The sequence below is a fragment of the Galleria mellonella genome, unplaced genomic scaffold, assembly GCF_026898425.1.
Source record: "Galleria mellonella isolate WM207_F2 unplaced genomic scaffold, CSIRO_AGI_GalMel_v1 utg1917, whole genome shotgun sequence".
In the NCBI taxonomy this organism is placed as follows: Eukaryota; Metazoa; Arthropoda; class Insecta; order Lepidoptera; family Pyralidae; genus Galleria; species Galleria mellonella.
In genome coordinates, this window is record NW_026442031.1 from 913236 (window position 1) to 1044896 (window position 131661).

Genomic DNA, 131661 nt, shown 5'->3' on the forward strand with positions numbered 1-131661 from the left:
TGCTTTACGGTAGAAAAACGAATAGGACAGAGGTGCTTAAGCCAACGACTTTTGTACAAAATCTCCCTCTGTTAATAAATTAGTTATTTTAGTTGTCCTTATATAGAAATTTGAAGCTAATGAACAATTGTATTTTCTGTACACGCAGGTCAGACGACATAACGTAAGTATGATAAATGGAATGAACACGACTTATCAGCGTTCCTTTTTGCCGCTTACAATGATCATCATATTAGCCTTCAACTGTCCACTGCTGAACATAAGCTTCTTTCTTGGCAGTTTTGCCAGTAGTTGCCACGCTTGGCAGGCGGATTAGCAACCGCAGTTGGGCTTTGGAGATGTTTTAAGAGGAACGCTGCTGTCCATCTCTCGCCCTCCTTAGTGGTCTCTTACGACATTGGCCTATTTTATGCCGGGACCACACGGCGATGAATTTTTATCCCCCAAAATGTCATAAAGAGTAAATTTGGGAACAAGACATAATTCGTTATATTACCTCATTAATCTATTTCTTGTAATACTGTGTATTTGTTTACATATTTCAAGTAAATGTATCTTTCTTTGAGAGAAACAATGAAGAATTATCATTTATTCCTATATTGGTGCAAGAAAAGCAAAACTTGAACGAATAAATGCTAATGCCAAGCCGCCTGCCCAGAGTTATAATTCTACCCTCCTTTCACGAGAGAGCATTTTTCTGGCATTATAGTTTTTTAAAGCAAAAATATCTTTAATTTGTCACCTGATGATGTACATCAAGATTCAAGCTGGGTCATCATCATTAATCAGCCTTTAACTGTCCACTGTAGAACATAAACCTTGCCTTTGGAGGGTTTTTTTTTTTTTTTTTACAACGCAGGGGGCAAACGAGCATGCATTTTGTTAGTAGTTGCCACGCTTGGCAGTCGGATTGGCAACCACAGTTGAGCTTTGAAGATGTTTTAAGAGGGACGCTGCCGCCCATCCTTCGCCCTCCTTTAGTCGCCTCTAACGACATCCACGGGAAAGGACAGGGTGGCCTATGTCGGGACCACACGGCAATCAAGCTGCATCCTAGCCAAATATTATCAGGAATAATTCAACATAATTGTACGTAATAATTAGTGTAAAGTGCATTAACCTTATAGATAGAGCGGCCGGGTATCGCGGTTTTCTTTAGATATGCAAATCGTTATCTCGTTTATCTTAACTAGGTGTTAATGTGAGACTAGTTATCTTAACGGTTTGATACCTAATCGTATCTAACAGATACTGTATCTAGCGAACAGCTGTGGTCGCGGCCTGCGCGGCCGCCGCGTGCACGCCGCTGCACCCTGCGCTCTGCACCCGCCACCCTGCACTTTGATAGTTGCGCCGCGCCGCGCCGTGTCCTGCCCACTGGTTACGGTGCGGAGGGGGATTTATTTTACGTATGTATCAGTGATTATTTACATTTTTCTATCCTTATTAATACTTATTATAAATGTGAAAATGAGTTTGTTACCTCTTAACACTTTTAATGGTTTAACCAAACGCTATGAAATTTGGTAAACATATACTATAAGGGATGGAAAAAATTATAGACTACTTTTTATTCATGCGAAGTCGCGAGTATAGGCTAGTGGTAAAAGCTAGTGGTAAGAGCTAGGGTAAAAGCTAGTGCAGCTAATGAATATTGAATAGAAGATATATTATTTTAGAGATTATTCACGTTATTTATTTATATGTAGTTTACATATAGACTGATGAACTTAGAACTACGATTTTCTTGTTCTTCATATAACCATGAATGCCTATTAAGTGTAACTATAATATTTATTTATATAAATATAAACAATAGTTATATAGCTGTATTTTTATCTAATAGGCTACGTATATTATATTAATTTTTATAAACTTACCTAATAAGTTAAAATATATTGCTATATTCAGCAGTAACTGAATAAGTTAAGTGTTTTCGTATATCGATAGTGGCAATAGTAACTTCTAGTGAAACCGCATAGCTGTTTATTTATATTATTAACATACTCGCATAATTGTACCTACTTCTTAGGTAACTGTAATGAATGTTTGTCGAAGTGGCACAGTCTTATTTGTTCCTTAGTAGTTTTTACTGTGCTACTGCAAATTCTTAGTTTATTTTCAACCGACTTCAAAAAAGGAGGTTATTTTTATACAAACTAGAATGGCAAACAATCTGACTGCCCACCTGATGGAAAGTGGTATCCGTCGCCTATAGACATGAGCAGTACCATCACATAACAGAGTATATTGTCTCGCCCATGATACCCCCTATGCGTTGCCATTCCTGAGAACTCAGGTGTTATTCCTCTGTACCCTGTAAATTCACGCCATATCCCATCCTTCAAACTGAAAACACAGCCATGTAAACACAACTGCTTGACGGTACAAACACGAATGAGACAGAGCTACCTAAGCAAATGACTTTTGTACAAAAATGGTGTTTATTTTTTATATTTATTATTTATACATTTATTTATTTATTTTACAACTTAGAATGGCAAACAAGCTGACGGTCCACCTGATGGAAAGTGGTAACCGTCGCCTATAGACATGAGCAGTACCACGGACATAACAGAGTATATTGTCTCGCCCATGATACTCCCTATGCGTTGCCATTCCTGAAGACTCAGGTGTTATTTCTCTGTACCCAGTAAATTCACGCCATATCCCACCCTTCAAACCGAAACACAGCCATGCAAACACAACTGCTTCACGGTTGAAACACAAATGGGATAGAGGTACCCAAGCAATCGACTTTTGTACAAAGTCTCCCTCTGGTAATCTCATAACTCCATCAGTTGGAGAGTTATTTTTTTTTATCTGAAAGGATACACTTTCAGATTATCCCTATAGAAACTTTATCAAAATTTATTCAGTATTCAATTTAATTTTTCAATCAAAACAACTGGTTTTGTCACATTTGAGGCTGGTTCTTTTTTTGTGAAACCCAATCTTAAATTATCGAATAAAAAATTAAATTTTATTTTTATTATATATACTTATATGCATAAAGTAAATACATACCTACCTAGGTACGAAGGTACTTATTTATCTTGAAATATATCTTAAGTATCATGTCCATATGACATGGTCGCATGTTGTATCGATTGAACGCTGAAACTGAAAGATAACGAGGCAATCGAATCAATCCATCAGGAATATCACGCTCATATCCTGTCTTTGACGAACAGAAACATTGTCCCCAATAGACGCTCCGCACACTGGAACGATTACGGGTCATGTCCTGACATAAGCGCCGCGTATAGTTGTGCAAGTGAGGGGAGTCGGCTGGGTGTGTTCGCGATGACGCGATAACGCGAGCAAACACCGCCGACGAGCGCTATGCAAATATTTGTAGGGAACGATGCCGGCCTCCCCTCCCCCGTTGCCCGCCGCCCGGCCCTGCTGCACCCTGGACGCGAGCTGGTGAACGCTTAACGCCGCGTATCTGTGGGACCTAAGATATCGCGATACCATCCCCGATATGGAGTAATTATCAGATAGAAGGCCTACAGATTTGATTACGAGAGCGCGTATCTGTTCCGCCGGCTCATTACCGTTCGACACAGCGCCCGCGCACCCACCGCGCGAGATCACCGCGCCACTATATTGTATCTCGGACTCATCGAAGATGTTTAATGATCTCGCCGAGTGTAATACTTCAAGCGCGAGCTTGTGCTACCTGCCGTGTGACAATACAGTGATACTCTCATACAGTGCAGTGGCCCATGAGGTTGGGTTCAGTGACTTGTGACAGGACTGGGGGCCGCGTGTGGAGTGGAGGATTTGGGAGCATTATGTTAGGTGGCGAGGTGCGTTCGCTCGCCGCTGCCGCCACGTCAGTAATCCCCTTCGGATCTGATACGCGACACATCGACGGATTATTGATGGGCGCCGCTCGACCTCATCGCGATCTTATCAGTTGTTTTTTTCGTCGAATATTTTCCGTGAAAAGCTAATAAAGGGTGGGGCGGGCCGCGGGACGGGCGGTGCACGTGACGCGATGGCGGCCGATAAGCCGCCATATTGTTTCAGCGCTTCCCCCCTTCGCCCACCGCCCGTTCTGCTGAAGTGTTTGGCTGCTCCAAATCACGTACTCCAGTCGTGTACAGAATATTTCGTAGGTAAGTAAGGTAGATGGCGAACGGTATAAACTATACCTACGTTTGCCAAAGACAGGTGAACTAAAAACCTAGTTATTATGATAACAAATCCAAATCTTATAGAATACTGTATGTGTACTATGTATGTATGAAAATGTTCATCCGCGAACACTAACTACCAAATGAAAATTAAGAAAAATAGAAACAGGTACAATTAGTGCATTAGCTACTAGAGGGAGACTTTATACGAGTCATCAACTTGTTCTACTATAGCCAATAAAGCAGTTGTGATGCTATGACTGTGTTTGGATTTGAAGGTAAGAATATGACAATGAAATTACAGGGATCCATTCTAAATCTATGCTATATTTCTTTTTTTAAAGAAAACTCAAGTTCCCTTAGATTGGAGACTAATATACGTTGCTTACGGGAAACATGGCAAATCTATGTTATTATGTAAGTCTCGTGTGATCCCGTCATAAAAATAATACCCCTTCTTTTTCCGTGGGTAATGTAAGAAGCGAGTGAGGGAACTTAACGGTCAAGAAATGGGTAGCAGTGTCTCTTTTAAAACATCTCCAAAGCCTAACTGCGGTTGCGGTTGTTAACCAGTCCGTCTGCCAAGCGCGGCAACAACTGGCAAACCAGGGGAGGTCTCCACCAAGGGGGAGGCTTTATGTTTAACACTAGACAGTGACAGGCTGATATGGTGATGGTGATGATGATGAATGGAATGCACAATTATTTTCATTTAAATATTCCTGATATATCTGATGACGACGATGATATATTTATTTATTTATTTTTTAAAAGATACATCAACAGTCTAAATACATACATTAATTTTAATTGATATACAGGGCTTGCATTTTTCATTTACAACAATTACAGATGTATACAACATTTTCTTAAGTCATCGATTACATATTAACAAAACTGACACCAACAAAACAATAAAAAAAAACATACAGGTGATAATCGTCGTATGTATGTATGTATCTAATCCCGATGGGATCAAATTTTAATACAAAAATCACAGTGACATCTAATCATTTCTAATACTTATTACATATCTGTCATTAGAAACGAAACGACATAAGACTTAAAGGATATGGCGCATAATCAAGCGTGAAGCATTATTTACGATATGTTTTTCGCAATACGTTGCCTTATATCTATTTAAATAGTAGGTAACACTACGTAATACAATTTCAATCTCAAGATTACTAAGCGACAGTATTTACTATAAAGTCGTTCTCTTGGATACCTACGTCCTCTTTGTATTTCTACCGTGAAGCAGTTGTGTTCGCATGGCTGTGTTTCGGTTGCAAGAGTGGGATATGGCAGTGAATTTACAGTGTACAGAAATATAATACCGGAGTCCTCAGGAATGACAACGCTTGAAGGGTATCATAGGCGAAACAATATATTTTATGTCCATGGTACTGCGCATGTCTATAGGCGACGGTTACCACTTTACATCAGGTGGACCGTTAATTTGTTTGCCAGTCTAGTTGAATAAAATAAATATAACAAAACATAAATAACTCTTAAATAAGACATTTTCTGTACTATAATTTTATTTATGCTATGTGAGGAAAGAGTTCGCTAAATGGTACTGACATAAAAAAGGTCACACCTTCCTTTCTTGTCAGTGTTGTAAGAGGCGACTAAGGGAACTTAATGGTCGAGGAATAGGCTTTAGCGTTCGTCTTAAAACATCACCAAAACTGTGGTCGGCAATCCTCCTATCAAGCATGGCAGCTACAGGCAAAACCTGTATGGGGGGGGGGGACTTATGTTCAGCAATGGACGGTTATGGGGTGTTGTGATGATGATGATGAGGTAAGAATACATTCTTTTCAATTGGACATTGTAAAAGGTAAAAAATGCAACCTACTAGGGTTGCCAGCTGCGAATTTTAACATTTACCCAAACGTCAATCATCTTTTCTCCAAATCATTATGACATTCAGGATTTTTATCCTATCACAAAGTTGTATTTTTACACTCTGTTTTGCTATGTACCACAAAATGAATGAAGCAAAGCCTTTTCCCTCTTCTTCTCTTTCTGTTACGCATCTTCGTTCATATAGTTTACTGCCATCATGTACATTATAAACTTGTACAGAGTTAACAAATATTAAAACTATTAGCTAAATTCTAAAAATAAAAAATCAAAATTTCTCTAAATACATTGCACTGTTCAAAAAGTTCTCTTAGAATTTCGTTTCTTGAATATTTTAGCATTTATCTGTAGAGGTAATGGTTATTTTCCACCGCCTGATACATCCACATGGAGGGGGGGGGGAGGGATTGTTAGTAATGCGGATTATCAGTCACACTGCAAGCAATATACCCTATCAGGTCGACCTCCACGTGGTCACCAAATTTTTGAAATTATTCCACTCTCTTATCTCACCGCTATCACTTGGGATGTGTTGTGGTATGGCTACTTGTTTTACTGGATTTATTGAAGGGATGTCGGGGTTCATGTCTGAAGTATTATCTTTCGTGATATTTGAGAATTCTAATTACATGGCTGATGTTTCATAATATTTTCTTTCAAAGTTATCTATTTCTGTTCACTACAATTGTCAATGTATGTAAAAAGGTTAATTTTGAACACTAGTGTTACAGGCGTCCATAGGCTACGGTAACTTCATTTACCATCAAACGGGCCGTATGCTTGTTTGCCACCACAGTAGTATAAATAAAAAATAACAGTCGGCTACGTAAAAGTATCTTGGAACACACACAGCTTGCTCATACTGACGGGCGTTATAATGTTCTGTGACGTTTAAATTCAAACTTAAGATGTAGCCGAAAAGAAGGCTATTTTGCTGGACCGTAGTTGCAGTCTGTGGATAGAATTAAAACCAACATTGTCTGCCATACATTTATTTATTTAAAGTATAACCATCATATTTACAGAGAAATGTGAACGAGTACAAGCGAGCGCAGTCGCAGTATCGTATTATAACATAAATATAACATAGCATCACATACGAGTAGCGTCCTATGTTTTGTTTGGCGACATACAGCGCAGGCGGTTGTAGGCGGCGGAGCGCTGCCCGGATGGCCGCCCGCCGCTACACGCCGACACTGTTCTTTAGTTTCTTTTTTAAAATTATTATTCACTTATTTATACTCTCTCGCGCGACGCAACTATTCTAGAGATTTATTAGAAATACATTTAAACTATTATGTGACTGATAAAAAATACTAGAACTTAAAACAACATTAGTCTTAAATTAATTTGATTTGTAAAACTTAACTAACTATAGCCATCTCTTACATTTAATTGGCATCAGACAAAGATGGCTAGTGAATTAATTTATTTCAGTGCATGTAATTCAGGTTTCAATAGATTGATTATTATTATTTTTTAAATTTTTAGAAAATTCACACTTAAGGAGAGGAGATGGCAAACTAACCCCGGCAGAAGCACAGTCGTGCCGGGGTTCAGGGCCCCAGGGAGAGAAACTAATGTATAATTCGGGAAGTATCTAAGAGCACCGCTTTTCTGCATCTTTCCCGAGAGTGAGCCGCCTCGGAATCCCAACCGTCTGAGATGTTGTTCCAGTCTGGCTGAGATAAGACCGTTCACCGACAAAACGATTGGATAGATTATTATTATTATGTTAAAATATTCCATTCGATTTTGAATTTACATAACAAATACATTTATATATTACAATAAATTGTACTACGAACTGGGTAATACGGCAAGAAATCATACGAACGATTGGAATAATATAATCCATTTTAAGGTGCGTTTTTGGCTCTCTTTAGTCGACATGGTTAAAAAAACATCATGAGAAACGACAAATTCACTACCTACAGTATTTGTATAGTCAACCTAAATATAATTAATTAAATTCTTTTCACCTCTATTGTAATTATTTATAATTTATTTAAAACATATTATCATAATTTATAAATAATCAAAATACAAATAATGTACTGAATAAGTTGTTAAAGATACATAGGAAAAAAAAAAAACTAATCCGACATATTGACACATGATTACCCTGTGATCTCGCACATAATACAATATCCATTCACAAATCATGCACTCCTAATATACGGCAAGTTGATTAACTGCACATAATTGCCTAACGTTAGTACTAAACACGTGCAGTGGCATACAATACCTGTATCCAAATGCAGCGTTTGTATTGAACAAGATTTTGCCAACCACACCAGAGGTTAGTAGCTAACAATAGTCGTTGTAATTGCGCTCCTCGATATTACAATTAAGGATCATTTGAGCTGAATGAGACTGATTCTGTGTTGTTCGTTCTCTCTCATCTCTAAAATTATTAGAGAAAAGTAAAAATAAAAAAAAAAAATACATTTTGAAATATGGCAACACTGGAGTTGATCCGATACCCCTTTTGTCTGTTTCTACTACTACCTACTTTTTCAATTTTAATGGTTTCGCGAAATATTGTTTTATCGGCCGCCATAAACTAATTATTAATTATATTGCAAATCTGTTAGCAACTACTGTTAGATCTTACTGAAATGATATGCTTCCTCTTAAGTTAATAAATTTTGGAGATAAGTTTGAAAATGAACTAGACTAGAATCGAGCCCGCTGTCTACAGGAGGATTGTGTCCACACAAGAAACACCACAGAGTGCTACATCTACTAAATTCGTGGAATGTATTTTGAAGTCATGGAGTAAAATTAGAATGTCTAATAAATTTATTAAAATAACCACTAGAATTATTTGCTAATAATATGTAAATAACATTACATTTGGACCATAGCATTGTATAGGTATGGAAAATGAACAATGACGCAAAAGGAAAGAACGATGCTTGAGGCATCCGAAATGTCGATAAGAAGAAGCATGGAAAAGATAAGTTGGACAGAAATAGTGACGAAGGAAGAAGTGTTGAAAAGGGTGAATGAGAATAAACAAGGAAAATAGTAGAGAATAGAAGAGGCAAAATAGAGAAGAAGAAGATCGAGAAATAACTACATAGAAAAGATAATAGATACATTAGACGTCATGTCGTATAGGAAGGTCAAAGATATGATCTGGAAGAGAGCTGGCTGGAAGAGAATGCATGAATTACTTCGGGACGACTAATTGATGCATTCTCTTAAATAGAAAAAAAAAACAGCGTAAAGCTGGTCATGGAGCCTCGTCGGCACATCTTACACACTAAGTGACGACTACATTACACAACTAGATAATATTCGTTATGCTAGGAACGCAACACGCTAGGAATGGTACAGTACAGTCTTATAGTTTATCGAGATATAAAACATTTGGTAACAGATTATTTTATTGTGCGCAATCACGCGCGTACATCGCGATGATAAACCGACAACGTTGAAGATCGAGAGCACCACCGCGTCGCGGGCAATACAGTAGCAGAGCTCGAACTCATTGCGTGCACTGTGCATCGACACATACAACTACAGTAACATTACGATAAATAGACTCGCCGGGAGATACGAGCCGCGAGGTGCTCGGCAGCCGCGCCCTGCACGTCGCGGCCGCCCGCGGCGCGCCCTCCCGCGATTTGGTCAACTAGCAACGACTGATCGTCGGACTCGACTTTATTAAACTAAAAAAACTTAACCGACTGAGATTCTACTAGGAGGGCCGCGCGCCGGCTGCGCAGCTCGGAGACGGCGGCGGGCGGCGGCCACTCAACTGCCCATGGACACGACCGTGGGCCGGTCGAGGCGCTCGGCGGGCTCGGCGGCGGCGACGGCGGCGGCGGCGGCGGCGCGCCGGTAGTCGGCGTCGTCGTAGAGCGCGGGGTGCGAGTGCGCCGGCGGCGGCTCGTCCAGCTTGAGCGCCTGCTGCACGTAGTAGTTCATGGCGAGCGGCGACCGCGGCCCGCCCGCGGCCGCCTCCGCGCCCACGCCTACACCCGCGCCTACGTGGTGGACGTCCACTGTAAATACATAATTAAGTACTTGTTACACCCTAAAATTTGTCACGTGAATAATTGGGGAAAGAGTGGTTACAAGTATAACTCTTAGTAGAGTAGTCAAAAACGACTGTCGTCTGTCGACATTACGGTGGACGCACTCTCAACATTCTCGCTAACTTGGCTTAACTATGATGAGGATGTAAATCTCTTCACGACTTACACTTTACACGAATAATCTTTAATAATCTAAAGACGTTTCTCCAAAATCTAATATTAAACTCACCTAAATTTTCCATTTTGCGTATGAGGGCTGCATTTTTGGAATTTCTCTCTGATTTCATTGTGTTCTTTGGTTTTCGTTTCCGCGTCTGAAAATATGGACATACCCTGTATGTAGTATGAACGGCAATAATTCAGCTGGACAGCAGCAGTACTGGACTGCAGTGTGGAGATCCCCAGATCGAATTTTAGCTTAAACATCTGAATTTTTCGATTCGTGTTTGGATTGTTTAAAAAATATCTTTAGACTATGTAGAACCATTAGAGGCTACTTGGAAGCTCTTGACACTAGAGGGTGACACTTGCCAGAAGACACACGAGCAATAGTATCAATACTTATCAGTGCCTATATCATCCACGCTTAACACTATCCCATGGAAGTTGGAAATCGCATGCGATCACTCATTACACCGCAGCAAAATTGACACAAATTATAATATTAGGTACATACATTATTCCAATTATATGTATGGCTTCCACTAATGAACATGGGCTTCCTACTGGTGTCCTTCCTGTATCACCTATTGTCGTATAGTACCGACATATTGCCTCACATTTGGCGTCGGCACTGTATCGAGGCTTACCTGTATAGAATCCTTCTTCATGGCTATAGGCCGGTTAATGCTGTGCAGCTTGTAGTAGAGGCCACAGGCGTTGCAGACCGTCTCGCCGTGAGCGTTGCGCCGCCACAGCGACGTGGTGGTCGTGTGACAGTTGCTGCACGACATCCCCGGCCGTTTAGAACCCATCTGTAGCCAGAGCGCGCTGTTACACGCTGTGCCATGTGTACACTCATAGATACACGTAGTGCTTAGACAGTTACATTAAGGACATTCCATTATAAATATGATACAATGCAAAATGCACACCTCGCTTAATCGACTGTATATCAAATCTATTACCAAACATGGATACAATTTTACAGGAGATAAGGAAATCTTCCTATTGTATGAATTTGTTCCAAATACGATGAAACCAAAAAGTAGTTGATTTTAGATAAATTATCAGTTTCATCATTATCACATCACCCGTCACTGTCCACTGCTAAACATAGGCCTCCTCTATAAGGGGGGAGGTTTCCAGTAGTTGCCACGCTTGGCAAGCGGGTACTATAGTTAAGCTTTGGTAAAGTTTTAAAAGGGACGCTGTTGCCAATCTTTCAACCATTTTTTTAGTTGCCTCTTACGACACCCACGGGAAGGGAAGGGCCCATTCTATGCTGAGACTATACGGCAAATTTTCAAAATATTGAATTAGAAATGAAAATATGTAAATTAGAAAAAATGTTTATAACTTTTTTATAAATGTTAGTTAAAAGGTATTGCTAGTTAAACGTACTTATAGACATGAACATGTACATCTCTGACAACTGATTAGTAGCTTCATTAAGTTCCATTATGTGAGTGTATGGGCTCTCACGGCAAGTCGCATAAACTCTACTACGAACTAAGTGTATTAGCATAAGAATAAATAGACTGGACAGAAGTGACAGTATTAAATTTTATTTTGTGAATGCGGTGACGCCGCCATAATGTACTCTTCTTCTCTTTTAATTCTGCAGATAATATAGATTGTGGCAACCCTCGGAGGGTTGCCATAACGAATACTACGAGTACTTCTGAAATTAAGGGAATGTAATTTTTTCCTGAATATTTATTCTTATGGTATTACTATTTCCATGCAAGTACTATTAGATATTCTTTATGAATGTTACTCAGATGATCGTCCTCGCATGCACTGATTTCAGGTTTCTACAAACTAAGTTAGTATCGGTGAAGTAGAAGCGATGACTGTTAGAATGATGCGCGGGAGTGGGCGGGGGAGGGGACGTACCCCTTTCTTCTGTTTGTAGTCAGAGGGGGTGGAGGGCTGGTGCGCGAGCGCGGGCGGCCCGGGCGGCCCGAGCGGCGCGGGCGGCGCGTGCGGCGGCGCGAGGCCGTTAAGCAGGAAGCCCTTGTAGAAATCCGCGCCCGGCGGGGCCCCCTCCGCGGCCACTGCAACCAACACAACTGTCACTGACGCCTGCTCGGCGGAGGCGGACGCTCGGCGGGCGCGGATTGCTACCGGGGGGGACGGGAGCGGACGGCGAGCGGACGGCGAGCGGAAGGCGAGCGGACGGCGAGCGGACGGCGAGCGGAGAGCGAGCGGGCTGCGTACGTCGTGGGCGGGCGCGGAGAGCGCGTGCGCGGCGTGCCGCTGACGTACCAGCCGCCGCGGCTGCTTCAGCGGCCGGTTCATGCCGTTCATCTTGTTGTAGAGGCCGCACGCGTTGCACAGGTAGTGGCCGGTGCCGTCGCGCCGCCACAGCGGCGTGTGAATCGCCCCGCAGTTCACGCACTCACGCCCCTCCGTGAACAACTCCGCCATCTCGACTGCGCGCAACACATCGCTCGTTAGCTCATCGGCTCGTCACTCGCGAGGACTCCGCGACTAGCATATCGCCACGCTACACGCCTGCCGAGCGTCCACACTACCGATTGTCCGTACGAGGTACGCACTTGGTAACGACACAATGCAACAGCTAATGTGTCACCTTTACATTGAATGGAGCAGACAAAGAGTATCGCTTCGTGTGCAAAACGAATGTCGGACTTCGTAGCCTTGGCAGTGACTGTGATTCATTGATTGCTATAAAGCGCTGCGTTGCAGTATTCATTATGAACGGCGACACGTGAGGGCGCGTCGCGGCGCGGCACGTCCCGGCGCACGCCGCGACTCGCTACCACGCTAATTGTAACTCGAGGCAATTCATTAATAATTAACATTCCTAAATCAGCATCTGTTTACATTTTAAATGAAAATAGTATTTAAAATAAACTTGGCCATCTTCTATCGACCCAACATTGATTAAATTAATTTTAAGCAAGTACATAAGGGTCATTTTCGACAAGTGGCTCCTACCGAATTTCGCTGGATCTTTCAACTATGCTTTCAATTTCAACAACAAACAAATTTTCAAAAAGACCAAAAATGTTTATTAATGTTAGACAGAAGTCCCACTTGCTGTATATCACCACTATAATATACGTTAATTGTAAAAATTGATTATTTAATGTATGCCATATATATGTGTCACACTAAACTGAATGTAACAGAAAATAATAATCGTCACTCATTAAACATGAACAACACCATAAACATGTGGTGAACACCAAGATACAGTACGCCCAAAATGGTCAGATGTCAACTTACAAATTGTACGTTTTATTTTTAAACGGTTTTATTTAGCTCGACCTGTACGGTATTTATTTATTTGGGTCAAAATTAGAAATTGGAATTTAAGCACCTTCCCGTTGTCAGATTGATCTGAAATTTGGTACACACATTTACTTTAGATGACAATACAATATAATAAAATCAATAACATTATAAATCTAAGATGGCCGCCGATACAAAATGGCGGATTACATATTTTTCCTTAACCCCCGCAATATGGGTATCAAATGAAAGGGCTACACTAGTAAAACACGATGATTATGTCAAAATTTAAAATTCAAGATGGACGCCGTTCCAATATGGCGGACTAGGTACATATTTTTCCACAACCACCACAATATGGGTATCAAATAATAGGACTACACTGAGACACCCAGACACTAGACACTCGGACACTAGACACTCAGACGCTAGACCCTCAGACACTAGACACTCAGACACTCAGTCCCTAGACACACAGACACTAGACACTCGGATACAAGACACTCAGACACTAGACACTCGGACACTAGACACTCAGACACTAGACACTCGACACTCGACACTCAGACACTAAACACCAGACACAAGACACTCAGACACTCGACACTCAGACACTAGACACTAGACACTCGACACTAGACACTAGACACTCGACACTAGACACTCGACACTCGACACTCGACACTCGACACTCGACACTCAGACACTAAACACTAAACACTAGACACTAGACACTCAGACATCCAGACACTAGACACTCAGACACTGGACACTCGGATACAAGACACTCAGACACTAGACTCTCAGACACTTGACACTCAGACACCCAGACACTAGACACTCTGACACTCGACACTCGACACTCAGACACTAAACACCAGACACTAGACACTCAGACACTCGACACTCGACGACACACGACACTCGACACTCGACACTCGACACCCGACACCCGACACTCGACACTCGACACTCGACACTCAGACACTAAATACTAGACACTAGACACTCAGACACTAGACACTAGACACTCGACACTCGACACTCGACACTCAAATACTAAACACCAGACACTCCGACACTCGGATACAAGACACTCAGACACTAGACTCTCAGACACTTGACACTCAGACACCCAGACACTAGACACTCAGACACTAGACACTCAGACACTAGACACTCAGACACTAGACACTCGAAACTCGACACTCGACACTCAGACACTAAACACTAAACACTAAACACTAGACACTCAGACATCCAGACACTAGACACTCAGACACTGGACACTCGGATACAAGACACTCAGACACTCAGACACTAGACTCTCAGACACTTGACACTCAGACACCCAGACACTAGACACTCTGACACTCGACACTCGACACTCAGACACTAAACACCAGACACTAGACACTCAGACACTCGACACTCGACGACACTCGACACTCGACACTCGACACCCGACACTCGACACTCGACACTCGACACTCAGACACTAGACACTAGATACTAGACACTCAGACACTCAGACACTAGACACTCGACACTCGACACTCGACCCTCGACACTCAAATACTAAACACTAGACACTAGACACTCCGACACTCGGATACAAGACACTCAGACACTAGGATACAAGACACTCAGACACTAGACTCTCAGACACTTGACACTCAGACACCCAGACACTAGACACTCAGACACTAGACACTCAGACACTAGACACTCAGACACTAGACACTCGAAACTCGACACTCGACACTCGACACTCGACACTCGACACTTAGACACTAGACACTCAGACACCCAGATACTAGACACTCAGACACTAGACACTCGGATACAAGACACTCAGACACTAGACTCTCAGACACTTGACACTCAGACACCCAGACGTTAGACACTCAGACACTAGACACTCGACACTTGACACTCGACACTCGACACTTAGACACTAGACACTCAGACACCCAGACACTAGACACTCAGACACTTGACACTCGGATACAAGACACTCAGACACTAGACTCTCAGACACTTGACACTCAGACACTAGACACTCGACACTCGACACTCAGATACTAGACACTAGACACTAGACACTCAGACACTGGACACTCGGATACAAGACACTCAGACACTAGACTCTCAGACACTTGACACTCAGACACCTTTTTGGCCTCAGTTCCGTCGAACCCAAATGTACGAAACAGATATATCATCAGGTTTAATTGACTTTGGCACAGACGGCATGCACGTTATTTACCCTAAAGCCATACAGTTTCCAGCAAAATTCAATAATGGTACGGCTGAAAAACGGATGTTGCCCTTAGTTTTGTCATGAGCATTCACCGTCCATAAAATGCAGGGCAGCACCGTCGACCATGCAGTAGTATATTTGGGCTCAAAATGGTTTGAGGAAGGACAAGCATACGTGGCTCTAAGTCGAGTCAAATCTCTGGAAGGGCTATGTATTGAGGAATTAGATTGTACTAAATTATCAGGTAAGAAACCATGTAATAATAATGCACTGAATGAATTAAATAGAATGAGGAATATTCGGTAAACAATTTCACTAAATACTAAAAACAAGAAAATAAAAATCGGTAAAAAAACTTTTAAGTTAAACGGTTTTATTTTATGTGCACTGAAAACTACAAAATAAATAAATAGTTACTTACCTATCAACCTACGTAGGTGATCTCGGTCATTAATATCTCTGATGGTAGTGGTTGTCATAACATGAACCATGTCAGCGGCCGAAAGGCAGTTCATGAGAGAACACTAACACCAGGGTTTGCTTGGTAGGTAAACTAAGCAGCCCACATTATAACAAGTAGGTATTTTGACCTTCTAGTTCAGAAATATTTTAGTACTAGGCAGAATAGCTTTTAGGCATATTAGACTAAAATAAAAACGTGGGGCCCCTCTGAAATCATACCTATAGCAGAGCATATCTTATACTTTGGTAGATCATGAGCTCGGCGTTCGCTGGTGAAGCCGTAACGGCTGGTTATTGATGGTCAAAACCTTCAGTTACGATTATAGTAAGTCGATTCAGCGGACCCTGGACTCCGGAGCTATGAGGTTTCGGATGCGACCGGGATAAACCGCTAGGATGATGATGATGACGATTATAATAAGTCGATGCAATCCACACTTAGTATAGTAGAAAGTAATACAGATATAGTTAATGGGCCCCACGTTTTTATTTTAGTCTAATATGCCTAAAAGCTATTCTGCCTAGTACTAAAATATTTCTGAACTAGAAGGTCAAAATACCTACTTGTTATAGTGTGGGCTGCTTAGTTTACCTACCAAGCAAACCCTGGTGTTAGTGTTCTCTCATGAACTGCCTTTCGGCCGCTGACATGGTTCATGTTATGACAACCACTACCATCAGAGATATTAATGACCGAGATCACCTACGTAGGTTGATAGGTAAGTAACTATTTATTTATTTTGTAGTTTTCAGTGCACATAAAATAAAACCGTTTAACTTAAAAGTTTTTTTACCGATTTTTATTTATATTATTCTTTAAGTTATGCAATAAAAAGTAAATTAATAATTATTTATCGTTCATTTCCAAGTTAAGGTTTTAATCAAAAAGTTTATAACCTATAATAAATATGTATGTGATTCGGATGATAGCAGAGGATTTGTGATAGTAAACAATCACAAGAGATGACGAGAATACGATAATGATCCCAAACGCAAAACTGTATTTTTTTATAACAAATACTGAAACGGAATATAAATAAACAGATATTGTTTTACGTTTCCATTCATTCAAGCTTCATTGGCTACTTGAAAGACTGTTGACACATTGTATGGAGTAGAAATATGCGAATGTTAGCAGCGAAGGGCATCGACACGGCGCGGTCAGCAGTTGTACGCTGCAACGTGAGCCGGCGAGTCCGCGCCTCATTGTTCACGACGCCTGCTCTTTCAATGGAATCCGCGACCGTTACGTGTAACTGCGAGCTGGTGCTGGCGCAGCACACACGCTCCGCCGCCTATTCCTCCGACCTGACCTATAAACAACTGTTCCAGGCGCACACCGTTGCTTGAACTTATGATTCCTCGCACTTTGCTGATTTATATTAAGCATAGAATTAGCTTTACTAAACATTCTTTTTAACTTCTCGTCTGATGATAAGTGGTAACCGTTGCTTATAGATACGATCAATATAATGCAGATTACAAAATATATTCGTGGTATTACACTCTTAAATAAGGGCAATGGGCTGGTCACATAGCTCGAAGGACCGACAACAGATGGGGAAGAACGGTTCTTGAGTGGCGATTTCGTAAGGACAAACCCAGTATAGGACGACCCAACTAGATGGAGTGATCAACTAAAATGCATTGCATGGCGGTCTATGGGGAAAGCCTATGTCCAGCAGTGGACAAATAATGGCTGAACATAATATAAAATTACAACAGGAGACTTGTTCGTATATTTATAATCTGTAATGTCTCTGTCGTATCCTACTAGTAGGTACCTTTCAAATCGCAACATACATCTTTATTTTATACAGAATTTATGTAATAATTTGCCATTCTAATTATCATAGAAAAAGAAAATACAAAAATGGCAAATCGGCAGGAAAAATACGAGCATGCAAACGACTTTAATACAAAGTTTTTTTTTTTTACGTATTTAGTCACATGACAGCTACCATAGCTTATGTATATTATTGACACCAGAAACATCGACTTTGTAATGCGACAATCTTAAATCACAGAACTCAGTAATTTAATAAATCATAAGGTAATGAAGTACAGGATTTCGTCTTCCTTCATCCTATATATTACAGAACATAGTAAATTTATTTCTTTTTAACATATTTTATTTTATTATCTATCCTATTATTTTGCTACGTTCAATATGTGATCTTTTCTACACAGTCGTAGGTAGTTATCTGTACGCTCATAATAATGTTGGCCCAAAAATAAAATAACAGTAATTATCTATTGAACACAGTGTCAAGTGGTTATAAATCAGATAACGCTGGTGTAGTTTGGCGTTGGTACTCTATAAGTTGCGTCATCTATATACCTAAACCGGATTCAAAATATTTAACGTTCAATTCTGTAACTAACTAGTACATTTTGTTGCTTGTAAACACACGATCTGCAAGTAGAGTTTATTTCAGAGTAATCATATTTTTACTATATAAACAAAAGACTTTGAAATGTTACAAAATTAAAATGCAACTAACACGGCATGAATCATAGCGCACTACATAAAAAAAAAAAGATAAAAATAGGTTCAGAATTAGCAAACGTAATCGTGTAAAATTATCACGAAATTTGTTCTGCCGAATTAGGAATATAGGAAATTACGAACAATTACAAGAAAAATGATCACACAGAGAAAACGATCCGTGTCATTTCTTGCAAAGCAAAACGTATTAGTCAAGCAATAAATACACGTAACAAACGCCTCCCGACGAGTGGTCGGCCGCGCCGTAAACACATATCGAGTTGCGACCCATAACACGCATAACACTTCACAGAGATTTTACTGAAATCGACATCTCCGATTACCCGTAATGGTCGCTCGGACCAAACGTGCTTGTCATCTATTATACGTATATATTGGTGTAATAAGACCCGGCCATGTGCCACTCCGGCCTCCACGCCGCGCCTGATGCTGTGCACATCGCCCTCGTAATAGCTCATTACTGCCCGTAACCATATCATGACAACTACAATAGCTGCACACAATTTATAGCTCTAATATTGAAAAAACGGGGGAAAGGGATTGTTAGCAATGGAGTTTGATAGCCCCATTGCTAGCAATATGCTCTATTAGGTCCAGCTCCACGTGGTTTCCCCTGGAAACCATCGTGAACAATTCTTGTTGAATTCTTCACGTTGGCCTAACTGACCTGCTTCATCCTCACCTATCATCCTTCACTGGTGCCCCGCCGGTGTATACCGATAGCGCGGGTAGGTTTACCATTCCATTATCACCCATTAAAAAAAATATTGAAAAAAAAAACATTCTATTTAAAAAAAAATTCAAAAAGTATAAGGATCACAATTGTATCACATTTAATCTGTAGGTACTACGTGATACCTCTACCTATACTGAGTCAAAATTAGTGTTCTCTTGCAATAGAATGAATTTATTCTCTATGTTACATTTGAAACGATTCCGTTAATGTTTCCTTGTGTTTCCTGAGACGAAATCTTAATTAAAGCATTAAAATTATATTAACATTTGTACAGAAATAGATTTTTATAACTTTATTATGATCAATCAAAATTCCTTTTATAATACAATATATAGGTAGTTACGAGCTAATTATCTCAAATAATTTTGTTTTATGTTTAGTAAATAGGTAGATAGATATAGTTTAATTGTTTCCTCTAAAAGATTACAATGGTAAACTTATTATAGATGCAAACAATTAGGCAGTTTGAAAATTATGTCATTTTTAAATACATTATGGTAAAGTAATACATGCAATAATGTAAATATATGCACACACACACACACACACACACACACACACACACACATATAAATATATAATGATGATTAATGCAGTATCGTCACACACGTACACACGTCACAATACCAGCCACAATTCAATGTGTTGAACAGTTTAAATGTTACACAAACAAATATTGCAATAGGGTCGCTAGTCAACAATATCTTTTTTTATGGGTGAAAATGGTAAGGTAACCCCGCCTGCACTAACGGGATACGCTGGCGGAGCACCAGTGAAGGGTGATAGATGAGAATGAAAATAGGCCAGTTAGCCCATTATGATGAACTCATCAGGAATTAACCATGAAGTCAACAATATATTATATACTAGCTGTTGCCCGCCACTTCGTCCGCGTTTCTGTCGTTTTTCGTAAAATAAGTAGCCTATGTCCTTCCTCGCGGCTCAGTGGTTTTGATGTAACAGAAACATTTCCCTTCACTGCTCTGCTCCTATTGATCGTAGCGTGATGAAAAGTATACTCTAACCTGTCCAGGAGTATGAAGAATAACTGTACCAAGTTTCGTTAAAATCCGTCGAGTAGTTTTTGTTTCTATAACGAACGTACATACAGACAGACAGACAAAAATTTTACTGATTGCACTTTTTGCATTAGTATCGATCACTAATCACCCGCTGATAGTTATTTTGGAAATATATTTCATGTACAGAATTGACCTCTTTACAGATTTATTATAAGTATAGGTTATTGTACTAAGTATTTTTACTCGTGTTACTATGATTTATAATTCTTGTATTTTATAATAATAAAATAACGAATTAAGTATCTCTCGTGGATATGTCATGAAAATCCTAACTAATACCAGGCCGCCCGTTCAGCGTGGTAATTAATTGAATCATCATATCAGCTTGTAACTGTGCACTGCTGAACATAAGCTTCCCCTTTGGGGAGTTGTGCCAGTAGTTGCCACGCTTGGCAACCGCAGTTAGACTTTGAAGATGTTTTAAGAGGGACGCTGCTACCCATCCCTCTACCATATGCTTCATTAGTCGCCTCTTACGACACCCACGGGATAGGAAAAGGTGGTCTATTCTATGCCGGGACCACCCGAGATTTTTATTAATTGAATATTAAAATTTGTCAGAGGGAGACTTTGTACAAAAGTCGTTTGCTTGGGCACCTCTGTTCTATTCCGTTTTTCTACCGTGAAGTAGTTGTGTTTGCATGGCTGTGCTTCGGTTTGTAGGGTGAGATATGGCAGAGAATTTACAGGGTACAGAGGAATAACACCTAAGTCCTCGGGAATGGCAACACATAGGGGTATTATGGGTGAAACAGTATACTCTGTTATCTGTCTATGGTACTGCTAATGTCTATATGCGACGGTTGCCACTTTCCATTAGGTGGGCCGTAAACTTGTTTGCCATTCTAAGTTGCATAAAAAAAGCTACTACGATCGTGATTACATTAATATAGGACAGAGCTAACTAAAAGTTCCTTCATGAATATTACTTCAAATTATCACAACAATGAAGGGCTTCAATCTATGCCGGTGTTTCCCAAACCCACAGGGGGGCAATTTGATAGTTAGGGGGGGGGGGGGGGACAAATTAAAAATGGACTCGAAGCTATTTTAACGATCTTTCTCCGAGCCATTTTAATGTTATGAATAGATATCGGTGCCAAATTTAACAAAAAAATAAATTTAAAGAATGCTTTAAATATTTATTAGGTATAATTTCATTTGACGTTAACAAAATATCAAGTGGGCGATTCAAGTCGTCAAGTAAAAATAAAAATGTTAGAAATGTTCAAGTGGGGCATGGCACAAAAAAGATTGGAAAACACTGATCTATACTATTATATAATTAATCATGACTTATATATTTTTTATATTAATATATATATTATGTATACTTATTTATATTCTGCACTCTATGTGATTCATGTATGTATAATTTTTATAAGCATTGCTATATTATTTATTTTAAATGTATGTCAAATGTATTCGTAATGTTGTTATCGCTCAAAATATTTAAATTCAATTTACAAATTGTTTTTGTTAAATCTATGCACCGCCATTTACTCTCTCTGTTTATCGTAACGGTTCACTGGTGGAGAATGTCATCAGTCATTAAGTCCGCCCTGTAGACATATTTTAATGTGTGCAAAAGTATAAATAAATAAACTAACACTGATTTAAACCCTATCAGATTTGGTGAAGATATCGCGTAATATAAAATCTGTATTTGGTGAAGATATCGCGTAATATAAAATCTGTATTTGGTGAAGATATCGCGTAATATAAAATCTGTATTTGGTGAAGATATCGCGTAATATAAAATCTGTATTTGGTGAAGATATCGCGTAATATAAAATCTGTACAATACGAACACATGCGATTCTCTCGTTGAAGTGACATAACAATGTCTAGATATTATATATAGAAAGAGGCAACAATATCAAATGTAACTTGCAACAATAAACACGTCACTTAACCTTTGTCGTGTCTACAGTACAGTACAATACAATTTACCAAGTGGCTTTATTTATTTATCTGGAGAGTACGTGGACGTCGTGGTCAGCAGTCTCGGCTCTCAGCGCTGCCGGGTCACCGCGTGACGTCACTGCGCAAACATGCCCTAACGCATAATGGTCGGTTCATCGACTAGCATTGCATCGCCGATAAGGATGCAACACTGCACTGCCAGCCCGCTATTAGTAAGCAAATATGCGAAGAGACAAAAGTGTTTGTATGTGTCAACATGTATTTTTTGTGAGCGCGGCCGGACGCTGGCTGTTTGCGCTCGGCACGTGCCTTATCCGATACCATTTACGGAATGCGATTTTAATGCGCTTAAAAGGGACTTCATTTTAAATGGAGACATCGTTTTTTGTCGGGACCTACGTAAACAGTCGCGCCGTCCGCCTCGCTCGCTCCAGCGACAACGGAACCGTTCTAGTTTGCGGTGGAAGATATATTCAGCCGTGGCCGCGTCCGCCACGAGCGCTGTCCTGTACAGTCGCTACACTGTATATAAACCGCACTGGTGTCGTTTTAATGGAAATAAATAATGCTATGTACACGTGTACATATGTGTACAGTACAGATATGTACTATGTGTGCAGTACATATTGAATGTAAACATATTTCTATTCGCGAGTTATACATCTGGTGTTGCAACCGTTCCTGAGCTGTGGTGGCCGTTTATCATTGCGCTCTATGCTGCGGGTGACAGTAGACATTTTGGCAGTTTTTACAGTAGATCTAGACATATCGTAGTCAACATACAGTCACAGTAGGTTACATTTTAGCAACACACTATGTTAATATCAACATTACTCGAATATGCTTCTACTTCCTGTACGTTTCACTATAAACAAAGATCTGTAATGAATTACTAGTAAACGTAAGTTCTGTATTACTATTGTGAATGTTCGTCCCAAACATTTATATATTGGATAATGTTTAAATTATGTATTAAAGTTTTAAGATGTTATTTGTTAAAATTTTTTTATCTTTATTCAACCGTGAGAATTTTTATGGAATCCTATCGGTTGCAATTCGATTCAGCAAATTATCAAATAACAAAGTAATCGTATTACAGACAAACAATTATAGGGGAATGAGTAATAATATTCTAGCAGGAACATTAAAGCAGACAAAACGTCTCCAACTAATCCTCTTCAAAGAAAACCTATTAATATTTTAATGTTCACAAAAATATAATAAAATGGAGTATCAGTCGCGAGGACAGACGACGGTTTGAGTGCTGTTAGTAACAATAAAAAAGCGCGACAAAAACGTTCGTTACTGTAGCCGCATGAAAGTGTCCGGATGAATATTATCTATATTTTGGGAATGACTTATCGCAATAAAAATATGGCTGCCCATGATGGATGCGGGGATAGTTGACAGTGTATGTATGTATGTACGTACGGCGGCCGGGGCTATCGCGTGACCCGCGGCACCCATGTCAACTGTTGCCATCTGATATCGAGATCTCTGTTGTTTCCAAATATATCGCCTCCCAAATAGATCGTAGTTCCGCGGTTGTTACAACTCAATTCATAATTGATACGACTTTTAACAAATTTAAATCTATATTTTTTTTTATGCAACTTAGAATGGTACCACAGACATAACAGAGTATACTGTTTCGCCCATGATACCCCCCATAAGTTGCTATTCCTGAGGACTCAGGTGTTATTCCTCTGTACCGTGTTAATTCACTGCCATATCGCACCCTTCAAACCGAATCACAGCCATGCAAACATAACTGCTTCACTGTAGAAACACGAATGGGACAGAGGTGGTCAAGCAATCGACTTTGTATAAATTCTATAGTTTCATTTAATCAGCTTAATAACCGCATGGACATGTATTATCGCAAATACCTATTTATAGATTATAAATGTACAAATCTAGTATATTACTGTAGTCTAACTATGTATTGTATACATAGTACTGTAGTTTTAATCATTTTTCATCCTAATACTTATATATATTATGAATACGCGTGTCGTGGCGGCCTTTAATTAAGGCAGCATTTTATAATGTTAACCATATTATCATGTATTAAATAGAAATAAATGTATGTTTTTTTGATTGTCCTTAAATAAATAATAAATTCTATCGAACATAACTTTGATTTTGCGGATATCACTCTTACACGGACTTATATTATATTTACAATTACTGTTATAAAGTCGATTGCTTGGGTACCTCTGTCCCGCTCAGACTGCGGAATGAGCTCCCTGCCGAGGTTTTCCCTAGGGACTACAGTATGGGGTTTTTCAAAAAGTGTATACTAAAGTTTTTTCAGGATCGGCAACGCGCACGTGGCACCCCTAGCGTTGCAGGCGTCCATAGACTACAGTGACCTTTTACTATCAGACGAATTAACATATTTTTGGTAATTCTACTGTAACATATATAATAATAAATATGTATATCGAGAGAGACTTTTAAAGTTAAAGACAATAATAACCATGATCCAAATAATAAAGGAGTAAATTAAAAAAATATACGATTTAAAAGTGCTTGTAAACAAGTCTATTTGAGTAAAGATGATTTGAAGTTTTTTTCTTTTTTTTTTTTTGTAATCGATACTTTCTCACAATTACACTATATTTATTTTGTTTTGGTGTTTTTTTTTCCATACTTGTCAGCCACACCATGCTTCATAACGTACAGGCGAAGTACGACTGTGTATAAGTATACATCAGAAGTCTTCTTCTGATATACTAACATAAATGAAAAATTTAAAAATGGTACAAGTTTTTAAGTTTTTCATAATAATTTTAACAATACAAAGTAAACCGAAGTTAAGTACTTTGTTATTGTTGCAATTGTATTTTATATTGTAATTGAAAAAAATGACACAGCTATTTGGGATAGGCGACTTTATAGGGTCACTGTCAATAGGTGCCTACAATAACAAAGTCTGATGATTACGCGCCGCCCTCGCGCTCCTATCGACGGTTCATACACTGAACTGAAATAACAGTCGGTCGAATTTATTTTTAAGAAAGTATCTCACATACGGGTTACGAATATTTCTTACTAGTTATTTATTTATTTATTCATTAAAAATAATTACAACATTATGACAGCAGAAGCCATATCAATGTTATAAACCTAGTGTGCTAACATTAAAAATTATAATAAAACTATTTAACCCGAGCCCAAATATTTCTGAGCCATTTCTAATATCTTTGACAAGTTAATACTAAAACTATCAATGATGTTTATAATATTATTTAATAACTGTACTGCATGAGTTAAGGGAGCGTGCTGAAGTAGGTTAGTTATTATCCGCGGCTTTGCCCGTGTAAATAAATACATAAAGTATGTTATTTATTTTTTCTCAATTCTTTATTGTACATAAAACATAATGTTAAGCACAATTCATTTTAAACATAATGTAAAAAGACGATAAGAGACCTAATCTAATAAGAGGTCTCTTCCAGCAAACCTTTTCATGTGAATTGGATGTTATTTTACGTTATGTTATGTTACGTTACGATATAATTTGCCTATGTGCCAAATTTCATTCGATTCTGTTCAGTAGTTTTATTGTAAAAGAGTAATAATCATCCATATATATATATATATATATATATATATATATATATATATATATATATATTTCTAATAGGATAATGCCAACAGCTAGTTTTATCAAAATACGATATTTTAAATGACAATGGAACTCATATCCAAAGCTATAGCGTGGTTTGGTAGGAGTAAACGGAGACAGACGCGAACAGCGACGTGGATATTGATTAAATATGATTAAAAAAACTATTTCAAATAGAAATAAAAGGTACATGAAATCTTTTAATTTAGTCGAACAGAAGAATATAGAAATATTAGACGAATATTTCTAAAATAAAATAAGAAATATTTTAATGTAAGATTTCAAAACGAGAGAGTTTCTCAATTCGATAGTATTTTGTTACGTGTGTTACCTCATGACTGCATCAGTAATCAGTTGTAACCGTCGTACATTAGGTAAATTATTTTTTTTATCTGAAACCGATACACTTACAGATTTATCCCATAAAATTTCTACCAAAATTGATACAGTACTTTAGTTTTTTAAATCAAAATAACTGATTATGCGACAATTAAAGTCGGTTTTTTTTATGAAATACAAACTGAAATTAGTGGAGAAAGTTCGACCAGTTTCGGTACTATCCCTTAGTCGCGCCGTGCGCGCGCCTCGGTTTATCCGGTATGTTAAGAACATACCGGATTTAAAATATAATGTGCATTTATGAAGCCTATTACTTTTTTTAAAATAATTCTATTTATACATATAAATCTAAATTTTTTCACAATTTGATAAAAGTACGTACGTAATTATGTACTATAAAGATTTTACAATACATTACAATATGTAACGACACATTGCACAAAAATAAAATGAAATTAAATTGCATATCATATACATGACATAAGGTCTACTCTAAGCAAACTAGCTTCTAAACACAAACGTACCTATTTCATAGAAAAATCACATTCCCTTTAAACTTAATCTTGCTGATTGCTCTGTGTGAGTCATAGATTGCTATTTGCTCTTCTATTACAGTATTTTTTTTTATATTTACTATATTTTCTAATGTATTACATGTATATATTTATTTATTTAATATATTATATGTATATTTATATTTCTTTTATATGAATATATTAAGTATTGCTTTATTTCTCAATCTTTTCAATAATGCACCGCCTACGTATTTCTGTTTGCCCAATGGTTGACTGGTAGAGAACACCGTCCGGTGTTAAGTCCGCCAAATGTGCATAGAATTTTACTGTGTATTGAAGTTTAAATAAACAAAAACCAATTAAATATCATCATTTTTAAAGTCTATTCAAATTATGTAGCTGTAGGTTGTATGTAATGAGTCACTTCCATGAACTTGGGCCGGACTTCGCACCAATGCTTTTTATGTAATGAAACGACATAATTTGTAATGAAATTAATAGGTACTCTCGCGTTGTATTATTTCGAAATTAATAAAAGTAATTCATTATCGTATCTCGATGTTTAATCCTAGATAAATAGTCATAGAACCTACGGGAACCTGGATGATTGCATTGATCTTAGTGATTTTCTATAAAATCGCATAGTTATATTCTGACACATTTTGGACAATAATGTACATCGATTTTCACACACCATTCTTTGTAATATTCAATGTTGCCAATATTGGCGTCAGTCATATATCAATAAAATGTATTAAAACAATGTTAAATACTATAACTATAGTCTGTTACAATGGATCATAATGAAAAAAGTAAGCAAATTTTGTTAAAATTATCACAAAATCACTCTCTGTATTAAATTACAAATATAAATATTCATTCAATTAGTCGATTATTTATTTGTACTAAAATAAAATTTGACTATCTCATGGTTGGGTTAATTAACCGTGTCTTTTTTGTTAACCATTTTAGTAAATACACATTATATTTAAATGTAAAAAACCACCGGATTAAATAACGTGTATTTTAGCTAAGAATGCTCCACTAATTGATCTAGTCACAGCCTCTCATGACTAAGGGTCCGGATGATCCCAAAACTACTTTAGCTTTAGCATTCGTCAAACACGTAAATTAATCCGTCTGTTCTTATAAAAAAAAATCGTTTGTTTACATTTTCATTAAGTTCCATTGAAACAGACTATATTGCTCAGTATCCAAGTATCTCACTTGAGTACGGAGAATCGATTATAACTCCAGTAAAACATGCTAGCTAAGTACTTACTGGCTGAGAGACTGGCAGCGGCTGACAATTGCGGCCGACGACCGTTGTCCATGCCCCACACGTCCTGGAATATTAATATTATTAAAATTAAAAAAAAAAACATATATACATACATCAACCTTAATTTAATAGGTGAGGTTTCTTCAGGGTCGGCAACGCGCACGTGACACCCCTAGTGTTGCAGGCGTCCACAGGCTACAGTGATCGTTTACCATCAGATGGGCCGTATGCATGTTTGCCACTTATGTAGTATAAAAAAATAGGTATATCACAATAGATATAGATGGGCACCAACCAATTCTAGTGTAGATATGGCCCAACTTCCCCCTTCCTCCTAAATACTCCTTTGAATGTATTTATAAAAAAAAATCTACAACCTGCATGTGTATTTTTGAATCCACATGTATATTATTGATCAATATCGAAGGCAAATTATATAAGGAAGGTAACTAAGTACTAATATGTGTAGCAGCAGAGATTAACGGCCTCGTTGTTACTATGGCCGGGCGACCTCCACGGGGTTGCTTCTGAAAACTATCGTGGTAAATTCTTGGTGAATTCATCACGATAGGCCAATCGACCTAACTTCATTCTTACTCGGAAAGGGATTGTACGCAATGGAGTTTAACAGCCCCATTGTTAGTAATATGCCCTATCAGGTCGACCTCCACGCGATTCCCCCTGGAAACCATCATGAACAATTCTCGTCGAATCCGTCACGATGGGCTAACTGACCTACTTCATCCTCACCTATCATCCCTCACTGGTGCTCCGCCGGTGTATACCAATAGCGCGGGTGGGGTTACCATTCCATTATAACCCATAAAAAAAACACTCACCAGTAGGTATATATAACAATGATCATACAAAATTTTTTTCATGTGACTTGTAAATATGATTATTACCTGTGCGTACGCGTTGGCTGCCAGCGCCGGCGCGCCGTACACGGTGGAGGGGCGCGACGTGGCGCACGCGAACGCTCCGCCGAAGCGCGCGCTGAAGGCGGGCAGCGCGCCGCCGCCAGCATCAGCCGCGCCGGCCGCGCCGGCCGCGCCGCCAGCGCCGCCGGCGCCGCCGGCCTCCGCGTACTCCTCCGCCAGCACCACGCCAGCGTTCGCGCCGCTGCCGCCGCCTCCGTACGTGGGAGAGCCACCTGCGAGCGGATTCGCACCGTATCCTGTCACTTCTGCTCCTATTGTATCCGTGTCAAATGATAAAATTAAACTGCTACGCTTGTATAGACGTGTCTATAAGCGACGGTTACCCCTTTCCATCAGGTGGGCCGTTAGTTTGTTTGCCATTATAAGTTTTATAAAGAAAATGTGGCTCTGTGTTTGAGGGATGGAATATTATTGCCAGGAACTGTGTGCCAAGACTGAATAGTATCACAATGATCGAAAGCGTGCGAGGAATACTTCTTCGACTGTAAGTTTTTATGTGCTACAGTGACCACTTATCAGGACACAGAAAATTTATTTTTATATTTTACAATATTTAATAGTGTAAATCTTGAGGGAGAACTCAGGGTCTCCAAGAACGACTCTAATATTAATACAAATTAAGAGATCGACTGCATAATCTGCAAGGGCCTCAGCATAAAGATAAATATAAAAAAAAACCGTTTGATTTGTAAGTTAACTAACTTTTAAACAAAACAAAGTGTAGAATCTCGTATTGTTGCAACTATGCGCATAGTAAAGTGGATGGTAAATACCTGCGCTAGAACTCCATATCTGTGGCTGCGCTGCGAGCTCAGTTCCGTTGCCAAAGTAAGACGAACCAGCGGGGTACGCGCACCGTCCGTACACCGCGCCGCCGCCTCCACCGCCGCCACCGCTACGCATAACACAACACGTGTCATAACCCATAACACAACATCAACATAATGGTAATAAATATATTTATATTTAGAAGACAAAGGTACAGTATGATAAAAAATGTATATAAAATATTGATATTTTGTTTACTTAATTAATAAATAATTAGATGAAAGGTTACATTAACTCGCTATAAACATGCATTTGTTCGATTTTTAAAGTTCCGTGCCTCGAAAGGAAAAACAAAATCCTTATCATCACTTAGAATCATTTTGTTGGCCGTCTGTGTGCCCATCTGACTATCCGTCTATCAAAATCCCTTTTTATCAAGTATGCGTAGAGGTACTAAACTGAAATGAATATCAAAAACTCAAGTCTACAATCGCTTGAAGCTGTGAAACAACCAACTCCAAACGTAATTTTATCAAATTTATATTCAGTAAGTTTAAATATGTACTAAGTTTAATATATAAACAATAATATGTACATTCCACACATGCATCATTTTTGTCAAGCAGAGGTGCGTGCTCCTTTGCCACAACACACATGCGGTATTTTCCGATAAAATTAAAATGACAATTATATTTTATTCATAGACTTTTGCAAAACATCGCTGCGCGTGTTACTAATGTAAGCCATTCGGAAATATATCATAACCAATAGAAAAGAATTCCTTCTGTACGTGCGTAAGTTTTATACCTATTGGTTCATAGGCGATCGACATCGTTACTCCGCACCCACGTACAGTCGCGTGCAATCATTATGGTCATTGTATTGAAAAATAAGATTGTCAACATCATCATTATATTAGGCTTTAACTGTCCACTGCTGTACATAAATATCCCCTTGAGGGGTTTTGCCACGCTTGGCAAACGGATTGGCAACCGCTGTTAGGCTTTAGAGATGTTTTAAGAGAGTCGCCTCTTACGACACCCACGGGAAAGGAAGGAGTGGACTGTTCTACGCCGGGACCACACGGGAAAAGATTTTGTTTCACAAAAAAACCTGTGGCAAAACTACTAAATAAGTGGTTTTTAAAAACTAAACTATTGAATCGATTTTCCATAGGATCAATTTGAATTGTATATCCTTTCAGATAAAAAAAAGAAATTTCCAATTTATTTTATAACTAACGGAGTTATGTGGTAATAAAGTAAAATAACAACCGAATTTAGTCTTATTTATTAACAGAATTATTCAACCTCTATTAAATAATATGTTGATACCAGAAATAACTTCTTGGACTAAGTAATCTAAATTCAAACGCCTATATATGGCATGGCAAACGCATAAATGGTCATAACATTGATGATGATGGCTCTATGGGAAAATTCAATAATTTATGGTAAAAACTGTACTCAAAACCTTTGTACATAATCACAGGCTATTTTATGCAATTTAAAACGAAAATATACGGACATGGACTGTAAAGATTCATATAATTCGAGGGATGAGAAGGTTGAAGTAACAATTAATAAGTCAGGTTCTCGGGGAATTGATAGGAATAGGATCCAATACGAGGAAGTGGCTCAACCAACTAATTACTGGAATGGATGGAATGATAAATTCAAAATATTTTGTGAGAAGCCGAACAAAAATGGCGTACGACCAATCCTTGTGGCAGTCTATGGAAATATTTACGTTTACCAATAGAATGATGAAATGTTGACGTTGATTTACCAGAGGGAAATGTTGTACAAGTCGTTTGCTTGAGTACTTCTGTTCCATTTATGTTTTTACCGTGAAACAGTTATGTTTACATGGCTGTGTTTTGGTTTGAAGGGTAGAATATGGCAGTGAATTTACAGGGTACAGAGACATAACATCTTTACTCCTCAGGAATGGCAACGCTTGGAAGGAATCATGGGCGAAACAGTATACTCTGTTATGCCCATAGTACTGCTCATATCTATAGACGACGGTTAACATTTTCCATCAGGTAAGCCGTCGGCTTGATTGCATTTCTAAGTTGCATAAAAAAAATTATATTAATTTAGTTATGAGGAAACAACTTCGTAGTCGATCAACGTATGCCTCAATGTACGTGACATTACAGTTCTGATCTTGTTTCCACCGCGCCACGGCCGGCCGTGAGTGTATAGCCACTACGCAACACAATCTCGAATATGAACGCAACATATCCACGTATGAGTGCCTATCGCTCTGTTACCATTACCACATCTTAATTAGGAAAGTAATTAAGAATACGTGACACTCGACCGAACGAATTATTGTGTTGAAAACTCTATAGATATCGAGAGGAGCACACTTTTGTATTTAAAAATAACCAACGTACTGATACCACGAGTATACTAATCATGTCAGGACGGTGCCCTTCAATCTACAGTCTTTAGCCCATACATGAGTCTTGGGCTCATTAGATAATGACTTTTTACTGAAATACGAAGCAAATGACTTATTTTTTAAATTATTTATGAAGATATATTTACAATAATCGGAATTTTGGTTCGACATCAGATAGACGTTTTAATGCACACTGCTAAACACAAACCTCCCCCTTGGTGGGGTTTTGCCAGTAGTTGCCACACTTGGTCGGCGGGTTGCCAACTGTAATCAGGCTTTAGAGATGTTTTAAGAGGGACGCTACTGCCTATCCCTCGTTCTCCTTTAGTCGTCTCTTACGACACCCACGGGAAAGGAAGAGGTGGCCTACTCTGTGTCAGGACCTCACCATCAAACACGTACAGAAAAGTGCTAAAGATAAATTATAATAATGCTGATCAAATGGTACGAAGGACAAAACTTCCTGTTGTGTGATTCGTAGCATTCAGACAAGTTACGATTTCGTGTGTTACAAGTTGATATTCTGTCTTCTATTTAGACGAACGATTGCCTTCATATTTCAACTGCGCAGGCTTGGGAAAATGATTGAAAATACATAGTTTATTTTAGGAGAATGCAGGATGCGTTCGCTATCGTGTCGAGTGAATTCAGTAGTCGTCACCGCGACTCGTCGCGGAACATTTACATAATTTTGAATGCGCTACAGAGGCACGATATTATTATGTGGTGTATGGTTAAGTGGAGCGAGCGAGCGGAGGCTAATGGCTCGGAACGTCTCGGAAGTAGCGCTCGTTATCGGGACCGTCACCGCCGCCCCCGGCCCCCGGCCCCCGGCCCCCGGCCGCCTCCACTCCACCATCGCCCTCGACCCGCTTGCATTCATTAACCGCTAGCACCGCTACGCGTTACCCGTTCACCAGTGCAACACTATACGCTGATGATATGTCAATTTAGACAAACCCGTTCAGATAAACGTAAATTGGTAGACACATTTAGTTACCATTAAACTGGCTCCACTCTTTATGTTCGTGTACCTACTGTTTGAGAGTAGCGACACGCGAATTACAAACATCGTATCTCGGGAGATAAGGAGCGCTGTCTAGCCACCACGAGTCACGAGACTCCCGTATCGTGGAGTGAGAATACGGAAATTAGATATCGAATTAACTTCCCTGAATTGCTGTATCGATGAGACGACGGCTTAGTCACGTTCAGGTGACCCGTTGCTACTTATGGCTAGGAAACCTGAGACGTCTGTCCATACTAGTGAGTAGGTAAATTTACAATTGATCACACGTCCCACTATCGGTACGATATTTATAGAGCAAGAGTCCGCAACAACCAGACCTTTATGAAGCAGTAAGTTTCTCCGTGCATGCCCCTTACACAGGTCAGGACAATCAGAAAGTGTGTAGTTTAGACCATCGTGGTTTTAGCAGGTAACAGGTCATAAAGATATGTAAAATTACTTCCCAAAATTTTCAAAGTATAAAGTGCAATTTTTTTATATTGTCTTTGGGATAATATCAGAAATCTTTGCCATTGCCGGGATCACATCCCGGCATATAATAGGATACCCCTTCCTTTCCCGTGGATGTCGTTGTCGTTGTGGATCGAAGGGTGGGGTACCTTTCAACCCGCAATTGCCATGCTAATACAGTTAGTTGCTTTATTTACCTGGTTTCTGCTCTCTGGCTCGATTGTTTATCTAACGTCATTGTTTGTTATTTCCTATAGTAAATAAGTTTGACTGAAAATCAGACGATTACTTAAACGCCGTTCGACAATTATTTCTTTCAGGGAGATAAGAAATAATATGGTTACTGTTTTTTTTTATTATTATTATTATATACTAACCCGTCTGACAAGCGTGGCAACTACGGGCAAAGCTCTCCTTGTCGGGAAGGCCTATGTTCAGCAGAGGCCAGTTGGCTGATATATTAATAAAAAAATATAGTACGACACTTGACAACGCTATCCTGAGTGATCACAGAGACGACATGGTCCATGAATGCGATAATAATAAAAATTTGTGATAACAATACATAATCTTCTGTTATTGTAAACTATAAAAAATGATATCGTAACTTGAATTGTACAATGATAGTCAATTTATTATCTAACTAAAATCATGACCTGACACAAAAATGTAAACTTTGACGGACTTGTGGTGCAACACATTTAACAATTTTCCTGGTTCTGTAGTTGAAACTGAAGAACTCTAAAATTAACGTAAATAATAAAACACCGGATGAGTCAACGGCTTTATTTGCCTCGGCGCGGCGGTTCGCTTGTAACGATGCTCGGTCGATATTCACGCTCCTACGACGCAGTAAAAAGTATACTTGTAGCACCAGGTACGCGCGCGCAACCCGCATCCAACATGGTACGTTACGTTATTACAAGTATATCACCCGCAGGGGACGAGCCTAATGTGGTCAGCACGGGGCAGCAGACGGGGCGCACGTGCCCGGAACACCACCCAGCGCGACTGCTCACCGCCGCCCACGTCACTTGTGTCCGATCAAAAAACCACAAGCACAATAGCGAATGTGTGCGAAATATGAAACAAACTGGCAGCCGCTCCCGTGGGACTTCTCACTGTCAGTACTCGTATTGCAATGCGATCCAAACTATTATTTTTCAACATCCGTTTGTAATTGTTATATAGAAGACATTAGCAAAATTTGTTGTTTGTTAAATATTGAAACAAGAGCTCGGTCGCAGTGTGGAGTATGGCGACAAAAACATTCTGACAACGGTGTCGATCAAGAAATTCTTGAAACTTTATTCTATTTGTATTCCGTTAAGTGTAATTTATTAGCTACTAAAGCGCGGGTGTAACGACTATGAATAAATGTATTTGTTGAGATAGGTAAGCATTGTATGTAGGTACATTGAATACTAATAAGCGTTCAATTCTTTACCATACTAAACCTAATATTTTTTTTAATTGACACCAAATAATAGAGGCTTAAGCCAGTATATTTGTAAAAGACCTGTCCTTTTACAATAAGCGACATGGATTCCAATTGTAATAAATTACGAGAGTTCGAATCATCATAGACATGCAGAGAGGCAGTTGAAAGCTTCGACACTATAACGCCCTATTGTTTTTTCTTGAAAATGAATTATGTAATAATAAATAGTCAAATTAGGTCGTGTAAACATCATCATCAAAGCGTAGATACTATCTGAAAATTGTGCATGTTTTGTGGTGACCTCAAGTTACCATCAAATCGAGCTCCATTATTGCTCTATGACATGACCTAGTAGCATATTTTCATCATTTTATTTATGATTACAATTCAATACAAAGTGTAACCAGCTAAATAACTGAGTTCTGTATAATAATTTTCTACATAATTTAGATACCAATTCACTTTATCCATTACATTAATTCATTCGATACTGAAGTGAACCAAGCCTCTTTCTATTTGCGCATCATGGACACAAACCGCGCCGCAGCGCTAAGAGCCTATACAAATAACTCATTTCGAGACACTTAAGCCGTCACTCAACAGTGACAAAAAATAACAAGTACAAATTTGGAAACGATCCGAGGGCTCTTAAAACGTGTAAAATGGCGCGTTAGTGCCGGCTCGCCACAAAAACAGGGCCGCGGCGCGGGCCGGGCGGCGCTAGCGCCTCACCTGCGGACCCTGCGCCTGCGCACAGGCTGATGCTAAGCACTTTCCTACGAATCACCACCACGCACAACTCTCTATATGGCCCTGGTATCCTCATTAGGAAATTAAAGTTGTCCAATCAGAATTACTAAAAATATTCCATCAAAGAAATCAGTAATCATAAAAAAAAATCTTGTAAGACGATATGATATTTTAAGAAGTACCCTTTCATTCAATGCTTCAAGTGTTTTGTAAGTTCTAAAACAATTCTACCTTGTAATTGAAATAATAGAGAGATATTAGAGTTCTCGCTACCAAATTATCCAAATACATGTTCATAATTATAGAAATAAAAAAAGGTGTTTATGAAAATAAGCAAAGACTTTTTCTACGGTGATTGAAACGTTATGATTTAAAAAAAATGAAACACTCTGTATGTTTGTCCGTGCGTGGCAAACAAGGCATTCTGTTTGCACTCAGTATTATCACATGCAGGCAGTTTATTGGTCTGGGGTAAAGGACTCGGAGACAGCGACCAAAGGCACATGAACGACACCGCATGGAATATCCTACACAACCACGTCTGTATGACTAAATGAACGAATTATAATGATTGACAATATGTATGCAAACAAAATAAATAAATAATTACATAAACTTAGTTACATAAAAGCAAGATAAAGAGGCAACAATAAACGGACTTATCGCTAAACAGCTATCTCTCCAGGCAACCTTAGAATAGTGAGGAATAATTAAAATTGTGTCTGGTCAAGGCGCGGCAGAAAAATAATAAGACTAAAAAAAAGGAGATAAAAGAGGCTTTATCATTTAAAACACACTTAAGACTAACTATGATAGATAGATAGATAATTTATTTGCATTACTTACGGTACATAAATAATAATACAAACATACACATAATACATACAGTATTATGTGTATGTTGTTACACAGTAAAAAGAAATAAAAGAATGAAAAACAAAAAAAGTAACAAAAAAAAAGCAAAATATATAAAACAACAATTTCCTTCTTTCACGTGTGTACCATAGTAACACAAAATGGTCACAACTTAGTTTACTGCTTTGCCCACAAAAGAGCAAGACACTGATATTCTGTTGTGGCCAAGAGCCAGTTGCGAAATTCCTTAATAAAAATAATAATAATAAAAAAGAAATATGAATTAAATACATTGTGTGTGTCCATTACATTTGCTACCATTTGATATTTTATTCTAAATAAATAAATAACAGATACCATTAGAAGAGGGGTAGTCAGAGGTCACTTTTTGCCACATGATCTCTGATACTGACCTGATCATCTTCATCTTTTTTATTATGTACATCTTACCATCTTACAGTCTGTCTTGGATCTTATAAGTCTGTTCAATATACTATCAATTGGAGCTTTCTTTCAAATTTAGTCAACGTAAACCATCAAAGGTCCCGCTTTTTTTTCTTAAACTCGTTGTCTGTTCGTTCTAACATGGTTGAAAATCGTTTCAATATTCGGGAATATGTTAATGCAAGAGTAACATTTTTGGCGGCGTAGTCAATCTAATGTAATACTTTATACAGATATTGGACCGGGGACAGTTTTTCTGAGAGAGTAAATTCCATCTGTGATTCTAATGTGATCTGTTGTCTCAATTTAGTTTATCACATTCATTACATTATTTGGACCACATTTCTGCTATTAAATTCCCACTTGCGTGCTACTTTTTTTTAATTATCAAGACACATCAAAAGCAATTTTTTGTTATAGCATAGGGGTCATACGGTGTACCTAATGGTAAATGACTACAGCCACAATACTAAATCCTTACTAATATCGTAATAGCGCCTTAACGACTTAACCAATCCCTATAAAATTTAGTATCATCTTTCTACCGTTATCCCAATTATTATTCAGAGTCAGCGCAATGTTTTTCTCTTCCACTCTTCTCTATTCGCAGCCATTTCCGCATTCAATCCCATTCTAGCCTGGCTGGGATCTTCCACACAGTCCATTCACTTCTTTTTAGGTCTTCCTCTGCCCTTTATAGCCATATACATTCTTAAAACCTTCCTTCAAACATGCACCTCGTCTCTGCGTATCACGTGTCTATACCTACATGCTATAAAATATAGTAGACACGTGCTATATGCGATGGAGAAGGACATAGGCTGCTTTTTATTCCGGTCAATGAGCATATCTCAGTCAGGCGGACAGAGTCGCGGGTAAAAACTTTGTATGTATATATAAAACTAAAACAAATGTTTTCATAATTGGTTACAGTACAGCGTACTATTAATATCGCGCGCACTACAAACCATAGTGGCGTTTTCCTCAATTTAACGACTGGCAATAAACAAGCGTTGGACTGTTGAAGGAAAAAAATGTTTATTACATCGAGGCTATTCAAAGACTATTCACATTGTAGAATAGAATAGAATAGAATAGAATTTTATTGCTAACTGTGTACATACATATAGCAGTAACTATTGCTTTGAATTTGACATCAGTATCAACAGTTATACCCTATCGGGCATGCAACAATTTAAGAACGTATCAATGTCCAATACGATTAGATGGAGGAAGGGATTGTTAGTTATGTGGAGGTTAGTCCCCATTGCTGTCCATAGACCCTAACTTTTTAAATATAAAATAACTAGCCTCGCAGTGACCACGACTCTTGCAACAGGAATACAACATCGACGCGTAAATAAATAAATAATCGTTGTTATCAATTCTTCTGTGCGTATTAAATTATGTATTATATTTATACTGTTGGTGTTCCTTTAAATAGATAAATATGTAATTTCTTCGTATTTATGTCTGTCTGATTGTCTATTGGTCTGTTCGTATCAGTTTAAGTTTCATGATAGGTCTTCTCTTTTCATTTAAGAGTTTCCTCTTGCCGGTACAAGTAATTCATGGATTTTCTTCCAGCTAGCTTTATTCCAGGCCATATCTTTAACCAGGATGAAAAAAGTTGACCTTTATGAATGGTATTAAGAAACAGCGTTAGGAACTGTTTTCTCTCCACATTTGGAACATTTGAATAAAAAAAATGTCCGCGGTATTACGTTTGGTCTGTATTCACTATTTATATAAATAACTTTTTAAAAAAGCAACAGCTATGTTTCGTGCACATTCTTCTTAATTGAAATTGCGTTCCGAATGGGTGGTAAATCATGAAAAAAATACTATTAAAAATGCCTAAATTTAAGTTTACTTGAATAAAAATATTTTTTTCTTGCTTCCTTCTTTCATCGGAGCGCGTCCAATACTTTATACTCGTACATCATGGAAAAGAAAAAAGTACGAGATATTTGTAATTAGGTAAATTGATTTTTTTTAATGGAGTATAATGGAATGGTAGCCCCGTCTGCGCTATAGCTAATACGTTGGCAGGGCACCAGTGAAAGATGATAAGTGAAAATGAAAAGTCAGGTCAGTTAGCACATCGTGATGTATACACCTGGAATTCAGCACGATGGTTTCCAGGGGGGACCACGTGGAGGCCGACCTGTCTGGGTGTATTGCTAGCAATGGAACTGGTAATACACATTACTAACAATCCCTTTCTCCCTGGTAAACTGATGAGGTATATATGTACAGTGAATATTATAATACAAGAGTGTTTACCTATCCATGTACCTACACATTTATCAGCGGCGGCACTTACATAAGAAAACATCATACGCAGACATTTTTAATAGGTTAAATCAGCAGTCACATTATCTCGCAGGCTGTTATCAAATTATTATTATTCCGATACTAGTCCGTCAATGACTGTATTGATGTTTGGGCTCATGTACCTATCTAAACGACGCGTCTCGATTTCGCATAATCGAGTCTAAAAAAGGGCACACTTTTTCTGTGTTAATTATAAAAATTGCCTATTAATTTTAATACGAGACATTTTATAAATTTCTTATAAAATATTCAAAGTAGAATAAAAACTGAAATTTTTGTAAATACATGTAGGGAATAATTATAAAACTTGCCTATTACTTTTAATTTGAATTGATCAAATAATTTTAAAATTATTATGAAAAAATACAATAACTTTATTGTACAATACGAACTACCCACTTATAGCATAAGAAAAAAATTATTTCGTTCTTTCTTGGCTTTGTTTTTATCCTCTTTTTTGTTTAGAATTCCGGCTCTCGCTCTGGAAAAAACCCGCCCCGAGAATACCCCAATCGAGCCTATGTGTATTTGCACAAGGAATTGTAACTATTTGTATTGGCTGTTTGCTCTCCAGTTTAGTATGCTTGCCATAAATTAATACGAGTGCGGATCGACAAACAGGCGAGTTGTGTGCGAGCTGTGTATTTTATATGTTAACAATTTAGTAGGTTAAGTATCGCGAGCTAGCGCGTAGCCGGTGTCGCGGTCGGGCCAGCGGCGCCGGCGCAGGAAGTAGGAATCGGTATTAGTTGTTCGCAGAAACTTGTGTGTGTGGTGGTGCACGCACACACGCCCGTATTGTAAAACTTTACGCAATATTTCGCACAGCGAAGGTCGTTCACATTGGAGCGATACCTGCCTGCGACCGTACCATGACCAACATTGCATTCGCTCACCTGTAATACACATTTCGTGAAAGTTTCAGCGCTGCCACTCATTTTATGAGATGAGAAAATTGCACCAGTAATTGTACATAATATGAAGCTAACCGATTAAAGCTCCAATCAAACTGTTTATAATTACTCCCCTCCATCCAAAGGTTGCCTGGAAGAGATCGCTCTTAGCGATAAGGTCGCCCATTGTTTTCTCATTGTGATTATTTCTTGTAATTGTTTATATTTATAATAAGTTTACTATTGTAATCTTTTGGAGGAAACAATAAAGAGTATCTATCTATCTATCTAACCTAATAGTAGAGGGGGGAGAAGGGATTATTATTAATGGGGATTAGTAGCCCCATTGCTAGCAATATACCCTGTCAGGCCGACCTCCTCGTGGTTCTCCCTGGAAACCATTGTGTTTAATTTATTGTTAGATTCGTCAGGACGGGCTAACTGACCTGTTTCATTCTCACCTATTATCCCTCGCTGGTGCCCCGCCAGCGTATATGGACAGCACAGGCGGAGTTACCATTCCATAATCATTCATTAACTTAATAGTAGATGACAGGGGGGAAAGGGATTGTTAGTAATGGAGACTGAGAATCCCATTGCTAGCAATCAGGTCATTTCCTCGCGGTTCCCCCTGGAAACTATCATGATTAATTCCAGATGAATTCATCATGATGGGCTAACTGGCCTGTTTTCATTCTCATCTTTCACCCTTCACTGGTGCTCCGTCAGCGTATCCCGTTAGCGTAGACGGGGTTACGGTACCATTTTCACCCATCAAAAAGAAAAAAAAATAGTAGATGACAGAATACATACTTATAAGTAGGTATTAAGAAAGAGTAACGTATTTTATAGTAGATTGACGACAAGAATCATACAATCCAGCTGATGGTTACTGATGGTAAATAGCTACGTGCCACGTCTTATAAACATGATTAATACATTTCTACTCATATTATAAACGTCCAATACAATTATCAACTGCAAGTATTTACATTAGCCGTCAAATTGACAAAACCTAATTACCTACAATACAGTTATAGTCAGAAAGAATAAGCACTAGGTAGATATATCAAGAGGCATATTATTATGGAGGCATTATTTCACATTTTATGGTTTTGATGGAACAGATATTTGATTGATACATAAAAGATATTTTTTTTAATGGATGATAATGGAATGGTAACCCCACCCGCGCTATCGGTATACACCGGCGGGGCACCAGTGAAGAATGATAGGTGAGGGTGATGCAGGTCAGTTAGCCCATCGTGACAAATTCAACAAAAATTGTTCACGATGGTTTCCAGGGGGAACCACGTAGAGGTCGACCTAATAGGGCATATTGCTAGCAATGGGGCTGTCAAACTCCATTGCTAACAATCCCTTTCCCCCCCATAAAAGATATTGAACCCTTCTTTGTATAATGGTGGAAATTTCCATCATAACATTGAATGCTCAAAAATTATATAAGAGAACAAGTTCACTTTAAGTTGATCGTGTCTGGATACCTTTTTAATGTCCATTGCAGAAAAAAAAACCATAGCTGTCAAACTTATTTTTTAACCATTTTTCCTTTAATTTTGAACATGAATTATATCACCTTGATTTATTTCACCAATAAAAAAAATCATGCAAAGAAGGGTTAAGTGAATTTGATAAGTATCAGGCGTCTCTATCTGTCTTGTGCTCCTATAGTTCAAATCTATTGATGTATGTTTTATCTTGATCTACCAATACACTATTTTATTGATTTCACTATTTTAAAATATTACGTTAAAACGTAAGAGTTTAGCAATGTGATTGATGAGAGATGTGTGCGAGCGAGACATTAGATAAAGTTATATAGAGTAAGAAAGAGAAATAAGTCTTTCGCTTACAATGATATATCTACATTTCTATAGATGTAGGTAATCTACTTGGAGGGTCTCGTTGAAGTCTTATACTACGGAGAGGGAGATAACGATCAATTATCATAGATAAATATTTTTATCCCTATCTTTAGGCTCGAAAAAGATGAGACAGAAACATTGGATCATAAAAACTGAAACGTTTCAAGTGGTAACGCAATATGTTGAAATGTTGAAGCGGCCAGTGATTTATGAAAATTAATACGTCATTTAACCAACATTAAATCATTCTCTGCCTATTATTTATAATGACAATTAAAAGACTAAAATAAATGGACTTTGTATAAACAATGGAGTTGTTTTCACAAGCGGCCGGAGCGAGGGCAGCTAGCGGTGCCTACACACACGTAGGCAATTAAAATTATAATAAACGTAGCAGCGAGCGTGCCAGTAGGTATCGGCAGCCAGTTCCGCCGCTGTACGGGCACGCGATTATCACCCTTACGTACATAGCACACACCACCGTACACAGCAGCAGTCCACTCGATTGAGTTTGAACTAAATTGGCTTGCGCTGTAACTGTAGGCAGTCAGGAAGAAGCGCGGCTCGCCGCGGACGCCTACTAATTGAACGGCGCAGTGCACACATGAACGGATACGACGTGTACCGACGTACGTGCATGCTACACACCAACACACGGCCCACAATGAGCTGATAACACAGCGGAGGACAATCGACTCAACATCGAACAGCTACCGAAAACAATGCAGACCTTTTAACCAATTCTGTTCGGCTCCGCTTTGATACAGGCACCTTGAATTGTAAACACTCATGCACCACTCCAAAGGAGATTCACAATTTGTTTATCATTTATGTTTTTTTTATACAACTTAGAATAGCAAACAACCTGATGGAAAGTGGTAACCGTCGCCTATAGACATGAGCAGTACCATGGACATAACAGAGTATACTGTTTCGCTCATGATACCCCCCATGTGTTGCCATTCCTGTGGACTCAGGTGTTATTCCTCTGTACCCAGTAAATTCACGCCATATCCCACCCTTCAAACCAAAACACAGCCATGCAAACACAACTGCTTCACGGTTGAAACACGAATAGGACAGAGGTACCCAAGCAATCGACTTTTGTACAAAGTCTCACTCTGGTCTTTTATGTCACGAGTACCTAATATATTGTCAAATTGTGTATGAATATATGCAAGTTCGATTAAATAGTTTTATTTATTGATAGTCCATTTAAGTTATCGTATGTAAAAAAGTTGATAGCTACAGCTCGAAATTTCAGAAATAGAGAGAGACTGTACCAAAATAATCTGCTTGGGCACCTCTGTCCCATCGTGTTTCTACCGTGAAGCAGTTGTGTTTGCATGGCTGTGTTTCGGTTTAAAGTGTGGGATAAATCAATGAAATTACAGGGTATAGAGGCAATAGCCTAGTCTTCAAGAATGCCAACACTTCAGTGGTATTATAGGCGACATGGTATACTCAGTTATGTTCATAGTACTGTTCATGTTTATAGGCCACAGTTATCAGTTCCCATCAGGTGGGCCGTCAGCTTATTTTTTACGCAACTCAGAATGGCAAACAAGCTGACGGCCCACTTGATGGAAAGTGATAACTGTCGCTTATAGACATGAACAGTACTATAGACATAACAGAGCATACTGTTTCACCCATGAAACCACCCCCCCCCCATGCGTTGACATTCCTGAGGACTCAGGTGTTATTCCTCTGTACCCTGCAAATTCACTGCCATATTCCACCCTTCAAACCAAAAAAGATGTGATACCAACATCGTAACGTATTTATTACAAGCAATTTTTTTTATTTTATCTATCTACCAACTTCAAAAAAGAAGCTCCTCAATTCGGTTGTATTTTATGTTTGTCACCCCATAACTACGTCAATTATAAAGAAATTAAAAATTTTCTTTATTAATATGAAAGGATAGACTTTCAAATTGATCCCACAGATATTTTATCAAAATCAATTCCATAATTTAGTTTTCAAAACAAAACAACAAATTTTGCCGCAACTGAAATCCGTTTTTTTTTTTGAACATGGAAAAGTGGTGATGGATTTAATATTAAATAAAAAAAGACCTATATCATCCGATGTTAATACGGAACGAGAACAAGAGTAAACTCTATCGACTGCAGTGAGATCTATCAAAACTCTATTCACCGTAAGAGGACTCCACGTGTTTGATACAGGGTAGATAGGTTGTGTGTAGCGATGTGACACTGTAAGCGACCATTACCTTAACAATCAAAGTAAAAGAGTCAAGTGTTGTAATTATTGTACGTTGGATGTACAATAATACTGAGCTATAAGTAATTTTATTGTTTAAGCCGAGCATGTCTGCACATCCTGAAGGTCGACTGGTAGAGAATGTCTATAGCGTTAAGTCCGCCTTTGGTACCACATTTTATTGGTCAATAAAGTTTACATAAATTGATTGATTTAATTTTTTTTATTAAAATTAAAAAAAAAACAGTTTTAAAATATACAAATGAAGCTCTTTTATATAATATCTCACTTTTTTTATTATTAGAGAGGCAAACGAGCAGACGGTCCACCGATGGGAAGTGGCTACCGTCGCCCGTGAACACATGCAACACGAGAGGAGTTGCTTGTGCGTCGCTGGCCTTTTAAATGTTTGTAAATAAGTTTTTTGAAATGTCCCATAATACATTGTAAGGAGAATTAGAAACTAGAACACTTGGACTAATTGGTCCAATTCGAAATTATGAGTAGGTACCTGTTTTAAAACCTTTTAGCAAAGAAAAAAATATTATTTTATTATTTCCATTGGGCCAATAAAATGTATATTTTTATTCTAGATTTCAAATCGATAACATTAGTAGTTGCTGTAACATATAACGCCGAGACGGACGGAAGAATTCGCACAATAAGGGCTTCCTTTGTACTTTTTTGGTACAAAACTCTAAACATTGATAAATATTATATTACTACTTCTTTATGATTGTCCGCTCATAAAATTTACGAGTATAATAATACAAGTTAGATGAAATTGTCTGGGCAATAAACATGACGCACGTTTCCAAACCGTAGGTAGCGAAGTGCACGCACTGCTGTGTGAGTCAATCAATGCACATATATGTACCTAGACGTGCAACTCTTTGTCGCGCTGCGTTATCTATCGGTTATGAAATAATCAATCACCAAGAAATTAATGCATCGTTGAGGCGACCGCAACCCGCTACTGTAACCGCACTCGTAACGGTCAACGGTCTATCTGTTAGTATATGCTGCTAATGATGCCTACTCTTCATAAAGGAAATATATGAATTCTCTCATTTCGTGAATAACTATCATCGTCCTCTAACAGTTTACATACGATGTAATTCTAAACTTATTAAATTACCATTTGAACTGAATTGTGAAATCAATGGTAGAGTAAAGTAACTACACATTTTACTTACAATTAATAATTAATAGCATAAATTAATAATTTAAAATTATGTTCCATAAAAAACTGATTTCAATTATGGCAAAATCAGTTATTTTCATTTAAAAACTGAACTATTTAACCGATTTTATATCCTTACAGATAAATAAAGGATTTCCCAAATCGATTTATAACTGACGGAGTTATGAAGTAAAAATATAAAATATAATCGAATTGAGAATCGATTTGCTTCAGAAGTGGATTGAAAACTTCTTACATTTAATTTGAAACTAGCTGAATCGTACTTAATTTATAAAGGAAAGCACCTCACTTTTAATTTTGAACTTGTATCGTATCCAATCTCTTCGAGGGAGTTGTTAGTTAAACCGAAGCGATCACTCACATAGTAACACATAGGTCAATATACTCGAGCACGATACTGAATCATGAAAATAAAAAATAGTAGACAAAGATAGTGTCTATACAGCCCTCCGTTTCTCTCTACCCACTCCTCAAGGAACCTGACGTAAACATATATTAATGGATTAAATTTATTTTTTATTCTATGTATCTAAATTGTCACTTTTTTGTAAACATTTTTTTTTTATTATTTTTGTGGAGATGTATAGACGTATATTTTCAATATTTTTAAGAAAATATTTTCTCAAAACTGTAGACTGAAAACCCGAAACACAACTCGTGCGTGAAACGACCTGCCTATTGTATAGAATTGTATGAACATAAAGATCCTTATTAAATGGTAGAGATCACAAAACAAACCTTACGAGTTATTATTAAAATTATTGCAACAAATTAAGATCACAAGCAAGAACTCACGAACAGAACTAAACACGATTTTTTACGTCTCGAAAAAAAAATATAATAAATAAATATGCACACAATTAATAACTTAAACGATATAAAACAAGAGTAAATGGTACTCACCTATCGATGTGGTGGTGGTGGTGTTCATGCGAGTAGGCCGGCGGCGCAGGGTAGGCCTCGTAGTGGCGGTAGTCGTCGCGGCGCTGCTCGGGCGAGGGGCTGAGCTCGGGGCTGCGGCCGCGCAAGTACATGCCGTCAGTGGAGCCGCCGCCCGCCGCCGCCGCCGGCGCCGGCGCCGGCTTGAACAGCGACTCGTCGAAGTGCGTATAAGTCTGCATGTCGCGGCCGTGTGCCGCTGCCGGCCGCAGCTCCTGATAACTGCGCGAGTGGGACGGCGACAGGTTCCCCGGGTGGGCGTAGCCGAACGGCGCCATGGGGGGCGGGCTCTCCGCTTCGCCGCCGCCCTCCCCGCCGCACTCCGCTTCGCCTTCTGCGCACACGCATACACAATTATGAGATCGCGCCGCGACCGGTCGTGCAGGGAGCCGCGATTGGCCAGTGGCCTGTCGCCGTTTACTGTGTGAACGGTATACAATAGATACGAAGCTTGTTTTGTATTATTTATTGTGAGACGTGCCATCTCCCTGTCCCGCTCACGCATTGAGCAGGACATGTTCCCAATACATAATTATAAAGTTTCACCTTATGATTGATTTGTGCTTTTTTGATATTACAATAATTATGTGTAATAATACGCAACCGTTACATCAATAAAGTATTAACAGGCTGTAATTAGACAGACATGTCATGTGCAAACAAATTATTCACTTAACGATTATGATAATCAATATTTGTTCCCCAACATCTATTTATATAGGTACTTAATAAAACTGCAGAGGTCGAATGTCTGTACATAAAAAAAATCCGCTAAAAACCGAGTCAGGGGGATGTTAGAAGTGAAATCGAGCACATTCTAGTCCCCAGGAATGGCAACGCATGGGGGGTATCATGGGCGAAACAGTATACTCTGTTATGTCCATGGCTATAGGCATCGGTTACCACTTTCCATCAGGTGGGCCGTCAGCTTGTTTGCCATTTTAAGTTGTATAAAAAAACAGACAGATTTTTCAAAATTTTTGTTTCTCTGTTTTTTTGTACGGGCTAATCTCCGAAATCGTTGAAGTGATTAAAATGAAATTTTACATGATAATACCCATTCTACTCATCTATTATATTTTTAATCACAGAAAATTAAAGTGTTCCCGTGAGATAGTTGAAAAACTATAGTAACTATTACAGCTTAGTATTTACACAACCTACTTAAATAAAGTCATATCGACCAAAGCAAAGTGTGAAAACGACACGTCATTTGTTTTTTTTTATACCACTGAGATGGCAAACAAGCATACGGCCCACCTGGTGGCAAGTGGTTACCGTAGCCTATGAACACCTGCAATACCAGAGGTATTACGCGTGCGTTGCCGACCCTGAAGAAACCTCTTTACCGCCCTTTTGAAGAACCCCATGCTGTAGTCTCTTGAGAAAACCTCGGCAGGGAGCTCATTCCACAAGCTGAGTGTTCGTGGGAGGAAATATCTCTGAAACCGCGCAGTACGCGACCATTTAGGCTGTAGGACATGAGGATGAACTCCCTGCCGATGGCGAGCCGTACGATGTTAATTTTGGTCCAGAATTCCTGGACATAATAAATAGCCATACATCGATATATAGGGGAGGAAAGGATTGTTAGTAATGGGGGGTTAGTCCCCATTTCTATCAATATACCCTATCAGGTAGACCTCCACGCGGTTCCCCTGGAAACCATCGTGACTAATTTATCGTCGACTTCGTCACGATGGGCTAACTGACTTGCCTTTTCATCGTCACTGATCATCCCTCATTGATGCCCCGCCAGTGTGTACCGATAGCGCAGGCGGGATTACCATGTCATTTTCACTCATTAAAAAAAAACTTAAATACTAAACAGGAATAACAAATACCACGCGGACAAAGTCACGGGCATCAGCTAGTTATAACTGCATTTGTTGTCATTATCCACGAATGGATAATTTTAAGAAAGTAAACACAATTTATATTTTGCAAAAAATGACAGCTGACTTAATCTCAGGTGAAACGACTAATCGGTCCATCATTACCATCACCATCATAATGACTGATTGTAAATTAGACACTTCTTATCTGTAATGACTATTTACATGGATAATTAGTTAATGTGGTCATTGTCTCATGTTACGTGTTAAGCCCACTTCACGAACCCTAATTTTTTACATATATAATTTTATACTATCTACATATATAATCTAAATTATATAATAAATATATATCTTTGATTGTATAGATAAAGATCCATACAAATGCTTCAAGAAAAGAGGGTCAACTTTTTCGTACAATTTTGCGTGCGTCAATAGTTACGAGTGATTCCTTTATAACTTCCATATTTATTTTGTTTTATAATTTTTGTATCTTTTTAACGCATAAAAACGTTTTTTTATTAATAAATAATTAGGTATAGATAGATAGACTTTTACACACATAATGTATGACACTGATAAAAAAAAACGTGTCAGCAAATTATAAATTTTTTAGCTAATTTGACAATTGGCTGACAAAAAGTTGACTCGTTTTGGGGACTCGATGCTCTATCTATTAGATTATATATACTAAGTATATAGCTTTCTTCTTATTTATTATTAGTTATACCCTCCGGCCCTCCCAAGGGGGAGGCCTATGTAGTGTAGCAATGGACAATTAGCAGCTATTATGTTAATGACGATGACCAAGACATAACTTAGTTATATTTGTAAAAAAATTATAACACTCGTCATTGATTACATACTGTATATACTTAAATTATATATTTATTTATTGTATCCCACAATATGGTTGGTAAATATTGAAATAGGTCTAATTATGGGCCCTCTTGGGCACAGCGAGTACCTACGGGATAGGAGTACCTATTTTATTTTATATAAATGTGAGGTCTCTTCTCATGGCTTTGACGGTTGGCGGCTCATAATTTCCTGGTTTATATTTTACACATTTTTCCCGTATTTTATCAAGATTTTATATCAAATTAAAATGAAATAGGTACCTACCTATATAGATACCTATAAGTATCTAGCGGTTACAATATTTAAATATAACAATTTAATATTTTAAATAACCGTATGGACTCGGTATGAAATGGGCCACACCTATCTTTCCCATGGGAATCATCCCATCGTAAGAGACGACTAAGGGAACAATTTAATAGTCGAGGGATGAACAGCAGCGTCTCTTTTAAAACATTATCAAAGCCTAACTGCGGTTGCCAACCCACCTGACAAGCGTAACAACTGCTGGCAAAGGACCCCCCCCCCCCCCCCAGAGCGAGGCCTATGTTCAGCAGTGGACAATCAACAGCTGTTATGAATGAATGATAAAAATATTTTAGTTCTTATGTCTGTCGACTATGGCACTAAAATAGTATTGTGGTAAACTATCTAGTAACATTTAATTTTTTTAATGAATGATAATGGAATGGTGACCCCGCCCGCGCTAACAGTACACGCTGGTGGGGCTCCAGTGAGGGATGATAGGTAAGAATGAAAGGGCAGGTCAGTTAGCCCATCGTGTGTGCCCATCTGGAATTCAGCACGTTTTCCAGAGAGGGCCACGTGGAGGTCGACCAGACAGGGTATATTGCTGGCAATGGGACTGGTAGTCCGTATTACTAACAATACCTTTCCCCCCTAGTAATACTTAATTAGCAATGAGAAAGGAATTTTAATAGACAAAATAGGTACAAGGCATAATAGATACATTTTCAATAAGAAATACAATAGATTCTTTTTTCTATTATCTTTCTTAGAAAATTAACGTTAAAGCACAATAGAATGACGCTGAAATAAAAAAAAATAATATCTACTATGGAAGATATCATTTCCCCCTTTTTTTGAAGTCAGTTAAAAATGTGGATCATTGACATGGATACTCACAATGAAAAACTTGATAACAAAATGACTAACAAATGAATGTTTGAGTTATTGTATTGAATCGTACCTCTCTCATTACGTTTAAGAGTTTCCTCTTGTCGGTGCAACTAACTCATGCATTCTCTTCCAGCCAGCTCTATCCCAGGCCATATCCTTGACCTCCCTATACGACATAATACCTAGTGTTTCCTTTATCTGTCCCATAATAGTTATTCCTCGGTCTTCTTTTTCCCCTTTTGTCCTCTACTTTTCCTTCTACTATGCTCTTTAAAAAATATATAAGTTGACTCAGCATTTTGCCTCTTCTATGCTTTATTGTTTTTATTAATGTTCTTTTCTCATTCAGCCCTTTTAAGTCTTTTTCATTCGTAACTTTTTCTGTCTTTTTGCTTCATTGTCCATGTATCACGCCCATATAATGCTATGCAAATGTAAGTTTTTATAAATTTCTTACGGATTGTGCTAAAGGATCGCGATAAAAAATTACATTAAATTTACAATATTATTAAATATATTTCAATTCTAATAATTATTTTTAATGTAACACTAGCGACCGCCCAGGCTTCGCACGCGTAGGTGGATTTAAAGATAAATTAGTATTTTAAGACAATATTAGGCATAAGGCTCTCACGCCGCGACAATTTATTATTTTTATAACCGTCGTAACTTTTAAACGAAAGGTCAGATTCGAATAATTATTAAAGAGGAATTTACATATAAGTAGATAGTGGACCTTGATTTTCAAAAACTATTTAATTGGACGAAGCTTCATATCATGATACGAAGATAAACCTGAAGATTTAATTAAAAATTGATTTGCATAACATGTGTGTGCAGTATTCACATACCTACTGGGTATTTTAATGACGTTATACTTCGAACATGTTTTGCCAACATTAGTATGCAATTTTTTTATTTAACGGACTGTAGCTTTACTAAAAGAAATATAGCAAATTTTGTAATGTCAGTATTAGTGTAATAATAATATTCAATAAATGTCCAAAATGTACATAATATCTATTTAAACAGAGAGTAATATCTATATAATTATAAATTTATGTATGTCTCATTAAAATTTGTCATTAAAACTTTAATGAGACATACATAATAGAAATACAAATAGCATTGGGATTTTTAAATCGCGTCTAAAGAACCTCTCACAATGCTGATGTACGTACTCATTATATTTGTGTATTATATATATATATATATATATATATATATATATATATATATATATATATTATTTATTTATTTTTAACTAGAACATTTAAGTCGATTGGTACACATGTATGACTGTAACTACTAATAAACTGTAATTTTGTCTCATATTGGCTTTGCTGGAGGAAATCTCTTTTGGAGATAAGCTCGTCTTTGTGAACTATTATGTTTGTTTTTACATTTCAATAACATTTTTTGTACAATAAAGAATAAAGAAAGAAAGAATAAACAAACGAACTATGACTAGAGATCAATTGTAAACTTTATGGAAGAATATTAGATATATAAACAATTATAATAAGTTATGAATACTAGAGACAGTTATTCATACTAGAGAAAGTTATTAATACTAAAATATCAAACTTCTTGTTCTATTCACAATGTAGTTACAGGGGGAGGTATGGGGGGGGGGGGGGGCGTAAGGTGCTATGAATCACTTCGAAAAAAGAATAGTGTGGCCTTGCTCATCTTTGCGGGAATACCGCCATACCTTTCGATACTATACGAGTAGGTAACCTTATTATAGATTTTTTAAAAAAATTAGTGAAAATGTAATGGAACCAATTATGAACCCGACCATAAGTGGGTCTGCTGAAGTCTATAGGCGACGGTTACCACTTTCCATCAGGTGGGCCGTCAGCTTGTTTGCTATTCTAAGTTGTATAAAAAAATGACCAATAGTAAGTAACAAATTAAAAATAAATTTATTGAATAAATTTTACGATTTGTAAGTAAATCCATTTAGAGCGTTTTTAGGATAATTTCGTTGATATACAACACCTATGTATAATATATATATATATATATATATATATATATATATATATATATATATATATATATATATATATATATATATATATATATATATATATATATATATATATATATATATATATATATATATATATATATATATATATATATATATATATATATATTTTGTATATATATACATATATAAATACAGAAAAGAGGATAACGCTTCGTATTGATACCAATGGAAAATAATTTACTATTTTCAAAAACAACATAAAGTAGAAATATAGGTATTAAGTGGAAATAACTAATATTCAGTTTGTTGCTAGTGACGCGTACCTAGTTGGTTAGATGGCGCCACTCCTCGCTCGTCAACTTGCGCATCAGTAAATGTTTAACTACCTACTAATATTTTGTCTAAAACTCCAGCTCGGCTGTCCAGCCGCCGTGTTTATATTCGATACTATGTTGATGTCGTATTATGCCTATCAATGTTTCGCGCGCTCGTGCTAATAATATCAACACAGCTGTGGCTTGAAACCAAACAGGAAAATGTGTCGTCCTGGTACGAGTATGTACGATCCACAAGGACTTTTAAATATCGCTCGTGGAGTAGCTGACCAGCTACATTGTTTACTGCGCCCGAGCGACCGCCTCCACCACGGTTTAAGCTTTGTTTTCCAATAATTGGCAGTTGTCGTATACAAAGTAAATTAATCACACTAGAAACTATATTACGCAGTAACTTTCTGCCCGCCACTTCGTACACGTGGATTTCAGAAGTAGAAAAACCAATGATATAGAAAAACCAATATATTGTTAATAATGGGGATTAGTAGCCCCATTGCTAGCAATATACCCTGTCAGGTCGACCTCCTCGTGGTTCCCCCTGGAAACCATCGTGATTAATTTATTGTTAGATTTCCGTGAGAACACCGTGGGCTAACTGACCTGCTTCATTCTCACCTATCATCCTTCACTGGTGCCCCGTCGGTGTATACCGATTGCGCAGGCGGGGTAACCATTCCATTATCATCAATTAAAAAAAACCTGAATACAACTTTATTAAATAAAACCACTACCAATTTAGTGCAGTAGTTTTTGCTCGATCCCGAAATTATCAGACGAAATTTCCTTAAAAAAATATTTTTGCACCTATTTCTATTTAGATTTTTCTTAAATATCTCCCAATACAGATATTGTCTAGTTACCAATTTTATTGTACCAGTAAAATTGGTAAGATAGTAACAACCAAGAAATCGAACTTGGAATATAAATAAGCGTAGTTGTATCAATTAATGATGTGCAACCATCGTCTGATAGTAGATAGATACGGGGTCGTTCTGTTCACGCGCCGTTTCTCCAACATTAAAATTTGATATCACAGAGGAATCTTTATTGTAAGGACCACTATGAATTAACTTTTTAATAAGCTATTACAATTTTAAACCATAACATAGTAATTTCACGAAATTATCCAAAATGAAATATTTGGTTAATAGATAGGTTTAGGGAAATTATGCCTCATAATCGGCCTCATTGAATGATATAAGGGCAGAGTATCTATATAGATCTGTAGCAATTGATTTTACTAAAAATGTTAAAAAATATATATATTATAAACCATACAAATATTTACTGAATAAAATTATTTACCAATTGAAGGATTATTCATTAATCAATTTTTTATTTGCACTGCTATAGTATTTCAGCAGCGTGTCGTATAGATTGGTCTACGATTCGTTTATTTACAAATTCACTCATCTATTTAAATAGAACGGTTAAAATGTAAACAGACTAGGTACACAAATCAAAAACTTTCTTTTATAACCTTTAGAACTTGTTTTCTATTTTGTAGAATACGATTGAAAATATTTTTTTTTTTATATATAGTTTTATCTTTTATATATCATTTCAAGTATTTATTTTTATATTATGCGTTTGCTTTTAATGAATTACTCAAGCTGTGCACATAATGTGATTGGATTATAACCTAGCCGAATCACAAATGTAATTATTACTTAAGTTTTTTATGGTTGTGATCTGTTTTATGTGATCTGTTAAAAAACTTAAATGTTTAAAATATCAAACTTATAATAATAAAAATCTTTATGTTTAAAATGGAAGAGTTGACTTGCCTTTAGGACAGTAGTTGTTGTTGATCTCCGCTATGAAGGCGTCTAGCTCGAAAGTCCCTGTCTTGGGACTGAAGGCAGACCATGGGTCGTGCACCATTATCTGTTCACTATAATAACACACTGCTAACAACAACGTACGACGCAAGCAACAGGACGGTACCGCGGCGACTGGCGTGGCGTATCGATGCGCGTACACACCACTGTGTATCCCCTCCACCAATACCGCCCCGTGCAACCCTAGTCCTTTGTATCCTTGCTTGTTTCCATTCAATATAATGGCCTATTTCCAAATCTCGATTAGTGATCTCTTACTCATTGCTGTTGTTACTCATTTTTTGAACTCGAAAAAGTAAAGGTCTCTTGAAATATGAAGAAATAGCAATGAATGTATGTTTCATTTGTTTTCGTTATTTGAGTTTGTATTAATGAAATATTTATGTTGATCAAACAGTTAGTGCATACATTGTTACCAGTAACTGTACCAACAACTTTAGTTGTTACTCGTTATATTGTGACTTCTACCATAATTGGAATACTCCCGTCTACTTTAAATGATCATTTAATAAAGTTAAAAATTTGCCTGGGCAATAGTGCTGTCCAGTGTCTAAAACAGTCTTTTTTCAATTTGATACTTCTATGTGAGTTACGTTATAGGTTTAAATCCGTATTTCTCGATTTTGTATGGAAACAACGCAACTCACTTTTAGTTAATTAGTTGTCCAATTATTATCTAATGGACAGAGGTAATCAGAAACATAAGAGCAAAGCTAAGGTAAACCTGTGATTGACTTATGATTAAAACAGACTTATAGTTAATCTAAGATTTATTGATTTACTTCATTCTAACGCCCTTATTCGAAAAACCTTAATAAATAAATTATAAATAACAAACTTATTTTACCTATTGAACTGTTTTGTCTCTTTATTTGGAGCAAAATTTTTAATTTGAATGAAAGTTACAAAACCTTGTAATAGTTAAAGTGGGTTTTTTTAATGGATGAAAATGGAATGGTGACTCCGCTTGCGCTATCGGTATACTCTGGCAGGGCACCAGCGAGAGATGATTGGAGAGGATGAAACAGGTCAGTTAGCACATCGTGATGAATTTATCAAAAATTAACTACGATGGTTTCCAGGGGGAACCGCGTGGAGGTCGACGTGTTAAGGTATAGGTATTGCTAGTAATGGTTAGTTAAAGTGGGGTTTTTTTTATGGGTGAAAATGGTATGGTAACCCCGCCTGCGCTAACGGGATACACTGACGGAGCACCAGTGAAGGATGATAGATGAGAATGAAAACAGGCCAGTTAGCCCATCATGATGAATTCATCAGGAATTAACCATGATAGTTTCCAGGGAGAACCGCTATGAGATCGACCTGGTTTGGCATATTGCTAACAATAGGATTCTTAGTCTCCATTACTAACAATCCCTTCCCCCCCCCCCCCCCCGGTTAAAGTGGGTAAGTAGGAGGTTTTAGTTTTATGAATAAAGGGATATAATTTGTGCATTTGTTGGGCTTTGACTAAGGTTTATACCTTATGCTTAGGTATTTAGTTTGTAATATACACTGAGGAACCTTGTCATTCCATCAATAGAAAAAGACGGTCGAGTGCGAATCGGGCTCGCGCAACGAGGGTTCCATACAAAATCATCAAGTTTAAAAACTTTTTTTGTGAAATTACTACACTTTTACGGGTTTCGGATTTGTTTCCTTTACTTATGCTACATGACATTGCTTCTCACTAAATTGAATTATTTCAACTCAATGAGAAGTACCTTATAGGTTTTGATTACCTTTGCGAATGTCAAAATATGTGATATAAATGGAACATAAACGGCCGTATCTTTTATTTGCGTTGATTTAGAAGCTTGATTTTTTCACTACGTTAAGAGATTGCAAACTTGAGTATATAATATTAATTTCAACTTGATACCTCCACGCGTTCCTAACTTTAATAATTAACTGTAATTACCTTTCATATTTAACTTTATTAATTTATATGACTATATGAGTATCTCATGAATTCCCATTTTCCCAAGAGACTACAGCATGGTGTTCTTCAAAAGGGGGGTAAAGAGGTTTCTTCAAGGTCTGCAACAGGTGGGCTGTCAGCTTGTTTGCCATTCTAAGTTGTATTAAAAAAAAATGCATCCGAATATCTATGACGTGTATAAACTCTCCGGCGTCGCTCAATTTCCAGGTATGCATATTCAATTAAACTGGCACCTCTAGGTACGTGCTATACAAAGAACTGATATGCAGATTAGAAAAATAATAATAATTAGGTATATTTACGAGACTTTATTTTTGAATGCTCGTCCTGTGTATACTGGACTCGGTCATTTAATCGATATCGATTCCTAGCAGTAACCATAACAATTTAAGAAACTATATTATTGAAGGAAACTTGAGAGGCACACTACAATAAACACTTCCGATGATTATTATCGATCGAGTTAGCCGGAAGCCAAGAGGATATTGTCATACGGAACTAGTTAAAGTAATGTGAACGCTGATAACTAACTTATTGATCAGCTGTTTGTGAAGACTGAACGCGATATCGCATCAACGCACGCACCACGTGGTGATAGCTTATCTCCAGCCTACCGTACACCGTACACCGTACACCGAACACCGTACCGTGCACTCCGCGCGACCACTACCGCACCGCGGTGCACATTATCGTGCCGCCATCGCGCCATCTCCCGACCTATGCCACCCTACTGGCACCGGCTGCCGCGGCCGGCCCCGCGGCATCTTGTATGTAACACAGGAGCCGCGGACGCAACAATTAGCTGACTATTTCGCGCGCAATTCATTCAACCAATGTACTGATAAGCGTAATCGACCGACCGCTACATATAACTGCACACAAGTTTAATGATTTCAATAATTGACAGCGAAATAGAAACGGAGACGTAGTGAATACAATTTTATTTATATTTATATTTAATTCTTTATTGTACACACCAGTTATAAGAATATGACAGAGGTGATCAAATGTACAGAGGCGAGCTTAACTCTAATAGAGTTCTCTTCCAGCAACACCCAGCAAAAAGTTTATAACAATCAATGACATTGTAGCATTTATAACTTTATTTTTTATATTAAATGCTTCTTCTTCTGTCGAAACTATGGCAATATAAATATTTGGAATACAATTTAGTTACTTTTACTTCACCGTTGGTCGCATCGCTGAGATCTTCGTTCGTGCAAGAGGATGTTCAAACGGTTATGTAGTAACAGCAACCTTGTATCAAGACCATGCTTCGGTTCAGGTCATCACTTTGCAACACGCAATGGTTAAAGACCATCGTCTTCAAACTCTGCGCTATTTTAGATGAGAAGACGTGGCGTGATTTTCTATGGTCAAAATTGGACTTATCGAGTCGGACAAGTTGTCGGACTCGTTGACAACTTCGAGCGTAATGGTCTCAATTATAACCGGGTTTACATTTGAAGATATCTTCAGCTCAGCTCATGGATTGCCTCCAACTAGTTCTTAGTATCTATCGCGATCTTATGATTCTAAAATCAATGCTCATTGTTATTTATTATATAATCTCTCGCTCGAAGAAATGCCTCATTCCTATATATATAAGTATACATCTAAGTAGGTATTATATATATATATATATATATATATATATATATATATATATATATATATAATATACCTACTTAGATGCGGTATACGGACGTGCGTAACAATATTTACTGGCAGCAGTAGGTAAATCTTCTTGTAGCTTCGTAGATACTATTGACTTACTATTAATTGATATTAGACCGGCAACAATATAAAAACAAATATTACTATCGAACATCAAATAAATCACAATGGAAATTGAGGGCAGCTGTCAACACAACGTAAGAAAGTTGTGTTTCTATGAATTTTCCGTATTTTAAACTCATAAACATGTCGGCGTCGCGTTGCGGGCTCGCATGCGCTCCCACGAGCCGCTGCACGCTGCAGCGAACCAGCTAGTTTATTGCCCTCCGGGAACCAATAAATTTTATCGCATTAGCGGTAAAAGTGCTGTATGGCAGTTCATAGTTTTTCACTGTTCCGGGTATTTAATATCGAGCGGTTTGTGCGCGGCCAACTGAAAAAACTCATGTTGTGACAGCGAGACGCCCTGCGGAGACTCGCGCCGAGCTGCGGACCCGCGCCGCGCCCTGTACCCTGCGCCCCGCGGTAACTGATCCCAAACATAAATAAACATCCCCAAACATCCAGAACGATAACGAGCCATCGTCGTTAATTGATTTATTGTCCCACTGTCGACGTTTTGGTTATAACAAACAAGAATACAATAAGTACGACACTGGCTGGTAATTTGATATAGGCGCATAGCACAGTGCAGATTTTTTTCAAATTTAAACAATATAAATTAGTCTAAAACCAATATAATCATAAAACAATAAGTAATAAAACATTTTTACTTAACTCTTAAGAGCCCCGATACTGTACAATAGAGGTAATAAAAACACATATGTACTTACCTACATATAAAGCACTGTTCCTTATAGCACTCTATGGGGGAGACCTATGTTCAGCAGTGGACAGATAACGATTGGCATGATGATGTAGGTATCATCATATAGTTTTTACCAAATGGTACTTGCATTTTTTCCAAAACTAGAACACTTACCATATAAATAAAATCTCATTATACCATTTTTTTAAAAGGTAAGTATTCAGTCCCAATCGTAATAAAATGTGAATCTCAAGTTTATAGCTTTTTTTATACCACTGCGATGGCAAACAAACATACGGTCCACCTAACGGCAAGCGGTTACTGTAGCCTATGAACGCCTGCTATACCAGAGGCATTATGCGCACCTTGTCGATCCTGAAGGATCTTCTTTGTCCCTTTTTTGAAGAAAATCACGTAGTAATTTCTTGGAAAACCCCTGATAGTGAGTTCATTATATGTATAACTATAGCGTTCGTGGGAGGAAATCACGCTGTACGCGGCCATCCAGGTTCCCTCCCTGAACTCCCTGTCGAAAGCGAGCCGTACAATGTTTTTTTTTAATGGGTGATAATGGAATGGTAACCCTACCCGCGCTGTCGGTATACCTACACTGGCGGGGCACCAGTGAAGGATGATAGGTGAGGTTAAAGCAGGTCAGTTGTTCACGATGATTTCCAGGGGGAACCACGTGGAGGTCGACCTAATAGGACATTTTTTTTAATGGGTGAAAATGGTATGGTCACCCTGCCTATGCCAACGAAATACGCTGGCGGCGCACCAGTGAAGGGTGATAGGTGAGAATGAAAACAGGCCAGTTAGCCCATCATGATGAATTCATCAGGAATTAACCATAATAGTTTCCAGGGAGAACCGCCAGGAAGTCGAACTGGTTGGGTATATTGCTAGCAATGGGATTCTCAGTCTCCATTACTAGCAATCCTTTTCCCCCCAATAGGGCATATTACTAGCAATGGGACTGTCAAACTCCATTGCTGCAATCCCTTTCCCCCGCTGTACGATGGTTATACATATAGTAAGTATAATAACATATTGAGTATCAGATACTACTGACAGTTATGTTCTCCTTTAATTTTAACCTGGATGATACTCATGTATACCTAATATTATCAATAGGATCAACGGCCTCTCTTACTGTCAACTTTATAAGTTGCATCAATTCAGAATCGTAAGGCATCGATTGCCTAACTATATGACAACAGTGAGTTATTACAATAAAATTATATACATAGGTATTGCGTAGGAAGGTTGCAAGATGATGACATAAGAGAACGTTGGAAGGTTTACATTGAAAAACATATGAATGAAGTAATGAAAACGGCAAAAGATATGAAGAATTGAAAAACTGCTGGGCCAGACGGTATAACAGTAGAAGTATGGAAGTTACTGGGAGAAGATGGATATAAATGGTTTACTTTGAATCTTTTTAAAAGTAGTCAGCTAAAAACATTAGAAGCAGCTCAAAAAAAGTAAAGTCTTTTTTTAATCTAGTCTAATCTGACTACAAATTATTCGACTGAGCAATTCTTTCTTTTATGCAACTTAGAATGGCAAACAAATTAACGATCCACCTGATGGAAAGCGATAGCCCTCGCCTATAGACATGAGCAGTACCATGAATATAACAGAGTATATTGTTTCACTCATGACATCATTCTGTAAATTCACGTCATATCCGACCCTTCAAACCGAAACACAGTCATGCAAACACAACTGCTTCACGGTTGAAACACAAATGGGACAGAGGTAGCAATCGACTTTTGTTCAAAGTTTCCCTCTGGTATCAATTGTCATGAATAGAACGAATAAAATTATATTTGTATTTTAAATATTTAAATACATATATGAAGATTGAGTTCAATACAAAATGCACCTTGACCGGGCCGAAGTTTAAAAAAATATATTCAATGTACCAAATTAGGCATCGTTTTAATTTGGAAAATTAAATATTAAAAAATATTACTTACAAAACAATATATTATTGTTAGCATTCAAGTAATAATATAATTCAAATTAGCTTCCATTTATTTTTATGTTAATATAAAAACAAAAACTTGTTGACAGACGTATTTTGAAATGTTATTTATTAGGTTACGATCCTGACATACTTTTAGACCATCGTGTTCTGCTGAACTATATTACAGAGCAGAGCATTTCTTAAATAACTTAAAAAAGAGACAAGGAGTCCAAGCCATCTATTTTTTTTTAAATGCACAATACCTTGCAAGTCCGATAGTGGGAACGAATATTTTAATTATATGGTAAGATTACGATTTACTTCCGTAGAGGTTTCATTACAATTTTTACTGTATTTTTGTGAAGCAAATAAAAATATTAAAAGAAATAAAATGTGCCATAAACATAAGTACCACTTGTGATCTTAATAGCTCGCCACTATTGTTACGTGTAAGTACATGAAATCTGCCGACAAAATATATTCCAAATATAATTATTGGTACTAAAAACAATTAAATTTTCAACTTAGCTAAATGGTACCTACTCAGAGAACAACAATAACGTCTATGGTATTGTTGCAAAAATATACCCTTTATGTATTGTGGATTATATGCAGTGCAAAGTGCAAGGGGGCCATTCCGGGAGGGTGAGTCACGACTCTGGTCGCGGGGCGGCGTGACGAGGGGCGCGAGGCATGCAATTTTACATGGGCTGATTCGATACAGTCGTGTAGTACATAGGTTAAAATTATTGTCGTATAGTGTGGAACGGAGGGTGTTGTTTTTTTTAATGCATGATAATGGAATGGTAACCCCGCCTGCGCTGTCGGTATGCACTGGCGGGGCACCAGTAAGGGACGATAAGTAAAAGGAGGAAGAGATCAGTCAGCCCATCGTAATGAATACACCTGAAATTCAGCACGATGATTTCCAGGGGACCGAGGGGAGGTCTACCGGGAGGAGTAACCCGCTTTATTAACAATCCCTTCCGCACTTGACTAGGTGAAGTTAGAACATGATAAAATAAGATATCTGGGAAGAAGGTCTACTTGACTTTAGGTTCAAAAATAAAATTACTAAACGCACCAAAATTAACATGGAACCAACAAGGGACTTTTGTACATGACACGATCGGCGAGATATCGCGCAATAAACACGAAGAATGCGAGCGAGTTGGATACTTCCTCCTTTTTATGTCGGCTAAAAATATTTACTGCCTAGTAAAGATTAGTCATTTTGTTACTTGCATTATTACTATTTGTGTGAGGGTGGCGCCCTCTGGTGTCTACAGTTTCTATAACATCTATAGAAACACTAGACTTCCTGTCGAGGTTTTTTCTAAGAGCCTACAACATGAGGTTCCTCAAAAATGAGGTAAAGAGAGGTATTTTTTCAGAGGTTTAGGTTAAGGAGGGTTGTGTGCTTATTTGCCACCTTTGGTACAAAAAATCATCCTCGTTATATATGCAAACCTTTTAAAAAATTTATGCATACAAAAAAAACATTTGTGCAGAGACCCGACGAAATTACGAGTATTTTGCCAAAATGGAACTCTGTACTTTATCCAAAAAAATTGTTATTTTATAATAACAAAATCATAGAATAACATTTCAAAATGTATAAGGAAACTACCACTAAATATTTTTAAAATCAATTTAATACGTTGGCTCCAAAGGAAATATTTTTATTCAATAAAAGAAAGTGCATCAAAAAGATTTTGACATTTTTTGACATTTTAATTATTTAAATAAATTTATTTCATATGACATTGGACGTGCTATTAATTATTATATATCTTGATAATCTGAAAATAGGAATTATTTTATTGTAATAACAATAAATATTGTTATTATAAAATCTAAAATGTGTCTACCTAAATGAGACTTTTTTATGCAACTTAGAATGGCAAACAAGCTGACGGCCCACCTGATAGTAAGTGGTAACCGTCGCCTAGAGACATGAGCAGTACCACGGGCATAACATAGTATACTGTTTCGCCTATGATACCCCCCATGCGTTTTCCTGAGGACTCAGGTGTTGTTCCTCTGTACCCTGTAAATTTACTGCCATATCCGCACCCTTCAAACCGAAACACAGCCATGTAAACACAACTGCTTCACGGTAGAAACACGAATGGGACAGAGGTGCCCAAGCGAACGACTTTTGTACAAAGTCTCCCTCTGGTATGAGACTATACTTTGCACGCCATTAAAACAATGTAGCTAAATATATAATTCTATAACACTAATTAAGATATATTTAACAATATTTAGGTATTATTCAATCAGGTCGACTTCTACGTAGCCACATAGTCCCCCCTGGAAATGATCACGCATAGTTCCTAATGAATTCGTCACGATAGGCTAACTAGTCTGTTTTCGTGTTCCAGCGTATACTAATAGCGCTGACGGGGTTACCATTCCATTATTATCCATAAAAAAAAAAAACATTACAGTAAAATCAATCATTAATAAATTATAAAATATATAAGGACAAAGTAATATCAGCGTATTACTTTGTATAAGTGAATAAATAGAATAATTGTTTTACTAATTTAAAAATAAAAAATAAAACAAAAACTATAATGAATATAAATTGTGTTACGACTGAAATCACTTTGTTTGTAGAACAAAATTTTTTTCCTACGATATATTTAATACAAAGAATAAGGCTACATGACAAATGTGACGAGGGAAAGTGAATATTGGAGCAAGGAGGGTCATGAGTCAACTACGAGCGCCCCCACCTCGGACGGAGTCTGCAGTATCCGCAATGTTCTGCATCCGGCGACCACAAAAGCCACGGCCTATTGTTCTAGCGGTGACGCGCCAGTAATCGCCAACGCAGGTAGCTACGCCAATTGCCCGCCTGGCCCCCGGCGATGCGCGTGCTTCTTACAAAAGATAAGTATACTAGTACGTACATAATAGCATAATTAGTTCCTTTTGGTTCAACAGACACAGATAAAAAAAAGGTATGAAAGAACACTGCAAAAATATTTACTACCGTTTCATAAATATTTACTTGCTCGGTGCCAGAATATATTGTTTACTGTCTTTGTGCCGTGGCTTTGTTTGTGATAATGACAATAAATATAAGGCTTCATCTGGATTACAGCCCGTCTGCAGATACACAAAATATTGTAATCTGTCCAAAGTATAAGCAATAAATATGAAAGTAATTGTGTCTGTTCGCCTTTTATCATTGGCCCAAGGTTAAGATGGGAAATATTTAGACAAAGAACTTAAGTCTATATACCTTATACTTAAATCTATATTCAAAATACACTATTTACCTTTAGTTTCAAGCTTATAGAATAGAATAGAATGTTATTGCCAACTGTAAACATAGCTTTGGACTTGACATCAGTATCAACAGTTATACCTACCCTACCGGGCGTACAACAATTTAAGAACAGCGGGTCTACCATGAAATGAAATTCCGAAATTTCGGACTCAATTTCGTGTTTTTGTTTATACCAAAATCGGACCAATAAATAGAGTTTAACATTTCGTTTGTCATACATCCTATCATAAAAGTCCAAAGGAACAATATTTTAACATTTTTAATATTTCCAAACGGCATGTATTATGTAATTTTAACATCAAATTTGTGTTTCGTTTGGCTCCGTAATTTCGGAAAACATTTCATGGTAGGCCCTCAGGTATATAAGCCATTACTAATATTATAACTGTAAAAACTGAGTTTATTTGTTGATGCATTAGCCAATCATAACTGCTTGTCATATGGAGAAGAACGTAAGCTATTTTTCTCAGACGGAGTCGCGGGTAAACGCTTATAATTTTTTAAACTGACATTCGTATTATTTTTTTACAATGAGAAAACGAGCACGGTGATCACCTGATGGTAAGTGACTACCGCCGCCCATGATCACCCACAACACCAGATGCATTGTAGGTGTGCTGCCGGCCTTTTAAAAAGGAATATGCTCTTGAAGGTTATGTTGTCGTATCGGTTCAGAAATAATGCAAATTAGCAATACTTATGTTCTAATTGAACAAATAATATAAAAATATTAACAAAATATAATAATTATATGTTGTACAAAGTATTATAGAACATATGTCATAAACATAATAAGATATCATGTCAAATGTGAGTCAAACTCACTCGCCCAGGTTTCCGTAGGCAGGTACATAAAACAATCTGTAAATAGGTTTTTAATTTTTATAGATAACAATATGAAATTATTATGTGAATATGTAGATAGTATACAAGACAAACTAGCGACATTACATCACATCGCATTAGAAACCTCTTAATTTATCAGTGTTTCTCTACAATATTATGCGTGTATTATACATATAAACCTTCCTCTTGAATCACTTCTATCTATTAAAAAAAACCGCTTTAAAATCCGTTGCGTAGTTTTATATATTTGAGCATACATAGGGACGGACAGACAAAAACAGCAACTTTGTTTTATACTATGTAGTGATTGATTTCAAATGATTATTATTCTTATATTAATATTCTTATATTTTATATATATTTATAGCAAGGCAACAGATTACAAATTAATACATTAGTAAAATAAATATTACATAAAACATCAAATTTGCACTCCAACAACTGCTCTGCAATATCAAATATCTCTATATCAAACAAGAGTTAAAATATATATATATAAATATATATATATATAAATTTTAAGCATTAAATTTATGTACCTCCTTATTCACAGTATTTTTTTTTATGGGTGAAAATGGTATGGTAACCCCTCCTGCGCTAACGGGATACGCTGGAGGGGTACCAGTGAAGGGTGATCGATGAGGATGAAGAAGGTCAGTTGGCCCATCGTGACGAATTCAACAAGAATTGTTCACGATGGTTTCCAGGGGGAACCACGTGGAGGTCGACCTAATAGGGCATATTGCTAACAATGGGGCTGTCAAACTCCATTGCTAACAACCCCTTTCCCCCCTATTCACAGTATTAGAAGTGTTGTGTACAGAGATATAATCCTCTTACATGTGTTACATATCATTTAGTTGTCTCACGTTGTCCAGTGTCAATGTTGTATACGTGTTATAGACACCTACTTATAACACCTATTTTTTTTTTGTATTGTCTTTATTTTTTTTATTATTATTATTTTGTTTCGTCTCCACTAATTCACAATTTCCATCAGACATTCAAGGGTTGTTTGGAACAAATCCCTTTTATGGGATAAGTCCTCCATTGTACTCATTCTTTTGTTAAGACCTCTCTATCCTATAATTTATGACCGTACAGTGAAATATTACAAACAAACAAATGTTATTTAGGTTAATTACGAAATCCTTATTTCAGGCCATAGCTGTGGTTAAAAACCCAACTGAATAACTACGTTTGTTTTTGAAGATTTTTTTATAATATTCCAAAAACTGTTACATTTAGGAACAGCGCTCAATATTTCCTGTAATAATAACATACCTATATATTTCTTTATAAACTATAATTATTTTTTTATTTTTCGCTTTCCAAACATGAAACATAAGCGAAGGGATGGTGTTTTTTGTCATATTCTCTATTATAAATATATCAATCAAACTACGCAGAATAAAAATAAATAAAAATTAAATTTTAACAAAAATGTTGAACACCCTTATAATGTTTGTTACAAACTCCTTTGTAATTTGTAATTTCTAATATTGTATTCCTTTAATTATTCATTTTTTTATAAACTGTCAGTATAACTTTTCAACGTAGGCAGGGGCACCAACTTCCTCATTGGGCGTCTAAATAAGCCGATAGGCGTCCGTACTTCGGCTATTCGAGCAATGCCATCTTGTCCTCGATAAATTGCAGTGATTACACCTCTTAGCCACGTTCCACGCGGTTGTTGATCATCTACAACTAGCACCAGGTCCCCCACATTCAATGCCCTTTAGGCAATAGTGTTGGCAGATATTCTTTAACCCACCTGGACCAGAAATGATCAAGGGCCCTTTTCCATCCTGCTCTACTACAGAGGTCTCGGTCTTCTAGACGTGCAGGTATTGGTTTTCCTGACGAAGTTCCAAGTACAAAATGGAAAGGAGTCAAAGCTTCACTTTGATCAGGGTCAGAGGGCACGTGAGTGAGAGGTCTGGAATTTATGAGCGCTTCTGCCTCTATAAAAAGAGTTAACAAAATCTCGTCACTGGGTGTACGCTCTTTCAAAGTGACTTGTATGGCGGTTTTCACTGACCTCACTAATCTCTCCCATGAACCGCCCATATATAATACGCTCATTGTTTATTTCAGCTCCATACAAAGATGTCAATAAATGACTGGTATATATGACCAGATTTCTAGTATATAATAGCGGCATCGGTGTATATGTACCAATTCTAGGTGAACTGCTCTAGTTACCAAACATGGGATATCGGCCAACAGCAACTTGAAGAGGTCCAAAATAGTCAAGACCAATAAAACTGAAGGGTCTCTTGTGATGAGCTACACGGGCAGCGGGCAAGTCTCCCATAGGAGGCTGATACGGTGTAGCACGTCTTATCTTGCAGACTCTGCAATTGTAAGCAACAGATCGAACAGCGCTTCGAAGGTGAAATCCAATAAAACTGTCTGAGTTCATTTACTCTGTATTGCCATGAGCTGCCTTTTCGTGATAATAGGCAATAAGTAGACGCACAGTCCGATGACGAGCATCCAAGATAATGCTTTGATCTTCGACGTCTATTGCACGATCAATCCTGCCTTTTAAACGGATGACTCGCTGATCATCGATAACCGGGGAAAGAGTGAACAATTTGCTCTTCCGAGGTAGAGGTTGACCATTTTTCAAGAGTACAAGTTCTTCCGCAAACGTTTCTAATCGGCCATGTCGCAAGGACCAATAATATTGTGAACTGATTATAATAAAGAAAACGCCGGTTCGTGTTGAAAAGTTATACTGACAGTTTATAAAAAAATGAATAATTAAAGGAATACAATATTAGAAATTACAAATTACAAAGGAGTTTGTAACAATGTTTATTCAACTATTCCCATTACAACATGTATGGGCCGACAGTATTAGAGACCGATTATTACAAATTTTGCATTATATCTTTACATACTATTAATCATTTATTGTGTTGTCCATGGAACAATACATAGAAAATATGTATTACATATTATGTATCTGTGTACATGATTATATGCATGTATGTATGTTTATGTATGTGTGTATATATATAATATTTTACATTATTACATGTATTATATCTGTATATTAAGAAATAATAGAATTTTCATCGTGCCTCCGATCAAACTATTTATAATTACTCCCCTCCATCCAAAGGTTGCCTGGAAGAGATCGCTTTTAGCGATAAGGTCGCCCATTGTTTTCTCATTGTGATTATTTCTTGTAGTTGTTTATATTTATAATAAGTTTCCTATTGTAATATTTTGGAGGAAACAATAAAGAGTATCTATCTATCTATCTACATAATTCCTCTATGGGTAAAGTCATTAGATATATTAACCGACAGATATTGTGTTCTGACAGACAGACAGACGGACGGACAAAGTCGCTTTTTTATACGGATCCTTAAAAACAATGTTACACAGTAATAACAATTAGATAAGGCGATGAAATTTGTATTAGTAAGTAGGTATTATGCGCGCCTTCTTACTTGTGAGTGACTTACTCATATTAGTTGAGCTGTTTACGCGCGACTTACTCACATTAGTCGAGCTGTTTACGCGCTAGAAGGCAATTAATAAACAAACAAACTCATTTTCACATTTATAATATTAGCAATTTTACTAAGTGCCTATTCATTATTATAATTAGTATTAACCGATATGTTGATTATCATTATTATTAATCGCTAGGCCTCCTAGCTAGGAGTAGACTTTTTCACACGCAGCCCTAAAAACAATGTTATTTTGTCATAATACACAGAATATTGTTACATGAATATTAATTATATGAGAGCCAATATTACTTATACTAAATTACATACATAGTGATTAATTAATTAAGGCACCAATTATAAATAATAAATACTCATTATTTAATAATTAGTATTATTGTGTAGTCCCAGCACAGAATTGACCATGTCTTCTTTTCTCGTAAGTGTCGTAAAAGGCGACTAAGGGAACTTAATGGTCAAGAGATGGGCAGCAGCATCCCTCTTAAAACATCACCAAAGTCTACCTGCAGTTGTCAAGAATGACAACTACTGGCAAAACCATTCAACTGCTGAATATGCTTTGTAATGTTTTAAGAGGAACGCTGCTGCCAATCCTTCGACCATTAAGATCCCTTGGTCGCCTTCTACGACACCTATGGGGAAAAGAGTGGTTGCTCATTCTACGTCGGGACCATACAGCAAGTTATTAATAGTATAGACGTATTGTTGTATATTATTACAGTTAGTTTCTCAATAAAATGAACTTGTGGAAATGCAAACAAAGCAATTGTCTAGTGTCTGAATCATTTGCAGTTATTTACATAATATATTATAATTTAAACAATGTAACACAATTAGAGTTGATGCGGGGTATGGAACCACTGCAAGCGTTAATTACCTAGAATAGCGATTCCTAAAGTGGGTTCCGCGGAACCTAGGGAGTCCGTAAAAAAGCACCAAGATTCCACGAAATTATTTATGCAGTGAAACAATTTCATTCTTTATATTAAAAATTAAAGGAAACTATAAAATGTTGTAACTCACTTTCACGTCTATCATATAAGTAAGGATGTTTTATTATTAATTAATATGTTATTGTAGATACAATCATATATAAAGGAATATGACAGTGGACTTCGTTGAAGGACTTTGTTGGACACATCATGGGGAAAAATAGGACGGAGAAAAAGGGTTGTACAGAAAAGAATATAAAAACGGCAGTATATGAAAATTTCGACGCTTTCGAATTGGTAGCTTTATTATTTTTAAATATTTTATGTAGCTCGGAATGATATACTCATATTTCACTTCAAGATACAAGTAAACTCATTTCAATAAATAGATATCAGATATAATGTAGGTATATTTTTATACATATTTCTATTTTATTCTAATTTCAAAGTAAAATAGTAATGTTATCATATAATTGTATAATCTTCATTATTATGTTGTTTTGTTATATGTAATATGTATAATTTATATTATTTTCTTAAAAAGAGATTGTATCTAATGAATGATTTTATTTAAGTGAAAAATTTGTTCAGTTTATGTGTAAATAAAAAATAAATAAATAAATAATTATTGAGTATATTGATTCTATAAAATTAATATATAAAATTCTCGTGTCACGGTGTTTGTTACCAAACTTCTCCGAAACGGCTTTACCGATTTTCATGAAATTTTGTGTGCATATTGGGTAGGTCTGAGAATCGGCCAACATCTATTTTTCATACCCCTCAATGATAAGGGTGACCCGCCCCAAAATTTTTTTTTTTATTTTTTTGACAATTTTTTTTTATTTTTATTCTATTATGATTTAGCATTGAAAAATACATACAAATTCAAAATTTCACGCTTTTATGATCAACCACTGTTTTTTATCGCGATTTTTATATGCCGCAATAGGGTTGCAAGATGACAATCGAATATAATAATTGTAGTACGATAAATTTTCATGTATAGTTCTAAAAATAAGGTATATGGTAAAACAACGTTTACCGAGTCAGCTAGTAAAATATATAAGATTCAACACAAGAAAACGTGCAAAATTGTCTGTAATTTGCATTACATGCTGTATCTAGATTTAATTTGTACTTAAGTTTGATTATTATGATTTTACTATCAATCTTAATATATCCCATATCACGATGTTCTATCAACGACAACCTCACATGCTTATTTAACAAAAGTCTCCTTTAAACGTGTTCTCTGTGGTTGCTCCAACATCTTTAATTCCCTGGACAATAGGGAAAGATTCTTTTGTTAAAAAATTATGACGCTTTATAACTTTAAACTTTCGCTAGAGTAGATGATATGATACTATTTGCAACTTGCATAGATTACAACTTGAACATAATTTATTTCTTTGTGTTAGTTCTATGACTGAATAATAGCAGGTAATCTGTAGTTAAATACCCTTTTTAAATTGCCAGACGTCGTATTCCCTTATTATAGAACGTAAATAAAATTATATTGATGCAATTGAAAATATTATTTATAAAAGAATCCATTAACGATGAGAATGAGTTTAGATTAAGAATGAGTTTAATCTTGTCTAAGTGCCACATAATCAGTTCTCGTTAAACAATGTATCTATGCTTCAAAAAACAGGCCATGAACAAGACCTTTCCCTTCCCTTAAGGAACAAAATGTCTTTTGTTAAGTTATGCTTAAGTGCTATTACTAGACAATATCGTACAAAAACAAAGAGTAGTCGCTACGTGGAAAAATTACCTTTAGGATATTTCGAGTTTGTTGATGAACGTTATTTTACAAAACAATAGATATTTCTCTATTGTTTACAGTTCCAAATTTATTGTTCCACTTTACAATTTTCACCACATTAAAAAATATATAGTTTCTGTTAAATATTTGAAAGCATTTTACAATATATAGCTATATATATATATAATATAATATATCTAGGTATATTAAATATATATATATATATATAGCTACCTATATATATATAGCTACTTAGATATAAAATATCTAGGTAGCTATATATATATAGCTACCTAGATATTTTATAAAAAAAAAACGGCACTGGCTAACCTGGTTCTTGCGGCCCTTTTGGGTACGCGTGGGTCACCCACCCACCACAAATACTGGAAGTTAATAACTTGCGAATGGAAATAAACTACATACAAGGAAATCAAATGTTATTGCATTGAATATATATAGTCATATCGTTAAATTATACATATACACATGTTTTTAGAAAGTTAATAAACTTGGTAAATAATAAACAAAACGAAAAAATATATATAAGATTAAAACCATATTTTCAATGAGAGGATAAATTAGAGCGATAACGTGATCTTTTGTAGGTACTTTTCTTGTGATTTTCTATGGATTTTCTTCAAACTAGTGACGTATATGGATCAATTATTATCAATTAATATACAAATTACAACAAATATATTTAAATTGTACTCATAGGTGGATTTGAAAAAAGTAGATTTCATAAGAGATGTTTTGTTGTAGGGATGCTGCTGCCCATACCTCGTTAGTTGCCTCTTACGACATGCACGGAAAAGGAAAGGGTGACTTATTCTATGCCGAGACCACACAATCAGTTTGTCGTTACTTAATTATAAATAAATTAATAAGTGAATTAGTAAGTAGAATTGTTTAATTTTAGTTATAGTAGTAGGTACCCTGTTTAGATATTATAGGGTTGATATGATAAAAAACAAAAAATCCAACTTAAAAACATGCTTAAAGCCTAAACAGACTTAAATGAAATTTGGCAGGTGAGCGTTATATCTTAACTTACCACAGGATAATTTATACTTTGACACACGCGGGCAAAGTCGCGGAAAATAGCTAGTTTGAAATAAAACGAGAAAATAGGTACATTAAGAGTACATTAGTAATTTAAATATTAATTTTTAAATAATAATATTGGTTAATTATTGGCAAAGATACCGCGTAACAGATACTCACAAAAAAAGAAAAAAATATCCCCGACGCACAAGTAGGTAGACAACGACAACTGAAAAACAAAGTATAGGTACCTACTTAAGTCATCGATCATTTCTAAGTTCAAAATGATGTCACAGAGCGTATAGGAAATATAAACAAAATCGGTCAAATGTCAACCAAACTCATGTCCCGAGTAAGAAGGTGTATGATTTTATTAAATGTATTAATTTAATAGCCTAGTGGTCCCGGTATAGAATGGACAATCGCCCATTTCCTTCTTGTAAAGAGGAGAAAAGGAATTGTTAGTAATGGGATCTAACATCGCCATTGCTAGCAATGTATCCTATCAGGCCGACCTCCACGCTGTCCCCCCTGAAAACTATCGTGGTTAATTCTCGACTTAGTTACGACGGGTGACCTGCTTTCATGCTCACCTATCACCCCTCACTGGTGCCCCGCCAACGTATACCTTCAGCGCAAATGGGGTTACTATTGCATTATCATCCGTTAAAGATCCCTGTGTGTGTTGTAAGAAGCGACTAAGGGAACTTAATGGTCGAAGGATGGTCAGCAATGTCCCGTAAAACATCACCAAAAAACCTAACTGCGAGTTCCAATCCGTGTGTCAAGCGTATCAAACCCCCCCTTTATGGGGGAGGCCGATTATTTATTAAAAGAGTATCTATTTATCGAAGCATTTGGCGTTCCATTGTTTCTGCCTACCCTAATGGGAGACAGGCGTGACAAATATGTATGTATGTATCTATCTATCTAAAATCGTAACTGGTCGCTATTTTTGCATGGAAGATAAATAAGAAAAACAATTATAAAGGGACTTTATGAACGCAATACAACACAAAACAATGATTTTTAGAATTTTTATCTATTTGTTTGTATGTACGTTTGTGCACGCTAATCTCAGAAACGGCTTAACCGATTTGAATGAGATTTTCACTAATGCGTTGCGGTTTGCTCCATTTAACATTTAGTGTTTGTGTAGATTTAATTTCAATAGGTACATAAATAAAATTGTTATCAATTTAATAAAAAATCACATATAAAATGCGATAAAATAACCGATCAGTTGAATTGGCTGAAACTCCTCTTTTTTATTATATGTTTTGATTTTCGTAAGTGTTTTGTAGATTTAATCGCGCAAAGCCGGGTCAGATTGTTAGCGATTAATAAAAAAATAATGATAATCAACATATCAGTTAATACTAACTTTTTATAATAATGAATAGGATTTTCGTAAAATTGCTAATATTATAAATGTGAAAATGAGTTTGTTTGTTTATTAATTGCCTTCTAGCGCGTAAACAGCTCGACTAATGTGAGTAAGTCGCGCGTAAACAGCTCAACTAATATGAGTAAGTCACTCACAGTAAGAAGTCGCGCGTAATACCTACTTACTAATGCAAATTTCATTGCCGTATCTATATAGTATTACTTAGTAACATTGTTTTTAGGGCTCCGTATAAAAAGCGATTTTGTCCGTCCGTTTGTCTGTCTGTCAGATTACTATATCTGTCGATTAGTATACCTAATAAGTCTAACCATAGAGGACTTAAACATAATGCCCTTTTACTATCTATTATTGCCTATGTTTTATAAAATAAATTATTGATAGTGTCTTGAAATTCGGAATAGGTAAGACTAATCCGCCTGCCAATTGTGGCAACTACTGGCTGATATGATGATGACGATGATGACGACGACGACGACGATGATGATGATGATTAACTTAATTAACATTATCTGCGGAAGTAGTACACGTACCTAGGTATGTTCTGACATATAAAGATCAATGAACATTCCCAAACAAAATTTAAATTGGTTTAAGATTACTAGGATAGGTATGCATGGGTGACTTAACTGACTAATTATACAGATTAATAATATATAAATAAAATATAGATTAATTAACATGACTTAATTATTTCGCTTTCTAAGATAAATGTCCGTGAGTTATCGTTTTTTATAAAAAGGGACCGGAACCCTTTTTTTCAATTTTTATAGGGAACTCTAAAGTTTTTTTTTAATGTACTCGTATTACTTTCTATGTGTGTACTTAGAGATAACTGTTGACATTGGTTGCCGTGTAAATTTGCAATAGGTCCTTTTTGTAACCACATGTAACTTCCAAACAAAATCTAACTTCTGGCGACAGGAGTACTGGCCTGCTTCAATCCGACTCATATCTCAGTAAATCAGTAGCTCAGCTACCTGTGTTTAAATAGATCAATTGGAAACAATATTAAATAGAAACGTATTATCTCCCAGAAAATACACTGATAGCTCAGCGGAGTTGTTTATTGTAATAATTTGCTTTATGAGCCCCGAAATAGCTACGGAATATAGTGCAAAAAAATAGCAATATATTGGCCTCCAGCATACGTACGAGTAGATACCTACACACCACACTGACTACAACTTATAATTAGCTTATCAAATCGTTTTATTTTGCAAATCACTTCGCAATGCCAAAACAACTTAATTAACTTACTATTGAAATTAAACATACGACTGAAAAATATATTGTTTATTTGGCATTAAATATAATAACTGTTTTATCATTGTAAAGTAACTCTGAGAATAGCAAACTGAAGGTCTCAAGACAATATATTATAATGCGTATAAGAGAAATATTATAAATGTGAAAATGAGTTTGTTTGGTGCCTCTCTGCGTTTTAACCAATTACTAATACATTTGATACTATTCGTATATGAAATGGAGAAAGACAGACTATTTTTTTTCTCAGTGTACATATTTGTTTATAACACAGGAGCAAACGTGCATGCGTCTCACCTGATGGTAAGCAATACCAGAGAATTACCATTATTTAATACAGAAAAAGTGGGAATAGATTGTTAGTAATAGGGAGATTAGACCCCGTTGCTGTCAATAGACCATTCGTGGAAACCATCGTGACTAATTTATCGTTCAATTCGTCACGGTGGGCTAACTGACTTGCTTTTTTATCCTCACTTATAATCCTTCACTGGTGGAGCGCCAGTGTATACCGATAGCGCAGGCGGGGTTACCGTTCCATTGTCATTCATTAAAGAAATACAAAAAAGGAATATTGAATTTACAGGGTACAGAGGAATAACATCTGAGTCCTCAGGAATGGTAACGCATGGGGGGTATCATGGGCGAAACAGTATACTCTTTTATATCCATGGTATTGCTCATGTCTATAGGCGACGGTTACCACTTTCCATCAGGTAGGCCGTCAGCTTGTTTGCCATTCTAAGTTGTATAAAAAAAAACATAAAAAAAATCTTTTTTTTTTAAACTTATGATGTCGTATCGATTCGAGAATACTGCTTCTGGAAGTTGATTCCAAAGAGCGGTTGTGCGTGGAAGAAAGTATCTTGGAAAACGCACGATGGAAGACCGCCACTGAACTTTAGTTTGTGGTAGGTTGTACGGTGTTGACAATCAGCAGCAGGTATCAATCCGAGCAATTCCTCAGAGCACTCTCCATGACAAATTCAGTAAAAGATGCACAGAGATGCAACATCTCTACGCAGTTTTAGTGGGTCGAGTCGGATAAAAAGGCGCGAACATGCGCGCCTACATAGGCAATATAATGGTCACGCGGGCGAAATCTCGGATGAAAGCACTAGCTTTTATTGCTGATCTCATCCGCGTGATCTTAGAACTCAACACTAATTGTGTTGTATGGAAATTTTAATAATAAAGATTATAAGAAATAACCTCAAAAATATAGTTCGTTAGTCAAATGTAGCATCGCTCTATGGCACGCTGTCTACTACTAACCTCGTATTTTACTACTGTAAATAAACCGTTAAAATCCATATCTGCCCATAGAACATTACATTATCTACCTATAACAATAATAATAATTAAATTCCTTAAAAAAGTTAACCAGGACCCACTCAATTTTTGTATAATATTAATTTGTATTAAAGTTAAATTATTAATTTAAATTGTAATAATTTACTTATAAACAACAACGAGCTAACCTACTTTTTATTGTATACTAGCCAGCATGTGAATCATACTACATACAATAATTCAAATACTGGCAGCCTGGACGGTCCGCAAATACCTTTAGAATAGTGTTGGAGCTGGCCCGGGCACTATACATCAAAGATGTATACCGTTTTCGCATAGTAACGTAGGAACAAACAATACACGCTTCGGCGAACATTCCCAATTTGACTAGAAAACCAAGATAAACCTATGTACCTCAAAATTTTACAATAATATGAAAATCGAAAAAAATTCGGAGCTTAAGTTATAAATAACATTTTATGCAGTACTATTAGTTAATCATTCTAGATGGCGCTGTAATTAATTTTATCCAAAAGATGGCTTTAGAATTTTTATTTTTCATTTAATAAATTTTTTCATTGACTTTTATCTTTCGGTTACCTAATATAGTGTTTTTATTTGCAGACTCTATTAGAAACACTTGTAGCGACTGATCGTACCTTACAGTTTATGGTGCGAGTCTGATATCTTTGTATCTGAAGATATTTTTATAGGATTTAACATTCATCAGTAACCCACACATAACACTTGACATTTCACTATTTTAATGCTCCTGAACTGAAACAAAAAAGAGGATAGATGCGATCGTAAACTATTGTTTTGAAATCGTTAAATTATTCGTTTGGCTCATGGTTGAGCGTCAGTCAAGGGTACTTGCAGGGGACGGGGGTGGCGGTTGCGCGGGTGCAGGGGAAAGGACGTTTAAATAAATAGAGATACTAATATTTTTAAACGCAGAGGCCGGAGGTCGCCGGTTCAGTTGTTATCAGCAGCGCGCGTCCCTCCCGCGCACACCGCACGCCCCGCCGCGCCCCTCTCCGCTGGCCTGCTGGTACAAATAACTGTCCCACGAATGGAAAATAGCTGGATATATTGTTGTTTTAAAACGTATTCACATTGGCATGAATAATGGTGATACACATCCGAAGTGTAACTGCAGTGCAGGTGGCGTCACGTCACACGCAGCAACTGCTTACCTCGCGGCCTCTAGAGTTCAAGATAAGTAATATGCACAAACTAATGTGTACAAACACATAATGTGACTTGCAACTTTCATGTCTAATTAGGTCTACATTTTCTTGGTTTATTATTATTATATCAGCCCAGGCCTCCCCCTATTGGGAGGGGGGCTGCCAGTAGTTGCCACGCATGGCAGGCGGGTTGATTTGGAGATGTTTCAAGAGGGACGCTGCTGCTCTCCCTTACCACACCCACGGGATGAAATTATTCTTATACTTATACAAAAGTTTATTTTGGCAAATAAAATGTCTTTACATATGTTATAAAGTTATTTTTAATACTACGAAGATGGCAAACAAGCGTGCAAACCACCCACGCGGTGGCCGTAGTCTCAGCTTATGGATACTTGCAATGCAACACACTTAGTGTCCCATGCGGTAAATTCTCCTCAACGGACCAACTGATCTGATTACATCTCTACCATTCTACTTTCATTCATCATAGATATTTACTTTTTTGTGCAACTTAGAATGGCAGTCAAAAACAGTCCATCTGATGGAAAGTTTACCACCGTCGCCTATAGACATGAGCAGTACCATGGACATAACAGAGTATACTGTTTCGCCCATGATACCCCCCATGCGTTGCCATTCCTGAGAACACAGGTGTTATTCCTCTGTACCCTGCAAATTCACTGCCATACCCCACCCTTCAAACCAAAACACAGCCATGTAAACACAACTGCTTCACCGTAAAAAAATAATAAGCATCTCGCAAGTATCCAACAATTTCACTTCCATAATATCTCCCCTGTCATCTTTGAACATGACTGAAAGTTCATTTATTTGCTATTTTTCTAAGAAACACGTCATTTCACAGGTATTGTTACAAAGTCTTTTGTAAAATAATTTGTGTTTTTATATTAGTAATTTTTTTTATTCTTCTTGTAATTTTTTTTATAAATATGGCTGCAAAAATTTAACACGAACCAAAGGAACTCAATACCAGGAATCAAGCCCTGTTGTATGCGAATTATGACTGCCACGGCCACGGCGGGCGGCGCTACGAGATCGTCAAAACAGCAGACTGACGCAATCGAATTTGAAATGAATTCAAATCATATCGAGTAATCGCTAAATGCTGTAATAATAACGTTCATTCGATATCTATTCGACATTATTTCCAACTGCTCTACATTGCTCAAATATTGTCGTAACAAAGAGACGAGTTCTTCGATATATTCGATACATAATACCTGAAATAGTCCATTTTGAAATAATAAAAGTATCTTTTGAAATAATTGTAATGACCAAATCCGAAAACGAAAGAAAATAATGAACAGGTATGTACGAGTAGGTACCTACCGTATGTAATTAGTCATTATAAAGATAAAGAAATTGCGATATCTCGGATTTGTAAATGTAAACACGAGTATGCACACGTACAGGCGACCACATAGTGTGCAATGATTTGTTATCTATACAAATGAAGTCGTTCATCAAATAACAATCATTTGATTCAAATAGACTTGTTTACAAGCATTTTTAAATTCTATTTCTTTTTTATAAATACAGGATTCGAAAAGTTGTTATGTGCTGAAAACCCGCAAGAAACTCAACGGGTGCTCTTTTAAATGTCTATAAATATATTAACATATTATGTGTATATATTTAAGTATACTATATTTAACATTACTGGTCGTTAAAACGCCCGTACATGATCGATTAACAGCATGCACATTTGTCTTTCAAGTAATCGTTTAGCATGTAATAGGCTTTATACAATAAGTATTTTCTAATAACAGTATTAAATTTATTAAAAGATAGATCCAAAATATCCTTCGATATCTTATTATAACATTTAATTCTCATAAAAGGCCCATTATTTTTTTCTAAGCGGTACTACAGTACAGCAAGTTTGAATTTACTAGCGTAAAGATTATTGAGATCGCTGTTTTTGAGAAACAGTTGAAGATTCTTGCGTATATACAAAATGTTTGCGTATATGTATTGTAAAGATACGATGAAAATAATTGCTTATTTAATTCTCTCTCTTAGTGATTCCGACATCCCATAGTATAAATTACACGTTTTTGTAACATAATTATGCTTTGACTGTCAGCTGCTTTACATCATAAATAATATTCCATAGACAGACATAGTGTACTGTACACTATGAAAGTAACGAAAACAAACTATTTTGACAGTCTTAATGTTAGTACCTATACTGTTTAACTGGCTGCGTACAGCATATTAATTGCAAGGTGTTTAAAGTGAACACCCCACTGAGTTTTATAATCAAAAGTGATACCGCGGAAGACAGTAGGATCTATATAATCAAGAGGTTTGTTATTTAATTTTACAGAACAATTTGAACTGTAATTTTTTTTTATACAACTTAGAATGGCAAACAAGCTGACGGCTTACCTGATGGAAAGTGGTAACCGTCGCCTATAGACATGAGCAGTACCATAGACATAACAGAGTATACTGTTTCGCCAATGGTACCCCCCATGCGTTGCCATTCCTGAGGACTCAGATGTTATTCCTCTGTACCCTGTAAATTCACGCCATATCCCACCCTTCAAACCGAAACACAGCCATGCAAACACAACTGCTTCACGGTAGAAACACGAATGGAACAGAGGTACCCAAGCAATCGACTTTTGTCCAAAGTCTCCCTCCCTATTTTATAAAAAGAGAAAAATTTACGCATGTTTTTAGTGTTCTTTTTAGATTTTTAGAAATTGGGGTAAAGGGGTAACATAAGGGATGAACGGTTGTATGGATATCCGTTATTTCAAAGTTAGAAGCATCTCATATACAAGTTTTTGATTAGAAACAAATAAATACTGATTTCAGTGTTTTGATAACCTCTGTAAGAGGGTGACATTGGGGTTGAAAGTTGATACGAGCAGTCCGTCATGTTTGAACGCGGGAAAAAAGAAAGTTATAGGGTTTCATGTACTTACTCTACATAAGAACATTGTAACAACTCTATATTATGTACATGAATGCATTATAATAATAAATAAATAAAACATTCTTTCTTCAAACAATGTTAAAAGGAAGAAATGGGCTGGAAAGATTAATATTTATTATTAATGAATGAATGATGTAAACAATAAACAGCCTGCTTGAAATTTACCATTTGCATTTCTTAATTGAACTAATAAACATGTATTTCAAAGCTTTTGGAAATTTCATCCTTCAAATAAGAAAATGTAAGCGAATGAAAGTGAAAATTTTAAATTTTTATTTTGAAAGTTGGGGATCTTAGACCTATAGAGGTGCAAGAAAAACATTTTCTTTATACAAACTTCACTATTATAGTGATAATAAAACCCAATATCACAAGTGTAACTCTATAATAATATACACAAGTATAAAAATTAAAATACCGTAATATATTTTTAGGCCCAAAATGAAATTTTTTGCCTCTTACTTTGAAAATCACAAACTTTTATACAATCATGTATCCTTTACTTATGACAACGCGCGAGGGAAACCGCGTGCAACATCTTTGTAAATAGTGACTACAATGTAACCATTTTTAATATTTTCTTCAGCTATAGAAAAAAAATTCAACAAAAGAGACGAGTCCCTGGTATACTCGGTATTAGGGGTAGTAATTTATTATCTGTGGTATTAGTAATGGCATGGGTAAACGTGTTTGTTACGGGAAAACTCAAATACCTTTTCATTATAAGAGAGCCCAGTGTATACAATCAAAACAAACACATTCACAAGACATTTCTATTACTCAATTCAAATAGTAAATCTCTAGTCATGAAACCAATAAACATAGACTAGTACAATAGCAATAAGGTTGAGGTATAAAATGTAACAACAGTACATAACGACTTACATAAAAGAAAAGAACATGAAACCAAGGAGGAAGGGATTGTTAAGAGTAGAGACGTTAATCCGTGATAAATTTTTAATAAATTTATCACGTTGGCTAACTTACCTGCTTTTATCTTCGCCTATCATCTCTCACTGGTATATACCAATAGAGCAGACAGGGTTACCATTCCATCATCAATTAAAATAAACCAAGAAAACAAATAGCTACTTATTGCAAAAAAAGTGGGATTAATTTGACCTTACAATGATAAAAACTTTCTCTAAGGAAGTGCATTTGGTTATAGATAAGAGATGAAGACGCAAGAGGAAGGATATGATAAAATAAGCTTGTACTATTCTTGTGTGTGTATGTCCAAAGTAACTCCTAATCCGGTATCACGATATTCCTTCACGCTAATATCTGGGACGAGGCTTAACAATTTTTTAAAGAAAATTTGTAAAAGTGTATTGTTCGCTTCAACTCGAGAGATAAGATATTTTTTTATCCCGATAAAAAAAATATGGCCCCGATAGATGGTTGAAACAAAAACAATTTTTTTTACTGGTCGTCAGCTAGTAATACAACTAAATATAAACCAGCGTCCTTATGGTGACAGTAGAGATTTCAAAACTGTTTATATTATTCATTATTATCAGAATGGCATTAATGGCATTACAACAAATTCAATGAGAAATCTGTTAATTATTCGTTTCATTAAGTGAACTATCAACGAAAATCAACATTATCAGTAATGTAATAAGAGTAACGGTGCGCGACACGACATCGCGCCGCGCCACGATAACGGTTACGTTTCACATACAGCGGCCAGTAAACGCTATTATCACGCCTCTCTGTAATTCCTATCAGTGTTCATGATTCTCTCGGATTTTTGTTTAATATATTGATGACGCGAGCGACGAGTTATGTTTATAATAATTAATCGATTATAACAATACGCCATGTTAATTCATTAACGTTTTAGCCAGGTTTGTCATAATAACAATACTTATTAAAAATAATGTTACATTAGAACAGAGATGTGTAATTCCGCGAATGCTGGCACACACACACACACACACACTGTACGCACGTTTACGAAGGTATGTTGTTCATGTTCAGCATCTAAGATAAGATACACGACTTTATCTCACAGTTAGAGTACACATTACATGTATTAATATATTCGTAATGCAGATATAATTTCGTTCCTAATAATACAGCGCAAAGATGGCTAGTTCTTCCAACAATCCTATTCAAACGTAAATATCTTTAAAATTCTAATTATTTGAATAAGAACTAGTATTGTATGGTGACTATTATATAAAATGCCAATACATTGTAGTGTGAGTGCACGCAGTATGCAAGTGGGTGGCAGGCGTAGTGTTCAAGTAGCATGCGCGCTCGCGGTTTCATACATAACAAAACGTGCAAAAGGTACTCGTGTCGCAATTCTAGCGTTTCGATCGATAATCGAGATCGACGTCACGTTCAGATACGGTGTTGAGTTTGGAAACAACAGCGGAGAGTGGCCGCCGGCACGTCCGTGTGTCCGTACGCAGAACTGGCGGGAGGGCCGCACCGCATCACACCACTCCGCACCACACCACATACACGCAATAACAACGTTTTGAAATCGTATTGATCAACTGCTTATAAAATATATTATGTACAATATAGACCGTGCGTGTTTGTTGAATCTGTATGTAGCGGCCAGCTTGCCAGATACGGCCTGACATATAATGGCTAATTAAACAGGTATTCAGGTGTTTCTAGTAGATGCACAAAACATCAATGTAAAAGTCAGTTTGATAGAGTCTCAAAAACCTTTTATTTCTTTTTTATTTTATACATTTTAGAGCTACTTATCCAAAAATATCGATTACTTTTTTCTTTAATTTTTATTTCTAACTATAGAGTTTAAGAATGTACAAGTAAATTTAAAATATAATAATTAAGATTAGGTAATAATTTAGAGTTAGAACTGAGTTTCTTGCCCGTTTTCCTTGACTGAAATTGCGTTCCGAAAATGAAAAATAATGACAAAGTAAATCACCATTCAAAAATGCTTAAATCAAAGTTTACTTGAATAAAAAGATTTCTTTCTTTTTTCTTTCATTCTTTAAAGACTTTTCGACAATTTTATTATAACGTTTGACGTTGTAATAAATTCGTAGGGAATAGTAGGCCAAGAGAAATTAAAATCAGTAGAACCCTTTTAAGACAGTGTTCTATTAAGGAAACTGAATATTTTTCGTAAAAGAAATAAATTTGGGTCGGAAGCGTCAATAAATTTCGAGCCTCCATATTAATTTAGCAGCTATCGATATTAGTGTGAGACAATAAAAATATATTGTTATTTTTTAACTTAAATTTCGTGGTAAAAATATTTTTCTCAAACATGCTTGGAAATGTGAGCATTATTTTGACAATCTTCTTCGAGATAAATCAAAATTGCCGTACTGATCAGATACATGCGGACAGCGGCCGGCAAAAGTTGTATGAAAATCCATATCTGTCGTGTCTTGCGGCCAGATAAATTACTATGTAAACTCATATCTGTCCTGTAATTTAAAAATGGAATGACCTTTTACTTCGAAAGATGGCTACCAAGGAGGTAACTAATAAAAGGTTTTATTTAAATTTCGAACTGTCTTGCAAATAGAATGCTGTTTATTGAAAAAAAAAAAACATAGAAACAATATGGCGCGTGAAAAATTATTATTATACGTTATTCGTCATTTAATTTAAAAAGTAAAATTGTGTTTTTGATTTCCGCGCATTGTTTGAGAAAAGTACTATACAAGCCTTGGCCAGAACTAGGCATTGATGGACTCACGTATGTGTGCCTTGGTTGCGCTTCGGCCCACATTTGTACGTTCGTCCATCAATGCCTCAGTTGCTGGCCGCTGCAGTAATGTACTATAGTTTCACTTACACAAACACCCCTTTATAGGAATGTTATTTTGACTTCACCTTGTACATCTAATACATACACAAACTGTCCCTAAATAAATTGAATTAATATCATGTTCTGAATTGCTGACACAATGCGGATGGCATTCGGTTAGCCGCCGTAATACAAAGTTATTCTATTTTTCAAAACGTTATATATTGCAGCGAGTCCTACGAGTTGCCTGCAACAGATCGTCATGTGCTGAAGTGCTGAGTGCGATGGTAACGGGCGGGCGGCCGGGGAGTGAGCGGTGGCGACGGCGCGAGGGGCGAGGGGCTAACTCCGGGGTCAGCGCGGGCGCCGCTTATCGCTGTGCTGTCCCCCCCCCCCCCCGGCCGCTGCGCTCGACCACCCCGCCTCGTTACTCTTGCGCGTTTCTCTCAATGATGAGAACACAGTGGAAATATTATTATGTACCGAGCAGTAATGTAATGCATGATTATTACACAAACGATTTAATATATCTATAAATCTAAAGATGATTATCATAATTTCAGCTGTTATCATGACTATGCCCTTCGCTATCTTAAGGAACCACCTTAATTAAGCCACCTGCATGCACTTGTCGTGTGTGTTCCGGCGTAGTATAGTCCACCCCTTCCTTTTCCGTAGGTGTCGTAAGAGGCGACTGAGGGAACTTATGGTCGAGAGATCGGTAGCAGCGTCTATCTTAAAATATCTCTAAAAGCCTAACTGCGGTTGCTAACCCGCCTGTCAAGCGTGACAAGTACTGGCAAAACTCCCCTTATGGGAAAGGCTCATGTTCAGTAATGGGCAGTTAATGGTTGAAATAGTAAAAAAATCCACACCTCTACCTGCAACTAAGATCGTCTCTCTATCTCTAAGTTAAAGAGAGTAAGAGTTAAAGAAAAATTGTGGTGAGGAGTATGGGAGCCCATTCTGTTTAGCGGATCTGTTTTTTGGTCTCTGAGAGACTAAAAATAGTTTAAGAATTGATGAATCTTTAACGCGTAGTTTCTTTATTTCGCTGCCATATCTCCGCAAATAGTCACATAACTTCTTAAAATTATCACAGTAAGAGCGCATTGCATATTCGTATTTAAGGGGAGTCGGGATTGACTTTACCCACCCCAGAATTGTCTGTTCTGTTCCAAGGTGCAACGAAGCTTAATAAAGACATGTGTGAGTGTATATATATGTCTATTTAAAAGATATCCTCCCTCTCCTTCCAAAATCATCTCAAATGCGCCAACAGCACACCATTGGATTTGGCATAGTCATGGCCAATATTAGAAGAATCCACGCCTTTCTGAATGCAGTTGGTGAACATTTGCAAACTCCACATACCTGTATTGATCCTATCACGATGACGTTAACACAACTCAACAGTTTTAGTATCTGAATAGAATATTGACACGCTAATATCTATCAGTTTTGTGTGACATCCATTTTTATTACGAGCTTTGGTTAAATTCATTCCGTATTCACCATGCAAGTAAGACCGCCTATGCTTGCACTTTAACTCATGGTCTGATGGAACTATTTTTAGTGATTATTAAGATATAATCGGCTATACACAATCCTCGCTGGGCTTTCAACAGAGTATGAGATCTCGATCAGAGCACATTTAAGGAACTCAGATCACTATTTGGCTGTTATTACTGTGCTGTATGCACCACCCATCACATCTCAATGGTGGTGGTATGGCATTACTCGTCTACAAATAATCTCATCTGTAGATGAAGATACAACACAGCAAACAACCATTATGAGAAAAGATGCTTCTAGATTAAAACATTGATTATGAAAATCAGATTGGAGAGAACCGATATGGAATGGACTACTATATACAGGAGCTTGCTGATGTTGTTACGTCATAAAATGCCACCCAGACTCGATTTATCAAAGAACCTAATATTGATCCTGTAAGACAGATTCGAAGTTCTTTTATAAATATTCGTCAGGATAGATACTAAGAGTACATCTCGTTTTCTCAGCAATAGTCGTAACTTTTGACGCACAGCCAAATCCGTTTATAGCAACTTCTGTCTTGTCGTGTGTAAGAACAACCCTTGTGTTCTTTAGGGGGAAAAGGAATTGTTAATAATGGAGACTGAGAATCCCATTGCTAGCAATATATCCAACCAGGTCGACCTCCTCGCGGTTCCCCCTGGAAACTATCATGGTTAATTCCTGATGAATTCATCATGATAGGCTTACTGGCCTGTTTTCATTCTCATCTATCACCCTTCACTGGTGCTCCGCCAGCGTATCCCGTTAGCGCAGGCGGGGTTACCATACCATTTTCACCCATCAAAAAAAAACCCTTGTGTTCTTAGGTATTGTCTCATTGTTTATGATATTGGTATACGTGATTGAGCACATCAACATCATTATTATGTCAACCGTTATCTGTCCACTGCTGATCATAGGCTTCCCTCATAGACTGGCATTAGGAACGGTCTTGAGCGTGTAACCTCACATCCTTCAAACGTAGCGAAAAAGCACTTAGTGAGTCAAACAATTATTTGCTATTAAATTTTTTGTTCAAAAATAGCAAAATATGCATGCGATAAATATATATTTTGTGGATTTATAATAAATATTTAATGTATTATTTATATTAATTTTTATAGTTGAAGAATTGTTCTAAATTAATGTAATTTTTTATTTGTAATAATAAGTTTTGTTTAACCAGATTTTGCTAACGGAAAATATAACATTTTAGTGAAAAGAGGTTTCGAAAAATATTTTTTTATATATATTATATATTGATTTTCAAAATCTTATTATCATACAAGCAATGCAAAGAGTCCACTGCACTTATAGATAAAATAATATACAATATTAGATAAACTATTTAGTCTAAAATGGTAACTAAAAACAGCTTAATTTTAGGTTGTTTTGAGTACGAGTAATTTAATCATAATGCATATGACGCTTTTATAAACCTGTTTAGCCATTAAAATATAATAGAGAAAATGCCTAAACTAAAGAGTTTATTAGTAATTCTCAATTAGTTCGTAGCGTCTGTAGGAGTAGTGATAAATGGCATTTGGAAGATAGATCCTACGATTATAACAATTTTAAAATCATGTAAAAAAGTAATTGTTTGACATGTGGATCTCTTATTATTACATCTGTCAACAAGCCTGAAGAGTGTGTGCTTTCAGATCTTATTACTATTGATGTTTCAAAGACTATGCCACGAATTTCATGGGAAGCAAATATTGTTGAGAGATTAATTATGCAGATAAACATTGTCATAGGAATTGAATCGGTAATCCAATATCCACATGTATAACTTGACAGCAACTTTGTTAATTCCAAGTTCGACATGGTGACCAATGAATTCACAGTACCAATATATAGAAAAATGCCTCAGTGAAGCCTTATTCAAGACAATCGTAGACTATTACTCCCGAAACGAGTTTTTTTCTAAACACTGCTCAAATAATCTTGACTACAAGTACTTCGGTTGATTTAGAAATGTATTTACGCATTATTTATTGTGAGTATACTTCTGAAATTAGATACGCGATTAAATAATTTATAGTATAACTAAATGTCGGTTATTTCTAACTATATAAAATGCCCAGGTATTACCTACACCCACGATAATTAAGCCTTGGTCTTACTTATAATTTACCAGCAATGACCGAGTAACTACGAATGCAGAAGCATAATATAAACAGTGACTTCATATCTTAGAGCATCATACTAAACTCAGTACCGAGGTTAATGTCACTAAATGTTATCGGAATAATAACTAGGTCTAAAGAATATATATTTTTTAATGCATGAAAATGCAATTGTATCCTCGCATACATCTTGGGTTAATACTGTGATGATGAGATATCAGTGATGCATGAATAAGTGAATATGAAGTCAGAGCCGTTGCTCCTGGCAACCTGGCTTTGCTTTCTGGCAGCTATAGAAAAAATAGTAACTATTTTAATGATCCTTATTGACGAGGATATTAGCATTTTCACTTACATTGTACATTGTGCAAGTACCAATATACAGGAGTAACAATATACTCTACTGCTCGATGCAATAAGAGGCGACCATGAGGACAAAATACAATACGCCCTTACAAGACTACAAAAACTCATAATAAAACCCTATAGTATGCAGTTGTCATCGATATTTTTATATTATATAGAATTTAGGTACGGATGAATACCTAGTAAATACATTCTGTAAATTGACAGAGTGACGCTGTTATCAATGTCTTGCAACGGAAACTTCCCACGCGTCCATCGCTGTGGTCCGCAGCCGTGGTGCAACGCGCTTCTAACTCCAGCCTCGGCACAACACAATACATGCAAACACGTTGAACCTCAAGCTCTTCACTATGTATTGTTTGAACCGACAATTCAACACGCACCTTGCTTTTAATCACGTTTTGGTTGTCAATCGCTGAAGTGAATACATCGGCTGTGTTCTGAGACGTATTTCTATCATAGTGAATGCAGGCTATAGCGCAGGTGCAGCGGAAAGCGGGTCAGCGTGCGCCGGCCGCGGTCAACACTCGCTAACAATAACAAGGAAGCTCATTACGGCACGCTCACGTGGCCGGTAGCCACCGTGCCCCCCGACCGCTTTGGGCAGACCCCGAGATCAGGCTGACGCCGACCGCCAGTGGTACAGGGAGACGCGGCATTGCTGTCGCAGCATGCACCGGCGCGAAAGGCGCGCCAGGCGAGGAGGGCGCGCGCGAGCCTACTGCCGCTCGCCGAGTTTGAGCGATTTCGCTTATCTAATCGCCGGATGATAAAGCGGCTCGACTCCTGTTTGTCTCGCCGCGCTGCACCTACGGCGACCGCTCCTCGACATTGGCAACTTCGCCGCCGTCCGTAGCACCGTGCGCCATCATCTTTCACTTTCTGCATCTGCGCCACATCCTTTGCGGCTGTAAGACGAGCAGAACCGCATGTGTCGTTATGAACTCGTACTGTTGTACGAGATATAAAAATAGTGTGCGAACATAGAGCGATAAGAACTGCAAAGGCAAACTGTCGGAGCTCACACAGCTAACGATGTTAAGCGAGACCTTATGGCGTTGCAGTTACAGTTGAAATCGGGTTAGGTGCGCAGGCGACTGCTGCGCCCTGTTTCCGCGCGCGTGCGCTACGAGCTCTCGTGCAGGCAGTAAAATAGGCTGTCGCACATTAAAACTTAGTCAGTCCTAATAAAGCTAGACTCGTATTCAAACAAAGAATTACCTTTACGTGCTAATATTACCGTAGGTGTTGTGGTATTCGAATATGTATCGAGAGTTGGCATGTTTTGTTAAGAATTGTATTGAGTAGAGGCTGATCGATTTAAGAATTATTCTCTGGGTAAGCACGTAGTATGATAGCATCTTCGTAATCACGGAAGACACTGATTCCTAACATACAGTTAACGCTAGTTTGGGAGTCGGGGCCATATAGTTATAATTTTATTGTATATAGTTCAATAAAAAGCTTATTATTAATTAATACGTTACGCATACGGTTACGCCCACGTGGAACTTTTGTTTGGATAAGTTTTTCATCATACGTGAAAGCTTTCTGTAGTTACTGATCTGATTTAACGTTTTTCATTTATATCGAACATCGAGTTGCACATATGTATTCACTATCATTTACAATAAACCTTCGCGCCATGCTGACACGACTGTCCTCTTGGCACGTCCCGTTTATTTTGAATGATTAAATTAATTACGATAAATATTTACAATTGCATTCGACGAAATATAAATACGCCGTTATGTAAATTAAGATCTGATACAATTCTGTTATATCTTTACGAGATCTATTCGCATATTACTTACCGAAATGGTACTCCGTTTTAGTAGAAGCTATTGTGGTTTCCATGGTAGCAGCAGCTCCCCTCACGTCGAAGCGAACACCAGAGCGGAGGCGTCCGGTCGCGGACACATCACCGACACACACTCTCCGCGGCGCATAGCCGCCTTCAGAGCCGACGGGAGACGAGAGCCGGAGATGGGAGACTAGCGGATCGAGTCAAGAGTCGAGAACGCGAGTATGTGCGGTGCGATACGTGAGGCGGCGCGTGCGCACAGCGATCGATAGCGCGCAGTGCGAACGCGGCGGCGCGGCCGCGGCGTCCACTCCGGCCCCGCCGCCCGCGCGCTGACGCAACCGCCGCCGACGACGCCGCTGCCACCGCGGCCGCGGCCGCGCCACCTATCGCCGCCTGCTGCCATCACGGGTTCCCAAGGGGGAAGGAATTGGCAGCAATGGGAGTGCTAACAATAGACCCTGTCAGGTCGACCTCCATGTGGTCCCACTGGAAATCATCGTGCTGTATTCCAGGACTATTAATTCCAATGGGCCAACTGATCCGCCTTTTCATTCTCACCTATCACCTCACCGGTCAAAAGAAAACAACCCATTGCTAGCAATATACCCTATCAAGTCAACCTTCACGTGGTTTCACCTGCAAATCATCGTGATTAATTCTTGTGGAATTAGTCATGATGGGGTTACTGAGCCACTTTCATCCTCATCTATCATTCACTAGTGCCCCGCCAGCATATGCTGATAGCGCAGGAGGGTTACTATTTCATTCTCACCTATTAAAAAATAAAAGAGTTCCACGAGGTTCCCCTGGATACGATCGTGATTAATTTCTAACGAATTAGCCGTACTGAGCTGACGGACTTGTCTTCGACCTCATCGTTTCATCCCTCACTGGCGCCCGCGTAAACCGTCGTAATTAATGCATGCTGAATTAATGCGATAGGCCAACTGACCTCACTTCATCCTCATCTATCATTTCTCACTCAATAATTATAATATAAAATTATAAAATAAATAATACATAAAAAATATTAAAAATAATTTAACCGACTTCCAAAAAAACCTGAAACTAACCCTAAAAAAGTAACTAAGCGATAAATAAACTTCCTTTTTAATAAATCTGTTTAAAGTCGAATAGGTATTTGATTAGGCTAGACCAGAGGGAAATTTTGTACAAAAGTCATTTGTTCGGGTACCTCTGTGTCATTCCTGTTTCGCAGCAGCTTTGTTTATCAACCTGAAACACAGCCATGCAAACACAACTGCTTGCTGTGTTTCAAGTTGATAAGTGGAATATAGCAGTGAAATTATAGAGTACAAAGGCATAACACCTTAGTCTTCAGAAATGGCAACGCATAAGGGCGGGGGTTATCATATGTGAAACAGTATATTCTGTTATGCCCATGGTACTGCTCATGTCTATAGGCGATGGTTACCACTCTCTATTAGGTGGGTCGTCAGCTTGTTTGTCATTCTAAGTTGCATAAAAAATGCTTATAATAAGCAAGAAATTATGCTCTTACTTTTAACCGTTTCCAAACCTTCCATGATTAACTAAATTGAATAACTTAAAAGAGATTGAATAACTTATAACAGCTACTAGTCTGTACGTGCCTATAGTATTTAAAGAATCATCCTCTAACTCCTCCTGATTAATAATTTAAAAATTTTAATTAATTGATTTAAAATTTCCATCAATCGTGGACCGAACAATTGACAGGAAAATCGATGGACATACTCGTATATAAAAAATCCTCTTCCCCGTATTTTGTAGTCGGATAAAAAAATAAACTACAAGGATCACTACTGGATCAAATTCTGAAAAAAGGTTTTTTTTTACACACAGCTTCCTTTATAATGTCATCACATTAGTAGCTATGTATGTCTAGATTACTAGCAGGTACTAGGAAAATATTTTAGGAAATTTCACACTGAATGAAGATACTGATAATGAAGCTACAGGAAATAACTAATTAGGTGCTTCATCATCATCATCATATCAGCCGTTAACAGCCTACTGCTGAGCATGAGCCTCCCCCTTGGCGGGTTTTGCCAGTAGTTGCCACGCTTGGCGGTCGGACTGGCTACCGCAGTTAGGCTTTAAGAGAGACGCTGCTCCACATCTCTCGCCCTCCCTTAGTTGTCCCTTACGACACCCTTGGGAAAGAAAGGGGTGACCTATTGCTATGTCGGGACCACACAGCCTTTTAGTTAGGCAGTTTTTTTTAAATAGGTGATAATAGAATAGTAACCCTATCCGCACTATCGGTATACACCGGCGGGGCACCAGTAAAGGATGATAGGTGAGGATGAAGAAGGTCAGTTAGCCCATCGTGACGAATTCAACAAAAATTGTTCACGATGTTTTCCAGGGGGAACCACGAGGAGGTCGACCTAATAGGGCATATTGCTAGCAATGGGGCTGTCAAACTCCATTGCTAACAAACCCTTTCCCCCTTTAGTCAGGCAGTTAGGTGCTTAGGTCTACTATATATTATATATCAAGTAGCACAGATAATGGAATTAAGATGAGAAAATAAGCTAAAAAAATATAGTACACCTTCTCTAAAATAATAGAAAGCATACGATAAACGCATCAGGTAGAGTTTCCTTACGGTATTAAATACAATATTATGGACGTACCTGCTATTTATCAAACTGTCTAAACACGAATAAATCAATTGTTTTTCAATATTCCAACATGATCATGCAAGTACACTCACCTAGTACCTACCTAACAATTATATTGAAAAACATCATGTTCTGCAGAACCCGAAACACAGTCTAATAAATTCCATACTAGCGATCCGACCCTGCTTCGCACGAATAGACAGAATTTTCGAAACTCAATACATATAATAAAAAAGTTTCCACCAATTCAACCCTTTCCCCCCGAGTTCAGTGTGCTGCGGCTGCGTAAGTAGCCACTAGTCGCACTGATTAATCATTATGATGAATGCATGCGTCGTGTTTTAAATTGACGTGATATTTTTTATTCACAATTTAATAAGAAAAACATATTATATTTACTGTGGAGAACTCGGTGACCCAGGCCAGGCCGGGGTGAGCTTTGGTTTAAATATAGTCGATAACGGGCAACTCACTAATGTCCGAGACAATATATGGAACATTATAAGTCGTGTGAGAAATTACGTTAACTTAAGTTAACGTGGATTTTTTTTAATGGATGATAATGGAATAATAACCCCGTACGCGCTAACAGTAGATACTGGCGGGGCACCAGTGATGATAGGTAGGGATGATAGGTAAGAATGAAAAGACAGGTCAGTTTTTTTTTGATGGGTGAAAATGGTATGGTAACCCCCCACCTGCGCTAACGGGATATGCTGGCGGAGCATCAGTGACGGATGATAGATGAGAATGAAAACAGGTCAGTTAGTCCATCATGATGAATTCATCAGGAATTAACCATGATATTTTCCAGGGGGAACCGCGAGAAGGTCAACCTGGTTGAGTATATTGCTAGCAATGGGATTCTCAGTCTCCATTACCAACAATCCCTTTCTCCCCAAGACTAGACAGGTTAGTTAGCACTTGGAATTCTGCACGATGGTTTTTAGGGGGGGGGGGGGCACGTAGAGATCGACCTGACAGGGTATATTGCTAGCAATAGTACTGGTAGTCAGCATTATCAACAATTCGTTCCCCCAACTATGTGTCCGGTTATACTCATGGACGCGATGTATAGTTGTGCAGTTGATAACACCAATGGCTGACGAGCGGCGTCTCTTTCAGACGACGGCTTGGAATGACAAACAAGCTTCTGACAAATCTGGCTGAAAGTAGCAGCCGTCGCCTACAGAGATGAGAAACAATAAGCAATTTTTTTTTTAAATCTTAACCTAATAGACCTATATAGCACGGTAAATATAAAAAAAATACACTCATTTTTTTATACAATTTAGAGTGACATATATTGTGACGTCCATGGTCTCCCACATACGTTGCTATTCCCAAAGATATTATTCATAAAAAATATTATTGTAAGTATAAAGAGCTCTTTAGCTATAATTAAAGACTGTATCTGACAAAAAACCGACTTCAATGGTGACAAAACCAGTTATTTTAATCTACAAATTAAACTACTGCACCGATTTTGATAAAAATTCTATGGGACTAGATCTGTAAGTATATCTTTTGAGATAAAAAAAGAATTTTCCCAATTGGTTTAGAACTGACGGAGTTATGAAGAAAGACGGAAATATAAACATAAAAAAATACAACCGAATCAACAACCTTCTTCTTTTTGAAGTCGGTTAAAAATGTCAAATAACAATATTGAACTTATATAATGGAGTATTATTCATAAACACTCAGTGCCGTATGGTCCCGGCATAGAATAGGCCAATCCTTTCTTTCCCGTGGGTGTCGTAAAAGACGACAAAGAGAGGACGAGGAAAAGCAGCAGCGTACCTCTTAAACATCTTTAAAGCCTAAATGTGGTTGCCAATCCGCCTGCCAAGCGTGGCAACTACAGGCAAAACCTTTCAAGGGAAAGGCATATAGTCAACAGTGTACAGTTAAAGGTTGAAATTATGAAGCCCTCAAAAATCTTAATAGGTTTATTGGCGGGTTTACATTATAATGTAGCAAACTTGTCGAGTTCTGCAAACCACAGACAGTCAGCTGCAGTCAGCTGTCTATATACAACACTACTGCAACTATTATATTTTTATAACAACAATTATATTATATATTATAATATAATAATTTTTATATTAAATAAAAAACCAATATATACATACATCAAAATATGAATGGACATGATTAACATTTCAACGCTTATCATCAACAAATGGGCTCAACACCTTAATTTTATTGGATTTTGCAACAATTTGACGGTCAGTTAATATTTCCAAAATCTCTCGACGAAACCAGGTCATTGGACACATTTTTATACAACAAATTAAAACTTCACCTAATTCCTATTGACTCAAGAGGAGTTTTATTCAAAATATTATTAATTCTTGAATTACTTCTTGTTATGAAATGTCTACAAAACCAAATGACTCTAATAAGTTTATTGTGATTTAAATCTATTATTGAGCCATCAAGTGAACTCGAAATACTTCCGTTGTTGTCCGAATGTGTTTCGTTGTTCTTAAGTTTATCATAAAAAATAATCATCTCTTGTAAGAATTCGGCGCCGATCTTGCAAAGGTAGTGAATAGTAAACACACTTGGACTTAAACCGCGCAACGCACAATCGGCAGGGTTCTGAAATATGATTCTAATGAGACGAATCCAAGCTGAATAAAATTGGTGACACTCTTTTCAACCAACGAATATTTTCCAGTAACTTGTTATGTTTATTTAGCCAGGCCAGTATAACGATGGAACACGTCCCGTTGCATGAATAATGGGATTGTTCAATATTAGAGAAAGAACTAACAATTTACTGCTTCACAGACTTCCAAACGTTAAAGCCTCAATTAGTAAAACATAAACAACGCCCAACTTATCTATGATAGGCTATTTGATTGATTTCTGGAAAGCATCTCAGACTATTTAGTTATCCCCCAAAAAGTCGTTATTTTTAATTCTCATAAGTATTTCATCAAAAAATAGCAAATAAAAAAATACAATTTAAATATATACTGCTAAAATGCAACTTTTGAGCAATATAGTTTGAATGACATCACGGGTAAGTAAACAATCATGTAGTAGATAAGTTTTTATTTTTGTTAATTTTTACTATTATCCAATATACAAATGGTGTGTTGTGCCGGCGTGCACATATACTACTTATACAGATGCCAGACAAATTGTTCGTTAGTGTGCCGAAACAGTCGTCGCACGCAAAAAGGGGTTTCAACTTGCTCATACAAATCCTAATGCGATAGTGAATGACTCAACTCTTTTGTGAAGATTATTTTGACATACGCCCACATAATTACACAAGTGGGAGAGAATTACCAAACAGACAACTTTGTGCACAGTCTCCCTCTGCGCTAGCTAGTTTTATTAGTTGATACTCATCTCAAATAAGTAGTATAGTTTTCACTAGAAATCTTCAAAAATAAAAGTAATAAAAAGTAAAAATGTATTTATTACCAAAGTATGTTTGTATAAGCACAAAGTTTAACATTGTTTCCTACCAGAGGGAGACTTTGTACAAAAATCGATTGCTTGGGTACCTCTCTCCCATTCGTGTTTCAACCGTGAAGCAGTTGTGTTTGCATGGCTGTGTTTCGGTTTGAAGAGTGGGATATGGCGTGAATTTATAGGGTACAGAGGAATAACACCTGAGTCCTCAGGAATGACAACGCATGGGTGGTATCATGGGCGAAACAGTATACTCTGTTATGTCTATAGTACTGCTCATGTCTATAGGCGACGGTTACCACTTTCCAGCAGGTGGGCCGTCAGCTTATTTGCCATTCTAAGTTATATAAAAAAAAAAATTAGGCTAAGCCTGTCCTGTAGAAAACGGGGGACAATAGATATAAACCATTTAGTTTCTTCTCAGCACATAACAACATTCTAAACCCAGTAGTAGAATTATAAAAAGAGACGATTTATAAGAACTTGTAAACAAGTCTATTTAAATAAAAATAATTTGAATTTGAAAAATAACGTGGCGCATGTCACTACTTATACTGATTTTCTCATAAGTTTTTAAAATTGACTTCGTGATAAGATTCCAGGAATTAAACAATTCCGTTACATATTTCCACTGCTGTATATTCGGTGTAACCAGGATTGATCATAGTATACAATGGACAATGTAAGCATATGCGAGGTAAAAAAAGATAACGACTACAACATGGCCTAATATGTAATTACAACCAAAGAAGACAGCTATAGGTTTTTTTTTTATACCACAAAGGTAGTAAACAAGCATATAATTTTAATATAAATTTTTTGAAGAACCCCATACTGTAGTCTCTAGGGAAAACCTCGGCAGGGAGCTCATTCCACAGCCTGAGCATTCGTGGGAGAAAAGTTGTCTGAAATCGCCCTGTACGTGGCCATTTAGACTCAGGCATGTGAGGATGGATGGATGGATGGTGTCGATGCGAGCGGCGCGATGATAAAAGGTTAAAATGGTGATAAAAGTTAAAATATGTGAATTACATCAATTAAATTTAATCAAGGAAAATAAAATATCTAATTATCCATCCTTACCCAAGATTTCTTAGAGATTATAGTATCTCACACCTATCGTAAAAGTCGATTCGAGAGTATAAAAGGATAAAAGGAGATAAAAGGTGGGGCGGAGCAGGACTCTGACTCCGACTCCGAATCCAATATCTCCTTATTACTAAGGTGGGTACCTTAACTGAAATTGATGCAATTTGACTGCACCTAGCTTCGAGGAAATACAATAAAGATGACCTGTTGCCGTGTATTGATGATCCCGTACTCCCACTATGAACCTACTCATCACTAAGTCATCGAATAGGTTTTGGTAGCTAAAAAACTCACACGTCTAACTTCTCTCGCTCGAAAATAATATTTTTGTTGAATAAGAGAACTTAGAGAGCCTCATACTCTACAGCCTAGATGGTCGCCTACAACGCGGTTTCAGAGATGTTTTCTCCCTCGAACACTCAGGTTTTGTAACAAGCTCCCCGCCGAGGTTTTCCCAAGAGACTACAGCATGAGGTTCTTTAAAAGGGGGGTAAAAAGGTTTCTTCGGTTGGCAACGCGCGCGTAATACCCCTAATATTGTAGGCGTTCATAGGTTACAGTAACCGCTTACCATCAGGTGGAGCGTATGCTTGTTTGCCATCTCTGTGGTATAAAAAAAGACATGTTTGTTGGTCTTGGTCTTCCCAGAAAGGAAACCCATCAAAAGACTCTTTCCAGAATCTCTTATTTTATTTACTTATATCTCCAATGGACTCTATGTAGTTTATAAAAGGAAAACGTAAACCTAGATATAATAACCACGTAATTAATACAAAATTAAAGTACCAATAAACGCGGTCTACTAATATTAATTGATCACAACGTGACGAGACGTCATTACACACACACACACACACACACACACACACACACACACAGAGTTACTGATAACCTAATTAGAAAGTTTCCTGTCAATACTAATTTCTTAACTTCTGTACAGTCGTTGCTACGGCCAGTGTCTACATACTATGTACATACTATGTACATACATATATTACATACATTATGACTATTTTGTTGATACATTCAACAGTGTGTTTCCATTATCTTATTTTTAGGATTCCGTAATGTAATGTAATTTTTTCTTAGTTTTACGTTGTAACTGCATCGCTGATTTTCAGCTGGTGCCTTGTAAGATTGATTGCAACTGGACGCTTACTTTCGCACTAAACTTCTCATTTGGGCCGTTGTACGAGCGAGTTGTTGCTAGTTCAGCTAGCCAAACTCTGCTCACACATACAGAAGCTATTTTCACAGACCTCACGGAGCGACCTCACTGTTTTAAGGATTTCTGAACGTTATGGGGCCACAACTACTCTAGGCTTACGTTTCCGAACCGATACGACAACATAACCTTCAAGAAAAAAGCATATTCCTTTTTAAAAGGTCGGCAGCACACCTGCAATGCCGTAGGTGTTGTGGGTGACCATCGGCGGCGGTAGTCACTTACCATCAGGTGAGCCGCATGATCGTTTGCCCCCTGTGTTGTAAAAAAAAAAAACGTGAGCAGCCGTTTCTTCGACGTCAAAACAGCCTCGATATAGAGGACTGTCTGTGTATAAATATTTATTCAAGGGACAATAGCTCGTTATTACCCCTGCCTTTTTAAGGTTTTTCCTATCCAGATATAATAAACGTTTTGACTCAATTTTCGTTGATTCAACTTTGATACGACCAATACTGATTGTCTGCAATCAGTAGCCTGTGTCCATCTTTGGATTTGTATGTCAGTAGAAATTTGACAAATGTATGTTCGGAACTGCGAGAACGGAAGAGGAAGAAGTAAATACGGGCCTGCCATTTTTGTTCCAGAACCACTTCTAGCCAGCTCACCTGCGGCATGGTTACCATGAGATCCACTGTGCCCTCTTATCCACTGCAGGGTAAATTGATTATAGGAAGATGTCTTATCCAGTGCTTGGTAGCATTCGATTAGTAATTTGTTATTTGTCTTGTGGTATCCTAGTGCTTTTAGCACGGCCGCGCTGTCAAATATAAATCGAATGCTAATTTCGTTTATTCCTAACTTATATACAGCTTTAACAGCCTCAGTTATTGCTACACATTCACATTGAAATATCAAGCTGTTTTTTCTAAGCGGTATCTATATATTGAGGTCTAGAAAAAAACTCCAGCTCTTGAACTGTTCTCAGTTTTTGAGCCATCCGTATATGTGTAGTTTAGGTACTCCAGATTAGTACTTTCCTCTTTTTTTTGTATTAGATATTTTTGTTGAATTTATAATGATTATGAATCTTATCACACGGAGCCGCAATCAGTGGTGCATATTCGATTGCCTGGTTCACAGTAGAAGTGTGGGGACTGTTGTGAGTTTTGTCCCATAGATAATAAGATAAAATAATAAAATTGAACAAACATTTTGATAGATGTAACGTCGTTAATTTGGTAGCACATGCGTGGTACGTGAGTATATGTGATGTGAGCGCGGACAGCGGCCGCGTGTGTTGTCACGCCTCGCAGGACGATAGCGCACGTGTGCACGTGTGCACGTGGGCGCACGTGCGCGCCGCCGCCCGCTCGGCTCGCGGCGCCGTGCTCGCTGGAGCGGCCCATGCTACCTGTTATTTTACCTTAGCAACCCATTAACATTAGTCCCTTGGACACGAATCTCTTTCCTAGAGCAAAGCATAGCAATACCATGGACATAACAGAGTTATACTGTTTCGCCCATGATACCCCCCATGCGTTGCACTTCCTGAAGATTCAGGTGTTATTCCTCTGTACCCTGAAAATTTACTGCCATATTCCACCCTTCAAACCGCAACACAGCCATACAAACACAACTGCTTTACGGTAGAAATACGAATGGGACAGAGGTAGCTAAGCAAACGTCTTTTGTACATAGTCTCCCTCTGGCGAAAGGCGCAAAAGTGTAACTAATAAAAAAAAGAAACACGCTAATGTTAATAAAACATATATACTATATAAGTAGATATATCTAAGGTATAGATTTTAATTTCAATAAATAATCACTTTACATAAGAGTCTACCAAAGAAAGTCGGCATCAGGCAGGCGGCCCGTTGTAAAACCATAAGCCAAATCTATTTGTAATATGGATAAAAACCGTATTACGCCGACCCCAAATAATAATTGGGATAAGGGTAAGAAGGTGATGATGGTAAATTACTTTACATAAACTTTTACTATTAAATTACCTGCAATGCTTTCCGACAGAAATGCCCTTTTATATCGAAACGAATATCCAATTGCTGCTTGCAATCATTCAACAGCTTGCAAAGACGTGGTACAGTGGAGCTGGCACCAAGAACAATTTTATGGAACGGCACGGACATTGGACTGATGTAACTACGGGGATAGTGTGCGGGCAGTCGAAAATGAAATTAAGCAAGAAGTTGCGAACAGTAAATTCTGTTCCTAAACAATGTATAATATGTTATTGCAAGAAGCAGTCAACATGAACATCTTATTTCACCAACTGCCAACAATCCTCAGTATATTTTACAATTTGTTTATTTAACTTGGAACACTGCGGTTTTAATATTATTTGTTATTTTAATTGTTCATGTTCCTCATAACAATTATATACAGTACGAATTGTTTTAATGATTTACCTTAACCTTAGAGAATATCTGAGTGATTCCGATATTGAAATGAAAAAATCATGCAAAGAGGTGCAGAGACAGTCGAGCGGCTTGAATCAAACGCTGAGACCTTGGCCTAGGTTAAACGTAACTGATTATCAACAATTTTTGCTTGACATTTCAATCCATTCATACGTTATGCAACAACTCGACATTTATAAAGTGCAAATGTATCATATTTTATGCGCAAAGAATATGATTAGGTATAACACCATTACAATCCATTAGCGTCCCATTACTGATCACTGGTGTTCCGCCATACGAGCAGAATATTTACCATTAGCTTTTGGGACAAGCGGCTGAGTGTAAGCTTACTATCGAGTTTTCCTTTTCTTACGCTAGTGCATTATACTTGGTTCTCTTATGTAGTTGTTTTTTATGAGATCCTGATGACAAAAAGGAATGGTGACACATTACATTCGTACTCCGTCACCAACACACTAATTGTAAAGTTTCAGAATATAAGATTTTAGTTTGTAAGATGACATGTGTCGCCATCTAGTGTAGCACCCAGAACTATAACATGCTGGCTGAAAGCAAACGGTGTGAGAACATTGTGTTCTGTGTGTAACGATAAACTCAACGGCCGTTCAGTCGTTCAGTACAATACCAGCAGAGGACGCGCAAGTAACTATACATTAGTAAACATTTTTTTATGGATGATAATGGAATGGGAATTCCGCCTGCGCTATCGGTACGCACTGGCGGGGCACCAGTGAGAGATGATTAGTGACGATGAAAAGGCAGGTCAGTTATCCTATCGTGACGAATTCAACGATAAATTAGTCACGATGTTTTCCAGGGAGAACCGCGTAGAGATCGATCTGATTGGTCTATTGGAATATTGATAGCAATGGGGACTAACCTCCCCATCCCTTTCCTCCGCTATATAAATATTATATCTATAAATAAGTATAAGAAGAAAAAAAAGTATAAAGTGTTTAAATATAGTCGTATTATTCATATCATAATAAATACATCCACAAAGGTAATAATAGGTGCCGAGAACTCCGTAGGCATCAATTTAGATACAGTTTTATATTTTGTAGACATTATTAGGCGTATGAGATGATTTCATAGGGAAGTTGGAACCAATAGATCGCATTAAGCATTTTTAAAAGTTTGTTTTTATACAACTAAGAATGGCAAACAAGATGATAGCCCACCTAAAAAGTGATAACCGTCGCCTATAGACATGAGCAGTACCATGTACATAACAGAGTATACTGTTTCGCCCGTGATACCTCCCATGCGTTGCCATTCCTGAGGACTCAGATGTTATTCCTCTGTACCCAGTAAATTCACGCCATATCCCACCCTTCAAACCGAAACACAGCCATGCAAACACAACTGCTTCACGGTAGAAACACGAATGGGACAGAGGTACCCAAGCAATCGACTTTTGTACAAAGTCTCCCTTTGCATCTACTTGAATACTAGTATTTGTTTATACGAGTAGAAAAATAAGTTTAATTGCCATCCCTATCCATCTGTTGTTCTCTTGTCTTTAATATTATGTTGTTTTTAACTTTAATAAACAACTCCGAATACACTTGAAACATATGTTATGAAAGTTTGATAAGCTAACTTGTGCATCTCATTACCATACAGCCTCTATGGAATACACTATCTATCCTATATATGGAATACATTTTATCGATCGCGCTCAAATAATTCTCCAAGTTTAAAAACGATGATATTAAAATATAAAATCCGCAACAGCCATTAGCGGAGTGACGGGTTGTTGCTAAAAATAGGTTCGCTCTGCAGCGGCCTAAAGTATAGGCACCTACTTACAACGTCGCTGCTTCCAATCTATTTGAGTAAAGTGGGTCAAATTCCCTTCCTATATGACTAATTTATCATTAGGCTACACTGCTTCTATAGTTCGCTAGATTGCAAGTTGAATAATTTGCTATGTCGTGGACTGTTGTCATGTCGTATTTATATTTATGGATATGTCAGTACTCTTTCGTCTCCTAATATAATATAGATTACACACAGAAAAAAAGTTTTGTATGTAATGTTGGTCAAGATGTAAGCAATTAAAGAAGATATTATGGGTACTTGCGCCATTGTCTCATGTCTCCACTAAAATATTCTGAATAACTGCTACGTCTAATCCATGGAATTTATGGATCTAATACATGGATGGAAACCTTACTGATCAGGAACAAATGTATTGTTAATAAACTAAGGGCACCATTGCCAGCAATATAATAATCATCTAATATAATAATATCCTAATCAGGTCGACCTTCACGTGGTCGCTCTGGGAACTATCGTGCTGAATTTCAGGCGTATTCATCACGCTGGGCTAACTGACCTGCTTTTTTATCATTGCCTATAATCCCTCGCTGGTGCCCTGCCGGTATATACCGTTAGCACGGGCGGAGTTACTATTCTATTTTCACCCATTAAAAAAAACTGATATTATAAATGTGAAAGTGAGTTTGTTTGTTTGTAATAATGAAAAGGACATGGAACTGATTAAAATACTCTTTAAAGATGTGAGATCGGCGCGTTTGATTGACGAAAGCGACAGAAGTTATAATGACATATTCTCGTATTTCAGGATGCCCGAGATTGATTAAAGAAAGAAATAACTTCTTTGAAGGTAATGACGATCATGATTTGGTCGATATGTTTTTTTTTTTTTATTTTTATTATAACATTTATATGCATTAACCTCTGTAACTAAGACAATATCTATTTATCACCGCTCTAACTTGGGCCATTGTGCAAATTAATTTGTTACTTACTATTTGTTAATTCTTTTATTTTATCCACAAATTCCGCACTTAAATAATTTGGAGCCTCGACGACCCTCAGTTTTAGTTTTGCTTCACTATCAAATCTATGTTTATTTGAATCCTGCCGAAACGAAGGCTCGTATCATTATCAGTACGTGAAAATAATGTAATGTTTTATACATAAAATCATATAATATGGCACATAATAATATATTATTATTACTTAAACTGAAGTTAATATCCATTTAAGAATGTGGGACGACACGTGATGAATTAATGGAACCGTCTGTCAATGAGGCAGGTATTTATTTATACCTGGATATCTGAGACACTGGGTAAGTGGAACACTTATAGAAAGTGAGACAAATTTAAAGGTCCCTTAATGTCTCACTCAACCAGGTTTCATTGTATATGGTACTATATATGTCTACACTATATGTATATGTCTATAAATGGCGGTTACCACTTTCCATCAGGTGGGCCGTCAGATTGTTCGTCATTCTAAGTTGCATAAAAAAAACTTGGGTGCCTAAATAAAACAATTTGCTTGGAGAGTTACAAATGACGGTATGAACAGTCATTTAGAAATGAGTTCCCTTTTATACGCCAAATTTGTATTGTTTGCCTAAGATGCAGCTGTGTCGCTATCCTGTGAAAACACCATCGTTTGTGAATATCTTTGAGGCGCCACCGACTTAACAACGTCATTATGCGTTTATTGTTCTTTCTTCTATCGATGTCCTTTGTAAGTTGCTACCTACGTAGCGCGGCAAGTGGTCGTCTTGCACACTTATTGTGCACTTAGCTAGGAATACAACTAAAAACCTTTGAAGTTGCCGACAACTAGCTTTATTAATATGATATTGTTTTGTTGCCATTTTGCACGTGTCCTTACTTCTTTGGAGTAAGGTCGCTATTCTTTGTATTCGTTCCTATATGGATTCCTTCATCATTTAATTTAACCAGTCGCTCATAGTTATATTTCAAGTATAATTATGCGTTAGATTGCATGGAAGAATGATTTTTGTAAGACATACTATGTCTTCAAACTAACTTTTACGCAACTCGATTTGGAAAACCTCAAAGATCAGCCACAATAGAAGAGCTTGATGTATTAATTACTTTGAACGGTTGGTGATGGGTATTAAAAAAACTGCCTAGCAATCAATATTACTGGTCCTCAGCCTCAGATTTAAATGAATGTTATATTTCGAAGTGTTGAACTTCAACGAGTTTAGTTGACTTTTGTATAACCTGCATGTACATCATAAATTACCCTGATTTTGGTAAACTTTATAAAATTAGACCTCTGCTCGATAACATACGAACTAATTTCCAACAAAACTATAAACTGGAAGCATTATTAAATTTAAAAGCAAAATATATCAAGCAATATATTATATGGCATAAAGAAAACCATTATAAAAGGTAATATAAAATGTGTATACTATGTGCACAGTTATACTAGTCAGGAGAGTTTCATATCGACACTCGTAAACAGGGTACTAATTTTTAAATTGATTTAGGTGGTAAAGTTGGCATTACCATCTTAACTCTGATTCTTTACTCTCAGCTTTGACCTTCAATATAAGAACTGTAACACGAAGTTCCAAAACGTTTGCACTGCGTTTAAAGTATAATACGTCGTATCGTATTATAACCCGCTCATCTGTAACATGTTATGTGTCGTACTTTTAGTGAAATATCTGCTAAATGTCCTCAAATTGATATCTTCAACTCGCATCTGAATGCCTTTACAGAGAGATAGTCAGTCGTCAAGTCTCTTTGGCACGTCTATATTTTTATATATTTTTGTTATTTGCATTTGCTTGTTCATTGTCATATCATTTCTATATATAATTTATAATTTAACATTGTTTGCCATCTGCTTTAACCATGCTGTGTGTACACCTGTCTGGGTCTCAATCTAGTTCATACTATTGTTTTTTCATAAATGCTTTTAATGCTATTGATTGTAACCTGTAACGTATACCTACCTAATAAAAAAAATATGATTTTGCAAAATTTAGAAAAAAAAAACAAAAATTATAAGTTTTATTTCAGGAACTTTTTAATAATTACTTTTTGCACCTGAACTAAAAAAAAAAACAAAATTTTACTCTGCGGAACAGTGAATTTAATACTTGTAGAAAGTTTTTACCAACACTGATAGTACTGATGCAGAGAATGCAGTAGGTCTGGTGTTGCAGTGTCATATCCAGAAGCTGTGAAAGACTAACTACCACGCGAATATGCAGTTGAAAGGAAGTTATCCTACTAAGTGAAAGTCACACAAACGATGGCGTAGGATTTTCTTCTACTTTCTTAATTCTTCTGTAATTTGCAAAGAACTGCATACCTCTTCATGCACTGACCTAATCACTTTAGCTCGAGGGGCAGAGATTGTTAGTAATGGGGAGATTAGACACCTTTCCTATCAATATACCTTATCAGGTCGATCTCCACGCGGTTCCCCCTGTAAACCATCGTGACTAAATTATCGTTGAATTCATCACGATGGGCTAACTGACTTGCTATTTTATCCTCACCTATCATCTCTCGCTGGTGCCCCGCCAGTGTATACCGCTAGAGCGGGTGGGGTAACCATTCCATTATCATTCATTAAAAAAATCACAACAGATCCTTACATCAGGTACTTTTAGCGCCACCATATGACAACCACAAGAAGAGACCTGAATTAGTGAACAGCAACCGTGGCTCCGAGGTGCTGTCTCCAGGACCTGTTCTTATAAAACGCCGCACGGCTACAATCCCTGTACGAGTATAAATGACTCTAAAAGGCAGTCAGCCCACTCCAGCCAGCACACAGCCAGGGAGAGGCTTATGTCCACTGCTGTACATAAGCCTCCCCCTTGGGGGAGTTTGTCATTAATTGCCATGCTTGGCAGGCGGATTGGCAACAGCAATTGGGCTTTGTAGACGTTTTAAGAAGGACGCTGCTGCCCATCTCTTACCCTCCCTTAGTAGCCTATTACGACATCCACGAGTAAGCAAGGGGTGGCCTATTCTATACCGGAACCACTCGACAATATTATTCTAATATTAATAAAACTACAATAATTGTTTTACTTTCATTAACACAGGTAGTGGGCAGTGTAACTAATCACCAGCACCTTCCCCTAAGATGTCATAATTTTTTTTATTTTTATGAAACTTATACGAGTACAGTAAGTAATGAGAATTGAAAAATGTTATTTTTAGATTATTGCCATTGTAAATATGTAACTGGAAGCGCTAACAATATCGAGATATTGAACTCGTCGTCCGGACATACGGACGTGTCGCGACATCGACGCGACCTTCAATCACGTAAGTAAGTATCCCTACAGAGTCCAAGCCGCATACAGACGGCCGCTGTAGGTACTCACACAGCGCGACTATGTATGCGTAACTTCGCACATCGACTGATACGTATATACTGCGAGCCATAGAGACAGTTATACAAAAATAAAATAATGCCAGTTAGTGACAAGTTTTCATTAGCTTTGTTGTGGTAGGTACTATAAAGAAAATTACGCAGCTAGTTACAGATGAGCTTTAAAATGAAAAGTACTGAAATATTTATTTATTCTTTATTAACCAATGTAACAACGTAACAACACACACACACACACACACACACACACACACACACACACACACACACACACACACACACACACACACACACACACACACACACACACACACACACACACACACACACAAAGGAGCGCGCGCGCGCGCTCGCACCTCTTTGTTCTAATATTAAATCATATTTATTTTTTAACCTTTGAATTGTCAATACTTTATATGGGGGGGATTGGTGTCTAAGATACAAGTTAAAACGACTTAGTTTTTCCAGATCTCCCACAAATTATGATACTTTTATTTTGTATAAAGTAAAATGTTATATTATTATACATTGTAATTTGTGGAGATGAATAAACTAATTTTTATTATTTTATTATTATTATTAATTTTCGTCACAAATAATAAAAAATAAGTTTGTTTGTTTTGTTACACACTTTATGTAGTATGCATAATTCGTTTGTAAAGTTTTACGTTTCGTTATGCTTTTTTATGTCAGTTCATTTGTTGTTATCAATGAATAAATAAATTTTGTTTTAATGTTGTTGGATGTTGCCGAGGCTTGTTTGTTGACATTTATTGCATAAATATGACATTATTTGCATAAATATATTGTTTTACTATATACCTCTGATAAGTTAGAGAAATATAAATTATAATAGAAAATAAATATTTCTAACGGCTGTAATCCCTAATGTTTATGTGCCGTTATGATGAAAGTATCATTCGTTTCTTCGAACACATTAGAATTCTATTTCATTGTATTGATTGTTTGTGTTACTTATCAGTATTCCTTATCTCCGGAGAATTATTCGAAAACTTAAATTGATATAACTAGATGTTGACGTCAGCCATATACAAACTATATAATATAATCTCAAAGGTGGGGACCTTTGTGATATTTTTTATAATTAGAGTATCATACACAACAATCACAACGCTTTAAGTATTTTTAGTAAAATGCACTTTTACTATTAAATGCAGTTTTTATATATTGGTAGGTAAGGAGGGCAGTGATTAAATAGACAAATAAAGAAAGATATCAAACTTAACTGGTTATTCTTGTTACATTTATGTATATTCTTTGTTATAAATAATTTATATTCATTATCATTCATTATACATTTTTTTTTTAATATTTAAAAAACGATGTATATTTTTATTTGCTGCCTCAGTGGTATAAAACAAAGGTTATAAAAGACCTATTCGAATAATTTTAAGTCGCTGTTTTATCACTACAACTATGATACGCGAGTGACCTATAGCCTACAGCGGACCGTTTGCGCGCAATACGAGCTCTGTTGAGTTGCTTACTCGTATTCTCGTTTGACGTGTTATTTGGAATTCCATTCATCAAGTCTACGAATATGTGTACCAGTTCCTGCAGCAAGTAGTGAGCGTAGTGCGGCGCTCGCGTACTGACGGCTATATCGGGCGCGAATAGAATGGCAGAGAATACGAGCGACGCTTCACGAGAGCAGGCGGCGACGGCGGCGGCGGCGCCGGCGATGGTGACGGTGCGCGCGGCGCGAGCCGACGACATGCCGCGCATCCACACCTTGATACACGTGAGTAGACGGCAACTGTAACACCAGGGGATAGGGACTGTTAGTAATGAGCTCTAATAGCCCCATTGTTAGCAATAGACCCTCTCAGGCCGACCTCCACGCAGTTCCCCCTGGAAACCGTCATGATTAATTCTTGTCGATTTCATTACGGTGGGCCAACTGACCTGCATTCATTCTCACCTATCATCTGTCCCTGGTGGCTCGTTGGTGTATACCGATAGCGCGGGCGGGGTTACCATTCCATTTTAATCTATTAAATAAAACTAATACCAAGCATACAGTCGCTTCAGTCAGCAAATATTCCCATCTGCGCCCACTGACCGCGCATTGCTCAAATTTTTCAAAGATCACAAAACGCCGACGCAGCAAAATATTTTTCTCGCGACTTGGCGAGAATCATTCGTTTCGTTGTATTCTGCTTTCAGTATAAAATATAAACGAATGTCCCGTTAAATTTGTTGTAGTTTAATTAACTTGTACTTTTCTAAAATGAAGCAAATATTATGGTATTCTGATTCTTACGTCCAATACATTGCCATGTGTATAATATGTAGTTGTAATACTATTAATTGTCATTTTATAAAATTAATTAAATTTAAAAAATTAGCATTTGCTTTGCATCCTCTGGTACGGCGTCAAGCTGTCCAGAGCCAGCCAGTTTATTATGATTTTTTTTGTTGGGATTCGGATTGTATCTATGTGAACTTAAACTTCTGAATTTTGCAAAATCATATTGAAGAAATATTGTCACTTGGATGATGGTCGCCACATAACGCCATCATCAGGTAAGCCGTGTAAAAGAGGATTAATTTATTATTATTGATACAGTATGTAGTAAATAATCTATATTCGTATTAAATTGTAATAATTTACAAAAAATAAAATAATGTAATAATTTACAAATGGTACATACATACATACATACATATCTGTCACGCCTGTTTCCCATTAGGGTAAATGTATAAATATTAGATTATTTATAAATAACTATATCCCGTGGCTTCACGTCACATGGCGGCGGGAAGCATCATAATTAAAAAAGGAATTTTAACTCCAATAGAAATAACATTAGATCCTAAATCTCTGAATAGAAACATTCTGTCGTCATCCCACGAAACTCCAGCAAGTTAGAGGCAAATACGTCCAATTGCGGATTTGCGGATACCGGCTCAAAAGATCATTGAACAGTTTCAATGCAAGAGATAGGGGAGCTTGCTTGGCCAACTCTGTTCTTCTTAACGGAACGGCGTTGGCTAACTTTATAATCTTCAATTTCGTTGGAATAATTTATTTTATTTATTTAGTTTTTTAATTTATGATTCAGAACTGTAAATATTATTTCAGGAGCTGGCCGTATACGAGGGCATGCCGGACGGGCCGCAGCTCAGCGTTCAAGGTGAGCTCGTGCCACTGTAACCGGCTAAAAGTGTATATTAATACAAATAGTATTAGATTCGTATACAATACACGTCTGAAAAGTACTTTCCAACAAATTGGTTCTACTAAAAGATAAAATACTCAAAAAATAATACTTTATCAGGTTAAATTGATTGTCTTCCTTTGTTGATAAAACTCTACTGATAGGAACACTCGTCTAGTGTTGTTATCAGTCTCGTCGACATTCTGTATGCACTAACAAACATTGTTGTGTACAAAGATTTGATCAGGGATGGTTTCGAGAGCCCTTCGCCGTGGTTCTTTGGTCTGGTGGCGGAGAAGCAGGGCGAGGTGGTGGGGCACGCGCTGTGCAACCGGGCCTACTCCAGCTGGACGTGCCGCGCCTACTACATCGAAGACCTGTACGTGGTGCCGAGCATGCGGCGCGCCGGCGTCGGCATGAGCTTGTTGCGGCACATCTGCCAGGTTAGCTTGTCCATGCATCTACTATTTATTATAAAATAAAAAAAAATCTTTATCAACAAAGAAAAAGCAATAAAAAACCTACTTACATACGTAAAACAATATAAGGTCAATTTCCAGGCAGTTCCTCCATCAGTGAAAGCTATCGTAGTTACTGAATTGTTTATACCATGAAAGTGTCAAACAAGTATGTATTTGATGGTAAACGGTCACCATAGCCAATGGACGCCTGCAACACTAGGAATATTACAAACGAGTTGCCGACCCTGAAGAAACTTAATACGCCCTTTTTAAAGAGCCCCATACTGTAGTCTGTAGGGAAAATCTCAGAAGAGAACTCATTCCATAGCTTGAGCGTTCGCGGGAGGAAACTCTTGTGAAACCGCGTTGTACGCAAACATTTAGGTTTTAGTGTGGGAAAATAAATTCCCTGTTAATGGCGAGCGTCGCGATAATAGAAAATAACTGTGGGCATCATCTATACTTATAATAAATCTGTAGAGAGCTCAATTCTGTACATGAAATATATTTCCAAAATAACTATCAGGGGGTGATTAGCCAAAAATGCAATCAGTAAAATTTTTGTGTCTGTCTGTCTGTCTGTATGTTCGTTATAGAAACTAAAACTATTAGACGGATTTTAACGAAACTTGGTACAATTATTCTTCATACTCCTGCGCAGGTTATAGTATTTTCATCACGCTACGATCAATAGGAGCAGAGCAGTGAAGGGAAAGTTTAAAAATGTCCACCCGAGCGACGCCGGGACGGGCCGCTAGTAAAAATAAAAATCATCTACATAATTCGAAAGATAATACTAAAACACCGAGGGCGCTGTTCGCTAAGTTGATATATCATTATATTCAATGACACCGAAGAAAATAATCATTATTAAAGATAGGCTTCTTCAATAAATTAGTTTCCTCACAATCTATCAATGTACTCATCATATTTCACGACTCTGGCGCCTTGAATATACCTAACAGAATGATTGATTTACCTACAACCATGAATAACTTATGGCTTCCAAAAAGGTATCTAATGTTTAACATGACGGTAATAGATGGAAATAACCTATAGCTTACCCATTTGTGTACCCATGTATATATACTAACCGTCAGATGTTTCATATGACGGAGATTCAAGCAATTAAGCATAAGGCTATTACTACTAATAAGCCCAAGAGATTACTACAAAGTATCTATGAATATTTGTAAAATATGTCTGTCCCTTTAAATAGAAAAAGAAAACGGAATAATTTTACGTAGAATTTGAATGACCGGCGTTATGATGTACATACTTGGTCCACTAATCTGAGAGCTTATTTTTCCGAATTGATATATAAACGAAATAGACAACGTGTAGTTACCATTCCATTTTCACCCATCAAAAAAAATCTGAGGGCTTATTTTTCCTAATTGGGATATAAACGAAATAGACATGTAGACGTGTAGACGTCGAATAGATGCTGTCGTTATGTCCATCGTAATTTCATATCTCAAATCGATTACGTCAAAAGTCAGCCTCCTGAGCAGAGTGTGTTGAACACTGCGGAAGGATGTTACAAGTACAGCGCTTGCGACGTCAAGTAATTAGAGTTGTATCGTGTCGTACGGGTAATCTTCGTTCTTTTTATGGGAGGACTAAGATATTGGTCTCAAGGCGCCCCCTTCGCTCTAGTTTCAACTCTAGAAGTGACTACCCCCGAAATACTGGAACGCTTGCTATTAGGCTGTCCTTTTTCTTTGATCTTTTATGGGCTGAAGCTGAAGAATTAGAAGCCGTGTTGGTCCCGGCATAGAATAAGCTACCCCTTCTTTTCCCGTGGTTGTCGTAAGAGACGACTAAGGGAACTCATGGTCGAGGGACGGGCAGCAGCGTCCCTGTTAAAATATCTCAAAAGATTTAATTGCGGTTGCCAACCCGCCTGACAAGCGTGGCAACTACTGGCAAAACCCCCCAATGGTAAACACTGTAAAAAACGGCCCCCAGTCCCCGGTGACTTCGCTATTCCTGATCACGGTAGCGGCCACGGTAACGGTGGAGCACGGGGTGCTAAGAATCTCCGGCAAAGATTGCCCGTATGCAAAAACTTCAGATTACTCAGCAGGTTATGGAGAAGGTAAACACAGTGTAGGACGACCTATTGACTATATTTATACTTATATTTAGACTATATTTATACGATGCATTGCATGGAGTCAGTGGATGCAGGTGGTTTAGGACCTTTATGGCAGTCTATGGGGGAGGCTTATATGTAATAATGGACGGATAATGGCTGAAATGCTGATGATTGTAGGTGTACGATACTGTGCGCAGATGGCGCTGCAGGAGAACGTGCACCGCATCGACTGGCACGTGCTGGAGAGCAACGCGGCCGCGCTGTCGTTCTACGCGCGGCTGGGCGCGCGCGACATGCGAACCAGCGAGGGCCGCGCCGCGCTGCGCCTCGACCGCGCGCGCATACACCTGCTCGCGCACCACACGCCGCCCGCCCCCGCCCCCGCCCCCGCCCCCGCCCCCGCACCCGCACCCGCCACCGCACCCGCACCCGCCTCCTGATTCGTCAATACCACTCTGTTTTTGCATACGTTTATTAACAAGTAACTTTTGCCCTCGACTTCGTTCGCATGGAGTTCGCTTATACTGCAAACCCCCTTTTTTTTTTTTTTTTTTTTTAAACTTCAAAGGTAAAAATTAAACAAATAAAGAAACACTATTTCTGGTTTCAAAAATACCTGTCTAGCATTTTTACATGCAAAGTTCTCCATTTCACTCCCTCAGGGTGTCGGTTCAAATGTGATTTTTAATGAATGTAGGAATACGTACTTTCTGTCTTTACCCTCTTAGATGTTAAATTTTAAATCTTCCTTTCTTATTGTTCACCTACGCTATATGAAAAGCCTATGTGCAAAGTTTCAATCAAGATTCCATTCCATTCAGCAGTTTCCACTGTGCATTCATATACGAGTCAGTCAGTGAGCATCCACTTTTACATGTGTATTGTATAGAAGATTTGGCTTTCCAACGAGTTACCAAAATGCGGATACTTTTATTATTCGACTTAAGAAATGTTTTTTTTTTTTTTTTTTTTTTTTTTTTTTTTTTTTTTTTTTTTTTTTTTTTATGTTTAAAATATAAATAAATCTATTTTATTTTATTCTTGATTTATTTTATTTCATTAATTAATAATCCTAATATAGTATTCTACATTTTAGTGCATAAGTATTGGGTAAACAAGTAGGGAACGGTAGGTACTCCACCACGAGTGTACATGTACAAATAAAATAATTTAATTCAATTGTAGCAAACTCACTTATTTTGATTTAAAACTAAACTACTGCACTTACGATTACGATTTTGATAAAATTTCTAAGGGACCAATATCATTTTAGAAAAAAAAAATTTTTTTTCAAAATAGTTCTATTATTTATAACAGACAGAATTATGATGTAACAAACATACAAAGTACAAAGGAGAACCTCCTTATTTTTAAACTCAGTTGAAAATAAATATTTCTTGCAGAGAGCATACTGGTAAAGTGCAATGACTTCATTATTCTCGTTATTGGTCTAAAATCATAATATTGCTTTCAGCATCTACTTGAATACTTGCATTTATTTATACCTACCTGTATAAAATAACTTTAATTCCCATCTATCATATGGTATATCAGCTATTGTCTTGATGTAATGTAATATTACAATAAAAGTTTTTATGTTTTATAAACAATAACTAAGGGATAACAAATATGAAGAACCACCAACAACAACTGAATTGTGAATCTCTTTTAGGGTTTAATGATTTAAATTCATTATTGCCACTTGAGTAATAAAATAATTAAATACTTAGTTTTTGTTCCACGCTACTAATTGTTTGAATACGTCTTGGAATATGATGTAAGCTACAAGGGAACGAACAAACAACAATGGTTTACGCGATGGAAATCAGTAACCGTCGCGTCGCCTCCAAACATTATTGTATTACATACGGGCCATACTTACACCTCATAACACTAAACTATTACCATACATCAAACATTGCCGTTTTAGGTACTAAGATATTTATTCTTAGATTGGGTACGTTATATTACGTTTATGTATTAATTAAATTCCGTTCATACTAATGTTACGAGTACTGCCAGGCCGCGATATATGGCTGTTTTGTTTATACAAATTGAACCGACAAATAAGTTGACGTCTGACGGCTCACTTGATAGAAAGTGGCCCCTAAAGAGGCGCTGGGGCCTCCGCTACACACATCAGTTACACCACGTATATCACCAAATACGTATATATTGCATATGTTGCATTGACATCGTTAAAACATTATTGTTACAACATTTTGACAACAGATCTGCGGCTCCATTTCTCTAATATTTTCATTTAGCGAAATTACTGTTTAAAAGGTGTAGTAGACTTCTGTAGAAAGTCATCCCTTCATTTCCCGTGGGTGTCGCAAGAGGCGACTAAAGGAGGGTGAAGGATGGGCAGCAGCATCCCGCTTAAAACATTCCTAAAGCCTAACTGCGGTCGCAATCCGCCTGCCAATCGTGGCAATTACTGGCAAAACCCCACCAAAGGGAGAGACTTATGTTCAGCGGTGGACAGTTAAAGGCTGATATGTTGATGACTGTTTTATGGACCATTATCTACCAAATTTATAATAGTTTTGATAGATTTACTATTAGAAATTTAATTCGTATTGGTTCATGGAATAAAGATTTCCATATGAATTTTCAAAATAAATTGAGATGGGTATTTATAGGTTTGTTTTTTGAAGTATAAATTTATAAAATATCAATAAATTCGCAGTTGAGTTCTTTTTCTAGTTACTAGTTTAGATAATATTATCATTGACTTGTTTCATTGTATTATAATGCGATGTAAATAGAGTAGAGAAAGTTGCTCATTACCGCAAATGGGCAAACGTAGTGAGGACGCAAACTTAGCCACTTGGGGTACAAACACCTACTCGAGGCTTATTTTCTCTCAACTGAATACATTATGCGCACATTAGACACGAATGTATGCATGTTTCGTTGGAGAGCCTTTGTAATAGCATAACAATAAAGACGAGGATTATTTATTCTCATGGTAACAATACATAATTATCTATGTCTCAAGATATATTATTTTGTAATGGACGAAAATAGAATGATGACTGACTCCGCCTCAATAGACGGAGTTAGCCACGCTGGCGGCGCAGTGAAGGATGCTCAGCGATCACGCAGTCAGGCCATTTGCACGATATCATATATACTTTATTTATTATACATTATTATTACAGGGATAATAATCAGGGAATAGGTTTTACTCCCTGGGGCCCTGAACCCCGGCCGACTGTCCTTCTGCCGGGGGTTAGTTTGCCATCTCCTCCGCTTAAGAGGAAAGGTGTGAATTTTGTTAAAACTTAAATAGCTTTTGCTGAACGCACATGACGTTAAGCGCTGATTTTCAGTTTGCACCTGCGCGGGGTAACGTTTTGTTAGCAAATATTTTCATATACGATATATGTATATTTTACCAAATTAATAAATAAAAATAATATACAGACAAATTAAAAAAAAATGTTACATATTGGGGTGTAAATTTATACGTACACTACATTCTGTGACGAGAGTCGGCTCCATGATCCGACGATAGATTCTGTAGGATTATTTTATTATTTTTTAAAATTCAATGACGTTAGCGGTTGGGGTAATGGTGGAGGCATAAAGATGTCTAATATTGATACGGTCCCTGTAAATGAAACTGACTCACTTCTACATGAGAGCACATAACGTTTTGTAAAAGATGAACTGAATTTTTTTTTTTTTACATTTTATGTTTTTGATGAAATAAATATACTTTCTAAGGAACAATAAATAAAAAAAAAGTCATAATACAATCATTTTACATAAGTTTCCCCTTAAAGTTTTCCCTTAGATGTTCGTATTTCTTCCACTTTCCTTACTAGAGCAGAGGAAATGAGAAAATCCTAAATTAAAATAACAGTACAACAATAAAATATGGTAAAGAAATTATAAAATATTGTTACATTGTGTTAACTTGTATCAACGTGTTAGTAATTGTGCGAGAGTAGTTCAGAAGCGAGAGGTCGAGCAGTCTGCTGGCGCGGCGACGGCGGCGGCGGCGGCGGCGGCGGCGGCGGCGAGGTGGCCGCCGGCGCGCATGCGGGAGGTCGCGGCCGCGGCGACGGCGGCGGCCCGCGCTCGCCGCGGCACTAGGCGCGCGCCGCCGCACGTGCCGCCCGCCGCCCGCCGCCGCCGCCGCTGCCCGCCGCCGCCGCCGCCGCACAGGTGAGCGCGGCTCGTGTCCGCGCCCGCGATCCCCCTCGTTCGACCCCAGGCCTGGTGCTCTTCGGATGTATCCCCCGGCACCGGCCGCGGCCGCGTCGACCGCGAGCGTGCTTCAGTGACACAAACGCATAAACAAACAGATCATTCCGGACCGTTTCCCTGACCCACTATTTCGTCCCGCAGTATTAGGGAAGGTAACGATAGTATTGCTTGAAAATAGTTAAAAAATTATATATTTTTTTGTATTTACTTAATTTTTTGTTTGTAGTTGTTCACATTAATCTATTTTCCACTAACTTTCTCATACATCCTTACGAGGTTTAACTATTACATTGTTAACTATAAGGTTAGTGTAACACATGACTAGTAGAAGAATATTATACTAAACAAACATTTGTGTATCTGGATTTACTATTTCCAAAATGAATAAATATATTTTGCTGAACAAATAAAAAAATACAGAATGCTGTGTCAAAAAAAAAAAACAAAATATTAAAAAAAAACTATAGCCAGTGTCATTCAAGATAATTTAAAATTGCTAATAATGCTCCATGCATGCAAATGTGTACAGGCATTTAGAATTTATAGTGAAATGTCGAAACTTATGCAAATGACACACCGGGTGCCGCTACAATCCGACCAACTACTCGTATATCAATAGGGGAGAAAGGGTAGTCAGTGACGCGGACTACTAGTCTCCAGCAGTATACCAGCAATATACCCTGTCAAATCGACTCCCACGTGGTCGCTCCGGAACAACATCGTGCCGAATTCCAGGTGTATTCATCACGATGGGTTAACTGACCTGCCTTTTCATTCGCACCTATCATCGCTCACTGGTGCCCCGCCATCGTATGCCGTTAGTGCAGGCGGGGTTACCATTCCATTATCATTAACTACTATATCAATAGCGTATACTAAAATGCGAAACTTTAAAAGGAACTAACAGTCGGTATTAAATTCTGTCAATTTATGATAATGCATACCTGAAATAATTTGGAAAAAGAGATCACTTATAGAATTAGTACACGAATTAATTTCACTGTAGAGATGCAAATTTTGGACATAGGTATATAGATTCTAATTATAATTTGATATAATTTACTAGAAATTATTTTATATAGTAGAGAAAATAGAAATTATTATAATATAATATAATTTACCAGAGGGAGACTTTGAACAAAAGTCGATTGCTTGGGTACCTCTGTCCCATTCGTGTAACAACCGTGAAGCAGTTGTATTTGCATGGCTGTGTTTCGGTTTGAAGGGTGGGATATGAATTTACTGGATACAGAGGAATAACACCTGAGTCCTCAGGAACGGCAACGCTTGGGGGGTATCATGGGCGAAACAGTATACTCTGTTATACCCACGGTACTACTCATGTCTATAGGCGACGGTTACCACTTTCCATCAGGTGGACCGTCAGCTTGTTTGCCAATCTAAGTTGTATAAAAAAAATTATTAGAAATTAATATTAAGCATGGCAGTCCATCGTATCGACATAACACGACAGGAAATAAGCATTACATCAAGTCATTCCTAAATAACAACAATAATAGACAGTGATTGTAACGAACAGGTCTAAAGCGTGGATGTACTGGGGAGAAGGGATTGTAAGTAGTGGGGAGGTTAGTTAGTACCCTATCAGGTCGACCTCTGCGGGATTTCCCCTGAAAACTATCGTGACTAATTTATCGTTGAATTAGTCACGATGGGCTAATTGCCCTGCCTTATCATCCTCACCAATCATCTCTCACTAGTGCCCCGTTAGTGTATACCGTTAGTGCGGGCCGGGTTACCGTGGATATACTGCGCAAGATGAAATTGAAACATTAAAATCCTAAGGAGCATTCTTCTGCTAGTACGAGGATATACTACAGAGACAGGGGACAAGAAATACAAAAAAATTACAACTTCCACTACTAGCTTTACAGATATTCACACTCAGTTTTAGCAGTTTAGTGATCCTACCATAGACTTATTTAAAAACGGGCCGGGTGGGTCGTTGGTTGCGTCCACCTGAGAATCAACTGGTGCCCACCCCAGGATACGAGCAAAGTTTATAACAGAGATGTTTGAGAATACATATGCGTCTTAAAAGACGCCAGACCGCCCCCCCCCCCCCCTCCTCAATACCTAGAAAATAATCTTAAAGACGTCAATGACTACTAGTCATATTAATGTCAACGCTGTGGACAGGAGGCTCTTTTATTTATTTATTTTTTTTTTCGACCATGCTTCTTCGGAATATAATGTTCAATTTCACTGACAGACACTTCCTTAAAATAATGCTTATTTCTCTTTCACCTTGTATATGATTCTCTTACGTTCCTAATTTTTTTTTTCTACATTATAAACCTAATAAGAGAGCGTTTTACGAAATATTCTCGAGTTGTTGTTTATGTAATTCCGATTTATATATTCGAATTATATAAACTAAAAAATAAGAATTAGCTGTCTTGTCATGTCATAATTTATGTAAAAAGATGAAGTCTTATATAAATTCCATTTCCAAAATGCTTACAGGATGTGGATTAAATGTACACGGCCTCCCCTGCGTAAGTCATGGCTATTGCTATGAGCATGTATCTCACAAACAATCGTTTATTCTCATGCACAAATCGGAAGCCCACCACCAAAGGCCCATGGCACCGGCACGAGTAACCTATCGATCGTATTATTCGCGTACCAGGCGGGAGCGACGAAGCCAGTCCGTTTGATCCGGTTCAGTCAGCCGAGAGCGTAATCAGAGCGGCGGAGCGAGAACGCGCGGCGGCGGCCGCATGGCGGACGTCACCTGACGGGGCGCCATGCGCGCGCTCCCGCCGCTGCTGCTCGTCGTCGCCGCCGTCCTCGCCGCTGCAACCGTCCGCGCCGCCGCCGCCGCCGCCGCCGCGCCTGCCACAGCCGCGCCGGCCCTCCTCGTGCTCCGTGCCGCCTGCGACGTCGCCGATCCATCACTGTTTACTGAACAACGACTTGAAAACTATGCAGCCATGACTGAAAGAAATATTATACTTCAACGCCGCTCTGTCCGGATACTGAGTTATAAAAGTGGGTTTATTCGATGATATGTTTTATAAAAAATTATACGTACATGTTTAGAAGTACGTTACTACATTTTATTTAATTTCAGAGACATGCGGAAAAGATTGGAAAGTAGAAGTAACACGGAGTGCCTTGATGACCATCGGCGGTGGAGGTGCGGTGTCTTTTGCGGGGTGGGCGGGTACCGGTGTCTGCGAGGCGCTAACGGCAGCGGCGCGCGTGCTGCGCCGCCCGCTGCCGGGCGTGTGCGGCTCGCCGGCCGCCAGGGGTACTGCCGTTGTGCAGTTGGCGGTCCGTCTGCGTTGGCGTCGCGTGCTACTGTCCTTTGCTCCCTCTCGTCCCGAGTGTTTGGCATCCCTGCGTGAAATTGAGCGCGCTCTCATATCAGCGGGACTAGCGGTACGCTATGCACAACTCTCGTCCGACGAGCTTGCTCGACGACCGCATGGTTAGTAGCTATTTAAAAGTTAAAAGTTAAATGATTACCTTCATATAGGCCTTTATATTTAAAAATGATTTCTATTTTTGCTCTCTTTATTTGCAGTTGTGATCTTATGTGCCTCTTTTCGATCGGAGCCGGCCATAGACATAGGTGCGTTACACGCTAGTGCCGGGGCTATGCCGGTGGTGTTAATCGTGCACATCGACGAGTATGAACCCCCGCCGAAGAATGCGCCTGCCGACCCGTCGGCGGCTACCGTAACGATCGATGATTCCAATGACGCTTTTCAAATGAGCAATATCACTTTAGATATAAGAAATTCGCCTTATAAACGAAAGAGAGATAATACACCGCCCTCTTTGGTAACGTCCTTACCCGAAAATGCAAATTTATCGTCAGTTCATCCAGAACCTTATAAGAAAACTTTCTTGTCGCCGTCGCCCGTTTCATTAGTAAACAACATCGTATCTTCCTTAGATCACAATAACAAAACTCGTTTCGTATCAAAAAGGTCGCAACTGACCTATACCACTGTTTTCAAGGAACACAGAGAAGTAAACAAGATAAAAACGAGCATAATAGAGAAATTGTTACAAAATAATACTCACGGAATATATATCTCAGGATCTACAAAACAAACGTTCACAAATAACAAGTCGAAGGCCGACCCCGAAGTTAGTATTGTTCGCGGGCGCCGTACACCACGGGGAACTTGGAACGACGTGCCCACAGCTGGATATGAGAAATTTAATATTCTCGTTTCACAGCTGGATTATTCTATCCAACGACGTATGCTATTTCTTAGTGATAAACGACTTGAAACCGAACAAGCACCAGTGATAGCTGATGCGATATATGAGGAAATATTGGAAGCACTTCATCAAGATACAGAAGCGGAGCGAACACGAACTGAAAGTGGTCGTATGGCATTTTTCTTGTACGATATAACCTTTAACAATCTAATTAGATCTGGTTGGCGATGTGTAGCATTACTTGCAACTGTATCTACTAGATCTTTGGACAAAACGGATGAATGGCATACCGTCGTAGAAATAATAAATTCGACTAGGAGTTTTGATATTTGGAGTGAGGAGTACACCGGTGATCACGATGATGTGTCACTTGGCTTGACTATGCCAATATTAGTTACATGTGTGGTGGCGGCATTGATAGCTGCTGTGGCACTTATTTTAATTGCGCGGTGGCTAGCAGTGCGCCGCCGTCGAAGAAGACGACGCGGCGATGCCGTACTGGTGCCTAGTGATTTTACATTTCCTGCGGATGAGAGGCGTCGTGTCGGAGAAGGCATGGAGACGATGCTGTCGTGCTGGCTCCAACAACTGCATGAATTCGGTGGTCCTGAACTCGAGCCACCAGATCTACTGAAACAGCCACCTCGGGCAACTCCCCGCGAACCCTCCGCGCCCTCATCCACTTGTAGCATTAACCGCGTAGCAGTAGATCGTCGCACTAGATACAGAGTTAGTGCGTTATTCTTATTACTTTTGATATATTTTTACAATTATTATGTACAGATCATAATTTAAACAGTAATTCTTTTTCTTTGTTACTTCTTTTCAGGGCGATGCGGTACATATGAAATATCTACCAGTGGTTTCACTTGAACTAAAACGCAAGGCGACTGATGTAGTCCTAGTGATGCAAAATTTGCGACATGAGAATCTAAATCCTTTCATAGGTACGCACAGTAACCGCCTGCACTAAAGTTTGAAGTCATGTGTCATACGAATGAATTATTGTACAAGATAATTACAATGTATGGCAGGTTGTTTGTGTGAAGTGCGGCCTGCACTGGTGTTTGACCAATGTGGGCGTGGCTCGCTGGAGGACGTGCTCATGGCGGACGACATCAAACTGGACTGGACGTTCCGGTTGTCGCTGCTCACCGACCTGGTGAAAGGCATGCGCTACCTGCACGCGTCGCCTTTGCGCGTGCACGGCCGCCTTACGTCACGCAACTGCGTGGTCGATTCGCGCTGGGTGTTGCGCCTCACTGACTACGGCCTGCCGAGTTTCTATCGCGCACAAGGCTTGCCGCAGCCTCAGCGCTCCTCTCGGGGTACGTTGATACGACACAAAGGTTATACGATTTTATATTACCTGCATGTACGGGTTGTTATTGTTAGTTACGATTAGAAATAAATATGCTTATTTTCATTCACGTTACTTTATATTTCGAAAGTTATAATGATTGAGTAAAATGTGCTATTGTGATTTGTTATAAACGTGAACGTGAATACGCTGCAGACAATGAGTTACTGCACTTTATGAGATAAAATACAAAAATTTCGTACAATTATATAACATGCTAAATATATTACAATATACATTAAATTAAATATGAAACAATTTGTCGTCACACAGATTTGTTGTGGACGGCGCCAGAATTACTGCGTGAAGGGAGAGGAGGTGGTCGCGGCTCGCAGCCAGGAGACGTGTTCTCCTTCGCCATTATTATGCAAGAGGTCATCGTGCGCGGGGAGCCCTACTGTATGCTGGCGCTTACGCCTGATGGTAAGTGAGTTACAAATTCCTAACCTCAGTTGTAAAAAAAACATGACCACTTGACACGTCATAGCATTCCGTTATAGAGATCGTGGAAAAAGTAATGCGACCGCCGCCGTTGATTCGACCATCGGTGTCAATGGGCGCGGCGCCCCCCGAGGCCGTCAGCGTGATGCGCCAATGCTGGAGCGAGGCGCCCGACCTGCGACCCGACTTTCATCGACTTCACGACATATTCAGACACTTGCATCGTGGCAGGTATGTAATGTTACTACTAATATATTGATTTAATTTTTTTTTTTTTTTTTTTTTCTCTCAACCATAATACGAGTAGTTCTCTATAATCTTTGATGGTTCAATCCTTTTATACCAGCAAAATAAATAATACAGTGATTAACGTTATTTACCATTTGCTAATTATGCAAAACAAATGTACTACTAAAGTGATAATTATTACATTGCAGGAAAATCAACATTGTGGACTCTATGTTTGAAATGCTGGAAAAATATAGCAATAACTTGGAGGAGCTCATAAGAGAGCGTACTGAACAACTTGATATGGAGAAAAAGAAAACTGAACAACTTCTCAACAGAATGCTGCCCAGGTACGAATGCGCAGCAAAGTATAACTTTCCCGGTGATTGTGTTTCTGCGTAACTCAATAGGAGTAAAACTTTTGACTGGACTGAACAGGTCGGTAGCCGAACGGCTGATGCTCGGCTCGCGCGTGGAGCCGGAGGAGTTCGAGGAGGTGTCGATCTACTTCAGCGACATCGTGGGGTTCACGGGGTTGGCGGCGCGTTCAACGCCCGTGCAGGTAGTGGACCTGCTCAATGACCTGTACACGACGTTCGACGCGGCCATCGAGCAGTACCGCGTGTACAAAGTAGAGACGATCGGCGACGCGTACATGGTGGTGGGCGGGCTACCGGCGCGCTGCCGCGACCACGCGGAGAGCGTGGCCACCATGGCGCTGCACTTGCTGCACCTGGCGGGCCGCTTCCGTGTGCGCCACCTGCCCGCGACGCCACTGCACCTGCGCATCGGCCTGCACACCGGGCCTTGCTGCGCCGGCGTCGTCGGCCTCACCATGCCGCGCTACTGCCTCTTCGGCGACACCGTCAACACCGCCTCGCGCATGGAGTCCACTGGTACGTGGACCATTACTGATTTAAACACTTACTACACTACCGTACAGCCTATAGCTTTAACAAATAAAACTACTTCAATCGCCATTTGACGACATACCTACGGTACAGTTATATATGTTTTCTAGGGGCGGCTTGGCGCATACAGATATCAGCGGCGACCGCTGAACGACTATCTGCAGCGGGCGGTTACCGCCTGCGGTCACGCGGCCTCACTCAGATCAAGGGCAAGGGTGCTATGCACACGTACTGGCTGCTCGGCAAGGAGGGGTTCGACAAACCGTTGCCCACACCACCACCGCTAGAGTACGTTGGCAAATGTAATTCACAAATTCCCTATTTAGAGAGCCTGCATAGTGCCGTCAACTGTTGAGAGCAAATCATTCTGTTATCGGTTGATCATATTCACCGTGTTACGTCTATGTTTGCTCAGGATGGCGTGGTCAAATGTCGTGCTATAATAAAAAATCATGTACGCAACGTGAACACTACTCGAATTTTGAACTTGATAAAATGCTAGATTTATCAAATTTATGTCTTTTGTAATAAACAAGATAAAAAAAAAGTTTGATATAATAAACCTTTTGTTAAATATTTCGAGGCCATTTTTTTTTTTTTTTTTTTTTTTTTTTTTTTTTTTTTTTTTTTTTTTTTTTTTTTTTTTTTTTTTTTTTTTTTTTTTCTTTCCCAATTACTGTGTTACTGATAGTGATTCACGGTCACAGTAATTGACACATGTCTCTTTTTTTTTTTTTTTTTTTTTTTTACAGATCTGAGGAAGTGCTATTCGAAACCGACGGCGAGAACGAGAGCGAGTCATCGTCAGCTCCGTCGGCGACGCCAGTCAAGTCTTCGCAAGTTATCGAACGTCAGCGCTCAGACCCCACTTCAACTCATGATAAGTACGGTAAGTACACGAACACGTACACGAATCACAATTCTTCATGAGAGCCTCCTCCTCCTGCAACCCTGTTAATTTTATAATAACATATCAACTTAGTACGTGCAGTACCCACTAAATTAACAATTATTAAAATTTTTAATAATAAATAGTTTTCTTGTTGTATCTACTGCACGCATAAACATAGATACGATATCTATCTATCTATCTATCTATCTATATCTATCGATATCTAGATATCTATAATAAAGTTGTTTTCAAAAATTTCGATGCCAATTCAATTACAAAAAAAAAAAATGTCCTTTATTTTCTGCTCGTATTACACAGATAGAGTCTCCATACAAACGCCTCGCTAAAAGCGGATCAACTATTCCTAAGTTAAACTATCGTTAATGATCTCAGTAGTGCTTCTCAACAGGCAGGTCTCAAGATGAACAGGGACAAGACTAAAATCATGTCTAATGTCCATATCACTCTCTTACCGATCATAATTCAGAACACCACTATTGGTTTTAATAAATAAAAAAAAAAATAAAAATAAAAAATAAAAAGAAATGTGTTAGCTAATTTTGAAGTGAACTCGAGTCTATGAGAATGTCAGTGAATTTGAATTTTGGCTGACTAAAAGTTGGACCGCTTTTATTTTACACTTGATGCTCTATGATAATCTAAGGTTATCTACCGTTCTCTTATAATCAGCATGGCAGAGATCAGGTGCGATGTCAGCGGACAGCAGCCCGCCGCGCGCGCCCCGCGCCGCATCCGCCGTCTGCGTCGGCACCCTCGGCACCTCTGGCACACTCACCGCCGACCACAGCGCTCCTTACGCGCGGTACAGGTATTTACGTGTTGTATTTACACCGTCTGGACGTGGCACGCCCTCCACATCATAATTATTATTGCTAAATTATCCATTTACTATATAACTAATATAAGAAATCGGTGTTACATTTAAGATGTTTACCGAGCGGTTCACGGGTGTTGCGGCGGCAGTGGTCGCTGGAGCGCGGCGAGGCGCTGGCGGCGGCGGCGGGCGCGCGGCGCTCGGCCGGCTCGCCGCCGCAGCCGGCGGCCGCGCCGGCCGCGCCGGGTGCGCCGGCCGCGCCGACCGCGCCGCCGCCCGAGCCGCTGGCGCTGGTGCCGGCCGCGCCGCGCGCGCCGCCCGCCCGCTACCGCACGCGGCCCGCCGGCGCCGCGCCGCCCGCCGACGACGACTCCTCCCGACCGCGCCCGCCCTGACCGCCCCCGTCGTTCGGCTCTCCTACACCTCTCGTTGAGTAGCTGACGCTGCTGTGCGCCGTCCTCGTTCGGCCCTCGATCGACAATAATTTTCGTAGTCCTGTTCCGTTTCGCGGCACTCTTGTTTCTTGAAATCACTCGCCGTGCTAAGAGTAGCGCTGTAGCGACTTATTCGAACGGTACCGATGTCCGGTCGATCGGTGACATTTTCAACTTCTAAATTATGATATACACACTTCAAATATTAGTCGTCTCCTTTAATATGGTTAGTTATGAATAGAGGCAGTGGCGGACTGACGTCCGTGACTCACGTCCGACGCGGCTGTGGGCGCTCCACGGCCGCGTGCTCACCGATCGATCGCACATTACGTGCGACTTTAATCGATTAATCTGTAGGTTCTATGCTCCACGTACATCGATACTGCGAACGTTTCGATTACTAGCGCCGACCCTCGGTTCCCTTTAGTAAGGTCACTCGTAGAGACTTGAATATTGTTGTGATGAAGCGTTTATACGTAGCATTGTAAAATATTTTATTATGAGAGCACCTAAGATTCGAAATGTGATTATTATCTAGGTGATTTGTGTATTTTTGAAAATTTTCATTACAAATTAATATCTTTTCTCATACAAAATGGAGTTTTATTTAAAATCTTCCCCCCATAAGTAGGTGTTGTACCGACTGGTCAAACAATAAGTTGACATATACATACATCACAGTCTGCTATGGTTTACGCATCATATAACTTCACTTTGCGTCACTTAGTAAGCACATTTTTTTTTTTTTTTTTTTTTTTTTTTTATTTTTTTTTTTTATTTTTTTTTTTTTTTTTTTTTTTTCATTTCGTTATTTGCTCATTTCGTAATGTTTCCGGTAGATGATTATAAATATTTATAGACATTACGTAAAGGCTTGACGAATAAAGTTTAAGTCGAGAGGAAGGCAGTTGAAGTTTATTTCTCTGTTTAAGACAATATTTGGAAGGTATATCATCACGTTTCATATATATGCATGATAAAGTAAGTATTTTGCATTTTTTTTTTTTTTTTTTTTTTTTTTATTTAATAAAATGTACGGAGCTAATGTTTACCGTGACGCGCCCTCTAGCGGAGTCCTCTTACTCACACTTATTCAGCTTCATTCGCGTTTTGCTGAACGATGTTGGTCACTTATAGACTTTGTACCGTACCGTACCGTACCGTACAATATAAACAATATTCTAAGCTGGACACCTCAATCAATCAATCCGGGTCTTCTTGCCCGCCTTTAATAGTGTAGGCGGGTGAGGTAGGGGTCTCGGGGTAAACCCCTTTACCCCGGCTGCATCTCCGGAGGCAACTACCTCCGGGTCGCTGGGTTCTTGAGCCGGCATACACTGGTGGTCTGTGTATGCCGGCGTGATGTCTTCATTGATGTGGCCTCTTCTTCTTTCTTCTTGTATATATATATATATATATATATATATATATATATATATATATATATATATATATATATATATATATATATATATATATATATATATTTTTTTTTAATGTTATTTTTTTTTTTTTATAATATATAATGTTTTTTAATAATTCAAATTTAATAATTTAAATAATTCTCCCCTCTCGCCCGTTCCCAGATATATATAATAGTTGTTAATAATAAATAAGTTGTGTTAGTAAGGGTCGACACAAGAAGTGTGTCGGCCCTCCCCCCGCTTGGACGCGGGGGATATAATTACACACTTGGAACGGGCGAGAGGAGGGAATGAGAAAGAAGAAGGGAAATGGGGAAAAAGGGTAGGTAAGTCGTCGTACTGGTAGACGAGGCAATCACGATCACTATTCGCCTGTGCACAGGAGGTCCCTAGGCGTGGGACGGCCGTCCGGTGGACGCGCATGCAGCGGCGCGAGGCCCCTCAAGTGTTGATGGTGTCCGTTGTCGGCACGGGCGAACATTTTGCTCGCCATGTCGACAACGAACTCCTCCACCGTTGGGACCCCTAAGCCGCGGGCGATAACGTCGTTACGGACGTATCTGCCCGCTCCCGTGCACAAGCGGAGAGCGATGTTCTGCTGGGCCTGCAGCCGGCGCCTAAGCGTCGGAGAGCACAGTGCATACCAAGCGGGTGCGGCATATGTTAACCGTGAACGGACGTAGGTCTTATAGATAGATTCGCGCGTCCGTAACGGCAACCTGGAAGTTAGCACCGGTCGGAGAAAGGCGCGCCGCGCGAGCCTGCGCTATGGCACGCGTCACCTGCGGCACCATTCTCAACGACCGGTCGATGTCGACCCCTAGGTATCGCACGGTGCTCTCCCACGCGATTTCCGTATTAAGGAGCCTTAAGGGCGGCGGCGGTGCTGTTCGACTGCGGCGGACAAGTAGCGCGACCGTTTTGTCAACATTGACGGCCATGCGCCACCTGTCCAACCACTCCGGCAGCAGGTCCAGTTGCCGCTGCATTTGAGCGGCGGCTCTCGTCTTCCAGTACGACGACGTGAAAAATCCCGTGTCGTCGGCAAACAGAGCGAGCATGACATCCGTTCCAGGGCCAGTGTAAAGGGCTGGCTGTCCAGGACAGGGATGTCATTCGTGTACAGCGCGTAGAGCGCCGGGGAAATGCAGCTACCTTGTGGAACTCCGGCGGCCACTGGGCGGGTGTGGGAGCGCGCGTCCTCCACCGAAACGAAGAAGCTACGGCCCCTGAGAAACGACGCCACCAGTCGCACATACGCGGGCGGCGTGCTGGTATTGTAATAATTTATATACTAGGCCGTCGTGCCAAACACGGTCGAATGCCTTTTCGATGTCTAAGAAGACACCGACCACCACTCGACCGTGGTTGCGCTCGGCGGCCAGGTGGTGCAGCACGCGCGCCAGCTGCAGAGTGGTCGAGTGCCCCGACCGAAAGCCGAACTGTTCGCTCTAAAAGGTGAAATGTTCGGCCATCCGTCGAACAGCAACCTCTCAAACAGTTTAGCTATGTGCGCCAGTAGCGTGATGGGGCGGTAGCTTCCTGGCAAACAGCGATCCTTGCCCGGTTTGGGGAGGACGATCACTCTACCCGGTTCCCAGGACTCTGGAAAATGGCCTGTGCAGAAGGATTCCATTGAAGAGCCTGGTGAGCGCCACCAGGCACCTTCGCGGCAGCTGCATTAACTCGGCGTTGGAAATTCATCGGGACCCGGCGCTTTCTCCTGGGGAGGCGCTCACGGTCCTCCGCAGCTCAGCAGGTGAGATGGAATTGACACCCGCGAGCGGCGGGGACTCGCCCCGATAGGAATTCCTCTACACGCCCGTGTCACTCGCTCGTGGTGCTCGACGACGGTAGGATCTGTGGGAACGGCAAGGGGATGGGGCTGGAATTGCCCCTGTAGGTGGTTGGCTAGAATGTCTGCCCTGTCCTTGGCTGCGTACCTTCGTGTGCCCGTCGCGTCTAGCAACGGACACACGGTGGTGGCCGTGTTGACAACTGTCGGCAGGGCGGTGCAGGTTGGTGTCGTGATCGGTCGCCTGTTCGATCAAATTGTCCCAGGCGGCCCCACGCCACCCGCACCCCCTCCGACAGTTGTGCAGCCAAACAGTTGAGATCGCGCTTGACGCGCGGACAACGCGTGCGCGCCCATAGCGCGACGAAGACGGCGCTTCTGCGCGGCATTTCGTATAGGTCGACGGGTAATTTCTCGTAGCGGCCGAGACGCGCCCGCCGCTCCCGAGGGTATGGGCGACCGTTGCCGCCTCCTTGGCGGCCACTATGGCGGCCGTGATGGTCGTGGAGGCGTCCTCGATCGCCTCAGGAGTGGCGAGCTCGCCGCTGAGGGAGCACCCGTCGAGCTCGCGTTGAAACGCCGTCAGTCTATCCTCCTACTGGGGCGCGACGCTGGAACGAACGTGGCCCCGCTCAGCGCGATCAATACCGGGAGGTGAGACGTATTCAAGTCGTACAACACCTCCAGGTTAATGGGACAAGGAGACATTCTTAGCCAACACCCCTATGTCCAGGACTGGTCTTGTACCTGGGACTGGTTGGGCTTTGTGGTGAGTGAGAGGGGCTGGTTTCACGCCCGCCGCTCTCTGACATCGCCAGAAACAACCACAAGCCGTCCCTCTCATTGCAGGACGACCCCCACACGCGGTGTGTTTCGCGTGGAGATCTCGGCCGCCAGATAATGGTTGTCGCTGTCCATGATGGCTCGGATATCATTCGAGCAAAAACGACGGCGGGCAGACGATAGCCTGCAAACAGGCGAGACCTCTACCCCGCGTTCAACGCTACACCGGTTGGAACGCAAGAGGGCAAATATTCAGTGTGCTGATCTCCGTGTGGACGACGTATCCCTCGGACCAAGAGCCGCTGCCACAGTACGCCCCGCCGGAGAAGACCTCGCCCCGCCTATACACGTGATGATTAGGCACACTGAGAAATCGATATGTGGGGCTAGCTTAGTTCACCCAGCAGAATGACATGCAGTCTGCTGCTGGGCGAAGAATCGAGTCTGCCTGCTTTGTCAGCGACTCCCCGGGTTACGTAGGCGATGAAGTTCAGCGCGCCCGTATGGCCGCCAGCAGAGACCGTCCGCCGAGCGCAAGCCGACTTAATGTCCGACCCGGTCGCGAGCGCCTTTTAGGAAATCAGTTTAAGCAAACCCAACACGCTAAAAATGACGGGTCTGCAACCGACATCCCAAACGTGCTCGCGGCCGGCGTCAGAAAAATCCGTGGGGACGCCTTTGCGTGCTTCAGTGAGCGAGGGCATCCGACGTCCTGGTACTATTGACTATTTGGTTAATAAATTGTTTCTTATCTCTATGGGTTCCGCTTCGACGCCTTGGTTAGGCGTCGTCAAGCACGCCGTCCGCGTCGCCTGCGGCCTGCGGCGCTGGTGCCCTGGAGTGCCGGTCGTCGGTGGGTTGGCAGGTGTGGTGTCGCGCAAGCGCCGGGCCTTCGTTGTGCTCCGCCTCCGTGCCCGGCGGCTCGTGCGCCTGGCGCGGGTTGGATGGCGGAGGCAGTTGTGTCACTATGTGCGGCTGTAGGCACTCGCCGTGGCGGGTCGTATGGGTGGGGGGGGGGGGGCTCGGCGGCACCCCATGACGATCCTGCCTCTCCTGGCGCCGCCACGGGTGCAGGAGGCATCGGCGCAGTCGGCGCGATGTTTCGGCGGCGCACTCCGCCGCATACACCGG

At 38.5% G+C, this 131661-nt stretch overlaps 3 protein-coding genes across 11 annotated transcripts; 2 read left to right on the forward strand and 1 right to left on the reverse strand.

Moving 5' to 3' along the window:
* Positions 1-6990: 6990 nt before the first annotated feature.
* On the reverse strand, positions 6991-90614 carry LOC113509531 (transcription factor BCFI-like). Of its 9 annotated transcripts, none has more exons than XM_052894166.1 (9): positions 90339-90614; positions 46778-47147; positions 29949-30070; positions 29140-29426; positions 28235-28298; positions 12446-12660; positions 10873-11037; positions 10293-10377; positions 6991-10030 (listed from the first exon to the last, which is right to left on the reverse strand). In XM_052894166.1, exons 1-9 carry the CDS (start codon positions 90379-90381, stop codon positions 9780-9782), a joined length of 1602 nt encoding a protein of 533 aa, XP_052750126.1. In that variant the 5' UTR covers positions 90382-90614; the 3' UTR covers positions 6991-9779. The 9 variants fall into 9 exon arrangements, with proteins under 9 accessions (XP_052750126.1, XP_052750129.1, XP_052750128.1 ...); XM_052894169.1 differs by lacking the exon at positions 90339-90614 and adding an exon at positions 88908-89252; XM_052894168.1 differs by lacking the exon at positions 90339-90614 and adding an exon at positions 88704-88901.
* Positions 90615-108770: 18156 nt separating this feature from the next.
* On the forward strand, positions 108771-113544 carry LOC113515315 (thialysine N-epsilon-acetyltransferase-like). Its single transcript, XM_031914145.2, has 4 exons — positions 108771-109021; positions 110366-110417; positions 110679-110884; positions 113201-113544. The coding sequence occupies exons 1-4, from the start codon at positions 108899-108901 to the stop codon at positions 113441-113443; spliced, it is 624 nt and encodes a 207-aa protein (XP_031770005.2). The 5' UTR covers positions 108771-108898; the 3' UTR covers positions 113444-113544.
* A 3631-nt stretch (positions 113545-117175) lies between these two features.
* LOC113513253 (uncharacterized) lies at positions 117176-126489 on the forward strand. The gene is made up of 14 exons (XM_031914139.2): positions 117176-117376; positions 119878-120239; positions 120322-120681; positions 120778-122156; positions 122257-122374; positions 122462-122755; positions 123061-123210; positions 123288-123459; positions 123666-123806; positions 123895-124352; positions 124478-124655; positions 125120-125256; positions 125950-126088; positions 126207-126489. The coding sequence occupies exons 2-14, from the start codon at positions 119996-119998 to the stop codon at positions 126487-126489; spliced, it is 4053 nt and encodes a 1350-aa protein (XP_031769999.2). The 5' UTR covers positions 117176-117376; positions 119878-119995.
* Positions 126490-131661: the final 5172 nt, after the last annotated feature.

Coding starts and splice junctions, on each gene's coding strand:
- LOC113515315 (XM_031914145.2), top strand. CDS start 108,899: ATGGCAGAGAATACGAGCGACGCTTCACGAGAGCAGGCGGCGACGGCG. Junction 109,022..110,365: donor GCATCCACACCTTGATACAC/GTGAGTAGACGG, acceptor ATATTATTTCAG/GAGCTGGCCGTATACGAGGG. Junction 110,885..113,200: donor TGTTGCGGCACATCTGCCAG/GTTAGCTTGTCC, acceptor TACTGTGCGCAG/ATGGCGCTGCAGGAGAACGT.
- LOC113513253 (XM_031914139.2), top strand. CDS start 119,996: ATGCGCGCGCTCCCGCCGCTGCTGCTCGTCGTCGCCGCCGTCCTCGCC. Junction 120,682..120,777: donor GCTTGCTCGACGACCGCATG/GTTAGTAGCTAT, acceptor CTTTATTTGCAG/TTGTGATCTTATGTGCCTCT. Junction 124,656..125,119: donor CCCACACCACCACCGCTAGA/GTACGTTGGCAA, acceptor TTTTTTTTACAG/ATCTGAGGAAGTGCTATTCG.
- LOC113509531 (XM_052894163.1), bottom strand. CDS start 54,867: ATGGTGCACGACCCATGGTCTGCCTTCAGTCCCAAGACAGGGACTTTC. Junction 47,148..54,770: donor CAACAACTACTGTCCTAAAG/GCAAGTCAACTC, acceptor GCGTGTGCGCAG/AAGGCGAAGCGGAGTGCGGC. Junction 10,378..10,872: donor TGAAGAAGGATTCTATACAG/GTAAGCCTCGAT, acceptor CCATATTTTCAG/ACGCGGAAACGAAAACCAAA.